This window comes from Stegodyphus dumicola, chromosome 7, assembly GCF_044657685.1.
Source record: "Stegodyphus dumicola isolate Sdum_Otavi_A_Nest chromosome 7, ASM4465768v1".
In the NCBI taxonomy this organism is placed as follows: domain Eukaryota; kingdom Metazoa; phylum Arthropoda; class Arachnida; order Araneae; family Eresidae; genus Stegodyphus; species Stegodyphus dumicola.
In genome coordinates, this window is record NC_140774.1 from 7,442,247 (window position 1) to 7,565,971 (window position 123,725).

Genomic DNA, 123,725 nt, shown 5'->3' on the forward strand with positions numbered 1-123,725 from the left:
AATGCTAAAAACTAAAATTACAGATATGTTCATTGATAAAAACAGTTCGCATTTAATGTTAGTCTTTAAAATGTTTGTTCAAGATCTCTGCGAACTGGCTTCTCCAAATGTCCACATTTTCAGTTTATCACAGGACAATGCGATAAAACCCCCCTTTTTCATACATATAGGAATTTCGTTTTTTTAAAAAAATTTTTTTCTTTAATTTTATTTTATTTATGTTCAGATAATTTTTTTTTCCTATTTATGCCACAATAACAAATGCAGAATACCCTTTCTCTTCGCTTAAATAATTCTTCTTTTGTTTGCTTTTGTATTGAGATTTTACAAACAAATACGAAGAAATAAATGGAATACAGAATACAATGCCACACGTTAAATATTTTTATCATGGATGAGAAAAATGAGTATGATTTGGGTTTGAAAACGAATGCAGTTTATGAACAAAATTCCTAATGAGTAGGTTTTTATAGAAGAATTTTGTTCTCGAATCAAATTCTAATTATTAACCCCAGTACGGAATATTACACTAGTGTGCAAAAATTAAGGACGAAGTCGAAAAATTAGCATATCAGCTGAAGGAAGAGGCAGAGCGGACAGAAAGACCAATCAGGAGATTAAGTCAGGTGATGTACGGTAGCACATGCGCAGATATGCAGGTATACGTAATGGGGGAGTTTCTGAGTAGTATAAAGCATGTTGTCGGTGTAAGATCAGTATTTCTGGCAAAGAGATTGCACGCCGTATAGCAGTTAAATTCACACCGAGTTGCTGCCTCAGCGAGAAATGGCGAATAATCAATCTCTTAGACGACATCTGGATGCTTTTACCCGAGGTCGAATCATTGGAAAGTTGGAGGAAGACCGCAGTGTGACAAGTGTGGCTGCAGAGTTCGGAATTGCTCACAGCATCGTTTCACGACTTTGGAGACAATTTCAAATTACAGGAACAGCTATCCGGGGGTTTAGTAGTGGTCGTCCACGAGGAACCACACCCGCAGATGACCGGTATATTGCCTTACAGGCCAGAAGAAACAGGCGGCAGACAGCTGGAGAAATCGCTAGACACACGACACAGGCGACTGGACGACCGATATCGCGTTTTACCGTGGCCAGAAGACTGCACGGTGGTGGTGTGTTTGCACGACGCCCTGTACGGTGTGTACCTCTAACGCCTGCCCATCGGAGAAGGCGTTCTCTGTGGTGCCGGGAACACCGGAATTGGAGAGATAATGAATGGGGACGAGTACTCTTTACAGATGAGAGCAGATTCAGTCTGAGTAGCGATTCTCATCGCATACTCATCTGGAGAGAGCGGGGAAGCCGCAATCATCCCTCGAACATCATTGAAAGGGACAGGTATGGAGGTGGCGGTGTTCTCGTTTAGGGAGGCATCATGCTTGGTAGTCGTACAGAGCTTCACATCTTCGACGCAGGTTCAGTCAACGGGACCCGTTATTGTAACGAGATTCTTCTTCCATATGTGCGTCTTTTTAGAGGCGCTATGGGTCCGCAGTTCCTTTTCATGGACGACAATGCACCATGTCATCGCACAGTAGCTGCCGAACAGCTCTTAGAGAATGAGGATATTGAACGTATGGACTGGCCGGCACGATCTCCGGATCTCAATCCCATCGAGCATGAATGGGATTTTCTAGGCAGACGCTTGGCAGCTCGCTCGTACCTTGCCACCAGTAACGATTCCGGAGCTTCGATTGGCGCTGCAAGACGAATGGGCAGCAATGCCTCAACAACTCATTGACACCCTTATTCTCAGCATGGGCAGACGCTGTGAAACCTGTCTAGCAGTCTGGGAAGATTATATCCCCTATTAAAGACCGGATGATTCTTGCTGGACACCCATCACAGGGATGTTTCGGCCTTCAGTCGCATTGCGCTCCATGCTACTTTTTCAATAAAGCTTCTTTTTATCCTTCTGATTTCTCTTTTAGTAAGTGTTGCTTACATTACTCATGTCCTTACGTATTGGGGATCTTACGGTATTCAATGTGTTGATTTGTAAAGCTTTTGTACAAAGTTATATAGAAAAAAACGTCTCGTCCTTAATTTTTGCACACCAGTGTATTTTAAAATTCTTCTTTCCTACGCCCATATAGTCTGCCCTTTCTCCTGGGATCCCGCCTGGTTAGAGTTGAACACCATGCGAAAGGGGGGGGCTCCTTAGATTCTTTGCTAATTTCACATTCTTAGATTCTTTCCTTCTTTCCTTTTACTGTACATACATTAGCCTTCTTTGACTTCTTTGTTATCTATCTTGATTGATAGGTATTTTATTTTTAATTTTAGCTCGAATACAAAATATCATTTTAAATTACTTTTTTCTTACTCATAGGGTAAACCATGAAAAACATCCATATAGCCTGCCCGTTCGCCTGGGATCGAGTCTGGTTAGAGTATTTGAAAGAGAGAGAGCCTGGAATTCAGCAATCGTAACTACACTGCGAGTAGTAGGACTGCTCAGATTCTTTGCTAACTTCGCATTCCTGGTTCATTACAGATTTGATTTATCTTTCCAACTAAAACGTTGCGTAATTTAACTTCAGCGACATAAAAGAAATATACGTACCCAATTATTTATATATGTTATTATGTCTCTTAAAAATATTTATAAGAGGTGTAACTCATAATATGTTTAAATGATTGTTACTTACTTATGCATAGAGTAAAATCTATCGGTTTAATAACTGTTTTCGTTTTACACAAATGTAACAATCTAATTAATGTCTTGATGGTTAATTAATGTTATTGTCATCTATTATAAAAGCATAAATGTTGCTCTTAATGGTCCTACTTAAAATTTGATATTTGAGCAAATTTATTAGCTGATTCGCTAAAGATGTGATGATGTAATAACATGGAATATATTATACAATAAATGTATGTGCAGCATAATCATTAATTATTATAATATAATATTTGCTAACACGTATCTAATATTTTGAAAGTATGGAACCAGAAACCATGTTGTGATCCAGCAGTTATTAAACTAGGCCCTTACTATATATAAATAAACACAGTATCATACAGTCTCTAATATCTATATTAATGCATTTTGCTAGCCGATGCGTATTCTTCAACAACGTATCTGTTGAAATTTGCATTTTGCAAGAAGAAGAATGAAGTAGCAAAAATCCTTCCAAAATTTGAAAACAAAATTATCTTTTTCATAGTACTCATTCTTAATGAATATTTCAAAAATGAATTTTTCATGATATCTACTTTCTCCTGTACATTTGTACCATATACACACAAGCCCAATTAGTTCCCATATTCTTATATACATGTAACCAATGCAAAGGAAACAAATTTCTGATGGAATTTGATCCTCAAAAGCAATCTAATTATATAAACCAAATTTTTAATAAGAGTAACTTAATAAATTATGCATCTGGTGCTCATAAGATAATATCCCTGATGCTTCTTTTCCTATTTAATAGCTGCACAAATTAGCCTTTGAAAAATGCTTAACTTTCTGTAAATACGGGTAAAAAATAAGTTGAAATTTTATTTGATTCATCCTAGGTTTTATGTTCTCAATTGAATTTTAAGAATTTTAAGAAAACAAATTATACTTTTTATAGCAAAATTATGCAAATATTCAAGTATTAAGATATTTAATGAGCTTTAATTAGTTAATGAAATTGCGTACCTTCGTTTGCAAATTTCATAAAGATATACTAAATAAAAGAATTGCGCCAAGGATAAACGACTTAGTTACAAATATGCTGTAACCGATGTTTTACACAGATTGAACTTTGTTAACCTCCAACAAGAGTATTTTTCTCCATAGCTGTTGAATAATTTTTTTTCTCGCATGTCTTGAATTAAAATTAATAATAACCACGAACATTCCTCCAACTAATCCGCAAATTAAGGTTACTGGCATTTTACGATAAATTAAATTAAAACAGCTGAATAGTGGTTAGAAAATTTACTTTACAAATATATGCACCAATTCCACACTTACCTGACATTTAATGATAACAGATATATACTTTCAGTTACAAAAATATTCATATTTTGTCATTTTTTAATTTAAAATATCAGTTTTATAGAAGTTCTAAAATCTACCTTTCTATATATTCTTTCAGTCTTAATACAAATACGACAGCAATCCCAAAAATAAAGACTTTTATACTTTTAGATAGATAAACATCCATTTAGTTTGTCGGTCGATGCATTTTTGTAGACTCTGTAGCAGTTTTGCAATGCCTGTGTCGTACCAACCCGTGGCCATATCCTTCAGGAAACGACGAACCTCGCTTCTCACTTCGTTGTCGGTGCATAACCGCCTTCCAGACAAATGCTTCTCCAACCTAGGAAAAGTTGGTAGTCGCTGGATGACAAGCCTGAACTATACGGTGGGTCGGTAATAACGTTCCAACGAAAATTTTGCAGAAGAGCGTTGTTCGACGGGCGAAGTGAGGGCGGGTGTTGTCGAGGAGAATGCTTACACCTTGCTCAAAATTCCTGATCTCTGGTTCTGAATTGTTTTTCTGAATTTCTTCAGGAGGAATGTTTCTCAGTACCTGTCACCTTTCAGCGTTTATTGTGGTCCCAGTAGGCTGAAAGTTGATTAACGATACCCCCTTACGGTACAAAACACAGTTGCCATGACTTCATTTGCAGAATGTATTTGTTTGAATTTTTGCGGCCTGGGCAAAGAGGGATGCCGTCACTGTTGTTTGGTCGCAGGTGTAAAGTGAAATATCCATGACACCTGTGACAGTCGAGTCCAAGAAAATGTACTTTTCATCTGCGTACCGGGCGAAGAAATTCACAGGAACAGTCAACTCGTTGCCGTTTGTGGTCTTCTGTCAGCATACGCGGTACCCATCTTGAGCATGTTTTGTAACAAAATTTTTATGAATCGTTAACACACAAAAATACTAGTTGCAGAGCTGAAGACAATGAAAAACACCAAACATGATTAAGTTTATTATTCTTTATTTTGAAGCTGTAGATGATAACGACCTGTAAACACTTTTTTAAATAAAATCCGAAGTTAAAAACTTTTATTTTAGAAAGCAAGTAAGATTTTATTTTTATATATATTTGAACTGTGAATTTTAAGATTCCAGTATTACGATCCACAGGATGTTATAAACTTGTGCACTTGAGTTTTTATTTATTGTTACTTTAGTTCTTTATTCCTAGCATTAGCAGTGACGTCTGTATCTTGGTTATTATAGTTCAGAAAGACGAAGAGAAAAAGTATTGGCTGTGGAGTGGACGTGTTGCTGTCGCTGGTGTTATTCCAAAAATAATAATGACATACATTCTTTTTAGTAAAACGAAAGACACGAAAAAAGGACTTCAATAATATATTTTATTTTAAATGCTTTGGTTCATCTGTTTTTTTTTTTTTTTTTTTTTTTCGGGGGGGGGGTTACCATTTTGATCAACTAAAACATGTTTGTAAACCTCGACACCAGTTGAGATTACAAATATAAAAAAGATTATATTAAAAAATATGAATATGAAAATGAAATTAAATCGACATTTTTATGTTAATCTATCGTCTGATTAATGTTTACGCTTACATGTAATGTTTCAGAAAATTACAGTAATCAAAAACAATTTGAAAAATATCTTGGAAAAGTAAAATAAAATTTCGTTTTCTTTGTGCGCTCGATGTGTTAATATCTGCATTGAGCAGTCAGAACAGTTCTGTTCGTGCGCTAGAGGAGTTAATATTAATATTATCATACCAAAAATATATTTGAGACAGATATTTGAAAACTGAAGTCAACGGTTGAACGTTGGACAGGATACAGGTAAATTTGTTGGTCATTTTAATTTAAAATATTATTCCATTCGCTAGAGAAATGGAGGCTTACTGGCACATTTATAATATTTAGAGATTTTTTCTTTCCATTAAACGCTGAAATTAGAAGCAGCTCGAACAATAGATTTAAACGGCTCAATAGATATGACACGAATATTTTTTGAAAGGAATGATAAAAGTTTGAACTCTGAAAGGTACGAAATAGTTGTTGATTTTTCTGTCCTTGATTGTCAGAATACGTTTTACATAGAAACATTTTGTAGACTGAAATTAATAATTTTCATTATTTTGAAATCATAATTTGTCTTTTCAGTACGAGCTCATACTTAATTTAGACACTGCTGGATTTTATTGTAGAAAAAGCAATAGCTTTCATTATTTATCTTTTTACAAGCACATACTTTTGAGTTTTGAAAAATGAGGTACTCATTTATCCAAGAAAAGTAGTGAAGATATTAAATCCAGCCAATTCGTCAACTGTCAAATGTTTACATAAAAATTACAGTGTTGTAATTATAGAGGTAAGTTACTCAGACTACTACTAATACGCAATTTTTGAAATATACATTTTTCAAATAACTTATCAGATGAAACTACGATTGTTTAAAGACCGCTGAGCACTGGTAGTTCAACTCGGATTGGTCGAACCTAGTTGAATGGACTGAACAGATAGTTAAATTTTGTGGTTTCCTGTGTAATGTGAATCTGAGCAATTTTTTCCTCAGTAGGTCTTCCGAGAAGACACTTCTCTGTGTAATCGATGAAAATAACGTCCCCTAAATCCGGTTTTCTAAACATTTGCGGTGTGTTGTTGCTTGAAATATTTTTTATTAAAATTCATAGTATCTTTCACATAAAAACTGTACTTAATAGTTGTGAATTATGTTTATTTTATTTTTGTTTCCTGATTATAACCGAATAACATTTAATTTGAGCACAAACATTTAAAAAATTTCAATTAAGAAAAAGCTTAATTATGCTTGAAAGAATAACTGGTACTGTAATTCAATCAATGGAAGTGTTAAAATGTAATCCGCATAAGATTAGAAGAGCTAAAATTAAAATGGTATGAATGACGATAATATTTGCGATATTTAAAAAACGTTCGTATTTATCTACATAGATGACCATCATTGTCGAATGGAGAAGTTTTAAATAATTATCACACTTTTAAATGGAAAAGTAATACATGATGCTGAATTAAAAACAAATCTCCGAAACTGTAGCTTTATTGTGTACTCTAACGAACTATGCGTAGGGAAAAAAGCTTTAGTTTTTTCCAGAATCGGTTTAATTATTTAAATTTGTAAATTCCCTTCGTAAAATATAGTTGGCTTTAAATAAATTGTTCAATTATTCGATTAGATTTTCTGAAAATGCAATTTAGACTTAAAAAAATGCAATCGTTGCCTTTATTTAATATGCAAAGTGAACTACTAAAGCTTTATAGAAAGAATTGTGCTGCAACAAATAAAAGATTTTCAGTAAATTTATTAGCAAATATTGTTTATATAGCAGTTTGTAAGAATGATACATATACAATACTAGCGGGATGTATTAAAACCCGCTAGAATTAATGATGCTGCGAAATACCACAATGATATTGTGATATATAAAAAAGCACAACGCTTTCATTGATATCATTCTAGACCATCAGATGTCAATCCCAGTTGCGTAGCTCCGGTCTGCCACAAAAGTACTTCAGGCATTCAGGATTTCTCATATTATTCACTTGAGGAATCTGATTGGTTGCTATAATCTTTCGAACAACACCTTCTAGTCGCTTGTTATTTACATTGTACTGAAAAGATAGAAAAATAAATTTAAAAATCAATGAAGGAATGTTGAAATTTTGTTCATGAAGTGTGCGCACAATCATGAAAAATGTCAAACTGAAATTCATGTTCAAATTAATATTCATTTCATAAGTCAATACATACCACAGAGTTATAGCATTAACTAACTAGCCTTCTATAATTTCTTGTCAATAATGAGAACAGAGTTTGTTATTTGATAGCTCCCAATTGTTGCAACAGTTTGTACATATTTCAAAGGAATTTTCGAATTCGTAATATGCTTTTTTGCAGAAAGAAAGAAGTACCTTTAAAAAATAATTAAATCATCTCGAAATTTTTATGCAAAAACCTTCATACCAAGCATGCAAACGAATGAATATTTAAGGCCAAAGAGTGTTAACTTCGGTCATAACCGGCGTTTGACTGCGTAACCAGCATCCTACAAAAGCGTTAACGATTGCGGACTGTTTACCTGCATATTCACAAAGCCTACAGACCGTTTCTTCTACTGTTTGCTCCGATTGGTTAAAACTGGAAACCTAGGGTTACAAAATCATATACTTGGCGACTTTTGCTTCATCGCCTATACTATTTGTATATCAGCCTTGTATACCGAAGAGTGGGCGAAAACCAACGGCGAAACCGCAGCTCAACAGTAACGAGGATGGAAAAATCTTTCGGACTTCTAGATTGCCGGTTCTATCCCTGCTCGCGAACTTTTACGAACTCTGCCCTGGACGAATTTGTTTTTATCCTCACTTTATTGAATGACTTTGTCATTATTGGTCTTTTCGCCTTCGGGTGCGGTGTTAAAAATTTAGCACCTTCATTTTCTCTATTTTTGTTAATGCTAATTTTTTTTTATTTTTATCTACTAGTTTGTACTCTTCGTAGCAGGTACCAATAGCAAGATTATGATCCAAGATCCCGAAAAGCGTTTCAATAGAAATAGCTCATAATAGAATAAAATATAATTTTAGTTATACTTTCTCATAATTTAGGTTAAAAGAATAGGTATCCGACGCCCTTAAATATTTATTGAATTAATTGCTTGTATTGATTTTAAATACTTTTTCTTGCAAAACAATTATCGCACTTTTAACAGTTTAAATTCAAATACAAATAAACTATTAATAAGATCAGTAGGTTATTTAAAATATATTCCACACAATTCCCCTTAGCTTTCATTCATAAAATAAAAAATTATCGAATGAAATAAAAGTTGTTTCTCCTTGCTGTATTGAAAGCGTACAATGTTTGTTTGACGTTAATTACCACGCCTACAGGGCGATAACTCGCCATTGCAAATATGACCGACAAGCAGATGTTTCCATCCAATGAGAGCAGACCGTAGAAGAAATGGTCTGTAGGCTTTGTGAATATACAGTTTACCTTTCTCCATCTCGGCGTTGCCATTCTCTGGTAGTAAAAACAATAATGCCGTTATGATATTATTGAAGGCTTTATAGGCAACTGGACGACTTCGAAAGTTATCGCATAGATGAAGCAAGAAGAATATACAGAAAATGAAAGAAAGTTTAAAATATTTTTTGAATATATATTTTGAATATATAGTTTGTTTAAGTCAGGAAAAAAAAGCAAATTTTGCATCTGTCAGAAGTATGTAAAATAATGACTAATGTATACTTTCAAATTAAGCCAAATGTTTCCATAATCATGCACTAGTTTCAAAAAATTACAAATAGTAAAATTCTGAAAGTAAATTTTTCAGTTAAAATTTCACAGGAAAGAATTCAATTGAAAAGATGAAGATCATTTGTTTTCTGGACACCTGTTTTGGAACAGTTTTCGAACTCTTTGTAACGAAGTAAGTTTCAATTACAGAGCTTTATCTGGACATGAGCTTTTCCTTTCAATTGTCACTTACAGGAATATCTGGAACTTCTAATATGACCTGTAGTACGCAGTCTTCCCACAATTCCTTTTCGATGATTTGGGCTATGTTTTTCCTGAGCTCAGGAGTGAAGCTGTAACCGGGCTTTAACTTGACAAAGAGGACAGCTCTACATTCACCATCTTCCCTACTCTGGTTTACACATATATAGTCCATGATCTCTTCCATTCCGTGGACTGTAAATAAATAATCACAATGTAACCAACTGTTCGTTAAGGTAAAAGGAATAGGCATGCAAATATTGATTCACTTGCTATCTTGACATATAAGAGTTACAGTTAATATTAAATACTACATATCAAAGTTAAAATGGTACTATTCGGTTTTGAGGGCCGTAAAAAATCGCCAAACTATTGTTGATGCCAGTGCTGCCAAAAATAATTGCGGCAACCCTAACGCAAGCAAGGAAGTATAATAGTAAATAGCTATCTAAGATTGATGTTTTAATTTAGATGAAAGGTTAATTTCATATAATACCCTTTTATTACTATAATTTATATATAAAAAAAGGCTAAAGATGACTGAATGGAAGCATAAGAGTAAATAACTATTTCAAATCATTATTATAATTTATATAAAAATTGCTAAACGTAACTGAATGGATGCCTGCGTTGCTATTTCGCTACCGAGTTATCGCTAAAGCATAATTTCATCTCGTTGGTTGTTCAAACATAACTTTCTATAATGAATGACACATTTTCTTTGAAAAAAATTATCGGTTAAAGTGCAGAATCGCCCACTTATTTGTTTGCCGCTTTTTACAGGGTAAAAACAATTGCATTTTTGTCAATTTTCTTTTAGTTTTTAAGTGAAAATAGATCGATGTGTACATAGATAAAGTCAAGGGTGTGCGCAGTGCCATTTTTGTGCAATTCTGGGATTTTTTAAGTGAAAATAGATCGATGTGTACATGGGATACCGAGTATGTGCAATTCTTAAAAACGCGTGAAGCAGTGGGTGATTCTGAACTTTACCCAAAATTCTATTGCAAACCTTTCGTCATTGGCAATTCCCAAATTGTGAAATCCGTAGGATATCAAAAATGATTTAAAAATTAACCTAGCATTTCAATAGCGTCTTAAGAAATGTAGAACTATATAAACTTACGCAATCTGAAATCAGTATACATAAGTATAATCTGAAATCAGTAGTACTAGTGAGTACACTAGTACCGTTAAAATTTAATGGTTGAATAATTTCAGTAAAATTATTTGGCGTAATGTAATCTTAAAAAATCTGAAATGAAAACATGTTGCACAGAATTATGTATTAACTACTGTATATTTCAGTATACAAGCATTAACAAACAAACAAGTATTTAATGATTGAATCTTGTGGGCTGGTTTATACACAAGTTCAAAATTATTTAGAATATTGAAATTTCTTTAAAAAAAATTATTTGACATTACTGTACATTAATCAAATTTCTTCGTATATACAAGATATACAACTCAGAATTTTCTAGCAATTCTCAGCAATCTCACTCTGCTAAACGGAAGTTTGGGTGTAAGTCATCTTCTCCATTTTCCCTTTAACATTATTGTGTTCTTATATGTAATATCAACTTCAGTTCCATCCATTCATTGCGCAAAAAAAGTGACTATTTTTATTTTAAAACTCATAGAATACGCAATCTTATTTTTCTTTCTTTCTTTTTTTCGAACTCACATCTTTCACTGTACAGCAAAAATGAAAAATTCTATTTTAATCGTAAAAATTAAAGTTTATCTGACTGTGTAAAATAAACATTTTTATTCCTTCGGAGTTCAACCATAACATAGAACTGAAGCAAAACTCGCCAGATTGTTACTAAAGCACAAATAATACAAATATCGTTAAGGCAGAAGAATTAAGAAAGAGAAATTTTTGACACCACGAGTGCCCAGCCATTGTATAAATTCTTTCATCCTTATTTTCCAGATGGAAGCTGAAGATGTAATGGAAGTTACCTTTAGCTAGTCTGATAAGTATAAATAAATACGGTAATTAATTATTTGAATTTTTTGCGATACACAGATGGATTTATATAGCCATTTTCCCTGAATATTTGCACTAAAATCTTACTTCTAAGCGTTAACCTTGTTAACCTTGCATGGATCCACTTGTAATCTCAAATATGCTACATATTTTCTTAGTTCTATATATGATATTTAAATTCTGTCACCCAGACGGTATAGTGGTTAGAGAAGCCTGACTGCGATACCGAAGGCCCGGTTTCGAATTCCGGAGAAGGCATGGATGTAAAATTTGTCCGTCCCTTCATAGGAGGCAATAGTGGCCCACCTATTAGATGCCTCTATTATAATGAGACCACCGATCTGGCCTTTAGGAGTGGTACTTATGGAAATCTGGCCTTTAGAATGTGGCCTATGGCGGCATAGGCAAGTGCCCGCCATTAAAGAAATATTTGAATTCTTAATTAAGTATTTAAATTGATTCAGAAGAAACGATAGCCATGTGGAATACATGCTGATATGTTTCAGGTAAATACAATGTATCATGATTTGTATAATAATTTTCTTCTGTCTGTGATCTATGGTGCCATAAAATATGAATAACCAATAGGTCTCAGAAATTATAATTTTATATTTAATTACTATGTTATTAAATCAATTGCTTTACTGCTCAGTATTACTTGATTTCACAGTGAGTTTCAGATTTGAAACAACCAGAATACGAAATTTTATCCTAATAGGGAATGACATCAATAAAATATGTAAAGTGTAGGGAAAAATAAACGCATAGCCTCTCAAATCTATAATCTATTTCATATCAAAATATAGCTGCCTAGTACTGGTTACTCAAAATTCAAAGTTTTTAATTCTGTCTAATAATATGATCTAAAGGGGGCACAGAACCTTTAAATCTTCAAAAAATCGATTTTCAGATTTTTACATTTTATAAATATATGAACATTTCTGAACAAAATTCAATAAACCGCGTTCTAAAATTCGCATTATTTCTTAAGTTATGAAAGCTTATATCGAATAGTAAACCAGTGACGCTCGTTTAAAGGGACAGATATAGTGGTTGTTTACATTTTGCTTACGCTGTATACGAGCTCATATTTTTATTATTATACACAGAAATATTTAATACTGTTTCTTTCTTTTTTTTTAATTTCCTTTTCGTGTAGGGTAATACGGATGGCAACTACTCAACTTCGCTGCTGGTAGTTTGTTAACATGATAATTTCTATTTCCACGTTGAATCTGACGTCGTTTGAGAGTTTCTACTTCGGTCTTTCATATCAAGCTTGTTTTACTGAGTAAACGCTTATGTAAAGATAGTTGTTTTGAAATTTAAAAATGATTAATAATATGAAAAGAGGGTTGATCTTTACAATATGGTAACTGGTAGTTTGGCGACATTTTGGAGGCGATAAAGGTTATTACCAAACATTATTACCAAACCTGGGACTTTGGTAATAATGTGAGCAGTACTCAGTTCCGATTACGCATTATTTTGCGTGAGGGAAATGAGAGATCATGGGATATGTCATGTGATATTAATGGACGAATTACGGTTCTTTAATCGGAAAAGGGGGGAAATCGGGAAAAAATGTGGAAATTTTGTATTTAGCTTTATTCTGTGTTGTGTGAAACAGTGTTGTGTAATTTTTGGATCTCATGACCCTAAGTAAAGTGAATTCGAAATGGGTATTTAGGCATTGTGATAAAGAGAAGTTTGCTTTTTATTTAGCGGAGGAAGTATGGAGGAAAAATTCGCAGAAAAAATATTTCAATAATTTTATTGAATGAATTAGAAAAGTGTATCCGCCACGTAATCAAGATTCTGAAGAAGATTAGGTAAGTTAGTATTTTTAATTATTTGAGGATATTATTTTTATGCATTGTTCTAAAAGTAAGGTGGAAAGGAATTTGGTATTATTGGGAAAATTGTTATTAGCAATGATTTAGTTTAAAGTAATTAGGATTGTAAGGTAATTTTTATTAATTTAATGTATGTGCTCATTTATATTTTAAGTAGTGTTTTTGAATTTAATTATATTTTAATGAAATGATAGTTATTTTGTGAATTTTATGTTTGTAGGAATTTGGTATTCGTTTAAGTTGAAATAAACGTGCATGGAAATAATTTAAATATTTGATACTAAGTATTTGTAATGCTTGCGGTATGAATTCGTTGGTGACGTGTATAATGTAATAGATGATTTAGAGGTAAAAGTTTTTGGATATTTTATTTATTTTATATGTGGAAATGTTCATATTTGTAAAGGGTAAATACTTTTTCGCGATCAGGTAATTTCATATGTGTTCTTTTTACCGGGTTTAAAGATTGAGAAAATTGTCATGTATTTTCGTGAAATTTTTCTAATTTATGAGAAAAAAGCAGTGTACATGGATATAGTGAAGAGTGTGCGCAATGCCATTTTTGTGCAATTCTGGGATGTTTTTTTAAGTAAAAATAAGTCGGCGTGTACATGGTTTATGTGTATGTGTTATTTTGAGAAACGCGTAAGGAGTATGGTATTGTGCACTTTTTCCCAATTTTGCAGTGAATATTTGTCATGATTAAGCAGTTTTGTTAGATAAAATTTCTAGCATAAGTGTAATTCGGCTAGTAGATTGTTGGAAGAAGTGTTCAGTAGATAAAAAGAAAAGAAACATGTCTTTACTTCGTGAAGACAAAATGGCGGCGGGAAAAAAAAATAGAGGGAGTTGGTCGCCAAATTTTCGCCAAAAAACGCCAAGTTACCGTAATGTAAAGATCAACCGAAAAGGGCTTCAGGTCAAAGACCGAAGAAAAGGAAAAGGAATAATTTTTTTTTGGAAATCAGTACACAAGAAGTAATGATGAAGGTGCGAATGTCTCTGCATCAGCAAAAAAACTTCTAGATCATTTAGTCGTATCTGGTGACAGTGAATTTGAAGGGTATGCAAAAATTGATGATAAAAGTTTATTATTTTCTGCATTAGAAGAATACTTATGCTGTCATATTTGCCATAATAAAATAGTATTACTTCTGAAGTATTATACGGTTTAACCATAAAAATAAATATTTCATGCTGCTCTTGTGGAGTAATAACATCTATAAGAAATTCTAAACTTGTAGGTGAAAAACAAAATGTTTCTGATTTAAACAGAAGATTTACTTTAGCAATGAAGTGTATTGGAAAAGGGTTGACAGAATCCAGAACATTTTGTGGAATTATGGATCTACCACCAGCTGTAACACAGAAATCATACCACAAAATTGTAAGTCATATGCATGCTGCTACACATAATATTGCAGAAAATAGTATGAAGATAGCAGTTGGCGAAGAAATAAAAATGACTGGTTCTTCAGGTTTGATCGTTAGAGGAGATGGCGCATGAAAAACTAGAGGACATTCTTCACGTTTTGGTGTAACGTCCGTTACTGGTGGTGAAACGGGTAAAGTTATTGATCTTTACGTTTCAAGTTCCTATTGCAAAGGTTGTGAGACTGGAAAAAATATATCTTCAAAGGAATGCTATTTGAAATGGAAACTAGAACATAACAAAGTAGGTAATAAGAATCATTCAGACTCATCTGCACAAATGGAAGTGAATAGTATGTTGAGTATGTTTTGCGATCCGAAGAAAAGTATGGTGTTCGTTACGTTAATTATATTGGTGATGGAGATTGTAAAACTTTCTTATCCCTTACAAAGGATAACCTGTATAATGTTTCAATTTCGCAGAATGTGTGAGCCACATTCAAAAATGAATAGGTGCGCATTTGAGGAAACTAAAACAGGAATTCCGTGGCAAGGAACTTTGTGACAAGTAATCTCTTACCTGTAAAGGTCGACTTGCAGATGTGTTGATATATCAACTTACAACATATTATGGTACTGACAGGAAGCATTTTGACAATTACCACGATACGCAAAAAGCTTTGCCCCGATGTTTGTGTTTCATACTTAGTCCTGGGCACACCAGCGGCCGAGCGGAATGATGTCGCTGAACACTAGTAGTTCGGTCCGAGGTTCGAATCCCGTGAACGGGCTGGCTGCATGGGCCTTTTCGTGGTTTTCCCCCATGTGTAACGTGTATAGGAGCCAGTTTCCCTTAGAAAGTCCTCCACGAAGGCATCCCTCCCCTTAGGCAGATAGCCGTAGTGTGCTTTGCCGTAATTAAATAAATAAACCTATTGCTAGTACATTTTGAAAACTTTTTATGGGGGAACTTTACCTAAACCTTTTCTCTCTTGCAACATGTAAATCATTTATTTGTCTTAATACGCATTTTCAGAGAATTTTTTAGATTGGTAAAAATGCATAACTGTTCATTTCTAGCTTTGCAATTTCTGTGGCTTGGTAAGTCAGTTCGTTGCCTATTGCGGCCTCTATCCCAAGAAATTTGGAATTTGAATTCGGACATCATTTAATATTTCTTTTAAAGAAAAATGTTTTACTGAAAAATGCTCTTTCGTCGTAGTTTACGGAACTAATGCCAGATCTTTTATCTTCATACGAAGAGACTCGCAAAAGCATTTAAATGGTACAGCTTTAAAAGACTTGATTTTAGCAATAATAAAGACGCTTTCAGCTCTAAGATTTGTACAGGAAAGGATGATTTAGAAGCATATTATCATTACAGTACCTAAAATAAACATTTTCTATTTGAAATTTATCTTTTCAATCTTGCAACTTATGTTAATAGTAACAAAAAATATCATCTTTGATTAGAAAAATGAACACTCACTGGCAAAATAAACGTCTGTAGGGGCGAAACGGTCTCCATTTTGTATCAGAATGTCATCACTGAAAGAAAGTCAATACCTAATATAAAGTAAATGTACGAATAATGACAAGTACTATCAGATTAATAGATTTTTTTAAATTTTTTCTCCTTTTTTTTAATAAGAAATCTATTAGTAAAATATAATTTAAAGTGAATATTTATGGGTGTTTTACAATAAAAACTCTTGAATTTATCTAAAATATTGCTTTTAAATCAATTTTTAACAAACATGCAAATGTAGAGCGAACTATTTACATAACTGAAAAGTCTTCAGATGACATATATTTAAAACGAAACATATATCACTAAAATTTATTACCTTGAGAGAAATATAACTTTCCTTGAAAACAATAACTTACATACTTTATGTTAAATACTTCAGTTTATTTAGCTCTAAAAATTATCTTTAGGTTTATGAGGCGAACTCAAACCGTATAGAATTGATCTCTAAATCGAAACAATAAATTCAAAATTTTGTGTTTCATCAAACGATTTTAGAAGCATATGATTCACCTTCTTCCAATCACGAGCAGTCCCTTCGTTTCGGGATTTATCCAACCTTCATCATGCTGACACCAGGCACCTGAAAGAAAACGCAATACACTCATTCTTTGACAAGAAGTACTTAATTTAAAATTCCTAGACATAATAAAGAATTTATAGGAGCCTGTTTCTAAAAATATATTATTTTGCATTATTATCCAATTTTATTTTGCTTATCTGTCTGGAAAATGTGAATAATCAATTAGCATATAAAATGACTCTGAAAGTTTTCAGATTTTAACTGCAGCCCAAGGTTTTTTGCTGTTGTTGAACTTGCAGTCTACCAGTCTGCTCTTGCACTGATTTGTGTTAACCCTATTTTTGTCTTCTTAACTTTTGCCGTACGATACATAAAGCTTAACAATAAAATCACAAAAATTTTAAAAGCTGTGTAGCAACATGCATATATTTAGAACTTCGGATGCAGTGTTGACATACATTTTTGTATTTTTTCCTCAGTTTAACATATCAATATTCAGTTTTCTTAGTAAGATGGCTAACAAAAAATATTTTTGTCTACTTTTTATTAAATTTTCATGCGTTAATTTTATATATTGAATGTCGCGTTTTTCGCACTTAAACAACATAAAATTCCTTCAACAGCAAAACCACAAAATATTAAAAAACAACATATCTTTAGAGTTTCCGATGGACAGTCTCGCTCGCTGGAGAAAAAAATGTTTTAATTCGGATAGTGTTGCCACTGCTCGATTTGAAGCCGTTGAATTTGTTAATCAAAAATTCATTCAAATTTTACAAAATATGAAACAAGTTAGAAAGCAAATTCGAAATTCAGAATTCGAGCTTCTAGGTGCACATGTCCTGGTGAAGGACTACGTTATTCAAAATTTGATGGATCATCACCATGATGTACCGTTATTTTTCCACAATGTGAGGAACATACATACATACTTAAGCATATTCATCATTATTTAATTTCTCAAGTCATTTAGTGGCATTTAGAATAACTAGTCACAGACTTACTATATCAATTTAAGAAATGAATTAAAGCGATAAATCTTATTAATTAAGACAATTTCAGTCGATTGATAACAGTTGGCAAATATACAAGAAATTTACATTTTAACCAGAGCATTTGTCCTACTAAAGAACATTAAACAAAATTTTACAATATACAAATTTTTCTTGGTAAAATTATTAGAAATAAATGAGTTAAGCAGCTTTCACAGGAGAGAAATGCATTTGTTTTAGAAGTATACTTGAGAGGTAGATCGTGCACGTGCAAGATAGATAAATCATTTAGAATTTTAGCAGTTCTATGAAAAAGAGAAGTTTGAAATCCGTGTTCATAAATTTATATCTTTGCGGCATTATCAAAACTTATCACTGTTTTATAGAGTTTTCCACGCTTTTTCTGCACGAGCGCTGTAAGTTATAGATCTCAGTCATTGTTTTAAATCTTGTGCTGACCAGTAGTTACAATCATTTTTCGCCATTACTAAAAAATAAAGACCCATGTTCAGTTTTTTTGTTCACAACATAATTTTCTGTTTGAGAGGAAGGCATGTAAATGATTATCTGGCTGTGCAGCAATGGGAAAACCATAATGCAATAACATTAAAACAATATTGAAAGAAAAAAGCAGGCATATTGCTAAACGTGAAATTAGTTTAACATTTTATGTGAACAAAACTAAAATACTGCGTCGTCTAAGAATACGACAGCAGTGCCAACAACTTGGGTAGCCGAAGAATCATGGCACATCAAGACTATGGATTTTTAGTTCAAGAGATTGGTACTCTTGTTGAATAAAATGATATTGCAACGACGCAAATATGTAATCCATGGAAAGCAGAAAATTCCAGTAGTCCGTCAGACCGCTGAATGAAATTTCATGCGAGTACAACTAAAGTACCACAACTCAAGAATAAAAGCATGTTGAGCAATAAATAATACCTATTTACATGGTATTGTTCAATATCCTGAGCAGTATCAGGTAAAATTTCCAAGGTTCACAATACTGAAGCACATCAGAGGCGTCTGCGTCATTTTGAAAGATATGAATGCAGAGACGAATGGCATCATCTTTACAGAGTCATCTCTGTTTTATTTGCAGTATCATGATGGTCGTAACACATGCCCCTAAATGATAATGGCAACAATGATAACAATAGTTCTGCATTATTCATCGCATAAGAAGCTGGCAGTACAGTTACGGAATGTGTTTAGGTTATAATTTTTGTCAGATAATAGTTACAGTTGTCCAGGATGTCTTTAGATTTTTGCTTCAATTTTTCTTTCTATGCTGGATAGACAGACACTGTTGTTTCAGTATAGCCCAAAACTGCTAGCCATTTATAGGACATAAATCTGGACCTCAGTAAATGATTTTCTTTTAACCAAACGTTATCTTCGTTAAGACTTCAGTGGACTTGCTGCCATGATCATTCATTCAGTACAGAGTTTTCGCGATATAGCAAGATGCTGAATATGATTTGACTTCAGGTTTGTCTATCTTCTCGATGCTAAATACAGGAATGCTCAGTATTAATAAAAATTTTATTTTAGTAAAAAAGCATTATAGCAAAAAAAAAAAAAAAAAAAAAAACTAGCGAAAATAAACAACACAAGCGCTTTAAATGATTCAAGAAAATCGCTGATGCTCTGTTGAATCTTTTAAATCTCTTCTGCTAAAATAAAATCTACATCGATCAGTGTCGATTACAGTATATTCAGTTTTACTTGTTGTGCTTTTCTTGAATATTTCCTATCAAAATTTTTGGAAGAAAAGCAAATCTGAATTCGCTTTAAGAAGGAAAACTGATATTATACGTGACGTGTATCAAATTATTTGAAATTCAAACTCTGCTTGTTAGGCATAAATTGTCATTTTCTATGTTGGGTAAACTATTAATCTTCAACAACTGAATTATACTCGGAGATGTGACTTTACCTGGATATTTAGAGAGATATGTTTCCTTTATAAGGGTATTATTGACGTCCTTCCACAAATAAATAGGAAAGCTTGGACATGGTACTGTAAATATTATTTCGCCCTTCTCACCAATTATAGACTGACCTAAAAAGAAAAGTTTAAAAATCCTCTATACAATTGAACTGAAAGTCATTCAAATCATATACATAGCTTTAAAGGGACAAAGGAAACGTGCAGTAATCTGTTAGCTAAGACCAGCTTTGGATTAAGAAAAAAATTATAATCTTTATAAATATAAAAAATACATAAAATCCTTCTATGTTTATGTGAACAATGCGTTAGAGTTTCATTTTTACGTTTCTTTCAAAATAAATCTAGAATTTTTTACGCTGCTGGACAATGGAGTTCCTCTGTATTAAAACACATTACACTCCAATCTGTATCTGCTTATTAAGTATTGATTGCATGTGAAATCCATTAATGCTATTTTAGGAAATAAGCAAATGTCCTTATTAAGTTCTTAAAAGGAAATAGAAATATAATCAGCAGAAACTTTTAAGATATTTGCGGAAAAGTTAGTTTATTCTTATTATTCCGTTTTAAACTGATAAGAAAATTCAAATTTTTCCACAAATATGTTTTGAAGAAAAGCACTTTTAGTTTCGATTCTTGAAAGCTACAGTAATATTTTGGAATTTTTTTTCCTTTAATGAATTGTAAAATTTAATTTTTCATTTTATTATTACGTCATATAGTGAGAGCACTAGTTATATTATAACTGAGATTTTACCGAAAAAATTTTTTTGTGTTTTTGAAAAGTTTCCATCATGGTTTTAATCGTCATCGATATAATTAGTCAAGATTTTAATCGTTTTTCCAGCAAGATGTCTTCCTCACAGTCGTTTAACCATGCAATTGAAGTCGACAACGATTAGTTACGAACGAAATGGCTTCGATGAAAAAATGTTAGATTAGGTTACTTGCATACGACTTTGCTCATTAAGATTGTTTCATTTAAACTGAAACATTTTATGTTTTTGTTTTGATTGTTCATTTAAACTGAAACATTTTAAACATTTCATATAACAAGTGTAAACATTTTTCTAACTATAAGTATAGCGACCGGAGGAAAGCATAAAAATATTCGATTTCCTAATTTTTACAAAATTGGTTTGTTTAAATTAAAAGGGATACCAAAATAATAAATCTCTGCATCAATTAAAACACATATGTTAATGGAAGTACCTATATGGCTACAATCGAAGGTTATGAAAATAAAGGCGGTGTAAAGACTTTTGTGAACCACTGTGTATATGTTTATATATAGAGAGAGACAGACAGATTTACCAGCTGAATAAATGCTTACCATTATCATCAACAACACGAATATCCATCCCAAGCGCAGGAACTTGGATTTCTCCAGCGTAAACAGGTAAATTCATGTCGGCCCCGCTGAAACATCCGAATGTCTCGGTGGCTCCTAAAATATATCAGTTGTTTTCCATTAGCTGTAACTGTCATACAAATAATTTCATTAAGATGAAAGAGATCATTTGGTATTATACACTATTTTAATCATATTTAACAGGTAACTAAAATTGTCCATTTGAATGCGTTTGCATTTCTCAAGGCGAGACTTTTACCATGCCAATGAAGGAAAGAATTATTAATAAATTCTTGTTAAACAAGCCACCTCCGTCATTGGCCAAAACCGGAAGATTAGTCGCCAGAATTGGCAAACTTGTCTAACAGTATACCTACGTTAGCAGTAATGCGTAATGTAATATAATATATATAATGTTCAATGTGCGAAGTGCCGAAGCCTTGTGCAATGTCCAATTTGTGGAAATCGCTGATGGTTTGATTTTTTTAAACGAAACCTTATCGTTGTAATAATATTAATTTTGTTCTCTTTATCCACATAGTGATCTGTTTTCGCCTAAAGAAACATCGGAGAAGTGTACAAAATCAACATCGTGCATCATCTTGGCATGTCGTACATTTAAAAATTATATGAATTATGTTTTATATTCTAGTTTCTCCTCAAATTAATTTTAAATGCTGCTAAATGTTACTAAGTGCTTGCAGTGGTAGTTTTAACAAAGAAGTATCGAATTATTTAATTACAAATCTGTAAGGTGCAATAGAAACTGATGCAATCTGTGAATTCTGTGGACAGCAGATATAGTTGTTATCCATTAGCTGTAACTAGAGTTATCAAATGAGATAAAAGATCTGGTAATAAATAACATTAGAATATCATACTTATGCATTAGAAAGACAATACGTAAGTTGACTAAGCTGAGTAATTTTGAATATGATCATTGAACGCTGTCATTAGAATAGATGGGTTCTTGCTATATGTGCCTACATCAGCTGTAAGTGATATTATTATAAAATGCAAAAGTCTGGGATATGAAATGACGGACAAATAAAGCTTCGGGTTACATAATCTTAATGATTCCTGTCATCAAATCCTGAAGAGAGTTACGGAGAAGCATCGTGCCTCCAGTAAGAATAATCATTCGTGACAATGCTTTTGGCATTGTCACGAATTTGCTAGCACAAGAATTGCCCGTCGGATGGAGAAGGCAGCGTTGTATGGTACAAATTATAATAACCCATTTTTACCATATACAATGCCGACGAATGTATCCTCTCCAGCTACTCTCTGGACGAACTTGAGATTCTGAAGTTTGACCGGACTTCCTCCCACAAGCACTACCTTCAGGCATTCTAAATTAGAACCTGGGCCTAGAAAGATATGAAAATTGAAAACTATTTCCTGCTTAATTATAAAATACATTCAAAATAAAATTGCACATTATTTTAACTATTGTTAATACATGAACAGTCTTCGAAAAGGTAAATCATTATGCAAAGGCGTAATGGTGCTCCTCCTCTTATGAAGATCATTTCCTAATTTGAACATACGAACTCACGTGAAAATGCAAACACCCTAGTGCCAAGTAGAAGTTTCGTTTACTTGTTAGTCAGAGAAGCAAAGTAAAACTTCACTTCCAAAGAGGTGCCGCGGCAAAAAGGTGTTCCTACATAATATTTTTAGTATGCTTTTAACAAATTAGAAACTGACGTACATGAGGATGCTAGACATTTTTAATGCGAGGGCGCTCTTATGGAAGTTTCTGTTTTTTTCAAAAAGTGTTCTTGTAGAATGCTGCCGACCTTTTCTTAGTTTCTTCAAATGTAATACAGATGAAGGTCGTTCTTCCTAGATCATAATTCCCGTAGACAAATAGCCATACTAAGCATTATTATTATCAAATTATCCCAGCTTTTTAATTATCATAATCAAGTACAGCTTATTCGGAGTTACCCAGGTGAGGATTATGCGGTTAGAGGATTATCCGTGCGTGGCGATGCCTACCCATACACACTCAATGCTGTGCGCGAGAATGTGTAATATGTATTATTAAAAAATAAAAGTTAAGACTGAAATAAAAAGCAATTGTACAGATAAATTAAGCTAAACTAATAATAAATATATTATAAATAATAAATTAAATTAAAGGTAATGCAGCATAAACTTAAATGAAGTAATAAAGCAAATAAAAGATTTGGTACTAAAAATAACAGAAAAATAAATATTTTGATTAGTTTTTTTTTTCCCCCAAATCAAATTTGTATATGCTGCAATTTAGTTCTTAAAGGTCCAGTACTAAATTCTGTTCCACAGGTAAACGGGTAAAGTGCATGGGGCATCAGGGACTTCACTACAAAATCGAAGAGGTATTGCCCCAGTACCCTAACAACTAGAGTATGAAAAACTGGAATTGACTGTATACGTTTTCTCCTAAAGCGGTCCTATCACATCTAGCAACGGTGCCTGTTAGACGGGACTTTTCTGAGAAACGAGGCTCTAGTAGCACTGCTTTAGACGGGAGGATTCTTAGAAAAAAGAGCACTATTGGAAGCGAAGTCCCGCGTAGCTACAGAAACGATGTACCAGCTACGCGGGATTTTCATCTTCGCCGAAAATGTTTCGGCTGGAGCTCTGTCCCGCGTAGAGATCAACCAATCAGACAAAAGTTCTGCTTGTGAAGGATCACGTGATCCCAGTCTGAGCGATATTCGATTACTGTTTAGCGTTCAAATCTTTGTAGTAAGTGAAAATGGTATTAGATACGCGGAGTTCCTGGAAATATGCGGGTCTCCTGAGAACTGCCTTTTTTGACGTCCAGTCCCTCGTAGCGAAAACATAATGTGATTGAGACTTAAGGGACGCTGGAGTTATACATCGGAGTTGTTACATTTAAACATAACAGAATAACTTAAAAATTTTCAAAGTAACATAATATAACACAAATTATTGAGTATACTCAGTACAATATTGGATTACTTAAATACAATGCAGTTTGTATTTATGATATCATTTCACTGGAATTTTTTCCTTTTTATGTTGGTAGATAAACATATGGGATTTGACTTTGTTAATATATTGGAATGTCTTATAATTTGAAGATATTTGGTTACAGGTAAGACTCCACTGAGCTCGAATCTTTTAGTCCAGAGTTCACTATGGATATTGTTGATGTTTTCCGGAATCAGTTATTGGGATGTAGCTAGTCATTGCTCTTTCCGTTTTCTTTTTTCGGTTCTAAGATGTGATTTGGTATAGGTCCAGGCCTTGAACACTGAGCTTTTGGTGAATTTTCATGATTCTGGGATATAGGTGATGTTGAAATATTACCAGGCTTTAGATGGGTTTCCGAATGTGCAGGTCACTTATAAGAGGCAGAGGAATAGGTAATGGTCTACATCCTCCTTTGACTGCACAGACGCAACTTTCGCTATTTTAGAGGTTCCTTTTAAGAAAATAATCTGGATATGGGCCATGACCAGTGAGATAATAAGTTAGGAAGGACTTAGCTTCTGATATTTATGCGATTTTTTAGGAAGAACTAGTGACTGCGTCGGCCTGTTGTGACGTTATTCCATTCTTCTTGCCAATCGTGGCTTAGATGTTTCCTTAGGATTTGTTGTAGATGAGATTTCAGAAATTTGATGTTTCAGATCGTCTTCTTGGGAAAGAGTGGCTTCTTTTACTAGATTTTCGGCGATGTCGTTGTCAAAGTTGCCACTGCGCTCTTTGATCCAAGTTATGGTTATTCCAGGATTGAGATTTTTAGAGATTTTATTAATTTCATGGGCCAGGTTGTCTGGATTTCAGTTGTCAGGACGCCTGTAAATAGAAGAAAGCTCTGAAAAATGCCGTTATCAAGCCCATCCGGACCTGGAGCTTTACTTAGATTGAGCTTTTTGATTACGTCATTCAGTTCCTTTCTTGTCGGAAGAGGCTCAGAATCAACCGCGGACGAAGTACAATATTGTTCAATACTAGCTCGTATTTCCTTCTGCACTGTTGTGTCTTTATGGGGATCATCCTGCTGGAAAATCTTTTCCAGTATATGTGTTACAATCTGTGAACTAATGTTGGCATTCTGCCAGATTGGCATAGTTAGACTGGCCCTGTCACGAGCAACTTTGAATAGTCTACCAAATTTTTCATTTACGTTCGTACAATATTTCTGCCAACATTTCAGTTTGGCCTGCCTTTGAAATTTGCCGCTATAGGCTGTGCGGATTTTTTTGAACATCATTCGCAGTGCCTCTCTTTCGTTTGGATCGCGGCAGCCTTGAAAATGGTGCCTAAGGGCTCGAACTCGACTCCGTGCGGTAGCTAACATGGAATTCCCCCATGGAATTTTATTTGAAGGAGAATGACTTCTATGTTTAAGTACTCAATTTACCACAGTATTATGGTTATTATCACAGACCATATGCAATGCGTCTATTATCATATTGTATGCCGTATCGAGCTCTTCTTTACAACTTGCATTATTAAAGGCTGCAACTAAATGAGAAACATGGAGCATTAAGGTGACAAATTTCTGGGAATTTATATATTTTGTTTTCCATCTAATTTTAACTGAGTATTGGTGTTCTACGTCAATATAGAATCTAATAAAGCGGTGGTCACTTAATGATGGGTAATCAGTCAAGACATTCCAAATGTTTGTTCTTGGGTAAATGGTAGTAATTGCTAGTGTAACATCTAGCCAACCCTCTGCCCGTGTGGTCCAGAAAGTTGGAGGACTGTCAGCTGAATTAACTATCGCCAGGACATGGAATGTTATAAAGTCCAGAAGTGGCACTGCTCTTCTGTTTTCTTCCGGTACACCCCCAAAAAGGACTTGCGGCACTGAAGTCTCCTGCAATAATTTTTCTACTAACCGGAAGTGCAACTACATATTCTAGTTCAATCAGCGCTTATGTGATATCATGTGAAAGCGGAATATAGACACGTGTGAAAGCAATGTTCCCATTGAGCTGCGATGTAAGTTATCATCATACAATTGACATCTCCGTAATCTTGATAAAATTCCACAACTGCTGATACACGATTCGATGTTCAAATGTCGATCTTTCCGCCTTTATTTAGAAATGTGAGAGCTCAAAAATATGCAACTATCTTTATCGATGTAACGCCGAGACTTCCGATTTTATACTGCACATTTTTCTACATAAGCATTAATGTCTGTGCATAAGATATAAGAGAGAAATGGGCATCTACATACAAAAGAGGTCGTCGACTGCTGATCGTACGCAAATTTATCGCATGCAAAGTTTGGAAGTCATAATGCCTCCAAGCCTATTATAAAATGACTATTTCATAATTTAATTTGACTTCGTTACAAATTAAAGCTCAATCAAAAATGTTTTCGTAAACAGATTTCCTCACAAGCATAAACGAATGCACATTTTCTCAATGTCTGTAACAGCCGTGCACAGAATAGGTATAAATTTTCTCTTAAAGCTAAGGTACATTAACTTATGGAAATAAAGGAATGAAAACTTACAAAGTAACGATATTGACTTACTTGGTAAAATTTGAAGTTTTTCTAATCTATCCAGCATACTTGGTATAAGTGCACTGTAATTCACTTTGTATTTGGCAATCAAATCCCATACGTTGATCCCATCTCTTACCCAAAATGGGCTGCCACAGTATAAAACTAACTTTATACCTAATGCCAGGCATGGAATGAAGGAATCCCAAAGTGTCCAACCAACCTGATGGACATAAAAGAGTGAACTTTGATTACATTCTTGTTAATGTAATATAAATGCGACACATTAACATTTATGAGCATAAAATGAAAAAAAAATTAAACGCAATGCAATATTTGAGATTAAACATGGATTTTATTGGAAAATGGAATATTTAAAGGACTTCTTTGAGGAATTCAGAAAAATTTTAAATTATTTATGCAAATTTTTAAAATTAATTATGTTATTATTTTATCAAAATAAAATATTGTTTTAATTTATATTTTCATCATCTAAACACATAAAAAAATCCCTGAACGAATTTTCATCTCATCTCATCAGCAACTTATGAAGCTAATTTTTGCGCTTCAAGTGTACTGGCACTTAATCTTAGCTCTAAGAAAATAACTCGTTTTAAATCATTCTAAACATATTTGACGTCCCATTAAATTGAATGCTGTGGGAATACGTTATACAGCCTTACTATTATCTTCCCTACCTCTAACGTAACGCGAAAGATTGTGAAGTTCATTCCATGTTATATTACAGAAATTGAAATTATTAACTGTTGTTACATAGGATATTAACTCATAAATTAAATAGGCACTCATTTCGATTATATTTAAAAGTATCAAAATAAGTCTATGTTCGTTTTGCTATCCTCCGTTATTTTACCAGTGTTATTTATATGTCAGTTTTCTTATTAGTTTATGGCAAAGCCTGTTGGAAATAATTATTTATTTAATACATGCTCTGCTGTTCTACACGGCAACAGAGAGATGCCGTGTCGAGGTCTTTTTAAGCGAAACTGGTTCGCATTCACATTACACATAGTAAAAACCAGGAAGTCGCCCATGCAGCCAGTTTGTTAGCCAAGTCTCCAGCCCGTACCTACCTACTAGTATTCAGCGCCTTTTATCGCTTCGGCCGCTGCTGAGACTGTTAAAACTATTTCTCTGTGAGGAAGGTGCTTTTATGGAGGCATTTTTGGGAAAAAATTGTATTCCCGTTACACATGGCGATGGAGAAGTCATGTGCTCAAGCCACGGGAACTCCCATAGAGCCACTTCGCTTACCAAACCTGAATGTAGCTAATGGTGTTGAGAATGGACATGTTGTTAATTTACTTTCTCCTTAGAATTTTTATTACGAATTTATTCTTTAAAAATAAAATTATTTCTAAACATATACAGTGATGCCAGTTGCATAGATAAAGTTATTTCATAACACTTGATGTCAGATTTACTTTGTGGCTACCTAAAGGTTGAGTAATTAATTACGCGACAACTGGTTCGTTTCAGATTCATGTAAGAGAATTAGTAAAATAACGTTCTCAGCTACAGTCTTTTGAATTTGCATCGTATTGTTTCGAAATATTTCTGATTATGAACTGTAGTCATCCTTTATAGGATAGGAATAGCATTCATCAAACTGATATGTTTAATATCCGCATATTTTCTCCATTCTTTTTTGCGTCATTCCAATGAAACTCAGCTTGTTTTTACTATACATGTTATTTTTAGCGTTGTTTCTTAATAATTCCTGCAACTGTGCAATTTTCGTCAGCTTTGTACTTTTCATGCATACTTCTCATAACATTATGAGATGTATCGTGTGTCAATGATACATATCTTGAGAGTAAAAAATTTTTATGTTTTGTATGACAAATTCGCATTACAATCCGTAAAATTTACAAAATTCCTTAATTCCAATATTCCACTTAGTAAATGCTACAGCTCTGACATTACGTTTAATTCATAGTTTTTAATATCTTGTCTGGCAAGAACTCATCCATATTTAAGATTGTGGTTCCGATTGAAAGAATAAATGATAAAGATTTTTATATTTAATAATTGAGTATTGCCAGTATTATAACGTAATTTATTTATTGATTGTTGCATGAACCTTTTTTACTTTTTAAATGTTATTATTTAAATGTTAAGTAACTAAAATAAATATTGCGAAATACATTACCGGACACCAATGAAAAAGGGCGTCACCACTCTTCAAGTTGTAATCGAAACCGATGTTTTCAAAATGCGGTAGTAATGTCTGAAAAATAAATAAAAATGGTTTAGAAACAAGTAATATTTTTGAAATTGTAATCTTTTTACGTAAAATATCACTTTGTATAGCAGGGATGAACAGATAACAATTAGCAACAAATTTGTTGCGAGATTCCATATGAATTTATTTCATTCAGTCGCTCTTCCAGTAAACACTGGAAAAAAAAATTAATCAAAAAAAAAAAAAAAAAAAAGCAAGCAATCTACCTGAGCAGTAAAGATAAAAGAGACAGTCCACGACAGTAAAAAACTGTAGAGGGTTTGCGCCTTTCTTTTAAGTATTCTAAACATAAACTAAAAATATTGTGTTGCCAAAACATGAAGAGTAACTTCAGGAGAAAAATACATTTACACAACCGTTGAGCTGTTCGCGACATCTTCTTCCACCTTTTGATTTATTCCGGTAGAACATGAATTAAAACCCAATGTATTTAACAAAGGCACTAAACAACAATCTACCTAACACAATTATGTAAAATAATACTCATAACTTGTAACAATTGTCCAACGATATTTAGTTTCAGTATTCTGTTAGGAATCTTAAAATTAATGTCTTTACTAGCATGACTATTGAATTATTTCTTGTTCAGATAAAATAAACTCTCTCTCGTCTGTCTCTTCTAAAGGATACAATTGTTTCACCCGCTAGGTCCGTTCACCCGCAGTTGGTTAAGAAAAATTATCTTGCCTTTGAAACAGTTCAATAACTCGCTCCGAATGGCCAGTCCAACCTACGCAATCAAGTAAAGTATGCAATCCATCTACGTAATCAAAATAAAGCAGACAGCAGGCATTTTCCCTAGATCTGAGAAACACTTCAGCAGAACTATCTCTAGAAGGAACGTCAGCCGAATTGTAGCTTGCAAGGATATGCTGTTGCATCTTTGACGTTAAACTTCTTATTTCCTTCATTCGGGAATTAAAAATGTTCTCAAATGATCTTCATTTATGATCTAAAATAAAACGACTCCAACAGCTGATTGGAATTCTTTTTAAGCCTTTTTCATCTTAAATAGTTTGATCAAACAATAAATTAATAATTACCAAAATTTTCAATTTAGTACTCGCGATGTCTTGCGTGCATACATTTCTGAAAAAAATTCTTAAATTCCAAGATGTTACGATAACATCTATAAAATTTTAAATAACTGGTGTCTGTGTTTTGCAAAATTTAACACAATTCAATAGAAACAATTGATAAATTTAGATCGCAGCCTTTTAGAATGCTTTAAATGGCTAGAAAGTTTTCATGGCGGCGGAAGTTTCAACATCAGTTCGACGAGAAGAAATTCTAAACACGAAATTCGTGTAACAATCATACTCTCAATAACAAAATTATTCTTGATAACTTTGCCAAACATTTTAATCACAGTTGTCACTATAATTAAAATCAACTATCCCACTTTAAACAAATGTACTATGCAACGAAACACAAGTTGGCGAGTTGGGAAAATGATAGTTTATGGCTCGGGAGCTTGGGAAATGAGAGGAAGCCCTCGAGGAAGCATGATCAGCCGTAGGAGGCTTATCTGGCAATGAGGATAAGAAACTTTATCTATCAGTGGACATAGGGAAGTGTGTAGATACATCAGTAAAGAGAGAACTTGTTCCTAATTTTTTGCTTTATAATACGTTTGGTACTTCTGATAAAATGTACCAAACATAAATAAGCAGGAGATAAATAAGAATTCATGAAATTATTTTCTTAAAGCAAAATTTTTAACTTTGTGTTGCATCTGAAGATGCTTCTGGAAAAATGCTTTCTTTCGTATACATGTAAAAATTAAAACTTTGCTTAATATGATAATATTTATTATAACAACCATTTCTGGGTATAACAATTTTTAAGAATCTAAAATAATTATTTTTGGACATTACATGTAATTAATGAATTAAAGTAGAAACTTTATTCTTATGAATCATTTCTTACTTTCAAAATTTAAGTATTTCTTTCCTCTAAAATCTTTGCCTTTTGTTTGAATGTTTATTTTGGGAACAGTAATTTTTCTGATCTATCACTATTCAAAAGCCTTATATTTTTCCTTATTTATTTCTCATCCTTCTTTTAATGTGTTAATCCTTTTTTAAACCTTACATTATTTCATATTATTAATATTATTCTCTTGGCTTCTAATTCATATTAGGTTTAGGTCTTTATATTCCATACTGTTTCTTTCAGTTCCTATTTCCTTTCCCTTGGAATCTAATTTTATTTATGTTCGTTATTTCGCACCAAAATTTATATTAATTTTTTTGAATAAAAGACTAGTATTTAATTATTTTTCCGAACTGGAGGCAAAAGTTTGATTTTCCTTTTCTTCACGAAGTGTTCCACAACATTTATGCCTCTTAACATTCTATTCAGACTTTAATTCAGAAGTCACCTTGTAGAGACATTATATATTTTTTGGAAGCAAGCAAGATAAAAAATGAGCAATCGCCTTCGCCGGGAATCGAACAACGGACCTCTGGAATTCCGGCCCAGCGTGCAGATTACCACATCACGATTGTTTTCACGTGTTTGTCGTAATTGTTCGAATAAATTTTGATTTGATTCTTCATCAAGTGTTATCATCATTTAATCCAATTCACGAATCAATAGAACGCAAATTATTTTTAGCCCTTTACTCATCCAGATTTATGCTGTTCTTTGATGAGTGATTTTTCTTTGCAGGTTAAATCTACTAATCTGTAATCGAACAATTCTTCTCCTTCGCCTGACTCGGAAATTAGCCACTAAAAAGGCGCAGTTTGGATCGATATATATTTCCTTTTGTGATCAGATAAAAAGAATAGTTCTAATATTGGTTAAAATTATACACAAATATTCCACTTTTGCATTTGCAACAGATTACCGCAGTGGTCTCAAACTCAAATTGCTCAAGGGCCAAATGTATGATCTGAAATTATTTGACGAGCCGCAACTTAAAAAAGGAGTTAATAAAACAGAATTTTTAGCTAAATTAAAAAAAAAAATAATAGATATTTGTCGAAACATATATATATATATAAATGATGCAAAGAAAAAATTAATATTTATACTTATTTTCTGCCTAACTCATCCAGATTCACAGGTTGGTAATGCGAGAAAAATTTGACATTTATTCAAATAATTGTAATAAATTGAATTAATCACTAAGTAACTTAATTTTAATTTAAACTGGAAAGAAATACACGAAAATTTCCCAAGAGCGACAAAACTTGAAAATAAATACAAACAAATTATTCTCTTTCTGTTATTACATTTTTCTATGATGTATACCGAAGGTGTCCGCCGATAACATCGTGGCAAAAACATCGCGGACGAAAACGTCGCAGAGAAAACAACGCAAGGCGAAAACGTCGTGCTACAAAACATCGTGGGAGAAAACATCGCAAAGAGAAAACATCGCAGTTCTAAAACATCGTGGTACAAAACATCGTCGTCGAAAATAAAGCGGTTCCAAAACTTCGCAGTTTAAAAACATCGTCGTCGAAAATATCGTGGTAAAAAATAAAGTATCTACAAATCATCGCGTGACGATAACATCGCAGACATGCTTTTTTTCAGACTTTAATAACTGTAAATAGATATTCCCATAATAATTTGTGAGCGCAAGATAGAAAGAAGGATAATTTGTTTTTCATATTTTATATTAGCTACTAAATTTTTGCTGAGAAAATAAGAAGGAAACTTAAGCATAGAAAATTAATGCAACTTATAGCACTTAATAGAATTTTAAACCGGCATAGTTAACTAACAAAGACCATTAATAAATAATTTTTTATAAAGTTTTTACTTGTAATTTTTCATAAAAAGTATAATCTATAAGTCGCATTTAATTTTCTATGCTTAAGTTTCCTTCTTACTTTTTCCGCAAAAATTTAGTTAATAAAAAAATGTGAAAGTAAAAATTATCCTTCTTTACATCTTGCGCTCACAAATTATTATGGGAATATCTACTTACAGTTATTAAAGCCTGAAAAAAAGCATGTCTGCGATGTTATCGTCACGCGATGATTTGTAGATACTTTATTTTTTACCACGAAATTTTCGACAACGATGTTTTCAAACTGCGAAGTTTTTGAAACGCTTTATTTTCGACGACGATGTTTTGTACCACGATGTTTTAGAACTGCGATGTTTTCTCTTTGCGATGTTTTCTCCTACGATGTTTTGTAGCACGACGTTTTCTCCTTGCGTTGTTTTCTCTGCGACGTTTTCGTCCGCGATGTTTTCGGCTGTAACCATACCGAAAACGGTAAGCATTTTATGAGCTAATAATTATAGCCTTCTTTGTTTTTATTACACCTTTCAGTTACTATTACCTAAAGTTTATAACCTTAGACGAAAATTACTAGAAAGTATGTTCAACACCAATTTCTAGATACCCAACGGCAGCCTGTTTCTTTTCACAGACTTATTATTAATTTATAATTTTATTATTAATTTCAGGTACGGAAAAGAAATGTTTATGTGTATGAGTACTCCCAAACAAAGCGATTATTCTTACTGCAAAAATTCGTAACTGGGGATATTTATCTTTTGATAAGTACTAATAAAATAAAGCAAATTTGTATCTTCAGATCGTGGAATAAGATGTATATCACAGTGAAAATTAATTAACTCCATTTATAGATTTTCAGAGCGTTGCAAACGGACCGTCTTTAACAAAGAGGATGCTAATTGGATTCGATAAAATCTTTAACTTTTTCTTCAAATTCTTTTCAAAATAATACTAATTAATGCACGAAAAATGTATGCATGGGCTATCTAAGATTTTTTCAGGGGCCACCAGTTTGAGAGCACAGTATCACCGTATGAAAATTACATAGTAGAATACCAAATATACTTAGTCATACTCCCGCTGAATGCACTACTCCTTTCGGAACGCCAGTGGTACCAGAAGTAAATGTTAAAAAGGCGGGATGGCCAAAGGGCAGTTGTTCGAATAGAATGTCTGGAACGCTACCATCTGGATTTCGACCACTTTCCAAAAATTCATCCAGAAAAATACTGTGGAAAAAATAAAAAGATGAATATTCATTACTCTTTTAAATAAAAAAATGTCAAAAAGTGATATAGGTTATATTGGGCTATTATTTCAATTTTGTTGCATTCAATAGATAATTTAATATAAATTTGTCAAAGAATCTTATTATTGTTTCATCTTTTTCTTTGAATGCAAAAGATTTAGAAGATTTAATTGCCAAAAGAGAAGATTAAATAGTACGGTAAATTTGTTGTTGAAAATCATAAAGCGGTTAGTAGGTAATTTTTAGCTTTTATGCGCACAAAATATAAATTTTAACATAGTCTGAAATAAACTGACGAATAAAAGGTTACCTATTTCTGATATGTGAAATACCATTGGCTACTGTTTCTTCTTTGGAAGGAATAATGATTATCTTCTCTAAACTTGGACAATCTAAAAAAATTAAAAATGGTTTTTGCACAACTGATAATTAAGAAGTGTTTATTACCCTTTAAATCCAACAAATATATCCAAAATAAGTTTTTGGAAATTAAATAAACTTTAATTAAAACTAATTAACTTTTACCACATAATAAAAGTTATTAAACGGAAGTTTTTAATTGTTTGAAGTGTAAGAGAAATAATTATGCCTTCCAAAATCAAGCCGAAAATTTGCTTTTGTAAACTAATGCACTTTTAACAACGATAAGAAAAGAAAATCATACATGTGTTCGCATAATATATCCACTATGCGCAATACTTTCACATACCGCCCTTCGGTGACCGAGCGGTAAAGTTGTTGAACACAGGTAGTTCGGTTACGGGTTCGTATCCCGGACAATGGGCTGGCTACATGGACGCTTTCGTGGTTCTGCCCATTTTGTAACGTGTATGCTAGCCAATTTCTCTTAGACAGTCCTTCACAAAAGCATCCTTCCCCATAGGCAGATAGCTCTAGTTTGCTATGCCATCAAATAAACAAAACGTTCACATATCTGTTTCGGATTACACGGAAATAAATTTCAAAAGTTTCTCAATCATAAATTATTATAATTACTCCTTTTGTCACTTGTCCTGCAATAATTATTTAAATATAATACTTGCAAATGCATACAAAGGATATTTGTGAAGGTAGGCCTAAATTTTATTGCCTTAAATAGTGCTCTCAGACGTGACTTCTGATAATAAAGTTCTTAAAAATAAGGTTTTAAATTGACACAGCGAAAAGAATATTTAGTCAACTTATACAACAACATTTTCTCAATATCAATAAAAAAATTAACGTTGCAATAACATACCGAGACAGTTATCTTAATCTGAAACAAAAAAGTTGTCAGCAGTAGCTATTTATTTAAAACACTGCCATTAGCGAAACATTTTCGACATACAATGACGTCACATGAAATAGCGTACTGTATAAATGTATGTATGTATGTATGTAATGTATAAGTTTTACTATAAAAGTAATTGTTCCTTTTCTTCCGTAAAATTTGCCAAACTGCTTCCAGAGTGTTTGCGATAATGCATAAGTACCGTCACATATACATATTCCTTCCACGTTCAGTCTTGAAACCATTTTCATAACTTCTTTACATTATTCGGCGACATATCTAACTTAAATTAACTATCTATAGGAAATAAAGCATGTAACTCCCACTGTCAAATATCCTGTAAATACATAAACATTCGTTTTTAATGCAGAATACTTTAGGGGAAACTGACCTGCTTTCTTTAGCATCTGAAAACAGGTCGGACTACCGGTATTCAGCAGTTTAAAACTACTCGGTGATTTATAGGTTCTAATGTGTGCTTTCCGTGTTAAATATACTCATCTTGAATCTTCATAGCATTGAAACTTGAATGTGCTAAAATCTCCTAAATGTGGAAAATTAAATTTACGACAACCGAATGGAAGGAAATCGAATGTTTTTCTAGTAACCACCTTATTAGCTCTTCCACATTGCAAATTTTATCAGATACATAATTCATTTTGGAAGCAATATTTACGTTCATGAGTTACTTACTGTCCACTATAACTGGTAAGTTTTCTATGATATTGTAAATGTTTCCATTATCTTGATGATGATCCACTGTGATTAGATACTTTGCTTCCATTTTTGCAATGATATTTGATGCAACCTAAAATGCAGACAAAGGCACACAAAAAATTTAAAATCAAGTCAATAATGTCTAAAACTTATATTTACTCATTTACTTTTCATTCAAATTTTACGTTACAAACTGCATTCTTTTTCCGTTTCTCTCTATATTTCTTTTACTTTCGTATGAAACTTTAATTAAAAACTTCTTGCACCATTTAATCGGGATGTAATTGATAATTATCTGACTCTAAATATTTTTAAATAAATGTGAGATTACAAATTAAACTAGCAGTAGTTAAATTAGCATGTAATTACTGATAGATATAATCAAATAAGTTAAAATAGAGTGTTTTAAAATTAAGTTATAAATAAATCTCTAAAACAACTGAAAAATGAAAGCTCTATTTCACTGATGCAAATTACGCAAATTCATTCTTGTTTCTTTTATTTACAGTTTTATGTCATATCAGGGACTGGTAATGTGTTTGTATGAATGTATTAGACGTAGATTCCTTATAAAAAGATCAGTACTGTTTGCACACTTCCCCTTAAAAAAAAGCGTTATATTAAAAAAAAGCGTAATATTCAGTGATTTTTATTTCCTAGTGCAGCTATTCAGTTTACAATAATGCTGCTATGTATAAATACAGGACGAAAATTATTTTACAGTTTTACTTGATGAATCATTTTAAAGTTGCCGTACGGGATTCAAATGTTTGTAAGGTTACTTTATGTTAATGAACCAGTTGTTTTATGTCTTGGATCTTTACTGTCACTTCTGTCTTCCGTTTTCTCGCCGGAAAGCAAAGTTGTTCCCGTGTGTTTAAGGTGAGGTTTAAGACTGCAAGACAAAGTGTGTCCTGCGTCTCGAGGCCAAGTTCCTAATTTGCTGGATAAGATAAGATTTGGAGTCCTCGCCCTTGCATTACAGTCACCATATTGAATCTCCAAGCCTGTTAAGTTGAGGCAACTTCGTGTTAGACTGAAATATGTACACTTCGGCTATTTAATTTAAATTTTACATTTGTTTGACTGTTACTCTAAGGTGCATTGTCAGATGTGATTGGCTAATTTGTAAGCATCAGGTGTGTCTTCTGTTCTTCTTAGCTTTAAGCAAAAGTGTCTTTCACCCGCTTTGCAAGATTCAGTTGTTATCTTAGACTTCGCAATAATTCGCTGTCAGTCTACCACTCTATGTAAAGTTTACTTTATGATTGCCAAGAAGATTTCTAAACTTTACATATTTTGTGCGTGACTTTCTGCAAAGAGTATAAAATTTTCCTAAACAGGAACCAGAGGAAAGTGAGAAACATTAGATTTCGTATTTTATATTCATGTTTTTTATTTAAAAATACAAAAACATGAATTTTTGCACCAATTAAAACTTTCTGTGTACTGGAAATATATGTCTACGAGCAATGAAAATAAAGGAAGTGTAAGAAGTTTTGGGGATATTCTGTACATTCACTAAACATTGTATATTATAGTTATTCCCTGCCGAGCATATAATTTCATTAATACTATACATATATTTTCTACTATTACAAACTACATTTGATTGAATAATTAGATTATTTTAAATATTGCCAACTTATAATCTTCTTTTGAAATTTCTAATAATAATTCAAAACTGAAAGGCTTTATGCCCATTTGCATTGCACTTTATGCGCTAATTAGTAATGAATTTCCCTAATCTGATTTCAGTCGCGATTCTGTTCCGTATCTTAAAGATCACTTCCATAAAAGCATACATAAAATAAAGAAATAATCTTTCGCACTTGCATAAATGAATAACACTTGCATTATCGGATCTGCTTGAGAATTCCTCCGCTGGGAATATATTCACTTTCTTGTTTGCACCGTGATTGCATTAAACAATCAAAATTCTTGGATTCTTATCATTTTAAAGGAACTCGGAATTTAATTGGCCTTATACTGCGTCTACTTTCTCTATTATTAATAGCAGCCACATTGATTAGAGAGAAACTGAAATTAAACAACGAAGCTAGATGGTATGACATTTTTAAATTTAAAAAAAAAATCAGTTTTCTAAATATTACTAAACATACATATGGCTATCTGATTCTAGTTATATTTAGAGTAATTACATTTACTCAAAGATTAAAAGATAAAATGTTTGACTTCATATTTAAAATGCCAGAATATGATTTCTTGCAACATTTAAAGCATTTTTGCAGTTGGAATTCCACTACCGACAGTTAGGAAAAATAGAGGTTGCATAGGGACTATTATACACGTTGTGTATACATAATAAAAAATTCAAGGTTATGTCATAAGATGTACACGAAAAGTGTTCCTACTCTGAAATTCGCGTACCAGATCTCATATTCTGGCACCTGAAGTTATTAAAGTTGATTTTACATCTTTCATCTAACAGAGTTAATTCGCATGCAATGAATAATTATAATACTCCCATTTTGGAAACACACACAAAAAATACACCAAAAGTAAATGTACAAATTTATGTGCAATTAACGCGAAACAGTACTACTTTTTAAACTAAAAATTCTGAGTGATTAATCTTAGAAATAAAACAAAGAAAGAGGAAGATGAAGAAAAAATATAATATATATAGCTAAAAATCAGGAGATATTTAATTTATGTTGAATATAGAGAACGCGTTCTTGTATTTTGTCTCTGTCTGCTTGAAAAAATTCATCAAAATAAAATGATTTTTTAAAGTTTTCTAATTACGAAATGTTTGCGAGCTTGAATTCCTGAGAGGTTAACAAACAGAAAAGTATTTAAAGGAAAACAAGCTCCTAAAACATGTCCTTGTATTTCACTATTAGATTTGTGGTAATTCACTATTAGATTAGCACATTACTCACTCGTCCTCCAAAGTAAGGCTGGGGTCCACCCCAGATAGCTCCAATGCTCGTTGCTGCCAGCATGGCAAAAATCGCTTCTTTTCTGTTAGACATGTAACCTGTAAAAATTTTGGATATTTTTTTAGTTTCGTTTCTTTAATAGATTAACATTTAAAAAAGTGAAATTTTTATTTTCTCGATATTATTTCGTTAAACTATTTTAATTCACGGCCCTTTATGAAGTTTTTATGTATTAAAATCCTTTATTAAGTTTTCATAATTTTATTATAAAAGTTTAATTTAAAATTGTAATTTATTTTTAAAAGTTTTGTAATTAAATTATGGAATTTTAATTAAATTTAAAAGTATTTAAGTCTTTCTGAATAAAATATTTATTGGGCTTAGTGTCTTTATTAATGTCCCATATATTTTCAACGTACTTCGGTTCAAGCTTGAATATCAAATATTTGAGTATAGTTTCTTCAGTAGTGATTTTATCCATTTGAAACTGTGCTTCTATTTGGTAAAAGATTAGATTCTAAGAAGAAATCCAATATAAAAACTGTTGTCAGAAGGAATAATACATTATGCGAAATAAACATTTATAATTATTAAAATGTTTGTAAGATACTCTTAAATTACTTATATACATTCTATGCCGTTACATGTTCTAGATTCAAAGATATAAGTATTCTTCAGTATTGATAAGTATTATAAGTATTTGATGTGTTTCACAGGTTCGTTAATTATATTTTTTTTCTTCAGATCATGGTGGTTTTCTGCTCAAGGAATATTTACCTATTCACTTGTTATTGATATAGTTGATTTATCAGAAAATTCTGACAGTTTAGAAACTTTCCAAATTTTATGTACTGTTAAAATAATTCACAAATAAATAAACTAATAGTAATTTATATTATCGACGTAATTTTCCTTTTGTTCATTTCACATAGTTTAGGAATGCTTTGTTAGAATTAATAATTTTATGATACGAAAATAATGCTTCATTTTCCATCGACTGTTTAGTTGAAGGAAATAGTGTTTCATAGGAAATCGTAAGGATAATATATTGACTGAATATTCTCAATCGAGAATTCATTTGAATTAAAAGTTATACAGAACCAATCAAGAATTAATAAGAAGTTGAAAACTTGGCTTATTTGAAAATAACAGAACAAAGATGACTTTACAACATTACTGTTACAAACTTTTGGATGTTAACGTTATCTTTGAAAAAAATCAAAAAATTAAAAGTAATTAATTTTTGTGATAGTAAATACTATTGCATGCGAAATGTAGCAACATGAAGATATTAGGTATTAGTGCTTGCAAGACTGAAATAAATATTTAGGCCAACGTAAATACAAGTTTTTCAGATATTCCACTAACGAAGATTCACTATAATGCTTAGTGAAACTAGACCTGTAACCCTTTGTCAGAGACGTAATTTTATTTACCACACATGGTGTAAGCTCTTGTTTATGAGACTGTTGAATGATATATGGGTTCTAGCATTACCGATGAATGTTTAATAAGCAAGTGTTAGGCTTATGGAAACATAAATCGAAAATTAATAAAGTAACTCAGTAATGCAAAAATAAAAGCAAATGCTTTAAAAATAAATAGTGATATTCAGTTAAAAAATTTGAATTATCAACATAAAATTTAATAAATTTAATATCATGAAAGATTAAACAAATAGTGACAATCAACAATCAGTTTAATAATGTATTTTTATTTATCCACAACGCATCGGAGAAATTTGAACCAATTCAAATAAGTTATGCATAATTGTTTTTCTTTGGATTTTAAAAATGAAGCATCTTGCTCTTTATATTATTAGTAATTTTGAAACACTCTTTCATAATGTCCGATGCTGTTGTTAAAAATCTCATTATACGCTCATAATGCTTAATGTGTCAGTTTTAGGCACCCGTTACTTTTTTATCATCTTCATTCCTCAGTATGAAGGTCCTTGTCAGCAATTATTGCTTACTGATCCATTTCCAAAACAGTATTATTAGAACTACGTGTCTGGCAAGTTGAAATATCATTTCTATGCAACATATTCCAATTCTTCCGGAAATATGTCTGCCTCTAATTTCGAAAATATTAAATCAGTTCTGAAGAAAAACTTCAATCATCTTCCTCCTCCTCTAAAGAGACGATGAATTTAAATTGCAGCTCTATTGGAATTATTAATCCGAAATTCATGTTTGTTGAGTACACAGTCACATTATTCAATTCCAATCAATCGCAAAAACAATATTCTACACCACTGGCCAACCAAAATATAACTCTATTAAGAATAACAAATATTAGAACATATATACTGAACAATGATGTAACGCGAAAGGTAAACTGATTAAAATTACAGATTCGTAGGACTTGAAGAGCAGAAAGCAATCAGTATATTTTATGACCGCCATGGCTGTCTGTAACTGCTGCGAAACAACTAACCATTAAAGGGAAAAGTATTTGAATGTGCGTATAGGGATATGCTAGTCCGTGCTATTTCTACACATTACCAGAGTTTAGTTTGTATATCCGCGAATGGTGTAAGTTGGGTACCTGGTGAAACCGTTGTATGCCACATGCAGTCGCACAGTGTTCTGATGAAACTTGACCTCAAGTAAACCTTAAAATGAAGGGAAGGCAAGAGGCTCTAAAATTTCAGAGAATCTTATATCTCTAAGTTTGTTGGTGTTGTTTGTTGGGATGGTGTCGGGAGAAAATCTAGTGGTTCCGATTACCTTAACTCCATATGAAAATCTGGTATAGTTAAATGAGATGAAAGGGTCATGATGGCTGTATTCATGACACTAAACATGGACATGCAGTTATGATATTGCAACTATCGATAGATGCAAGGTTTGTCTGAAAAGAAACTGCCTTGCCGTTCGTTCGTCCATTTTTCACATTTTAAACCAGCACTGCAACTGCATATGTTGCATATATATATATATATATGCAATGTATATATATATATATAGCATGAACACCTAATATATATATTAGGTAATATAGCAATGAACACCTTGCAAAACCTTTCTCTGATCTGCAGACAATATTGATTGGCATATGCTGTATTATTAGAACTATGTGTCTAATCTTTAATATAGGTTCTTCATGTTACTGTGCCATTTATCATTGCCATACCCATAATGTGCTTGCACTCTCAGGTGATGATGTGAGGAAGATGATGCAATTGTTTCTGTCTATCAGGCCTTCCCTCTTGCACCCAACTGTTCATATTCAGGCCTTCCCTCTTGCACCCAACCGTTCATATTTACATCACTATACTCTGATCCAGCACAAGAATTGAATTCTCTCTTAGCCTCTATAAGCTAATACGTTATTACTTTGTTAAACCCAGAAACCTACTCGCAAAACTGCCCTTTATTTCCGAAAAGTCATTCTGAAACTCATCATGTAAAGGAACTGCGGTGAAACATTAATTCCAGTGCCTAAAATAGCCTATTTTTCTCCTTTTTTCAAAGTTTCAAATGATATTACTGCGGCAAACTATTTGCATATGCCCGACGATTCTAAACATTTGCATGTCTTATCGAAGTTTATATATAGAGAGCAAATTTCATGATTGTTGGTTGTTTCCTTTATAGTGTTCTATTTTAGATGTCTGGAGTGTAAGAGTTCTTTGAAAACTGCGCTTTCTCGATGTATCACTCATAACTACAACCGCTTTTGCAGAGAAACTGACCAGGCTGGCAACACAAACAAAGGACAATACTAAATTCAAAAACAGTAAAACTTAATTGTAAAATAACGATGGTTTCTGGAGGAAGAATATTTCCTGTAACTTATATGCCTGATCATATTCCTTAAATTTACAGAGAACGCACTAATTGCGATATCAAAACTAGCATAATCACATTTGTAATCCGTACTTACATTATGATTTTAGTTATAACTGTCCCTTTTAAATATCATTAAGTAATTATTTGTCTAAATCCAAAACGATTGCAGTTCTTTTATAAATTTATTTTCAAAATCGCAGTTCAAAATGATCGACAATATGACTGATAATCCACTCTAAATATTTCGTTAAATATAGCTCTAAATTTATCATCTTACTTACAAGCAAGTGTGTCTCCTTTCTGCAAGCCAAGTTTTCTGAAAGCTGCAGTGTATAGCTTAGCCTCTTCGAACATTTGAGCATAAGTTATAGTTTCTTCAGAACCAATCTCATCTAAGAAAATTAAGGATAGAAAATTAAGATAAAAGTGGTAATAGAAAAATTTTAAAAGGCGGAACTTATTATTTGATAATTTATGTTATCTGAATGAGAGTAACAATAGTGAATAACTCTTTTTCTATTTTTAAGCGAAAATTTTGAGAATTTAAGAAATTCGTAAAATAAAAGAAAAAGCTTGAAAATGAAACCACTATATATTTTTTTCTAAGAATATGACCTTTTATTCTGCTGCTTTCTATACTGAATACATACATTTTATTGCTAGTATTGCTAAATGAACTAGAGTTTTTGACTCCTAGTGTACAATTAAGACTTGCTTTGCTTTCTTTTAAACTATAACGTCTCCCTTTACATTCTGCAAACCGAACTACAGTCAAGCCCCGATCATATAAATAATAATAGGTACAACATTTACTATTAACCGAAGCCACGGCTTATTTCCATTAATTATTAACACAAAGCCATGGAGAGCAGTTACTCTCACGCGAGAAATAGTTTTGTAACCCATGAATGAAAAGGTGCCAGAGTTGCCAAGAGAGGTTACCCAGATTAGCTGTTTAAACATTTAATTGCAGTCATTTTTTGGCGATGAATGGTTCTTTTGCACACCCATCTATGCAGGCTGTAATTTTCCCGTATATTAGGGAAATTTTTAACTATTAAGGGGACTCGGTACCCCAAAAGTCAATGAAATTACCGATTTTTAAATTTTTTGCTGGAAAAGTACCTTAATACACTTACTACACTGAAAAGGGATTTTGAAATGATCTGACGATAATAAATGCTATAAAAAAAGTTTTTAAAATTTTGACACCCCTTTAAATGCCACACCCCCTCAGTGTTTATTCTTTTTTTACTTCTTAATTTTTTCAGTAGCTTACTAAAAATCAGTGTAAATGAAGAGGAGTGTAATTAAATATGACTCCAACTATCAAAAAACTCTATTTATGCGTAGATACTGATTTATTTAAATACAAATTAAAGTTGAAAAAAATGTTTTTTACCTTTAAACTGGCAAGTTTATATATTTATACTGAGCTCAGCAAATAGTTTTATATGTATTATCAGTCAACAAAAATGCTATGTTCATTCAAAAGTTGAAATTATCTGTGATTAGATACGAACAGAAAGAGGTGGTGTAATGAAAGTGATCAAATTTCTGACCGTAGCATTATTGAAATAGTTCTGGAACAAACATTAAACTTTTTAATTAATTAAAATGCACATAAATTAATTTAAAATGGAATTTATATACGAGAACAAATGGCTAAAATAAGAGAAGTAATCACATAAGCTGCTGAGTGGTTTTAAATAAAATGTTTTATGTCCGTTAAAATTTCAAATTTTGCTTTTTAAAAAATGAATAAAACGAAAAATTAATATTATTAATAATGATTATAAGCGTTTTAGAAAATGTATTATAATTAATTCATGCATTAAAATTTTTTGAGCGCATGTTTTAAAAAACAAAAACAGGTAAAGGAAAATTCTACTTGCATTTTATGATATTTTTGCAATATTTCTAGCCAGATAAGGTTTTAAACAAAAACTTGTAATTTATATTCATATTAATCAATTGAGCAGTACTAAGTTTTATTATAAATATATATATGTATTGAAATTCAGTAATAAAATTTTTAAGAAATTGGAAATGATTTAATGACCGTCTAGACAGTTTACATTCTTTAAACTGCGATTTCTCAGTTTGCAATTTTTTAATATATCCTTTTACCTAAAGTCCTAAAACTTGTTCAGATATGGGCCAAATTATTTAATAAATTTATAAATTTACGGCCCACCAGCGGCCGAGCGGTAAAGTCGCTGAACCCTGGTAGTTCGGTCCGAGGTTCGAATCCCGCGAACGGGCTGGCTGCATGGGCGTTTTCGTGGTTTTCCCCATGTGTAACGTGTATACGAGCCAGTTTCCCTTAGAAAGTCCTCCACGAAGGCATCCCTCCTCTTAGGCAGATAGCCCTCGAGGCTGTGCCATATTCACACACACACACACACACACATACACACATAATAAATTTACTGCTTATTTAAAATTATATATTAAATAGAATCATGGATGGGATTTGAAAAATAGTGAAAAGAAAAATTATTGGAAGTAAAAATGTTACTGAAATCATATTTTTTTTTTAAATTTTTATATAAAAATGTGCTTTTTATTTTTTTCTCAGAAACTAATTTATTAATTGAAAAATCGATCCGTAAAGTTATTAAGAACACTATTATGAATACAATAAAACAATTTGAAGCAAAAATATTGAAAATTGGGGAAAAAGAAAGAATTTTTAATTGTTGAATTTTTTTTTTAAAAAATTCAAATTAAACAAAAATTAATAGCAAAATTTTTTTTTCAGCTTAAAACCATTTTGTCTCATAAAACAACTTAATGTTATTCATAAAAAGTAGATGAAAGTGCTTAAATAAAAAAAATCATTCAAAAGGTACCGAGTCCCCTTAAGTCGTCGAATGACTTGATGGTTCTTATTGGTTAGAGGAAGGACTATAGGTTAGCGATTGCGAGTCCGAGTTTCTGCGAACACGAACATTGGCTATTATTATCCGATATCATGAGCTCACTAAAATCAAAATAATCAAATTTTGAACTATAACGGTGTTTAATATACTTTACTTAAAGGGAAAAATGCTGGATAACATTGAAATTTGCCCCAGTTTCGGAATCTGCGAAGTTATCCGATGATCTATACCACCTATCTCAAAATATATTTAGCCATCCTAGATGTGTTCAACAACTTCTTTAAAAAGTGTAATAACTTTCTAATCAGGCACTGCCAGAAATAATTCTTTGGGTTTTAGGCAAATGCCACAAAACATCCACAGCTCGAGAAGTAATAGGCCGCAATAACATTTTCGTTTTGAAAACAATTTCATCGATTTCAGCCTCCATTGTTCCCCTCCCCCCTGCTATTTGTAGATCATTTCTGTTGGAAAGAAATTTCTCGTATGTTATTGCTTCGATTTACAGCTGCTTCTGGATTAAAATTCATCTGACGTTGACACCCCCGCAAAGAAGTAATTTCTTCGCCCCAACAGTAAATGAAGCATAGTGACACACTAAATAGAGTCCTAAACGCCTAGAACCAGTTCATCATACGGGTGAATGATAGTACGACGATAAGCAACGACATCTGTAGTGGTATTTCATACCTATTTGTGCCCACCAGCGGCCGAGCGGTAAAGTCGCTGAACACTGGTAGTTCGGTCCGAGGTTCGAATCCCGCGAACGGGCTGGCTGTATGGGCGTTTTCGTGGTTTTCCCCATGTGTAACGTGTATACGAGCCAGTTTCCCTTAGAAAGTTCTCCACGAAAGGCATCCCTCCCCTTAGGCAGATAGCCCTCGTGTGCTTTGCCATAATTAAATACACACCAACACCATACCTATTTGTAGTCGCATGGAGTGACCGTTTAGATAGAAACGCTGCAGCGGTAAAATTCCTTTTGTTAAAAAAAAAAACTTATAACGTCTTCTTCGTTTATTGGCAAATTCAGATATTTATCATTGCAGCAAAATGGTAGAAAAATTTATCTAACAGTATAACATGAACAAAATGGCGCTAAATTTTGTATCTGGGTTTTTAGTGGAGTGAAGAATATAGACATGGCTAGTGATGTCAAATGTTCGTGAAAACGTCGGTGAGAACTGGAACTTGTGCTCCCTTCTTCCTCCCACAGAAGACATTTTTTTTATACGCATTGCAGTTGTAATATTCGGTACTTCGACGAAGAATAAGAATTTGCCAAATGGATCTTCCTCGCACTATTGGAAAAACATTTTTAATGTTGTATTGGGAGATAGGTTGGCTGTTTGAACATTGTTTGAACATTGTTTTTAGTAAATATTTTCTGTTCGTTCATTGTGTACTTTAGGGGACAACTGGGTAGCTATATTTCGCAGAATTTGATTTTACACTTTGATGTATGTCTTTATCGGCTTCTAAAGTTCATAAAAATTCAAATACACTAAATGTTGTCCAAATAAACTGAATGTTATTGTTCAATAATTCATTTTGATTTATTGTAATCTGCATCTGTTGCCAGCATTAATTTAAACAATACTACTCTTATATTTCATAATACAAATACTGTTTTATGTTGCGTAATATAAATTTCTTTAAAGTAATTTGCGTATATGTTAAACTGTTCTTCGATAATTCTGAATTTCATTCTCTAATATAAAGAAAACAGAAGCAGATTTTCATTATTCTAATAACACATTTCCTTTAAGTTACTAATTTTTGTATTTTAATTCAGAGATATTATTAAGCTGATAATATTCTATTATCAGCTTAATAACTATCGGAAATCATGCTGATGAACTTATTGTGCAATAACGTAGAGGAATATGAATTACACCTTAAACCGGCCACGAGAATTCTTATCATAGATATATTGTTAGATCACTAACAAACGATAAGATAACATATATTGTTTGCAAGCGATCCTCCTAAAGATTTTAAATGACACTAAATTGTTTGGAATATTTTGAGTTCATTCAAGTAGTATCATCCAACTTCAAAAAAGGCTAAAATTTCAAACACATGTCTCTCTCACGCGCCTTTGGACAACAATCTTTTTCTTTTATTGTTAAACGAAACTGTTTGTTATGATAAGGCAGGCATGGGAATTTCAGAAAGTGGATTTTGTGGATCGCATAAATTTTCTACAGATTCATATTATTATTCAAAAACTGTTGACAGTCATTAATATAATCTACAGATGTAACAAAAGAAACAAATTGATAAAAACAGTTATGCAAAATTTAAAAAGCATTGAGGGACTGTTTTATTATCCTTGAATTATTTTGAATAAATCAAAAGGTTCCGAAAATAATCTATTTCAGTTTCTAAGAAATGTTTCAGAACAACTTATCATAGAAGAAAGTGAAAAAATGAAAGTTTAAAAATAATTAGTAATGGAAGATTTGTAGGCTGATTTTCATTGTGAAAGAGTCAATTCATCCTTTATAATACAACTTTCATTGAAACTATATCTTATTACATTAATCATATAATACAGATTATTAGTCAAATTACCGACACATATCAATGCAATTCTGTTATCTCTTATCCGCATGAGATTTTCAGCAAAATTGAACTCTGCGCCACTGAACCAATCGTAATCCAGAAATCCATCACCAGTTTTAACTACAACCTAAAAAGAAGATAACAATATTTATACCTAAAAAGAGAGAAAGAATGCATCCATCTGATAAGTAGATTTATTAGATTTTTTGATTTATAAAGTATTTGCATATTAAATGTCTAATATTAATTAGGGGATTTGAAATAAAAGTAAGTTAGAACACTTCAACTGGTAAACATTCTTCAAGAGCAATTTACAATACAGGGTTACATCATTTGACATAATTTTCAGAGATTTATTTAAACCTTTCTTTATACCATGCGCTATATTTTAGTCAAATTGATCGTAAATTTCGTAAATTGCCGTGAATAAAAATAAAATTCAAAATGATTTTCTTGTACTACTGATGAAACTTATAAAGAGATTCTTTAAAATTTACTCAAATAGTGGTTAAGATTATTTTTCTCAAGAAATAGTTTCTAAATGTCATATAATATGCAGAATCTTGATGGAATACACATATTAAAAAATAAGGAATTAATAATAATAAAATAAATATAAAAATTAAAAATATTGTATCTAAAAATTCAGGGAAATGAAACAAAATAATCACTGATGATTTAAGCGATAGAAAAATATACCTATTTTTAAATAACATTTTATGAATTTTTATAATAATCTTAATTTATAATAGCTCAAAAAGGCGTTAGCCCAGAAGAAGTATTAGTCTCAAAACGGCATTTCGTGGTTTCACTTTAAATGTCAAATCATTTTTTTAATTGTCCCCACCAAATATTATCACCCTGTATGATATTTAAAGGAATCAAATCTGAAGAACGAAGAATAAATGAAGAATCTGCATGAATGTATGTAAGTTTCTCGCATTATGAAAAAACAACGATATCTAGAGCCATAAAATTTTGAAAAGCAAAAGTCCTTCACAAAAATACGGGCAGCTGGAAACCATAATCTTGTATTTTTTATAGTTTAATACATATTTTTAAACTTAAAGCGATTTTTGATTAAGAAACACAACGATTTCAAAACGAGCAGTGGCAACACACTGCACGAAACTAAATATTGTTGCGTTATTTTTCTTCCTTCACGTTCATACGGCGTTCGTAGATTTGGAGTGAATAACGACGACACTTGATAAAGTATCAAAACACATTTTATTTAGCCAATATTAATCAGCTACAAAACACGTTTTTACAGTCGTCGAAGAACTACTATATACACGCTGCAACAATCAGCAACACAGTCTTCAGGCAATCAGGCTATAACGGTGCAGAAAGCTTCACGGCAAAGCACCCGAGTACAACTCCCGACTCTGCTCGGTCGTTTTCGGAACTCCACGTATTCTCGAGACTCTCCACGTTACAATTCGCTATGCACTCGACGATACACTAGACTCCACCTCCCGACTCCTCGATTCAGTCGTTCCCGGAGCTCAACACACTCTCTCGAAGATGCACTAACCACGATACACTAAGAGACTCTTTCGGTGCACTCGACGACCAACTCGGCACTCACTGACTTTCTATCAACTCGACGGACGCTCACTAACTGACTCTCCGCGTACCAGTAGGGTTTATATAGCTTTTGGCTTGTGTTCGAGAATGTTCTGGTAACAAACCAGTAAGAATTTGTCCCAGAAGTTTCTCCAACCATCCATGGCATATCGCCAATTTTGTCGCCAAATGTGGCAATCCTGCTTCCCTTGCCTTTTTATGGCAACCTTAAGCCTGCTTTGCGAGGAAGCTATCTTACCGTGACTGGACATTTCGTATATGTTTATCTGCAGAATTATTGTGTATATGCTGTTTTTAAATAGTTTTCTCGAAACGGGTACATATGTGTAAATGAAAAAAAAAAACTAATATAAAAATGTGGAAGCATTCAGAGTTTTTTTTTTTTTTTTTTCATATATTACTTCCCCCTCCCCCTGATTACCGTCTTGTCCTTGCTATTTAGTGCTAGGTTCTCAAAATTTTAAAAATAGTCGTACTGTTTCTCCCTCCTTCTATTGCACGTAATTTTACTCTTTCAGGGATAGTTTATTAGTATACTGTATCCCTTTAATTATTTTCGTTTTTTATTCAGATTTATTAGGCCACAGGGCTTTGTCCATGAAAAACTATTGCTTTCGTTTTGCGATTTACCGTTGAATCACTATAAATGTTCGTTTCACTTTTCAAACTGTTGCCACCAAATTTTAGAGTCCTGCATTATATTTGAAGAAATTAAATAATGAAAAATCTGCATAAATGTATGTATATATCTCGCATTGTGATAAAACAACCTTACATAGAGCCATCGAATTTTGAATAACGTAATCCTCCTACGAATATGGGCATATGGAAGACCAAATTTGAAATTTGGAATTTGTTTTATTATCGATTTCATATTTTGTAAAATTTAACAAATTTTTGATTAACAAACTCAAAGATTTCAAAGCGAGCAATGGCAACACTCTACGGGGAGGGGAACCTTTTTATGTCCAGCGCGCGGAACTGTGTATCGGAAATTCTAAAAATATGCTCATTTTAAAATTATTTTGCGACATTGCTATTAAACTGAATTTTATGGTTTAAGTCAAAGAACATGATACTTAATAAATAAATATAACACACAAAACTTTAAAAAAATGCCCCTTTAAACGTAATTTAAAATCTGAAACGCTTCAATTGTTTTTTTTTTTTTTTTTTTTTTTTTTTTTTTTTTTCGTTTTTATCTGTATTTGCATTTTTGTATTAGCATTACCTCTATTTTAATTTCCCTTGCATTTATTATTTAAAACGTATTTTCTGCAGATTCTTCGTTAAGCTAACCAGATGCGGCAGATGTTCGGTGCATGGGCTTTCTTTGATAAAGCAATAATAATGAAGAGCTTCAAGAGAGCAGGCATATCTATTGCTCTCGCTGGTTCTGAAATCATCGCAAGTGAGAAAACAGGCGAAAACGATGATGACGACTTTCAAGCTGTAGCAGACAACGTAGACAGTAGTTCCAACAACACTGAAGGAGTTAAGAGATAGGGTATAGCAGTGGGCAAAAATAAGAATGTGCGAGGTTCAAGCTACAGAGAGACAGAAATGAAACTACTTTATTTGAGATGTTTTACTGTTAACATTACTATGTGTTCTTACTGGAATGTAGGCCTTTTTTAAGACATAATATAAGGTATTTCTCCAACTTCCCTAGCGTGCCTTCGTGGTGTAACGGTAGCACGCTGGGCCGGTATTCCAGAGGTCCGTGGTTCGATTCCCGGCGAAGGCAGTTGCATATTTTTCATCTTTTCTGCTTCCAATAAACCTAATGACTCTACAAGTGGCACCCGAACTAAAAGGTTTGTGGATGATGATTCTCCGCACCCAGGATTTGGCGACTAGGTCCCCTAAAACCCTAGTCGTCCTTTAGAAAGGAGAGTATATAAAGTATTTCTCCCACTTCCCTAGCGTGCCTTCGGGATGTAATGGTAGCACGCTGGGCCGGTATTCCAGAGGTCCGTGGTTCGATTCCCGGCGAAGGCGGTTGCATATTTTTCATCTTTTCTGCTTCCAATTAACCTAATGACTCTACAATAATACTGTGATAGTTAACAGTAGTTTATCTATGACTACTTTTAATTTTTTTGTGTTCTTACAGTAGCCGCGTTTGTCCGAAAATTAATTATTCACATAAATTTTCCCTTTCTATTTTCAGATTGCAAAATCAGTAAACAAAGGAAGAAATATGAAAGAAAATACGATACTTTTAAGGGCTTGTAAAAGAAGGGTTTACTTCTGCACTTAAGACCTATTACGTTTTGTGTCCGTTTTATATAGCATAAAATGTAGTAACAAATTAGAGAATGTGCGAGCGATTTGAATTTAACATTTTGTCAAAGAAACATTTTAGGAAAATTTTAAACGTTACGTTTTCGTTACGGTTTCGTAATGGACTGAATGAACATAAAACCGATAATGGCTTGATAAAATTTATTATCCCAAAAGAAACACTTTACAGTTCTGCAGCTTCCCACGAAAGCATTCGCACACCTCTCCTACGAATCACAGAGCGCAATCTGTAATTACACTTCAGTCTACCAAGAATGTTAAACACAACGCAATGCAAAACTCATCTAAAAGGCGAAGCTACATGGAGATCTCAGCACACTGAAGTCAGCTCTGAAATAAAAACTGATTCTGTCTTCGGTCTTATTTGCTTTTCCCCGGGCGGAGTTCCAATTTCTACAAATACTTCTGAAACATTAGTAGAAGGCGGTCCGAGTTACAAAGTGGCGATTTTTCGCCTAATTTGCAACAAAAATTAGTCGCGGGAACCGTAACCAACTTGGGGATATCTCGGCAGTTTAGCGAGATAGCCATTTATCTCAGTTTTAAATAGGCTTTTTCAGCAAAGCTTCTCTTCCTTCATGCCTTTCATGTTACATCATACAAAATTTGTAACAATATCTTAAGTCTAAATTCTTCTCTACTAATAGAACGTAAATAGTTTTATCCAGTTCCTTTTTCTTAATCGGATATTTCGCATTTTAGGAACATTTACAAATAAACTGTTCTTTATACTAAAATGATCCTCAGTGCTATAGCCTAACATTTACATAACGTGAGATCAATAAATACGGAAAATGAGTTACTGGCAGGCGATGTAGTTGTTGCTACTAATTAACTGTCCGGTCAATCAAATCCGAGGTCTGTCAATCAATGTAAGATGTAGTGCAGTGCTGTTACAGGTAAATGGAGCAATGTACGAACGTGAATTTCTGTATTAAACGAACGTGAATTACTGTATTCTGTATAAAGGAATGTCACCACATGCTGCGCCAAATGTTTGGGCATTACCATATCCAAAGCAATGTAACCGCTTTTCGGACATGAAGATATTCAGAGCAATGGGAATCCCATAACTCTGGGCGAATGTGAACCTTCGCCCAAAGTATGCGATACCTCTGCATGCCTTCTCAGACACCATGAAAGGAAATTATTTTGAAGAACAATTACAATAATTTAACAACTATATTCCTGCATACATGCACTGTCATTCCTTCCAATAAATCATGCAAATAACCATTCCCAAAACTTAAGGAACATATTTTGTAATATGCAGTTACGAACTATTTGATGAATTCTGTCGGACTGAGGTAGTAGGAAATACCGCAAAACACGCGAGGGCCATCTGTCTAAGAGGGAGAATATCTTCCAGAGAATTTGTAATGGAACTTGCCACTATTCCCGTCATGTCTGAGGAGATCCCCTAAAATTCTCATGTGGCCAGCCTCTTTGCAGAGATAAACAAAATATTCAGTGATTCTGCCACTAATGGGGCTGATATATACATTAATATAAAACGAAATCAAATACGAAATCAAAGGAAAAATACATCAAATATAAAACGAACAGGTATCGAAAGTAACCACAGCAATTAAGCGCTATTGTTACTAAAATTTCAATCAAAAATATGTAATAATCCAATCACTGGAAAAGCTGACTTTGATGGGTAAATGTGACACCGTGACGCAACTGCTTCGAGTCGGAAAGAGGAAAATTTGACTTTGAAAGAATTTGTCTGCATAATTTTGTCTGCCTATTGAAATTGATCGAAAGACCACTTGAACAATTTCTGAAAACACAGTTTCAGGCCAATAATTCTTGGGAAAAAAAAACCTGCTACATACGTCTTTCACTGACGTTACTCACCAAGTCTTTCTTTTGCTCAAAATGGCATTTTTCTGTTTTGACGGACACCGAAACCCTCTAAAATTAATTTCATAGATAAAACGGAATTTAAAGAGGATGAAATTTTAAAAATGGGTTGCATGCCCTTAAAAATGTTCCGTGTCAGTAATTCTAGAAAATTTCTCATTTTTCCATCAGTTGGCAAAACCACGGGGAAAATGTATTGATTTTATGAATAACCCTTTGGAAAGAAATAAAATATGTAAAGCTCAACAAAATTATTTGAAAACAATCCTAACGGTTTGCAGGTAAACGTTCGTTAGCATAAAAGCATTCGATCGCTTATTTGTAAAAAATAAATCATTGAATATGCACTTAACATAGGAAAAATAGCAATACCTTGTCATAAGGTTTGGATACCACAACGCCGAAGAAATTCCATATTTCTTCCCACAAACTGGCGTAATTTTCTACAGACCATTTATGGAGATCCCAATAAGAATCTGTAACATAACCCATAATTCATTACTTTACTTAATAACACAAAGCAACATCCACACTCTGCTATTGAAAGAAAGAAGTAAATAATCATTAGAGTGAGGAATAACACAGAGAATTCAATAATAAATACAAGAATTATAGTTAATACAGTAGAATAAGAGAAGATCTAAAGTGTCTTAACAGAATTAAAAGCTCAAATTGTGAAATATTGAGAAGAATATAGTTTTATTTATGTGTAGCAAAACAAATTTATGCAGCAAATTCTTCTTCCGACAGACAATAACCCTAGACTCATTGTGTGTCTGTTGGTTGCTCTATCATAATCGTACATCCCACATTCTTAGCCATCCAGCTCAGTTCTCTGACTTAAATCCCATCAAGCCTTTATGGAAAGAACTTGACAACATAGTAAAGGATCACAATATACTGACTGTGAAATATTTAAAAAGGTTTCTCCTAGATGAATGGATTAATTTTTTTTTTTTTTTTTTTTTTTCTGGACAACGAAATAGTTGGTGAACTCCGTGCCAAATATTATCAAAAACAGAGGACTCATCACAAAGTATTGACTGCATTTTATTCTGATATTCTCATCACTAGGTTTCCACTTTTGTTCTTCATTTTGATAGGTGGAAGTATTCTCTTTATTCTTGCCAGTTTATTAATTTTAGTTTTAATTTAGCATTTTAATTTAATTTAACATTTTAATTAAATTTAACATTTTAGAGGAAGATTCTAAGTTACTTCTAAGTTCCATATAATAGCTAAGTAATAGTCACCTTTATAATATTCTAAGATATCTTGTAAGGATCTTAAGTTTTACTAACGTTTATTTTATTTTAAATCTTTACTATCACTTCTTATTTTCTACTTCCGGCCAGAATTATAAGCGTGAAGGAGTTTATGCAAAGTTGTCTGCCGAACGCCAAGTATTTAAGTGTGGCCTTTTTGCCAAGCAGAAGAGAGGAAGCCGTGAGTTCGAAGCAGGCCGCTTACCTTAGAAGTTACGCAGTTGCTATTTTGCCTTCCAGGCCAGAGGTTTTAATCCTCTTGATAAATTAAACGTATTGTAGTGTTCACAGTCTCTGTGCTACATACGCTTCCTGTTATTATAAGGCCAATCTTATTCTAAAGTTAAATTAGAGTTTAGTTTTATTTTGATATCTTTTAAGTTAGACCCCGAGTGGAGGGTCATTGTATTCCGAAGTACGGAAGTCATTGTATATAAAGAAAAAAAATAAAGGGTTTTGTATACCCTTCGCCTGTATCCTGTCTACTTACTACAATTAGTGAACATAGCTTTAGTAAGCTCTCTGTTCTAGTCAGGTCATTGTATGTTTCCGAAGAAGGTTAGAAGAAACATTGAACCTGATAGTGGCGCCCGACGAAGAATAACCATGGCTGAGTTTCAAGAAGAACCTGTGCTGCCTGCAGAAACAGCTCAGAATCCAGAAATGCCAGCTGCCGCCTTGGAAGGATTTGGGTACATTGTCCAGACCATGCGCGCTTCGATGAAACCAGAAGCAACGTTTAATGGAAACTCACAGGTAACCAGTTTTTTGGAAAAATTGGATGACCACTTCATGCTCTACCCCGTGCACGAGTTTCAAAAAGTTACCTTAGCTACCAGCGCTTTGAGGGGCCAAGCGCTTAACTGGTTCAAATGTATCGGCAGAAGTCTCTTGGGTCAAGCAGGAAGTCCCACCTATACCTACGAAAATTTCAAGACTGCCCTACTAAAAGCCTTCCCTGTTGTAAGGGATCGTGCGAAATTAGAAACAGAACTTTTCAGTATATATCAACAAAGAATGGAAAACCTCTCGAGTTTTATTTTAAGAAAAATTCACGTTTTCAAGCTCTTGTATGGAAACCGTCCGGATCCTGAAATAATTCAAGTGATTTTGCCGAGGTTACTACCCCAAGTGCAAGACTTTATTGAATTGAGAAATCCGACTACACTGGAAAAATTATTTGAGCTAGCAATCCAGTTTGAAAGTAGAAGAACGGCGGACGTCGAAAGAAGACGCCAATATCAACAGCGAAACCAATTTGGTACGCCAAGACTACAGCAAACTCAAGCACATGGCTACGGAGAAAAAGCGAATCAGTGGGCAAGGAAACCCGAGCATTCAAAAACAGCCGGCGAACGTCGACAGTTCAATAGCAACCCAGGAAAAAAGTCTCAAGGCCAGTGGAGAAAGAAGGAAAGCACCGAAAGGAAAAATAATTTAAACTAAAACGGATTTCTGCTGACGAGAGGGTGCGGAAATCCGAAGGCCACGAAAACCCCTCTTCCTACAAGTTAAATACAGTAATGGTGAAAAATTTAACTCTTCCGAAGATTGAAGTCTTGGTAAATAATATCCCGGCCACCGCACTCCTGGATACCGGCGCGCAGTGTTCCTGTGTGGCAGAAGTCTTTTTTAGAAAGTATTTTCGCAAATACCGCATATATAATGCGGATAATACAACAGTATTAGCGGCGCAAGGAGAACAATGTAAGTGCGTAGGTAAAGTACCTTTGTACATCCGTATCAAGGACGAACAAGTAAAGGTGATGTTTTTTATAGTAAAGAATTTGCAAGCACACTTAATACTAGGAATAGACTTTCTTTCAGACGCACAAGCTACACTGGATTTTAATGAAGCGTCTCTTAAGCTGACGATGAAACCAGTGCGTGTAGAAAAGGTTGAACCGCCAAGGTTAAATCTTGACCACCTGCCTAATGACGAGCAAGATAGAATCCGACAAGTGGTAAGTGAATTTGCTTCCTTATTTAGTGATATTCCAGGATTTACCCAGGTTACTAACCATAGTATTGACACCGGAGATGCATTGCCGGTTCGTCAAAAACCATACCGGTATGATAAGAATAAGGAAAAAATTATAGAATGGCATATTACCGATATGCTACGTAAAAAGATCATAACGCCTATCTCAAGTAGTTATGCTAGTCCGGTGGTTTTATGTAAGAAAAATAATGATTATCCTTTGGAGCATCCAAAAAGGTGGAGATTCGCTATTGATTACCGTAAATTAAATTCCATAACGAAATATCCGGTATATCCGTTACCGATTATAGAAGAAATTTTAAGGAACATAAAATCAACCAAATTTATGACAACTTTAGACTTAACGAATGGTTATTTTCAAATAGGGATCAGGCCTGAGGACGTGCCTAAGACTGCTTTTATAACCAAGTCTGGCACTTATGCATTTTTGCGAATGCCGTTTGGCCTTTCAGGCGCCCCAGCAACATTTCAGCGATGCATGGACATTGTGTTAAGACCTGTTCTCGGAAAGTCCACATTTATCTATTTAGACGATATCATTATTACTAGTGATAATCTAGACCAACATGTACAGGATTTAAGACAGGTGTTTTCTTTATTAAATGAGGCCGGTCTAAAAGTTAATGTCGAAAAATGCAAATTTGCAGCCCCTGAATTAAAATATTTAGGTTACAAAATATCGCAAAAAGGGATCGAGACAGATGAATCAAAAATAATCGCTGTACAAAAGTATCCGACTCCAAACACGGCAAAGAAGCTCTCTTCTTTTCTAGGACTTTGTTCATATTATAGGTCCTTTATAAAAGATTTTGCGGCTATCGCTGAGCCATTGTTAAAATTAAAAAGGAAAAAGGCAAGATTCTCGTGGACGGCCGAAGCCAATAGTGCTTTCAAAAAATTAAAACAAGCATTAACGCAAGCCCCTGTGTTGAAATTTCCTGAAAAGGATGAAAATTTAGAAATTTCAGCGGATGCTTCGGATTATGCGGTAGGAGCGGTACTTTCGCAAAATCAGCAGCCAGTAGCATTTTTTAGCCGAACTTTAAATCAAACACAAAGAAACTATTGCGCGACCGAGAGAGAGGCACTTGCAGTTCTGTTAGCAGTGCAAAAGTTCCGAGTCTATTTTGGAAAGGCGCCGATAACAGTATATTCTGATCATGCGGCGGTAACTAGATTGTACTCTGGGAAAAATTTATCCCCAAGGTTAATAAGATGGGCACTCAAGCTGCAAGAATATAATCTGGTAATCAAGCATACCCCCGGAAAGGAAAATATCGTAGCAGATGCCCTGTCACGAATTAAATTAGACGAACAGGGTAATACCGTAAAAGTTGCAATGCTGACAGCGTGTACAATAAATTCCCGAGAAACTGTAATAACCGAACTGGGTAAGGATCCTGAGTTTGGAAGTATTTATGAGTATTTGAAGGATCCTGAAAATTTTAGCCACCAAGATATTGTGGCGATAAGAAATAGGGCGGCCCATTACGAACTAATAGATGGTCTATAATTTTATACAAAAACTACGAATTCCAACAACGAATTTCGACCTGTTATCCCAGCTAGTCTTAGATTAAATATCCTGCAAGAGCTCCATGACAGCCCTTTAGCTTCTCATGCTGGTATTCGAAAAACTACTCAACGCGTACGCGAGGCAGTCTACTTTCCTGAACTGCAAAAGTTAACAAGGGCGTATGTCCAGTCCTGCCCAACATGTCAAGCCGTTAATTATATTAATTTCCGCCCGGCCGGGTTTCTAAATAGTATTAAATCCGAATTTCCAAAAGAAATAATCGGCATCGATTTATTGGGCCCTTTCCCAAAAAGTCAGTTAAACAAAAGTCGCTATCTCCTTGTTATAGTTGATCATTTTAGTAAATGGACCGAAATTGTTCCCTTAAAACGAGCCTCCGCGAAATTAGTTACCGATTCTATTTTAAATAAATATATTTTAAAATACGGGGCGCCCCTAAAAGTTATATCGGATAATGGTCCTCAATTTGTAAGTAATATATTTGAAGACATGTGCCAAAAACTGGGCATACGTCATTTAAAAATGGTCCCGTATCGGCCGCAATCAAATATAGCGGAACGGGTCAACAGAAATATAGTGAAAATTATCCGTAGTTATGTTAAAAATTTTCATAAAAGCTGGGATAACTATGTCAATGAATTTGCTTTCGCCCTTAGGACCGCAAAACATGATACAACGGGCAAAACTCCTGCTGAGTTATTTCTAGGCAGAAAGGTTATAACACCGTTAGATAAACTATTTTATGTGCAACAAAGAGCCCCAGAATTTAAAATGGGTGATATAGAAAAACTAATAAAAGAAGCAAAAAAAGAATACGGAAGTAGCACAAAGAAAACAAAAATTGTATTATGACTTGAAACGACGGGGAGTAACTTATAAAGTAGGGGATGAAGTACTAAAAATTAAGCATTCACTTTCTTCAGCACCAGAAGATAAAACTGCCAAATTTTTTCCACGCTTTGAAGGACCATATGTTATAGAAAAAATAACTCACGCTGTTGTATTGTTAAAGGCAAGAAATGGTGAAACCTGTTCCGCAAACATTGATCAAATCAAGCCCTACTTCGATCGTAATAAAATGCAAATCTTTTCAGATCTTTTGCAGGATCCGGTACGGCAGACACCGCAGGTACAAGTTCCAGAGGTGGGAAAACGACAGGTACAAGGGCAAGCCAATGAGAGACAGAAGCAAGTGAAAAGAAAATTGCCCCGCGGAAAAACTGAAGGTAAAAAGAAAAAGAAGCCGTTCCACCGTCCAAAAAACAGAGTTCACGAACACCCCCAGAATGAAGAAGGGAGAAGGACGACGTATGTGGAAAAGACCGGGAGAAAGGACGGCAACTATAACCCGGCTGTGAAACGGAAGATTGACTCATCCGACAGAACTCTCCGCAGCAAAAGTCGCCGAACTGCGGAAGGGCCATCAGCGGCGGAGGAAAAAGTACAAGAAAAATTTGAACGGCCAACAACGAGGTCCAAGCAGGATCACGACAGAAGTTTCCCGGTTCCACCAAGACCAGCTGCCTTCAAACGGCCAAGACCACAAGCAGAGCACAAAAGGAAGATGTTCAAGGGTGGCCGTAGTGGTGAAAAACGGAAGCTTCCAGAGGAAAGCACTGAAGGGCGAGCCCGTACAAGAAGGAGGATCAACCAAGCTACGGTCTGCAGCACCTTTAAAGACTGGGCCCAGAAAAGGATGTCTGAATATTACAAAGATAAGTAAAATTTTATGTTACTTTACAAACTTAAGTTAATCTTTCATTCTTACTGCAAGTGGCAGATTTCAAGAAGTTTTACCTCATGCGAGGTCTAGCTTTATCGCCAAAAGGGCGAGAAATGAGTTGTGACCGATTTTCTTATTATGTTTTTCAATTACTCGCGCGTAAAACTAAAGTTGATGTATAATAGCGTTGTATAAAGACTTAAATATTGTAAAATGTTATTGTATAAATTTTATTTAAAACATTCTAACAAGAAAGAAGTTTTAGTCTGAAAGACTTTTTGAAATGTAGTATTATTTCAATGTAGAAAGAATTGGCACTTGCTTTGAAAAGAATAGAAGTTAACAATGTACTACTAATGTATGTTTTCAAATGTGTAAAATTAACGGCATCTTGATATGTTCTTGTATACATGTGAACTGTTATTTTGAATGTTTAGAAATACCGTGATATGGTAAAAGTGAAAGTAATGTTAAAAAAATTTGTTATTCGTGTGACTGTAAAGATTAAATCATGGTGAATATGTGTTAAAGGTTGAATGATGTAGTTAGGCTCTCTGACGCTACACTTTAGAGTTAGCCACTTTCAGAATAGTACCTCAGGGTCTAGAGTTGAAATTAGGGTGTGTTAAGAGGTCTCGTATGTTGAATTTTAACACATTAGTGTTTTGATTGTAGGAGGAAGTGTTGAACACATAGACAGAAACACATTCGTGTTTGGTGTTTTTACAACACATGTCAGAGAGCACGGGGAGAGATAATTAAAATAGTCATGAATGAAATAAGAATGTTAAGAAAAGTATATTCTATATGTTATTTGCAATGTCATTCTGTAACATTTCATTAAACTAGTTTTCCTTCCAGATCTCTGGAAGGGACCAGAATTGAATAAAGCTCCTGTTTAGATGCAGTACAGATGAAAAAGAAAAAAGATTGTTGTATATTCCGGGAGCTGCTATTGTAACAAATTTCTTTCTTTTAAAATTTTCTAGTTTCTAGCTAAGTTATGATTGTAAAAGGTTGGCCTCGCGTTAGTTTCTAGAGCTAAAAGTTTTCAACAAGGTCGTTTTAGACCTCAGTTTCAAACTAATTAACTCTGGCGGGAAGTATGTAAGGATCTTAAGTTTTACTAACGTTTATTTTATTTTAAATCTTTACTATCACTTCTTATTTTCTACTTCCGGCCAGAATTATAAGCGTGAAGGAGTTTATGCAAAGTTGTCTGGCGAACGCCAAGTATTTAAGTGTGGCCTTTTTGCCAAGCAGAAGAGAGGAAGCCGTGAGTTCGAAGCAGGCCGCTTACCTTAGAAGTTATGCAGTTGCTACTTTGCCTTCCAGGCCAGAGGTTTTAATCCTCTTGATAAATTAAACGTATTGTAGTGTTCACAGTCTCTGTGCTACATACGCTTCCTGTTATTATAAGGCCAATCTTATTCTAAAGTTAAATTAGAGTTTAGTTTTATTTTGATATCTTTTAAGTTAGACCCCGAGTGGAGGGTCATTGTATTCCGAAGTACGGAAGTCATTGTATATAAAGAAAAAAAATAAAGGGTTTTTGTATACCCTTCGCTTGTATCTTGTCTACTTACTACAATTAGTGAACATAGCTTTAGTAAGCTCTCTGTTCTAGTCAGGTCATTGTATGTTTCCGAAGAAGGTTAGAAGAAACATTGAACCTGATAATCTATCTATCTATATATTTGAATTTAACAAATATTTTCTATTCGTATAAGGCAAATATAGAATTCTCTATTCGCATAAAACAAATATAAAATTCTCTATTCGTATAAAGCAAATATAAAATTAAAATTTAAAATTTAATTACGAAATTAATTAATTGCAAAGAAATAAAAATAATTATTATTGCTGGGAACTTAATTAATTGAATTACTATATCATTGAAATTCTAAGAGCATATGTAAATTAATTGCACTTATCTAAAACCATGAAAAAAAAACATTATTCCAAAAAATTAAATTTATTATTCCTAAAAATTGCATAAGTGAATAATTGTTGAGCAGGCAGAGAGGACAGACTTATCAAGGGTAAGTTGCCCCCAAACCTAACTCTTCAATTACTCAATTCGTGTTTCGTCATCCGTATAGGCAAATGTAAAAGTAAAATTCAAAACCAAAAGTAAAATCAAATGTTGTGAATTACAAAAAAAAAATCTGAAATGTTTCAGATTTTAAATTACGTCCAAAGGGGCGTTTTTTAACATTTTGTGTGTTACCTTTCTTTATTAAATATCATATTCCTCGCACTTAAACCATAAGATCCAGTGCAACAGCAATATCGCAAAATAGTTTTAAAACGAGCATATCTTTAGAATTTCCGATACAGAGACTCACGCGCTGGAGATAAAATGTTTTTCTGCACAACGTTGCCATTGCTCGCTTTGAAATCCTTGAGTTTGTTAATCAAAAATTCGTCAAAGTTTTAAAAAATAGGAAATCGATCATAAAACAAATTTCAAATTTCAAATTTGGTCTTCCACATGCTCATATTCGTTGGAGGATTACGTTATTCAAAATTCGATGACTCTATGTACCGTTATTTTATGACAATGTGAGAAATATACATACATTTACGCAGATTTTCATTATTTAATTTCTTCAAATATAATGCAGGACTCTAACATTTTATGGCAACAGTTTGAAAAGTGAACCGACATTTATGAATCCGACGCAAAATGCCAAAACGAAACTAATAGTCCTTCGGGATTCAAATCCCTTTGGACTAAAAAAAGAAATTTAAACAGTAGAATTTTGAGAAAAAAGTGACTACAGAAATTAATTAAATTAATTAAAAGTCAATTAAGAGTAGAAAACCAAAGTAATTTAGAAACTCTTGCCTACAGGAAACTTCCCAACAGAAATTATGCATGTAAACAGAAAAAAAACTGTATACAACAATTAAAATAGGAAAATAAAAATAATTGAAATAATAATAAAAAGGTTAGTAAATAGCAAGTTTTAATTTAATTTACCTAGATACATATTTGAATTTCTGAGCTGTACCAGCATTTGCTAAACTAGTTGAGTTGAGTAGTTTGTACTACTAACTGTAAAAATAGTGGTCTCTAATGCAATGTAAAGTTGAGTGCAAAGCTGCTACCTGTGAGAGCTATTGTAAAAACCCATGTTGAAAATTCCGAAAATGTAAAATGTAAAATACTTGTTAGTGTGCAAAAATGTTGCAAACTTTGAGTCATTGTTAAAAATTGTAAAAAGTAAAAAATATGCACTGCTAATGTTTGTGAAAATAGATGTTGCAAATAACTAAAGAGTAAAAAATAAAAATTCGAGTAATTTAACTGAATTCGAATAAATAATTTAATTGAATTGAATAAATTTCAATTGAATTAGAATTGGAAAAGAAAATTACGAACTGAAATGGAGAATTATTGTAAGAAATATTTTGTAGTAGACAGCATTATTTAAAACTGAAATTACAAGTTCAATCAAAAGTCAAAAGTCTATTTATATGTTTATACATATATATGTGTGTGTGTTTGAATGTAACAAATACAACATCATGATTTCATTCATATTAAGCTAATTAAAAATTTAGATTATGAAAATTCAATTAAAAAGAAATAAAGACTAATTATTGCTGCGAACTAATTTGCAATATCATTCAGATTTCTAAAACATATGTAAATTAAGTGCTAGCATCTAAATGCATGAAAAAGTAAATCTTAAAAACTTTAAAGAATTTTTGACTAAATTAATTTGCATTAAGTGAATAATTGTTGAGCAGGCAGGAGACAGATCTTTTCAAAAGAAAGTTGCTCCCAAGCCTAACTCTTCAATTACTGAATTTGTGTTTCGTCATTCATATAGGTATAGGTAAAGAATTATACAAAACCAAAAGTAGTGAATTGTTTAAATGAAGAGTTTAACTGTAAAAGAATTTCGAAAAATTTAGTAAGCAAATCCACTTAGGAAACAAAATTATTAATTAAAAGTACATTGCCAATGTAGTTAAGAGTACAAATCTCCAAAGCAATTTAGAAGCCCTTACCTATACAAACACTTCCCCGACACGAATTATGCATGTAAACCAAAACAAACTACATAAACAATCTAAACATGGTAAAAAATAAAAAATAATAACATAAAATAATTACAATCTATTAAAAAATACAAAAAAGCAAGCAAATAGTAAGTTCCAATTTACCTTGTAACTACATATTTTTATGATGTAGCAGTTTTGTGGTGTAGCAAGGTTGTAACAGTTTCTAAACAATGTAAGGTTGAGTGATATGGTGCTGGTAATTGTGTAAACAGATGGCGCTGATACTATGTAAAGTTGAGTATTGTTATGCTGCTTCCTGTGTTAGCTGTTGTAAAAATATAGCTGCAAACTAAAGTAATGTAGAATGGATGCTCTGTGTGAAAAGTGAAATGAAAAAGCGTTGCTGCTAACTGCAATAGGATAGTAGAAATGTAAGTAATGTGTGAAAATTGATGTAAATGTTCCTGTTTCCAAATTTTGAATAAAAGTTCGAAAAGATTAAAAAATTGAAAAATTGATAATTTTTTTAATTAACAAAATTTATTAAAACTGAAGTTAAACTAAAGGGAAACTAAAAATTTAATTAAATACTAGTTAAAGGTAAGGAAAATTAAAAAAAGATAAAATGATAAAATCTTCACTCATTTCGGGCTATAATCGAGACTTTTGAAACGAGCTGGCCCTTCATTAATAAAAGGAAAGAATCCAGTATTGATTAAGAGAAATAGACATATTTACAAGAATTAATCCATTAACTCTTCAAAATTCCCCATTACCCTCCAGATAAGGTTGAAGGTAATGTTATCATAACAGAATGAGTCAAAAAATTAAATAGAAAAGTTATTCCTGCCTTTTTAATATAGAAATTAATAAATTGCATTAAGACCTGGTTATTTACTTGTACATTAATTAACTTTATTATTTCTTCTCTTAAATATTCTATTTTAGTACATATATTTTTCATTGTAATGATTTGTTGCAGGCATAAAAGGTGTTACCTATTACTTTTTTAGAAACACTACAGTTCCAATTAATTAGTTTGATGGTCTCAAATTAAGAATCCATTGTTTTATCATATAATTTAATTTTGCTATGTTTAATAATTAGCAGGTCAAGGTACTCAATAATATCTTGATTCGTATTATTTCTGTTAAGTTTTAAACTATCTGAGTAAATTTAAGTTTTAATCTATATAATATTTGTTTTGATAAAAGTGATTTGAAAAAAAATGTTTTCCACATCTTTTGAGAAACTACAAAGTTTACCTTCACTTATATCTATGACTGTAAATCCGGAGAACAACAAAACTTGCTGTAATGCTTAAGATGACGGTTAAACGAAAAATGTGAATATTATGCAATGCAGAAATCTTAGCTTGTTTTGTATTATGGCATTGCATGTGACAGAACTCTTTCTCAAGGGAAGGGTGCCTTCTTAGAAGCTTATAATATAAATTAGGTGATATATTCTACACATCACATATGGGAACAAGCATGAAACTTTTCATCCAGTTAGCCCGTTTGCGGTATTTGAACCTGGGCCGAACAACCAGTACTCAGCTATTTTATTGCTTTGGAATGTTTTATTGTAAAAATGAAATAATGGTTGCAAAACCGCATCCTAGGACTGTTAGAGACCCTAAAGCATTGATCCAAGATAATTCTTATATGCAATCTGGTTGCAAGACAATTCTTATATGCCATATGGTTGCAAAATCGCAATACTAAGACTGTTAGAGGCCCTAAAGCATTGATTCAAGATAATTCTTATATGGAACTTTTGTTTATCAGAACACAGTATGATCGTGCAGTAACTGATAGAGTTATAAGAATATCACAAAAATGTTACCATCCATCAAAATAAAATTACCTAAAAAAAATTCATGTAAGAAGTTTGATAAAATTTCACAGTTTGCGTACATTTTGGCAGAATTTGTATATTCCATTTTTTCATGAATATTTTTTGTAACGAAATTAAATTTAGTACAGTTTATTTGTTAGCAAAATCTTCCTGTTTTATGATACAAGGGTTTTTTAAATCAATAGCTGTATTACTTGTGCATTTATTTTTAGAATTTTAAATAAATAATTTCAAAACACCTTATCAAAGGAAAGCATCGCATGACTTAAAATTAATTCTGCATGAAAAGAGTTTCCGATTATCTGAGATGATAATGGTCCCAGTTGTTATGCATAGTCAAGGTTTCAGAAGAATTGCTTATTCGAGACAGTCTGCGACACAGGTGATAATTATATGTTATCAAAGAAAAACAAAGCATTCAGAGATTTGAAAGCTGAGTTTCGAAACAAATGAGCACTGTAAACTTAAACACTCCAAAAATTATGTATTTTGAGAAATATTTTTATTCCACATTATCTGAATGACCGTATTTTGTCTTTGCATTTTATATTTTAGTTTCATTAGATCGAACATTTTTGCATTTTATTTTATAGTTAAGTTGAAAAAAAAGGCATTTTCGTTCTTATTTTCCTTTTATGTATTGCAGAGAACACAAAAAATATGATTTTTGATTATTTTGTGAAAATGATACTTCAAGCGTTTCGAACTTGTATAAATAATAGTAAAATTAAGAACAGTAAAGTCTCATAACTTTGGAAATAGTAAAGAATAGAAATAGCAAAAGTCCCTTAACTATAGAATTCTTTCTAATTCATATTGGTATTAACAAACATTCTAACTTCTAGGCATACATAAAAAAGTGAAAATTGTTTTAAGACTACACCCTTTAACTAGTGTGTAGATATTATGCGATTACCAATGAAAGTTATATTTGCACATTCTTGATTCGCATGTATCTTACCAAAATGCAGATTGTACTTCTTTTCAACGATTTTCTTAAACTTTTCAAGTTCAGTATCTGGCACTTTCTTGTTCCACAAAATAGGTGGTCGAGATCTCATTTGTTTTGAGTGGTTTTCTGTAAGAAATAAGCATAAAAAAGTAATATTAACATTTAATTATTACTAAAATTTTACGGTGAGAAATTAATCAAAATACTTGGCTTATTGATAAACATGACAGCATTACATTATGGTATACATTTACATTTTTTTGCTAGAAAAGCACATAGTTGAATTTTTTAAGTTAAATGATGGTTCCGAGTTACGTTGCATTATGTTATACTTCAAGAGCATTTATCATCCAACAGCTTAAAACAGCTTTCAAAGAACTGACATTCGCAGTGAAATAATTTATTTTTCCGATTACGACTATAGTTCCTTAATAAACTGAGTGGTTTCAAAGTAATAAACGTACACTATTTAATAATGTATATATTTTATTGTGAAAAATTATACTTTTTATTTAATTATATTATACTTACGTGAAATTTGTTATGAATATTTAAGACATTATTGTAAGTCGCAAAATATATTTATGACGGCATATATTACGTACGATGAGGGAGAATAAAAGTTTGCACTCCTCTAAAAAGGGTTTCTGCAATTTATATCACCTAGTACATAAGGTAGTTAGCACTTCGTGGAAGCGATATTCTATTTAAATTTCTCCATTAACATTTTGAAATAACGATTTAGCATTTTCAATACAATCATCTGCTACAGTTTTGTTTTGATCGAAACGTAGGATGAGATTTTTATTTCGGAAATGGCTTCTAAAATTGACTTAACTAAATGCCTTTTCCGAGGGAAAATATTCACATCAACAAACTGAAAAGCAGTGTAAAACGTTATTCCATTTCAAGTAAAAGTATTTTTAATGTATTCAATTTAAAAAGGCAAAATTGTCTAATTGTATGTAAAAACGAAATAATGGTTGTAAAACCCCATCCTAAGACTGTTAAAGAGCGGATAAATATCAAAAGGTGGAGTTTTTGCTCCTGAAAGAAGTTCTACCGACTCAAAAATCCATTATATAGTATCGTACAGAAATCTCTTCTGGCGCTGTTAATAAAATCATTCGTAAAAATCTGAAGTTAAAAAGAAAATGTTTAAACCTAAAGTCCATCTGACTTTGCCAAAGAACGTTTCGGAAAGAAAAACGAATTGTAGAAAATGAAATGAAAACATCTAGCTGATAACTGAAAATTTGTAATAACACTGGATAAGGCATAGGTATACTTAAGTGACTGTAACAAAAAAGATTGATATTCCGTTGCTGAACTGACGAAAACAGCCGTATGAAAAAGTGCTTCGTCAGTATACAAAAAGGTTCCCAAAGGGATTCATGATAGTTGCAGGTCTTAGCTATAATGATAGTTTAAAACAAGTCTCAAGTAAGGTTAAAATTAATTTATTGTGCCATCAGCAGAATATTTTAGAACCAATTTTAAAATAATTAATGGCAGAGTTTCATGGAAAGGTTCAGCAATAACTTGTTGACCACTCTAACTTGTTGATAACTTGTTGAGTTATAAGGCATTTTCCATCTCCTTTCCGCATACCTTCGTGATGTAACTTGAAGCATAATCGACGCATATTCGAGTGGTCTGGTATTCGATCGAGTCCCGTCTAGGGCACTGCATATCTTTTATATATTCAATGTCAAAAGTCCTGATTACTTTACAAGTGGCGTCAGAACTAAAAAAATGTGGTGAATTATAATTAGTCATCCCACAAATCTATCGATTGAGACCCCTAATCACAAGTCGCCCTTTAAAAGGGGAGTTAGGTAAGGTATTTTCACATTTTTCCTTACTTTTCCCAATTTAATTTTCTCTTAATCTCACAATAAATATCTGTCCTTTGTGAAAGACAATATTTTGACAGTCAAGATTCAAAGAGCATGCGTTTAATTTCTTTGGATACTATTCGATAACATCTGTGGATGCATAAATATGCATGCGCATTAAGAATGCAGGTGAAGTGAGAATGATTATCAGTTTGAAATGACTCAAAAATATCTAAAAGCCCAAAGGGGACGTTAGTCTCGAATGGGATATTAGTCTCGATACAGCATTTTTTGTTTAATCACCATAAACGGCGTATCACTTTTCAAATTGTTGCCGCCAAATATTACTCCCCCTTACTACATTTAAAAAATTAAATAATGAAGAATCTGCATGAATGTATGCATGTTTCTCGCATCGTGAAACGACAACGGTACGTAGAACCAACAAATTTTTAATTAAGTATTCCTCCTCGCGAACATGAGCATCTGGAAGCACGAATTTTGAATTTCGAATTCGTTTTATTACCTTATCCATATTTAATAAAATTTTAACAAATTTTTGATTAACAAACTCAACGATTTTAAAGCCAGTAGTCGCAACACTGTACGGATAAAAAAAAATTATCTCCAGCGAGCAAGGCTCTCTATCGGAAATTCGAACAATATGCTGTCTTTGCTATTTATATTTATTTAAATATATTTAATTAAGTATAAATAGCAAAAATATTTATTTAATATATTAAATAAATATTTTTTTTTTATTTTTCTGCTGAATTGATCTTTATATGACATAAAAAAGAACAGGATATTTAATAAATAATGTAAAGACACTAAACGTTAATAATAAAAAGACAAACAATATTTTGTAAGGCCATCTTAGTAAAATAACTTGATAGTATGATGAACTGAAATGAAGACACTTAACACTGCTTTGGAAATTTTAAACATATACTGTTTAGACATAGATATATATGTCTTAATAATAAAACTAAAAAGAAAAAAATGGGTTAGTCAGTGTAACAGCGGACTAGTAGACATCGAGCTCAACGAGAGTGTAAAAAACCTTAACAAACCTTTTAGGAAACCGTTAAAATCTGAAGCCTTTCAGATTTTTTTCCTTAATATTCCAAAAAAAAAAAAAAAGCACTGAATAATTTAAGAAAAAGAAAGGATGTCGATAACTATGTCAAAATAATCGCCTTTATCGCGCGTCTTTTCATTGAAATCATATCACACCAGGAAAATTTGCGTGGTGCACTAGAAATTTTGAAGTTGTTCTACAGGTATAGTCCCGTCGTACTTACTACTTACTAGACAGCTACGTAAAATTTTTAATATAGAAAATCCCCCCCTCGAAGGACGGCTATAAAACTCTTCCACGTCTCTTGGCCTATCAACATACCCCTCGAGACAAATTTCGGCTCGCACATATTTTAAATGCTGCCATGCAACACAGACATTATACACTTAAAGTGTCAAAGCCTTCTCAGACACGAATCCGAACCTAATAAGACATTAGCATCACAAACCATTATGCCGATCAAAAAAGATAAAAGATATGTGTTCAAATCCTGATGAGAATGCAGCTGATTTCTCACTTTTATCAGTTATTATTCTGCCCTATGCCACCGACATGAAAGAATAGGTTGAACGATGCTGCCTCATTCACTAGATCTCATGTTTCTTCACAGTCGTCCTTAAGTTTGGGAGAATCCAAGGAATGATCATGTAGTGCATCCGATTCATGAATGGAAGACTTGTGGTGCGAAACCCGGCAAGGGAACAACTGAGTTTGCAAATTTTCTGTTTCGAAAAAAAAACATTAACACTCTCCACAATTAACCAGGAATTCATTCGTAAATATGAATTTCAAAAATTTTCACTCATTAACTGTATCCGTAAATCTTAGACGCCAGTACTAACAGTAAGATTTTGGAAAACTGTACTCTTATTGTATATCTGTATATAAAATAATAGATAGTGTGAAATCATTTCCTTATTTTTTGGCATAAAACAGCTTCATTTGGCGTTAAGTAATATACTACCATCGTTTTGAAAACAAATTATAAATCTTACGCAGCACGGAATGAAAAGCTCACAGAATAATCATTTTGACCATTCTGGTGATGATTGCAAAAGTGATGGATACTTATTGCTTTTTAACGTTTGGAAAAACTAAGTATAAATGTTTCTATGATGAAAAGGAGAACGGTGGCATCGTTAATCTGTGGAAAACCTATTTAAATGATATTAACTGAAATTGATGACAAAAAACAAAATAAAAGTTTTCATATTTTACATTACGCCCAAAGGGGCTTTTCCTAACGTTTTCTTTGTTAAATTTATTTAATAAATATCATGTCCTTCTCACTTAAAATCGTAAAATACAATTCAATAGCAATATCGCAAAATCATTTAGAAAGAGCATATCTTTAGAATTTTCGATACATAGTCTCGCGCGCTGGAGATAAAAACTTTTTTTTTTCCGTACATTGCTGCCATTTGTCGCTTTAAAATCGTTGAGTTTGTTAATCAAAAACTCATTAATGTTTTACAAAATATGAAATCTATAATAAAACAAATTCCAAATTTGGGCTTCTACATACCATATTCGGATGGAGACGTACGTTATTCAAAATTTGATAGCTCTAGGTACTGTTGTTTCATCACAATGCAAGAAACATACATACATTTATGAAGATTTCTCATTATTTAATTTCTTTAAATATAATTCAGGGCGACAATATCTGGTGGAATCAATTTAAAAAGTGAAACGCCACAAAATGCCAAAACGAAATTAATAGCCCTTCTGGGCTAACTCCCTTTGTGCTAACAAATGTTCTTAATAATAAAACAAAAAGGATAGCGTAAGTTGGGTAAAATTGTAGGACTACATATTTTCGAAGGTTTGAATAGAACCTTCTTCTTCAGATGAAGAAAATGAAAAAAAAAATTTTTTTTTAAATGAAGCATGGGCTGAAGCAATTCATATTTATATATATATTATATATTTCATGCACTGTTATGTGCACTATATATGTATATTTATATCTCTCATGCACTCTTAAGGGCACTAGAAGAAACATGAAAAATCATCTACTATATTCTCGCCAGGAATCAAATCAAATATATTTACATGCTAACTGACTAACTTTTGCATCACAGAGCACGACTGGAAGAACATTATAATTCATTACAAGCTGTCAGAAAGAAATTTTAGAGGAAAGACATATCTGGCGTAATAAGAGTTTCTAGCAATCCAAATTTAAAAAACAGTGAAATAAGGTTTAAAAAATATAACAAAATCTTATATTTCTATTTTGCTGACTATAAGTTTCTACAATAATAATAATAATAATAATAATACATGTAACTTTCTTTTTTTCCCGAATATTGCAATTACAACTACTCAGTTGCCAATGAGTGCAGAAGAGATTAAATATACTAACATGTGATGTAACGGGCGATTTTTATTTGTGTAAGAATGTTAAAAAAAAAGTAATTTGATTTATAAATTAGATGTTTCAGCCATTGATTTTGGGAAAATATTAGTTTCCATTTGAGAAGAATTATATGATACATTAGGCAACAATTTAATTTTTAAATACTACATTAGGGTTTTATAATAAGTTTGATGTTGTATATTAGGAAAAGCGAAAAGAAATAAATTTGTGTGGCGCTGACGCACTGAGGTGATCAATACTTATTAATGTTTAGCAACGTAGAAATAAAATTTTGAATGGACCAAAAAATACAGAATGAATAATAATGAAAGAAATTCCCCATAATAATTTGTACTCTTTTTTTTTTTTTTTTTGTTCCGTTTCTTTTCATCAATTACTACGACACACAAAATTATTCTCTTTATATGATTTTAAACACGGTTTACTCACCTTTCTCCATGGTCTTCTTTCCAGCAGAGAAAAAAAATATAAATCGGAGAAACAATGCGTTTAACTTATTTCAGTACTTTTGGGCCAAACAGTAGCAATATCAGATAAAACTATGAAATTGTGTATATTGTGGTAATACAAGCGAATAACAAAACGATGATACTGACAGCAACTGATATAAATGATGTAAATAAGAACAATTGCGATGGAGCATACAGACAGAAAACATTCTTTCCGCTTTCAAGGACGTTAAGTATATCAATAGACAATAAATTCCATCACAGAAAACTTTCAGTTGATAAATTAGCTCTGTTTATCGCAAATGACATTTATATCATTTAAACTCCATTTTAATGGTAAAACCTGTAATCGTATATATATCTTCATTGATAAAAATTGTTAACATTTAATGTTAGTCTTTAACAAATGCTTGTTTATGATCTCTGAGAAATCGTACCTTGGAAATACAAATTGCACATTTTTAGTTTATCACACGAAAATGTGATAAATACTTCTTCTACATATATGAACTTCACATTTTTAAAAATTTTTTTTTAATTATGTTCAGATAATATTTGCCTGTTTATACCATAATAATCCATACCTTGCTTAAATATTCCTTCCTTTGTTTGCTTTTACATTATATTTTACAAGCAAGTACGAACAGGCAAATGGAATAAAGAATACAATTCCACACATTAAATGTTGTTATTATGGATGACGAAAATAACTATGAAAAAACAACGCAATTTATGTATAACTTTCCTAATTAATATTTTTTAGAAAAATAATGTTATCGAAATAAATTCTAAATTTAGTACGAGTAGAAAATATTTTTCACGCCCAGGGAAAACTGTGAAAAAACATCCATATAACCTGCCCGTTCGCCTGTGGGACTGGACCCGGTTAGAGTTACACTTATTCACGAGTCTGAACTATACAATGAGGAGTAGGACTTCTTGGATTCTCTGCTAATTTCACATTATTAGCAAGATATCTTCTTTGGTTTTCTGTATTATCCGTCTTGATTGACAAATATATTATTTCTAATTTTAACTCATATACAAAATTTCATTTTAAATCACTTTTTTCTTACGTATGCGAAAAAAATATTAAAAAAAAAAAAAAAAAACTATAGCCTACGTGTTCGCCTAGATCGAGCTTGGTTAGAATTACTAGTATTCAGTAGCCTTACATACGACCCTCGGAGACATTTCATTTCACTCAAGGTTTTCCCTTCAATGGCTCATTAGTTGGCTATACTAAAGATCTGACTTAAAAGCAATATACGTAACCAAAAATAATTACGATAACCAAAGACAAAGCAATATACGTAACCAAAGATATTATAACACGTTATAATATCTTTCAGATCTTTTTATCTTTATCTTTTTATCTTTTATCTTTTTTAAAGATATGTTATAATATCTTTCAGAAGTACTTTTAAGAGTTGTAATTCATAATATATTTAACTAATTGTTACTCATCTCGGTATAAAGTAACATCTATCTGTTTAATGACTGTTTTCGTTTCACAGAAATGTAACAATCTAATTAATTTCTTGATGATTAGTTAACGTAATACTGTTGACCTATTATAAAAACAGTTTGCTATAAATTTCCTATTTCAATTCTGATACTACAGCAAAATTGTTAGAGAGCTGCTACGGCCTTGCTTTTAGCCCACACAACACATCTTTTCCTACCTTTATTACCTTTTTCGTGAACGCAAATTTTTGGTAAATGTGTTCCAGTTAGACGGTATCTCAGTTAGGTATCCCGGACTCTTAGCCATGGATAACGGAATGAAACTGAATATAACCCCAACAAATATCCCCAAACCTCTTCAAAAGATACTCAGAAATATTTCATCCTCAAACCCTGTGTAACATCATGTTTTTCTAGATCGAAAAACAATGTCGCCACGATGACCGGAAAGTTATCAAGAAAAGACCCCCAATGGTGGGATATCCGTTACTGATCAAGTCAATATATACATTATATGTAAAATAAATACATTATTTATCATAATATAATGCCTGTGTCATTATATATAATGACCATTCAAAATATTATATATAATGACCTATTAAATCGAGTAAGAAAAACGAAAGCGCCGGCTCTTTCCTGATAAATGCGAGCGAGCAAGACACATTACACGTCGAGAAAGCTGATAATCTTTCCCCATCTGTTATAATGCTCTAATGTTACTTTTTAATTAATCAAGAAGGCTTATGTTTAGTTTCAAAATAAATTGATAAAAGGACAACTGGTCTTGAGTTCTTCCATCACGGAAATTCGGGTACATTACACCTGCTATAGTCAGCTGAATGCACCTTCTTAACAAAAAAAGCAAATAACATAAACCAAAACAAGAAACTGGATGCACTTACCCACATTCTAATAACGCAAAAAGCAAAAACAAGAAACAAATTTCCTAACGAAATAAGCAAAAACGCCTGTGCCCCTTTAATTCACAGGCACACTTATAAAGAGCCGTTATTCCCAGTTTGTTTATACCAATAAATCTATCAAATTCAGAAACAGAGAACAGAGACTAATGCCAGTAATGATGGAAAAATGCCTTATGAATTAAACCATGCGAAAACAGTTACATTTAGCGCCATAACGGGCTTTTAAAAATTCAAATAAATCGTTCCGTTTTAAAGTTACGCATACAAAACGCTGGGCTGCAATTGATCAGAGCTCTTCGCGTATACGCGACGCTGGTCCTGAACGGGTTAAGGATCGTTATATGTTGACGATCTGCAGATAAGCTGTCATGAGGGAGACATGAGACATGTAGAAAGACAACTACAGATAGCTTTGAACCGAATTCAGGACTGGTCAGACAAACAAGGTTTTTTGTTTTCTAAGCACAAGACACAAGTCTGTGTGCATTTCTGCAGGAAGCGAGGTCTCCATCCTGACCCTCAGGGGGCTCACTTTTGTGAGTACGGGTGTGGCAATCCCGAGGTACCCTAGCCCTTCAGGGGATCATCTTCTTGGTGAGACGGGTGTCACGATCCTGGAGCCCCAGTAATCTATCCTCTTTTCCATCTCCTCTCCTCTTGGCTGGATCTTTTTCCCTTCCCTTCTCCCTTGTGGTTTCTCTCTACGGAGTTTGGGGCTCGTCACGAGAGGCTGGAACAGACCTTGTTTCTAGTTTTCGAGTGGCGAGAAAACTGCCCACGTGTTTGCCGTGCGTGGAGACCCGTGTCGCTGGAAAGGAGGGTCCTGGTAGTTGAGGGGCGAGGTACTGTCCCCAACACACTGCTTTGGCCTCTGCTTCAGCTAAACGGCAGGCACCTTAGTCGTCCTCACGGGTGTCAATCGGCTGGTCACTAGTCCTTGTGTCAGTGGCTTGGGGTCAAGCTCTCGGGAGTACCTGCTTTCGGGAAAGCCGACTGTGGGGCTTCAGTTTGCGTATAGGTCCGGCTAGCCCTAACACAGGAATCTGTGTTCCCTTGTTGGGCTCCGTGGTGGGCGGGGCCGTCGGACCTGAATCTTTCTTCTCTTCAATATGGCTTCTTCACACATATATTTAATTAAAGATTTCGAGGTCACTCCAGTTACTCAAGTCACTCCAGTCTCTCAACCTAGTTCTGAAACGTCTACTACTAAACCAATCACTCAACCTAGCTCTGAACTGTCTACTAATAAACCAATCATTCAACCTAGTTCTGAACCGTCTTCTACTAAACCAGTCACTCAGCCTAGTTCTGAAAATTCTGCAAAAAAATTACGGACAGATGCAAATAAAAAAATCATAACAATAGTCCCCGTTTCCTAGTCATCTCTAGTCCTTCTGGCGAAATGCATAAGATGTCTCCTTTCGTAATAAACAAACACATCCAGTCTTGTATTGGTGAGCCGAGAAATATAAAGCGTCTCCGATCCGGAGACTTGCTTATTCATACAACCTCAGCCACCCAGTCTGCTTCTTTACTTCAGATAACTAAACTTGGGCAAGCGAATGTCAATGTAACACCACATAAGTCACTGAACTATTGTCGTGGTGTAATCTCAGAATTCGACCTTCTGTATGTTTCTGAAGAAGAGATCGCTTCTGAGTTATCCGAACAAAATGTCTGCGGTGTAAGGCGGATCAAGATGCGTAAAGAAGGTAAGTTGATAGACACGAAACACGTGATCCTTACCTTCAACACGCCTGATCTGCCTAATAATATTAAGGCCGGATATCTAAATATTCCTGTAAGACCTTATATTCCAAACCCTATGCGCTGTTTCCAATGCCAGCGTTTCGGCCATTCTAAGACGTCTTGTCGTGGCAGCCTCACATGCGCCCGATGCTCACAGATTGGCCACGATTCTGATAATTGTACTGTTGCGCCTTTGTGTATAAATTGCAAGGGTGACCACCCAGCATTTTCTCGCTTGTGCCCAAAATGGAAATCGGAAAAAGAAATCCAGACTACAAAAGTTACGAGGAACATCTCTTACGCCGAAGCCAGAAGACTAGTCCAGAGCACACAGCTTCGACCAAATACATCATACGCCAGTGCTGTTAAATCATCTCGTACAGTTGCCACCCAAACATCAATAGGCACACAGACCCTACCAAATAAAACCCAACCGTCTACATCCAACAAGAAAAAAGAAAATGCAACCCACATAGTACAAAAAAAAGAAACAGTTATTCAAAGTAAGCCGAAAAATGCCACACAGAAAATATCAAATAAAAATAGAAGTCGCAGCAATAGCTCTCTTGATGAGATGATTTCTGAATCTGCGGATTCAGACTTTATGGAAGTGGAAAAGGGTCTGGAAGTTCCCAGGCATCTACTTCCACGAAAAACAAAAGAACAGCACAGGAAAAACAAAAACCATTCATAATGGCCACCCTCATGTCATGGAACTGTCGCGGTTTCCACCGAAATTTGCTCGACATCAAAGCCATAATTAATGCTTATCATCCTGTATGCTTCGCAATACAGGAAACAAATCTAAAACCAAAACAACAGGCAAAACTTCGGAGGTTTTCTTTCGTCAGGAAAGATAACATTGCAGGTGAGCGTGCCAGTGGAGGTGTAGGTCTCCTCATTTCACTGGATTATACCTCAAATGTGCTTTCTTTGACGACATCTCTCCAAGTTGTCGCTACTCAAACAAATTTTGATATTGTTGTTACAGTCGTTTCTCTGTATTTGCCTCCAAATGAGCATATTGATCAGCAAGATTTAAATGGTCTTTTAGAGCAGCTGCCTGAGCCTTTCATCATAATAGGAGATTTTAACGGCCATAGTCCGCTCTGGGGTAGTAAAGATACAAATTGCCGAGGAAGACAAATTGAGCACATGATCGAAGATCATAGCCTTTATCTCCTCAATAATGGGCAAGATACCTATTTCCATGAGCCTTCAAAGACATTCCATGCTCTCGACCTTGCCATCTGTTCACCATCTCTGTTGCCTTTTTGCACTTTTAATGTGGGAAAAGATCTTTACAACAGTGATCATTATCCCATTTTTGTGTCTCTTGCACGAAGAGGAGCAAATCCCATGACGAAAATCCCTCGGTTTATACTTGACAGGGCAGACTGGGAACTCTTCTCTTCCATTGCAGAGCTCAGAGATCAAATGGTAGAAGATGGGCATATCGATGACGCTGTTGAAGCTGTTACTAATACTATTATTCAGGCAGCTATGCTCTCCATTCCTAGAACATCAGGAACACTACTAAAATATTCAAAACCATGGTGGAATCGCGACTGTCATGAAGCACTGAAAAAACAGAAAAAAGCATGGGGAATTTTTCGTAGATATCCTACTCTGCGAAACCTCATAGCCTTTAAAAGAGCCAAAGCAAATGCAAGAAAAGTAAGAAGGCAGAGCCAGAGGAATTCTTGGATTTCCTATGTGTCGTCAATAACATCCTCCACGCCTAGTAAGAGGGTTTGGGAAAGAGTTCGAAAAGCATGCGGCATATATAAAGACCACTCACTTTCCTTTTTGGAAAAAGATGGCCGAGTGATTAGCTCCATAGAAGAAATTGCGAATACTATTGGTGAGACATTTGCTGCCGTTTCTTCCAGCAGAAACTATACACCTGCATTTCTCTCTATGAAGCAGCACTCTGAAATAAATCCCATCGCATTCAACTCTTCCAAATCTGAGCCTTACAATAGAGCATTTACTATGGTGGAATTAAAAAGAGCTTTATTGCAGACACATAGGTCTTCTCCGTGTCTTGATGGCGTGAATTACGAAATGCTAAAGCATCTGTCCTATAAGTCACTGAATGCCCTTCTCACTCTATAATAGAGTGTGGAAGGAGCATATTTTCCCCAGTGCATGGAGGAGAGCTATTGTCATTCCTATTGCTAAGCCAGGGAAAGATCCAAGGAATCCCTCCAACTATCGGCCAATTGCCCTTACGAGTTGCCTCTGCAAACTGTTTGAAAAGATGGTAAAGAGCCGCCTAGTCTACTTCTTGGAAAAAATAATATTATATCACCTTATCAAAGCGGTTTTTGAAAAGGGAGAACAACCGTAGATAATATGCTCCTCTTAGAGACATCCATTCGAAAAGCTTTTGTAAGAAAAAATCACCTTGTCTCAATTTTCTTCGATATAGAGAAAGCTTATGATAAGGCATGTAGATACGGTATACTTCGCGATCTTCACGAGAGTGGCTTGCGCGGCAACCTACCAATTTTCATTCAGAATTTCCTGAACGCTAGAACTTTTCAAGTAAGAATTGGCTCTGTTTTTTCGGATGTTTTTCAACAGGAAGAGGGTGTGCCTCAAGGCTGTGTGCTTAGTGTAACCATGTTTAGTTTAAAAATAAACTCAGTACTAAAAGTACTTCCTTCCACCATCTTGGGATCTCTATATGTTGATGATCTTCAGATTAGCTGTCGAGGGGCAGACATGAGATACGTAGAGAGGCAGTTGCAGATAGCTCTGAATAAGATCCAAGAATGGTCAAACAAACAGGGATTTACTTTTTCCAAACAAAAAACTGTGTGCGTGCCCTTTTGTAGGAAGCGAGGTCTCCATCCTGAACCTGAGTTATATCTCAATGGTTCAATTATTCCAGTTGCGCCCGAAGTAAAATTTTTAGGAGTGACGTTCGACCAGAAATTGACTTTCGTTCCTCATGTTTTAAACCTGAGAAAGAAGTGTCTAAAAACACTAAATATTTTAAAAGTGTTGGCGAACACCTCCTGGGGTGCAGAGCGTTGCTCCATGCTTCGCATTTACAGAGCCCTTGTTCGCTCTAGACTGGACTATGGCTCAGTTGTTTATGGATCCGCTCGGTCATCAGTTTTGTTAAAACTCGATCCTGTTCACCATCAAGCTCTGCGGATTTGTTCAGGAGCTTTCAGAACTTCTCCTGTCCAGAGCCTGTATGTTGACTCTAACGAACCATCACTTTATCTGAGGCGTCAGCAATTGTCCCTATTGCAATATTTTAATATTCTATCACAACCTGAACATCCCAATAAGCTGTACTTACTTGATGATGTGTGTAACACTTTATTTGAAACACGTCCATCCTATGTTCCTACCTTTCCTTTAAGAGTTCGCCCTATCATTGAGGAACTTTCCCTCTCTGATATGTGCCCCCAAGAAGTACAGAATTTTGAATTCCCACCTTGGGAAAATGCACGGATTCAGCTTCTTGATGTTTTCAAGCATCACGTCAAGGCAAGCACCAATGACATCATTTATAGACAACTCTTCGCTGAGCACAGGCACAAATATAGCAGTTATCTTCCAGTTTATACAGATGGATCCAAGTCAAAAGATCATGTCGTTATGGCATTTGTAATTGAAGACCACATGGAGGGCAGACGCTTGCACCATGCCTTCTCTGTCTTAACATCTGAATTAACTGCAATATATTATTGTCTTTTGTACATCTCAAGGCTCTGCCACAAAAAGTTTATAGTTTATACAGACTCCTATAGTGCACTGAAATCTTTAGGAGCTTTTTCTAACACTCAAAACCCAGTCATAGTGGATGTTCTCAAGATACATATAAACCTAACGAGTAGTGGATATGAAATCCTGTACTGCTGGGTTCCCGGTCATGTGGGAAATAAAGGGAATGAGCTGGCAGATATCACAGCCAAATCTGCTGTTGAACTGTCCAGTCGCCTCATCCCTTTCGGAGACATTTGTTGTGTTGTGAAAGAGAAGATACGAAAAAAATGGCAGCAATTTTGGGATGTTCAGCGTCAAAACAAGTTAAGACATGTAAAGCCTAGAATTGAGGATTGGGATTTTGCTGGAAATCGTAAAGAAGAAGTTCTTTTGACTCGCCTCAGAATTGCTCATACAAGAGTTACACATGGCTACCTTTTAAAAGCAGAGAATGAGCCTGTTTGTTCAAATTGTAATGTTTGTCTATCTGTCCGTCATATTTTAATTGAGTGTCCATATTTTAATAATCTTCGTCAGAAGTATTTTAATAGCTGTGACTTACCTCTCGACCGTTTAATCGGAAGGGAAGTGAATTGTAATTTATTTTATTATTTAAAAGAGACTGGCTTTTATCACCTAATGTAATTTGTTTTGAAAATTGTGTCTTGAATTTTAAATGTGTGGTTTTAACTTGTTTTTATATGACTTCATCCTCTGGATTTGATACATTTGTCTACTTGTTTTTATTTATTGTATTTTAATTTCATCAATTGTACTCACCCCATCTCGCGTTTGGCGCACTATAATCAACTTTGGTTTTGCGCCATAATCTCTCACTCACTCACTCACTCACGAGGTCTCCATCCTGAGCCTGTGTTACATCTTCATGGATCAATGATTCCAGTAGAACCTGAAGTAAAGTTTTTGGGATTAACGTTCGACCGAAAACTTAACTTCCTCCCTCATGTGTTATATCTGAGGAAGAAGTATACCAAAATATTGAATTTTCTAAAAGTCTTAGCGAACACCTCCTGGGGCGCAGATAGCTGCTCTTTACTTCGCGTTTACAGAGCACTTGTACGCTCTAGACTAGATTATGGCTCAGTTGTTTATGGATCTGCAAGGATATCAGTTTTACTGAAACTAGACCCAGTTCATCAACAAGCACTGCGGATCTGTTCTGGGGCATCTCGAGTCCAGAGTTTGTATGTTGATTGTTATGAGCCAGCCTTCTATTGAAGGCGTGACCAATTGTCTCTTCTACAGTATTTTAATAGTATATTGTCTCATCCTGACCATCCTAATAAACTATGTTTGCTTGATGACATGTGTGATCATCTGTTTCAAGCACGACCATCTTGTGTTCCTCCCTTTTCTTAACAGTTCGCTCTTTGATCGAAGAGCTTTCCATATCTAATATATTCACTCAAGCAAGATGGGTGATATATTCACCCATTATCTTGAAATCCCACCTTGGGAAGATGCGGGAATCAAGCTTCTTGATATTTTCAAGCGCCCCAATAAGCAGAACACTTGCGAGATCGTAAATAAACAACTTTTCTTTGAACACAGACATGAATATAGCGGTCATATAGTTGTATATGCAGATAGAAAAACAGCTTACCATGTTGGAGCAGGATTCGTAATGGGTAGGGGATGGAGGGCAGATGCTTGCACTACTCTTGCTCAGTCTTGACATCTGAGCAGACCGCCATATATTATGCGCTTTTTTACATATCAAGGCTACGCCAGGAAAGTTCATAATTTATACAGACTCGTACAGTCGGCCACAAAAGTATTCGAACACCGGTACCCATTCAGAAAATTTACTTTTCCGTTGAGAAACAAAATTGTCTCCAGAGTCCATCTTGGTTCGATAGACAAAAAAAAAACAAAAGGATGGCTCATGTCCAAAATTGGCTAGGTGCATGAAACAAAATACAACATGACCTATCTGGGTGAGATGGGAAACAAAATGGCTGCTCACGTGATCCATTATTGCGCTCATAGAAAACGCAAAGTGTCGCTGCGGCTCGTCTCGGTTCGCGAAGAGTGAAAACCCAAAACGGCCTGCAGTGTCTATCTTTGTTGGATGAGAAAACAAAAGGATGGCTCATGTCCAATTTATTTAGGTGTGGGAAAACATATAACGTGACCTATCTGGATGAGATGTCTCCAGCGATCCAGTATAGACTTTTTCCCCATCTGCAATAGATGACATCTATAAACAATTTCATTGAAATCTCCTCGAAATATAAGAAACAGCTAGCTCGTGAAATTGTAAGGTATTCCCAAAGAATTACACTTCTTGAAGAACGAAAAACATCCTAGATGCAGATGAGGTAAAGAGAGAGAAAAAGCATGTTGCACTATAGAGAGCCCGCACGGTTCTGAACAGAAAACGTGCAATGCTTTTATAGGAAAGAGTTGAAAGTGAAAGTAAAAGCCGATTGGAAATTTTTCAATTGGTTGCCGACTGGGAAAAAATTTTCAGAGCTCAGAAAAAAAAATCTGAAATGTAAAAAAAAAAAAAAAAAAAAAAAAAAACTTTTTGTTAATTTTTATCATGTCTTCTAGACATGATAAAAATTAACCCTACCCCCTTTTGTGTGGGAATGTTGTCTCACTGTTTCTAAAAATAGACCATGACTCATTCTAGGAATTATATGTTTTAAAAAGGATGAGTTTAAAGTTTATAAGATAAGATAAGTTTTTAAAAAGGATATGTTTTAAAAAGTATTTGGGTTTCTCCATTCCAAAGTAAACAAAGTGAAGACGTCAAATTAATAGAAAAAAAAGGAAGAGTTTTTTTTTTTTTTTTTTTTTTTTTTTTTTTAGCTCTGGAAATATTTTTCCAATTCAACAGCCAAGAAATATTTCCAGCCAATACAATTTCATTTTTACTTTCACTTTCAATTCATTTCTTATATCTATAAAATTATTTCATGTTTATGTTCAGATCAGTGTGGGTTGTTCAAGATGCAGCAACTCTACTCCATCCCACAACCACGAAGAAAAGATGTTCTTTCATGAGGAATTTTTTTGGCTTTCGAAAACAATGATGACATGATGATTGTAATACATTTCGGTTCTCATGTCCCATGCTTGAACTCAGAATTATTTCCAGAACTCTGAGAATTTTTCCTAGTCAGCTCGATGAACCAAATTTCGTATATTTATTTTTTAGGCCACTCGAGTTTCGACTTCCCATCCGTGTGCGCTGTGCATTCAACCTAGACACACATTCCCTGAGCTCTAAGAAAATGTTTCCCAGCCCACTCAATCGCTGAAATGGATTAAAAATAAATTCGTTCCTATATTTTTAAAGCTCAAGCATGTTAGCTCTCATGAAAAGGGCCTTTTTTTTTCCCCAGCCCACTCAATAGCTAAAATGAATTAAAAAGAAATTTTTTCATACATTTTTAAACCTCAAGAGTGTTAGCTGTCATGGAAAGAGCCTTTTTTCCCCCTGAGCTCTAAGAAAATGTTTCCCAGCAGACTCAATCGCTGAAATGAATTAAAAACAAATTCTTTCATACATTTTTAAAGCTCAAGCGTGTTAGCTGTCATGGAAAGGGCCTTTTTTTCCCCAGCCCACTCAATCGCTGAAATGGATTAAAAATAACTTCTTTTATACATTTTTAAAGCTCAAGCGTGTTAGCTGTCATAGAAACTGAAATTTATGTCATGGTTTGTGTCTCACACGTCGTGAACGGTATGGTTTGAGGTGTCTTTCAATATCATGACATCTCCTTTCAAATAGGATTTTTCTTAAACTATGTTGAAATATTGTTGCATCCAAACCACGGATGGGAAATTTTGATTCATGGATGGTTCATCCAATTTCGCTAGAACCTGATAAACGGTTGCTGATGAAATCCAAACGAGGGGTCCTAGCTTTTCAAAAGGGAAACATTTTACCCTAAACAGAAGAATGATTTCTATTCTGTGAGACATTAAAAAGTGGAAAGAAACTTGTGTTCACAGAAGCTCTTTCTAAAAGAATGTTCCTGGGTCCAGATGAGATAGAAAAAGAGAAAAAGCATGCTGCACCTTGGATAGCCCGCGCAGTTCTAAATAGAAAACGTGGAATACTTTTATAGAAAAGCGATGAAAGTGAAAGTAAAAGCCAAATCGTCTTCGCTGAAAAATTTTCACTTGGTTGCTGACTGGGAAAAAAATTTCAGAGCTCAGAAAAAAAAAATCTGAGATGAAAAAAAAAAAAAAAACTTTTTGTTAATTTTTATCATGTCTTCTAGACATGATAAAAATTAACCCTACCCCCCTTTTGTGTGGGAATGTTGTCTCACTGTTTCTAAAAATAGACCATGACTCATTCTAGGAATTATATGTTTTATGTTTTAGAAAGGATGAGTCATAGTGTTTGGGTTTCTCCATTCCAAAGTAAACAAAGTCAATTTAATAGAAAAAAAGAAAGAGTTTTTTTTTTCCAGCTTTGGAAATATTTTTCCCATTTAACAGCCAAGAAATATTTCCAGCCAATACAATTTCATTTTTACTTTCACTTTCAGTTCATTTCTTATATCTATAAAAACATTTCATATTTCTGTTCAGATCAGTGTGGGTTGTTCAAGATGCAGCAACTCTACTCCATCCCACAACCAGGAAAAAAAGATGTTCTTTCATGAGGAATTCTTTTGGCTTTCGAAAACAATGATGACATGATGATTGTAATACATTTCTGTTCTCATGTCCCATGCTTGAACTCAGAATTATTTCCAGAACTCTGAGAATTTTTCCTAGTCCACTCGATGACCCAAATTTCGTATATTTATTTAAGCTACTCGAGTTTCGACTACTCATCCGTGTGTGCTGTGCATTCAACCTGGACACACATTCCCTGAGCTCTAAGAAAATTTTCCGAGCCCACTCAATCGCTGAAATGGATTTAAAATAATTTGTTTCATACATTTTTAAAGCTCAAGAGTGTTAGGTGTCATGGAAAGAGCCTTTTTTTTCCCTGAGCTCTAAGAAAATGTTTCCAAGTCCCCTCAATCGCTGAAATGGATTACAAATAAATTCTTTCATACATTTTTAAAGCTCAAGAGTGTTAGGTATCATGGAAAGAGCTTTTTCTTTCCACAGCGCACTCAATCGCGGAAATGGATTAAAAACAAATTCTTTGATACATTTATAAAGCTCAAGCGTGTTAGCTGTCATAGAAAGGGCCTTTTTTTTCCCCAGCCCACTCAATCGCTGAAATGGATTAAAAACAAATTCTTTGATACATTTTTAAAGCTCAAGCGTGTTAGCTGTCATAGAAAGGGCCTTTTTTTCCTCATACATGTTTAAAGCTCAAGCGTGTTAGCTGTCATGGAAACTGAAATTTATGTCACGGTTTGTGTGTCACACGTCGTCAACGGTATGATTTGAGGTGAAAATTGAAAACCCGGTATAAAAAATCTCTTTAACTTCACTTTAGAAGAAGGTGTGGGATAGAGAGATTTCGTCATGGGAAAATGTCTTTCAATGTCTTTCAATATCATGTCATCTCCTTTCAAATAGGATTGAAGGATTTTTCTTAAACTATGTTGAAATCTTGATGCATAAAAACCACGGATGGGAAATTCTGATTTATGGATGGATCATCCAATTTCGCTAGACCCTGATAAACGGTTGCTGATGAAATCCAAACGAGGGGTCCTAGCTTTTCAAATGGGAAACATTATCCCCTAAAAGGAGAAATGATTTCTATTCTGTAAGACGTCAAAAATTGGAAAAAAGCTTGTGTTCACAGAAGCTCTTTCTAGAAGAGTGGTCCTGGGTCCAGATGCAGTAGAGAGAGAAAAAGCATGCTGCACCTTGGACAGCCCGCACAGTTCTGAACAGAAAACGTAGAATACTTTTATAGAAAAGTGTTGAAAGTGAAAGTAAAAGGCCAATCGTCTTGGCTGTAGAATTTTCACTTGGTTGCCGACTGGGAAAAATTTTTCAAAGCTCAGAAAAAAAAAATTTGAGATGTAAAAAAAAAAAAAAAAAAAAACTCTAGACATGATAAAAATTAACCCTACCCCCCTTTTGTGTGGGAATGTTGTCTCACTGTTTCTAAAAATAGACCATGTATACCAATATACTACAAACGGACTTGAACGCCTGTTCTCAGTATGTAGCTATACAAATTTGAAGGTAAAATTAAAAAAAAGACATCTTTTTGGGGAAAAGGGAGTAAATTTGTATAGGAATATACTACAAACGGAATTTAAGGCCTGTTTTCAGTATATAGCTATACAAATTGGAAGGTAAAAAAAATAAAAAAAAAGACATCTTTTTTTTTCGGGGGGGGAAGGCAGTGAATTTGTATAGGAATATACTACAAACGGACTTTAAAGCCTGTTTTCAGCATATAGCTATACAAATTGGAAGGTAAAAAAAATAAAAAAAAGACATCTTTTTTTTCGGGGGGGGAGGCAGTGAATTTGTATAGGAATATACTACAAACGGACTTTAAAGCCTGTTTTCAGCATATAGCTATACAAATTGGAAGGTAAAAAAAATAAAAAAAAGACATCTTTTTTGGGGAAAAGGAGTGAATTTGTATAGAAATATACTACAAGAACATCAAGAAAAGAACATCATGGGTCCAAGAATTGAAAGTGAAAGTCCAAAAACGAAATGTTAACGACTGGGAAGAAAATTTTCAAAGCTGAAAAAAGATTAAAAAAAAAAAAAAAAATCCTTTTTCTTTCTTAATTTGATGTCTTCATTCTTTTGACCTTGTAGAAATAAAAAAAGTGAAGACAACAAATTAAGAAAGAAAAAAGGAAGGTTTTTTTTTTTTTTTTTTTTTTTTTTTTTTTTTTTTTTTTTTTAATGTGTTAAAATTTTTCCAGAGCTCTGAGAATTTTTCCCAGTCGGTTTCTAGAAGCAACTCGTTAATGTATTTAAACCACTTGCGTTTCAGTTTCAGATCAGTCTGTGCTGTGCACTCAACGTGGATACACGCTTCTCACTCTCTTGGGAAGAGCTTCTGTGAAGGTATGTGAACATTTTTTTCTTACTCTTTTGTATTTCATAGACTACAAATATTTATTGAGTCACCCATTTTATACAAATGTATTCTTATTTCCTTTCAATACTTTGAGGTAGGGTAATATTTTCCCCCGTGCTACTGTTTTTGCTTTTCAAGGCTAGAAATGTTTTACTCAATAGCTGTTTTTATAGAAAACATGCTATTATTTCGTATACTGATATATTTTGTGAAACTTTAACAAATCCTTTTCAACAAAGCAAGATCATGTGATCCACAGCTGGCTAGACACGTCAGTGTAATCGGATCACGATTGTTCCATCCTATACTGATATATTTTGTGAAACTTTAACAAATTCCTTTCAAGAAGCCAAGATCTCGTGATCCACAGCTGGCTAGACTCGTCAGTGTAATTGGATCACGATTGTTCCATCCTATACTGATATATTTTGTGAAACTTTAACAAATTCCTTTCAAGAAGCCAAGATCTCGTGATCCACAGCTGGCTAGACTCGTCAGTGTAATTGGATCACGATTGTTGAATCCTATACTGATATATTTTGTGAAACTTTAACAAATTCCTTTCAAGAAGCCAAGATCTCGTGATCCACAGCTGGCTAGACCCGTCAGTGTAATTGGATCACGATTGTTCCATCCTATACTGATATATTTTGTGAAACTTTAACAAATTCCTTTCAAGAAGCCAAGATCTCGTGATCCACAGCTGGCTAGACTCGTCAGTGTAATTGGATCACGATTGTTCCATCCTATACTGATATATTTTGTGAAACTTTAAAAAATTCCTTTCAAGAAGCCAAGATCTCGTGATCCACAGCTGACTCCATTAGTCAGGAAAAACGGATCACGATTTTATCAATCGTATACTGATATATTTTGTGAAACTTTAACAAATCCCTTTCAACAGGGCAAGATCTCGTGATCCATAGCTGGCTAGAGCAGTCAGGATCAATGGATCACGATGGTTCCCTCGTATACTGATATATTTTGTGAAACTTTAACAAGGCAAGATCTCGTGATCCACAGCTGGCTAGACTAGTCAGGATTAACGGATTTTATCAATTGTATGCTGATATATTTTGTGAAACTTCTTTAACAAATCCTTTTCAAGAAGGCAAGATCTCGTGATCCACAGCTGGCTAGAGCAGTCAGTATAATCGGATCACGACTGTTCCCTCGTATACTGATATATTTTGTGAAATTTTAACAAATGACTTTCAAGAAGGCAAGATCTCGTGATCCAGAACTGACTAGACCCGTCAGAATTAACGGATCACGATTGTTCCATTGTATACTGATATATTTTGTGAAACTTCTTTAACAAATGACTTTCAAGAAGGCAAGATCTCGTGATCCACAGCTGACTAGACTTTTCAGAATTAACGGATCACGATTGTTCCATTGTATACTGATATATTTTGTGAAACTTCTTTAACAAATGACTTTCAAGAAGGCAAGATCTCGTGATCCACAGCTGACTAGACTTGTCAGAATTAACGGATCACGATTGTTCCATTGTATACTGATATATTTTGTGAAACTTCTTTAACAAATGACTTTCAAGAAGGCAAGATCTCGTGATCCACAGCTGACTAGACCCGTCAGAATTAACGGATCACGATAGTTCCATTGTATACTAATATATTTTGTGGAACTTTAACAAATCCTTTTCAAAAAAGGCAAGGTCTTGTGATCCACAGCTGACTCCATCAGTCAGGATAACGGATCACGATTGTTCCATCTTATACTGATATATATTTTGTGAAACGTTAACAAATGACTTTCAAGAAGGCAAGATCATGTGATTCAATAGAATTGTTCAATCGTATACCTGGCATATTCTGATAAAACAACAGAATGATCCAATTTTGAATACGATCCGAATATGTTTTTATAAAATCCATTTCATATTTTGTTAAACGTGAACGACTGACTTTCAAGCTGGCTGCATGGGTGTTTTTTTCGTGGTTTTTCCCCATGTGTAACGTGAATACGAGCCAGTTTCCCTTCCAAAGTCCTCCACGAAGGCATTTCTTAAGGCAAATAGCCCTCAAATGCTTTACCGTTCTCCGAATCGACTTGAGGTCTCCCCAACTTCCACGGTGTCATTTGAACGATCGAGTCGGCTGTTGGAAAAAAATGTCTGACAGCTGAAAACAATATCTCCACACACCTTCACGAAACCTCTTTCCAGGAGGAAGAAGCGTGTATTCAGCTCCAGTGCACAGCACAGACTGATTTAAAGCTGAAACGCGACTGGTTTAAATAGATGAGAACCCTCTATAGAAATAATTTGAATATATCTGGTTTTGTGAATTAAGCCTACTGGGAAAAGAAATTCTCAGAGCTCAGAAAAAAATTATGAGATGTAAAAAAAAAAAAAAAAAAAAAAAAAAAAACCAATCTTTTTGTTAATTTTTATCATGTCTTATAGACATGATAAAATTAACTCCCTTCTCTTTTTGTCTGGGAATGTTGTCTCACTCTTTCTAAAAATAGACAATGACTCATTCTTTCTAAAGAATAGAATTCCAAAAAAGATTGGATGAGTCATGGTCTATTTTTAGAAAGTGGGAGACAACATTCCCATACAAAAGGAGGGGTGAGTTAATTTTTATCATGTCTAGAAGACATGATAAAAATTAACAAAAAGATTTTTTTTTTTTTTTTTTTTTTTACATCTTAGAATTTTTTTCTGAGCTCTGAAAATATTTTCGCAGCCGATCTCATTTCGTTTTTCGACTTTCACTTTCAAATCTTCTCTTTTCTATAAAAGTATTTCGAGTTTCTGTTCAAAACACTGTGGGCTGTTGAAAAGGTAACACATCTCCCTCTCTACATTAATGGGGAATCCAAGATGTTGTAGAGCAGAATTCTTTGAGAATCTCTATACCTTTCTGAACTTTAGACGAGCTAGCTGGATATTTCTTCATTTCTTTTTCAAGTATGGGTTCAAAGGATTCTTTTAATAGTTGCAAGTAAGACGTTGTATTATTTTCTGTTGATCATGAATCTATTAAAAAATTTCAATCCCTAATTTTAGGGCTACCTATACCCAACATGATTCATACGTTTTACTCTACGTTTTAGATAAGACCCTCTCTTAAAAACATGATTTTCCTATTCAAAGTTGAAATGAGTTTTCAAAAGCATGATCCTTTTAAAAAAACATGTGTGTTTGTGTAGGTGTGGTGGGACGGTTAGCTTTCTTTCTTACGAGATAGTCATCTCCACGAGATGTGTTTTGGATATCTTCTCCACCCTCTCTCTTTACCCAATCTCATGATATTCTTTAAGAATTTCTTAGCCATTTGTCAATGAAGGAGATTATAATTGAAGAATTTATGAATTTGGGAACATGTCACCATGGCAAATCTAAAATCTTGGCATTGGATACTGGAAAGCCCCGCTCTGATTATAATTCTGAGTTCTAGCATGGGACATTTTTTAAATCAATAAGCTAAACTATTTTTTCTAGTCTCATATTCTCTCGTGACTAGGGTTCCAGATTTGGGTAGAGAGAGACATGTTGCCTCATCAACAGCCCGCACTGTTCTGAACAGATACGTGGAATGCTTTTATAGAAAAGTGAAGAGTTGAAAGTGAAAGTCGAAAAACGAAATGGGATCGGCTAGGAAAAATTTCTCAGAGCTCAGAAAAAAAAATTCTGAGATTTAAAAAAAAAAAAAAAAAAAAAACTTTTTGTTAATTTTTATCATGTCTTCTAGACATGATAAAAATTAACTCCCTTCTCTTTTTGTCTGGGAATTTTGTCTCCCACTTTCTAAAAATAGACCATGACTCATCCTTTCTAAAGAATAGAATTCCAAGAAAAGATTGGGTTCTGGTCTATTTTTAGAAACGGTAAGACAACATTCCCAGATAAAAGGGGGATGAGTTAATTTTTATCATGTCTAGAGGACATGATAAAAATTAACAAAAATTTTTTTTTCTTTTTTTTTTACATCTCAAAATTTTTTTCTGAGCTCTGAAAATATTTTCCCAGCCGATCTCATTTCGTTTTTCGACTTTCACTTTCAACTCTTCTCTTTTCTATAAAAGTATTCCACGTTTCTGTTCAGAACACTGTGGGCTGTTGAAAAGGCAACACGTCTCCCTCTCTACCCTAATCGGGAATCCATGATGTTCTTAAGAAGAATTCTTTGAGAATCTCTTAACCTTTCTGAACTTTAGAAGAGCTAGCTGGATATTTCTTCATTTCTTTTTCAAGTATGGGTTCAAAGGATTCATTTAAATAGTTGCAAGTAAGACGTTGTATCATTTTCTGTTGATTATGAATCTATTAAAAAATTTCAATGCCTAATTTTAGGGCTACCTATACCCGGCATGTTTCATATGTTTTACTTTACGTTTTAGATGAGACCCTCTTTTAAAAACACGATTTTCCTATTCAAAGTTGAAATGAGTTTCTAAAAGCATGATTCTTTTAAAAAAACATGTGTGTTTGTGTAGGTGTGGTGGGACGGTTAGATTTATTCTCTTACGAGATAGTCATCTCCACCCTCTCGTGGTCGCTGAAATCTCGTGATGGCTCTCAAGTGAAAAGGGTTCGTTTATTTTGACTCACAACCACGTTATATTTTTTTGGATATCTCCTCCAACGACTCGTGGAACTCTTTTCCCTGAAATCAGGTATCTTTAGCAAGCCCTCTGAAGTGAAGCTCGGAATACTTTGACAAATCCTGTCGAGTGGATTCTGAAACCATTTTTAAAGGATCTCAGAGAAACACCTATGAAGACAATAGCAACGTGTCGTTTTTTTCGGAAAGGATGAAGCAGGCTCATGGTGAGAGATGTTGCTGTAAAGTGTTTTTTTTTCTTAGAAATTTGACAGAAAATAGAGAGTAGTAAGACAAAGTCTCTTTTTTTGAAACTGAGTAGGAGGGTCATTTTGAGATGAGCTGGAAAATATTTTCTGAGAGATTTGAAAAAAATTTTTAAAAAATTAAAAAATATATATATTATATAATATATATTATAAATACTTTTTGTTCATTTTTATCATGTCTTCAGACATGAGAAAATGAACGACATATCTCTTTTCTCTTTGAAACCTCTTTCAACCTATCTCGTCATGTTTCTCAAGTAACATTTCTTTCCTGAAAAGCTAATTTCTTTAGAAACCTAAGACAACTCCTTTCCTGAAAAGCTAATTTCTTTAGACACCTAAGACAACAGGTAGAGACATACTTCGAACCAAAAAGAGAGTAGAGATCCTTTTGAATAATGTCGAATAGACAAAAGACGAGTAGCCATTTCAGTTCTATGCTTTTTCCTAGGGACGATCCACGAAAGGGTCCTCTTTTGTTCACGACCCGTGGTTCACCCATGAATTAAACACGTAGGCTCGAAACTTTCTAACATCTCTACCTCCACGGTGCAGTTTGAAAGGAAGGTGACCCACCCATCACCCCAGCTATGAAATGAAACGTCAAAACAGTGCACACGTTCTAGAATAAGAACCCTTGTAGACATTTGGGGGCTCTACAGCACAGACTCAACAGAAACAAAATGATAAAAACTTTCATAGATCCCAGAGAGTGGATGTGCTTAAAAATAAGGTGATGTCTCGTCGATCAAATCAGCTGTAAATAAATGTCTAAGAGCTGTGAAGAATGGATGGCCTACCTTCACAAAAGCTCTTTCTAGGAGGGAAAAGTGTGTATCCAAGCAGAATACAGAGCACAGACTCATGTTAAGTCGAAACTGGAGTGATTTCAATACACAAGTATGAATTCGTTCTAATAACACTTTAGATAGGTCTTGTTTGACTCATCGAGTCGAGGGGGAAACATTGACGTGTTGCCTTTCCAACAGCCCACACTGTTCTGAACAGAAACGTAGAATGCTTTTATAGATAAGAGAAGAATTGAAAGTGAAAGTAAAAAAACGAAATCAGATCGGCTGGGAAAATTTCTGAGCCGAGAAAAAATTCTGAGTCAGAAAAAAAAAAAAAAAAAAAAAAAAAACTCTTCCTTTTTCTTTATTAATTTGATGTCTTCACTTTCTGACATTCTACAAGGTCAAAAGAGTGAAGACATCAAATTAATAAAGAAAAAGTAAGTTTTTTTTTTTTTTTTTTTTTTTTTTTTTTTTTTTTTTTTCTGACTCAGAATTTTTTCTCGGCTCAGAAATTTTCCCAGCCGATCTGATTTCGTTTTTTTACTTTCATTTTCAATTCTTCTCTTTTCTATAAAAGTATTCCACGTTTTTGTTCAGAACAGTGTGGGCTGTTGAAAAGGTAACATGTCTCCCTCTCTCTTTACCCAAATCTGGAACCCATGATGATCTTAAGAAGAATTCTTTAAGAATCTCTTACGATTCCTGAATCTTAGACAAGCTGAATGTTTCTTTTTCGTATTTCGAAGCTATTGATGGATCAAAGAAGAAGATTTCAATGGAATGACTTCATCGTTCTAGGATAGAATATTTTTTCGAAAACTCTTCCTACTTTCGTCTACACAGAAATACTTTCAACGAAAGTTAGGTCCTCTTTTACATTTCCTTTTTAAATAATTGTTCAAAGGGATTTTCGTTCTGCTGATTCAGGTTTCCCGCGCTTCACGCTACCCATCCTCACCCATTCCTAAAGGATCTCAGAGAAAATTGAAAGGGAGATCGCGAAAAAGAAATACCCTCCAGTGAACACAGTTCCAACGACAGTGGATAGATTTTTTCGGTCCTTCCAGAGATATCCCCGGTGACCGATAGGTTGTTCAGCCACATGGGTGTCACGAAAAGGCACACCATGCCTGTTTCCCTCCCTAAAATGTTTCTTCGGAAAAGGGAATTTTCTTCCCAGTCGTTAACATTTCGTTTTTGAACTTTCACTTTCAATTCTTGGACCCATGATGTTATTTTCTTGATGTTCTTGTAGTATATTTCTATACAAATTCACTCCTTTTCCCCAAAAAAGATATCTTTTTTTTATTTTTTTTTATCTTCCAATTTGTATAGCTATATACTGAAAACAGGCATTAAAGTCAGTTTGTAGTATATTCCTATACAAATTCACTTAAATTCCCGAAAAAAAAAATGTCTTTTTTTAAATTTTTTTTTACCTTCCAATTTGTATAGCTATATGCTGAAAACAGGCTTTAAAGTCCGTTTGTAGTATATTCCTATACAAATTCACTGCCTTCACCCCGAAAAAAAAGATGTCTTTTTTTTAAATTTTTTTTTACCTTCCAATTTGTATAGCTATATGCTGAAAACAGGCTTTAAATTCCGTTTGTAGTATATTCCTATACAAATTCACTGCCTTCCCCCCCGAAAAAAAAAGATGTCTTTTTTTTTATTTTTTTTACCTTCCAATTTGTATAGCTATATGCTGAAAACAGGCTTTAAAGTCCGTTTGTAGTATATTCCTATACAAATTCACTGCCACCCCCCCTCCGAAAAAAAAAGATGTCTTTTTTTTTTATTTTTTTTACCTTCCAATTTGTATAGCTATATGCTGAAAACAGGTTTTAAAGTCCGTTTGTAGTATATTCCTATACAAATTCACTGCCTTCCCCCCCGAAAAAAAAAGATGTCTTTTTTTTATTTTTTTTACCTTCCAATTTGTATAGCTATATACTGAAAACAGGCCTTAAATTCCGTTTGTAGTATATTCCTATACAAATTTACTCCCTTTTCCCCAAAAAGATGTCTTTTTTTTAATTTTACCTTCAAATTTGTATAGCTACATACTGAGAACAGGCGTTCAAGTCCGTTTGTAGTATATTGGTATACATGGTCTATTTTTAGAAACAGTGAGACAACATTCCCACACAAAAGGGGGGTAGGGTTAATTTTTATCATGTCTAGAAGACATGATAAAAATTAACAAAAAGTTGTTTTTTTTTTTTTTTTTTTTACATCTCAAATTTTTTTTTCAGAGCTTTGAAAAATTTTTCCCAGTCGGCAACCAAGTGAAAATTCTACAGCCAAGACGATTGGCCTTTTACTTTCACTTTCAACACTTTTCTATAAAAGTATTCTACGTTTTCTGTTCAGAACTGTGCGGGCTGTCCAAGGTGCAGCATGCTTTTTCTCTCTCTACTGCATCTGGACCCAGGACCACTCTTCTAGAAAGAGCTTCTGTGAACACAAGCTTTTTTCCAATTTTTGACGTCTCACAGAATAGAAATCATTTCTCCTTTTAGGGGAAAATGTTTCCCATTTGAAAAGCTAGGACCCCTCGTTTGGATTTCATCAGCAACCGTTTATCAGGGTCTAGCGAAATTGGATGATCCATCCATAAATCAGAATTTCCCATCCGTGGTTTTTATGCATCAAGATTTCAACATAGTTTAAGAAAAATCCTTCAATCCTATTTGAAAGGAGATGACATGATATTGAAAGACATTTTCCCATGACGGACATTGAAAGACATTGAAAGACATTTTCCCATGACGAAATCTCTCTATCCCACACCTTCTTCTAAAGTAAAGTTAAAGAGATTTTTTATACCGGGTTTTCAATTTTCACCTCAAATCATACCGTTGACGACGTGTGACACACAAACCGTGACATAAAGTTCAGTTTCCATGACAGCTAACACGCTTGAGCTTTAAACATATATGAGGAAAAAAAGGCCCTTTCTATGACAGCTAACACGCTTGAGCTTTAAAAATGTATCAAAAAATTTGTTTTTAATCCATTTCAGCGATTGAGTGGGCTGGGGAAAAAAAAGGCCCTTTCTATGACAGCTAACACGCTTGAGCTTTAAAAATGTATCAAAGAATTTGTTTTTAATCCATTTCCGCGATTGAGTGCGCTGTGGAAAGAAAAAGCTCTTTCCATGATACCTAACACTCTTGAGCTTTAAAAATGTATGAAAGAATTTATTTGTAATCCATTTCAGCGATTGAGGGGACTGGGAAACATTTTCTTAGAGCTCAGGGAAAAAAAGGGCTCTTTCCATGACACCTAACACTCTTGAGCTTTAAAAATGTATGAAACAAATTATTTTAAATCCATTTCAGCGATTGAGTGGGCTCGGAAAATTTTCTTAGAGCTCAGGGAATGTGTGTCCAGGTTGAATGCACAGCACACACGGATGGGTAGTCGAAACTCGAGTAGCTTAAATAAATATACGAAATTTGGGTCATCGAGTGGACTAGGAAAAATTCTCAGAGTTCTGGAAATAATTCTGAGTTCAAGCATGGGACATGAGAACAGAAATGTATTACAATCATCATGTCATCATTGTTTTCGAAAGCCAAAAGAATTCCTCATGAAAGAACATCTTTTTTTCCTGGTTGTGGGATGGAGTAGAGTTGCTGCATCTTGAACAACCCACACTGATCTGAACAGAAATATGAAATGTTTTTATAGATATAAGAAATGAACTGAAAGTGAAAGTAAAAATGAAATTGTATTGGCTGGAAATATTTCTTGGCTGTTAAATGGGAAAAATATTTCCAAAGCTGGAAAAAAAAAACTCTTTCTTTTTTTCTATTAAATTGATGTCTTGACTTTGTTTACTTTGGAATGGAGAAACCCAAACACTATGACTCATCCTTTCTAAAACATAAAACATATAATTCCTAGAATGAGTCATGGTCTATTTTTAGAAACAGTGAGACAACATTCCCACACAAAAGGGGGTAGGGTTAATTTTTATCATGTCTAGAAGACATGATAAAAATTAACAAAAAGTTTTTTTTTTTTTTTTTCATCTCAGATTTTTTTTTTCTGAGCTCTGAAATTTTTTCCCAGTCAGCAACCAAGTGAAAATTTTTCAGCGAAGACGATTTGGCTTTTACTTTCACTTTCATCGCTTTTCTATAAAAGTATTCCACGTTTTCTATTTAGAACTGCGCGGGCTATCCAAGGTGCAGCATGCTTTTTCTCTTCTTCTATCTCATCTGGACCCAGGAACATTCTTTTAGAAAGAGCTTCTGTGAACACAAGTTTCTTTCCACTTTTTAATGTCTCACAGAATAGAAATCATTCTTCTGTTTAGGGTAAAATGTTTCCCTTTTGAAAAGCTAGGACCCCTCGTTTGGATTTCATCAGCAACCGTTTATCAGGTTCTAGCGAAATTGGATGAACCATCCATGAATCAAAATTTCCCATCCGTGGTTTGGATGCAACAATATTTCAACATAGTTTAAGAAAAATCCTATTTGAAAGGAGATGTCATGATATTGAAAGACACCTCAAACCATACCGTTCACGACGTGTGAGACACAAACCATGACATAAATTTCAGTTTCTATGACAGCTAACACGCTTGAGCTTTAAAAATGTATAAAAGAAGTTATTTTTAATCCATTTCAGCGATTGAGTGGGCTGGGGAAAAAAAGGCCCTTTCCATGACAGCTAACACGCTTGAGCTTTAAAAATGTATGAAAGAATTTGTTTTTAATTCATTTCAGCGATTGAGTCTGCTGGGAAACATTTTCTTAGAGCTCAGGGGGAAAAAGGCTCTTTCCATGACAGCTAACACTCTTGAGGTTTAAAAATGTATGAAAAAATTTCTTTTTAATTCATTTTAGCTATTGAGTGGGCTGGGGAAAAAAAAAGGCCCTTTTCATGAGAGCTAACATGCTTGAGCTTTAAAAATATAGGAACGAATTTATTTTTAATCCATTTCAGCGATTGAGTGGGCTGGGAAACATTTTCTTAGAGCTCAGGGAATGTGTGTCTAGGTTGAATGCACAGCACACACGGATGGGAAGTCGAAACTCGAGTGGCCTAAAAAATAAATATACGAAATTTGGTTCATCGAGCTGACTAGGAAAAATTCTCAGAGTTCTGGAAATAATTCTGAGTTCAAGCATGGGACATGAGAACCGAAATGTATTACAATCATCATGTCATCATTGTTTTCGAAAGCCAAAAAAATTCCTCATGAAAGAACATCTTTTCTTCGTGGTTGTGGGATGGAGTAGAGTTGCTGCATCTTGAACAACCCACACTGATCTGAACATAAACATGAAATAATTTTATAGATATAAGAAATGAATTGAAAGTGAAAGTAAAAATGAAATTGTATTGGCTGGAAATATTTCTTGGCTGTTGAATGGGAAAAATATTTCCAAAGCTGAAAAAAAAAAAAAACTCTTCCTTTTTTTCTATTAAATTGATGTCTTCACTTTGTTTACTTAGGAATGGAGAAACCCAAAGACCATGACTCATCCTTTCTTAAACATATAATTCCTAGAATGAGTCATGGTCTATCTTTAGAAACAGTGAGAAAACATTCCCACATAAAAGGGGGTAGGGTTAATTTTTATCATGTCTAGAAGACATGATAAAAATTAACAAAAAGTTTTTTATTTTTATTTTTATTTTTTATTTTTTTATTTTATTTTTTTTTTTTACATCTCATAATTTTTTTCTGAGCTCTGAAAATTTTTTCCCAGTCGCCAACCAAGTGAAAACTTTCCAATCGGCTTTTACTTTCACTTTCAACTCTTTTCTATAAAAGTATTCCACGTTTTCTGTTCAGAACCGTGTGGGCTCTCCATAGTGCAACATGCTTTTTCTCTCTCTACCTCATCTGCAGCTCTATGACAGCTAACACGCTTGAGCTTTAAAAATGTATGAAAGAATTTATTTTCAATCCATTTCAGCGATTGAGTCTGCTGGGAAACATTTTCTCAGAGCTCAGGGAAAAAAAGGCTCTTTCCATGACAGCTAACACGCTTAAGCTTTAAAAATGTATGAAAGAATTTATTTTTAATCCATTTCAGCGATTGAGTCTGCTGGGAAACATTTTCTTAGAGCTCAGGGGAAAAAAAGGCTCTTTCCATGACAGCTAACACTCTTGAGGTTTAAAAATGTATGAAAGAATTTATTTTTAATCCATTTCAGCGATTGAGTCTGCTGGGAAACATTTTCTTAGAGCTCAGGGAAAAAAATGGCTCTTTCGATGACAGCTAACACTCTTGAGCTTTAAAAATGTATGAAAGAATTTATTTTTAATCCATTTCAGCGATTGAGTCTGCTGGGAAACATTTTCTTAGAGCTCAGGGAAAAAAAAGGTTCTTTCCATGACACCTAAAACTCTTGAGCTTTAAAAATGTATGAAAGAATTTTTTTAATCCATTTCAGGGATTGAGTCTACTGGGAAACATTTTCTTAGAGCTCAGGGAATGTGTCTCCAGGTTGAATGCACAGCACACACGGATGGGAAGTCGAAACTCGAGTGGCTTAAAAAATAAATATACGAAAGTTGGGTTATCGAGCTGACTAGGAAAAATTCTCAGAGTTCTGGAAATAATTCTGAGTTCAAGCATGGGACATGAGAACAGAAATGTATTACAATCATCATGTCATCATTGTTTTCGAAAGCCAAAAGAACATCTCATGAAAGAACATCTTTTTTTCCTGGTTGTGGGATGGAGTAGAGTTGCTGCATCTTGAACAACCCACACTGATCTGAACAGAAAAATGAAATGTTCTTATAGATATAAGAAATGAATTGAAAGTGAAAGTAAAAATGAAATTGTATTGGCTGGAAATATTTCTTGGCTGTTGAATTGGAAAAATATTTCCAGAGCTAAAAAAAAAAAAAAAAAAAAAAAAAAAAAAAAAAAAAAAAAAAACTCTTCCTTTTTTTTCTATTAATTTGATGTCTTCACTTTGTTTACTTTGGAATGGAGAAACCCAAATACTTTTAAAACATATCCTTTTTAAAAACTTATCTTATCTTATAAACTTTAAACTCATCCTTTTTAAAACATATAATTCCTAGAATGAGTCATGGTCTATTTTTAGAAACAGTGAGACAACATTCCCACACAAAAGGGGGTAGGGTTAATTTTTATCATGTCTAGAAGACATGATAAAAATTAACAAAAAGTTTTTTTTTTTTTACATTTCAGATTTTTTTTTCTGAGCTCTGAAAATTTTTTCCCAGTCGGCAACCAATTGAAAAATTTCCAATCGGCTTTTACTTTCACTTTCAACTCTTTTCTATAAAAGCATTGCACGTTTTCTGTTCAGAACCGTGCGGGTTCTCTATAGTGCAACATGCTTTTTCTCTCTCTCTACCTCATCTGCATCTAGGATGTTTTTCCTTCTTCAAGAAGTGTAATTCTTTGGGAATACCTTACAATTTCACGAGCTAGCTGTTTCTTATATTTCGAGGAGATTTCAATGAAATTGTTTATAGATGTCATCTATTGCAGATGGGGAAAAAGTCTATACTGGATCGCTGGAGACATCTCATCCAGATAGGTCACGTTATATGTTTTCCCACACCTAAATAAATTGGACATGAGCCATCCTTTTGTTTTCTCATCCAACAAAGATAGACACTGCAGAACGTTTTGGGTTTTCACTCTTCGCGAACCGAGACGAGCCGCAGCGACACTTTGCGTTTTCTATGAGCGCAATAATGGATCACGTGAGCAGCCATTTTGTTTCCCATCTCACCCAGATAGGTCATGTTGTATTTTGTTTCATGCACCTAGCCAATTTTGGACATGAGCCATCCTTTTGTTTTTTTTTTTTTTTTTTTTGTCTATCGAACCAAGATGGACTCTGGAGACAATTTTGTTTCTCAACGGAAAAGTAAATTTTCTGAATGGGTACCGGTGTTCGAATACTTTTGTGGCCGACTGTCTGATTATACTGTTACAACCACGAAATCTCGAAATGGATGGGTTTTACAGTTGACTACGGTAAGACGCAGGGAGACCTGTCATCCCTAGCTCCTCCTAGGAATTCTGAAGATACTATTATAACCCCCAAATCTCAAAAATGATAGGATTTACAATTGACATCGAGTCCCGAAACCAATCGAGCTGACCCTAGAGAGATTGGAAAAGAAGATGGATTCGATGGGAGGGAGATTATTCTTCTTTCGGGATGGAAACAATATTCGTACTACTTTTCTTTCAAGAGGGAAAGGGGCATCCAATCCCACAACTTGTTGAGTGGACCCTAGAGAGGTTGAAAAGGCAGACAGATTCGACTGGGGTCGGTTTCGGATTAAAAAGAAGAGCCGTTCCGCTTTTCTTCCAACATGGAAAAGGGTATCTAGTCTCACAACTTACAAACGCATCTTCTTTCAAAAAGTTAGAAAGGATTTTAAAATAGGTTGGAAACTATTTTCTTCTTCAAAATTCGGAAAAAAACAACAACATATGCTTGGGTTCCAAAAAACAGTTAAAGAAGGCTAAATGAACAGCCCGTTTAAAGTGAAATTCCGAAGAGAATAAATGGGTAAGGACTCATCCATCGAGTTGGCTGGGCAATGGTTTTTTTAGAAATTGAAACGGTCCACAAATAAACAACGTGGTAAACAATATCAACAAAATGGTAAAGCAAATCTATTGAGTTGGTCTCTCAAATCTCACCCCGCAAAATATTTTAAACGTAAACAAGTCAACAACATAGTAAATACCATGAATAGAATAGGATAATAACATCGGCTAGAAGGGGAAAAACCTGTCAGAGAAGCAAAAACACAAAAGAGTGGAAGAAAAAATGTTAACATACCTTCACAGAAGCTTTTTCCAGGAGAGATAGAAGCGTGTATCCACGTTAAGTGCCCCGCACAGACTGATTGGAAGCTGAAACACGAGTGGTTTAAATAGCTAAGTGAAAGTTCTTTCTAGAAACAATTTGGAAGTCTTATTTTGATCATCGAGTGGACTGGGAAAAAATTCTCAGAGCTGAGAAAAAATAATTCTGAGATGTAAAAAAAAAAAAAAAAAAAACTTTTTGTTAATTTTTATCATGTCTTCTAGACATGATAAAAATTAACTCCCTTCTCTTTTTGTCTGGGAATGTTGTCTCCCACTTTCTAAAAATAGACCATGACTCATCCTTTCTTAAGAATACAATTCCAAGAAAAGAATGGGTTGGGATCTATTTTTAGAAACGGTGAGACAACATTCCCAGACAAAAAAAGGGGGTAGTTAATTTTTATCATGTCTAGAAGACATGATAAAAATTAACAAAAAGTTTTTTTTTTTTTTTTTTTTTTACATCTCAGAATTATTTTTTCTCAGCTCTGAGAATTTTTTCCCAGTCCACTCGATGATCAAAATAAGACTTCCAAATTGTTTCTAGAAAGAACTTTCACTTAGCTATTTAAACCACTCGTGTTTCAGCTTCCAATCAGTCTGTGCGGGGCACTCAACGTGGATACACGCTTCTATCTCTCCTGGAAAAAGCTTCTGTGAAGGTATGTTAACATTTTTTCTTCCACTCTTTTGTGTTTTTGCTTCTCTGACAGGTTTTTCCCCTTCTAGCCGATGTTATTATCCTATTCTATTGATGGTATTTACTATGTTGTTGACTTGTTTACGTTTAAAATATTTTGCGGGGTGAGATTTGAGAGACCAACTCAATAGATTTGCTTTACCATTTTGTTGATATTGTTTACCACGTTGTTTATTTGTGGACCGTTTCAATTTCTAAAAAAACCATTGCCCAGCCAACTCGATGGATGAGTCCTTACCCATTTATTCTCTTCGGAATTTCACTTTAAACGGGCTGTTCATTTAGCCTTCTTTAACTGTTTTTTGGAACCCAAGCATATGTTGTTGTTTTTTTCCGAATTTTGAAGAAGAAAATAGTTTCCAACCTATTTTAAAATCCTTTCTAACTTTTTGAAAGAAGATGCGTTTGTAAGTTGTGAGACTAGATACCCTTTTCCATGTTGGAAGAAAAGCGGAACGGCTCTTCTTTTTAATCCGAAACCGACCCCAGTCGAATCTGTCTGCCTTTTCAACCTCTCTAGGGTCCACTCAACAAGTTGTGGGATTGGATGCCCCTTTCCCTCTTGAAAGAAAAGTAGTACGAATATTGTTTCCATCCCGAAAGAAGAATAATCTCCCTCCCATCGAATCCATCTTCTTTTCCAATCTCTCTAGGGTCAGCTCGATTGGTTTCGGGACTCGATGTCAATTGTAAATCCTATCATTTTTGAGATTTGGGGGTTGTAATAGTATCTTCAGAATTCCTAGGAGGAGCTAGGGATGACAGGTCTCCCTGCGTCTTACCGTAGTCAACTGTAAAACCCATCCATTTCGAGATTTCGTGGTTGTAACAGTATAATCAGACAGTCGGCCACAAAAGTATTCGAACACCGGTACCCATTCAGAAAATTTACTTTTCCGTTGAGAAACAAAATTGTCTCCAGAGTCCATCTTGGTTCGATAGACAAAAAAAAAAAAAACAAAAGGATGGCTCATGTCCAAAATTGGCTAGGTGCATGAAACAAAATACAACATGACCTATCTGGGTGAGATGGGAAACAAAATGGCTGCTCACGTGATCCATTATTGCGCTCATAGAAAACGCAAAGTGTCGCTGCGGCTCGTCTCGGTTCGCGAAGAGTGAAAACCCAAAACGTTCTGCAGTGTCTATCTTTGTTGGATGAGAAAACAAAAGGATGGCTCATGTCCAATTTATTTAGGTGTGGGAAAACATATAACGTGACCTATCTGGATGAGATGTCTCCAGCGATCCAGTATAGACTTTTTCCCCATCTGCAATAGATGACATCTATAAACAATTTCATTGAAATCTCCTCGAAATATAAGAAACAGCTAGCTCGTGAAATTGTAAGGTATTCCCAAAGAATTACACTTCTTGAAGAAGGAAAAACATCCTAGATGCAGATGAGGTAGAGAGAGAGAAAAAGCATGTTGCACTATAGAGAGCCCGCACGGTTCTGAACAGAAAACGTGCAATGCTTTTATAGAAAAGAGTTGAAAGTGAAAGTAAAAGCCGATTGGAAATTTTTCAATTGGTTGCCGACTGGGAAAAAATTTTCAGAGCTCAGAAAAAAAAATCTGAAATGTAAAAAAAAAAAAACTTTTTGTTAATTTTTATCATGTCTTCTAGACATGATAAAAATTAACCCTACCCCCTTTTGTGTGGGAATGTTGTCTCACTGTTTCTAAAAATAGACCATGACTCATTCTAGGAATTATATGTTTTAAAAAGGATGAGTTTAAAGTTTATAAGATAAGATAAGTTTTTAAAAAGGATATGTTTTAAAAAGTATTTGGGTTTCTCCATTCCAAAGTAAACAAAGTGAAGACATCAAATTAATAGAAAAAAAAGGAAGAGTTTTTTTTTTTTTTTTTTTTTTTTTTTTTTTTTTTTTTTTTTTTTAGCTCTGGAAATATTTTTCCAATTCAACAGCCAAGAAATATTTCCAGCCAATACAATTTCATTTTTACTTTCACTTTCAATTCATTTCTTATATCTATAAGAACATTTCATTTTTCTGTTCAGATCAGTGTGGGTTGTTCAAGATGCAGCAACTCTACTCCATCCCACAACCAGGAAAAAAAGATGTTCTTTCATGAGATGTTCTTTTGGCTTTCGAAAACAATGATGACATGATGATTGTAATACATTTCTGTTCTCATGTCCCATGCTTGAACTCAGAATTATTTCCAGAACTCTGAGAATTTTTCCTAGTCAGCTCGATAACCCAACTTTCGTATATTTATTTTTTAAGCCACTCGAGTTTCGACTTCCCATCCGTGTGTGCTGTGCATTCAACCTGGAGACACATTCCCTGAGCTCTAAGAAAATGTTTCCCAGTAGACTCATTCCCTGAAATGGATTAAAAAAATTCTTTCATACATTTTTAAAGCTCAAGAGTGTTAGCTGTCATGGAAAGAGCCTTTTTTTCCCTGAGCTGTAAGAAAATGTTTCCCAGCAGACTCAATCGCTGTAATGGATTAAAAATAAATTTGTTCCTATATTTTTAAAGTTTAAGAGTGTTAGCTGTCATGGAAAGAGCCTTTTTTTTCCCTGAGCTCTAAGAAAATGTTTCCCAGCAGACTCAATCGCTGAAATGGATTAAAAATAAATTCTTTCATACATTTTTAAAGCTCAAGAGTGTTAGCTGTCATGGAAAGAGCCTTTTTTTTCCCTGAGCTGTAAGAAAATGTTTCCCAGCAGACTCAATCGCTGAAATGGATTAAAAATAAATTCTTTCATACATTTTTAAACCTCAAGAGTGTTATCTGTCATGGAAAGAGCCTTTTTTTCCCCTGAGCTCTAAGAAAATGTTTCCCAGCAGACTCAATCGCTGAAATGAATTAAAAATAAATTCTTTCATACATTTTTAAAGCTTAAGCGTGTTAGCTGTCATGGAAAGAGCCTTTTTTCCCCTGAGCTCTGAGAAAATGTTTCCCAGCAGACTCAATCGCTGAAATGGATTAAAAATAAATTCTTTCATACATTTTTAAAGCTTAAGCGTGTTAGCTGTCATGGAAAGAGCCTTTTTTTCCCCTGAGCTCTGAGAAAATGTTTCCCAGCAGACTCAATTGCTGCAATGGATTAAAAATAAATTCTTTCATACATTTTTAAAGCTTAAGCGTGTTAGTTCTCATGGAAAGAGCCTTTTTTTCCCCTGAGCTCTAAGAAAATGTTTCCCAGTCCACTCAATCGCTGAAATGGATTAAAAATAAATTCTTTCATATATTTTTAAAGCTCAAGCGTGTTAGCTGTCATAGAAAGGGCCTTTTTTTTTCCTAGCCCACTCAATCGCTGAAATGGATTAAAAATAACTTCTTTCATACATTTTTAAAGCTCAAGCGTGTTAGCTGTCATAGAGCTGCAGATGAGGTAGAGAGAGAAAAAGCATGTTGCACCATGGAGAGCTCACACGGTTCTGAACAGAAAACGTGGAATACTTTTATAGAAAAGAGTTGAAAGTGAAAGTAAAAGCCGATTGGAAAGTTTTCACTTGGTTGGCGTCTGGGAAAAAATTTTCACAGCTCAGAAAAAAATTATGAGATGTAAAAAAAAAAATAAATAAAAAATAAAAATAAAAATAAAAAACATTTTGTTAATTTTTATCATGTCTTCTAGACATGATAAAAATTAACCCTGCCCCTTTTATGTGGGAATGTTGTCTCACTGTTTCTAAAAATAGACCATGACTCATTCTAGGAATTATATGTTTAAGAAAGGATGAGTCATGGTCTTTGGGTTTCTCCATTCCAAAGTAAACAAAGTGAAGACATCAATTTAATAGAAAAAAAGGAAGAGTTTTTTTTTTTTTTTTTTTTCAGCTTTGGAAATATTTTTCCCATTCAAAAGCCAAGAAATATTTCCAGCCAATACAATTTCATTTTTACTTTCACTTTCAATTCATTTCTTATATCTATAAAAACATTTCATGTTTATGTTCAGATCAGTGTGGGTTGTTCAAGATGCAGCAACTCTACTCCATCCCACAACCACGAAGAAAAGATGTTCTTTCGTGAGGAATTTTTTTGGCTTTCGAAAACAATGATGACATGATGATTGTAATACATTTGTGTTCTCATGCCCCATGATTGAACTCAGAATTATTTCCAGAACTCTGAGAATTTTTCCTAGTCAGCTCGATGAACCAAATTTCGTATATTTATTTTTTAAGCCACTCGAGTTTCAACTTCCCATCCGTGTGTGCTGTGCATTCAACCTAGACACACATTCCCTGAGCTCTAAGAAAATATTTCCCAGCCCACTCAATCGCTGAAATGGATTAAAAAAATTCTTTCATACATTTTTGAAGCTCAAGCGTGTTAGCTGTCATGGAAAGAGCCTTTTTTTCCCCTGAGCTCTAAGAAAATGTTTCCCAGCAGACTCAATCGCTGAAATGGATTAAAAACAAATTCTTTCATACATTTTTAAAGCTCAAGCGTGTTAGCTGTCATGGAAAGGGCCTTTTTTTTCCCCAGCCCACTCAATCGCTGAAATGGATTAAAAATAACTTCTTTTATACATTTTTAAAGCTCAAGCGTGTTAGCTGTCATAGAAACTGAAATTTATGTCATGGTTTGTGTCTCACACGTCGTCAACGGTATGGTTTGAGGTGTCTCTCAATATCATGACATCTCCTTTCAAATAGGATTTTTCTTAAACTATGTTGAAATATTGTTGCATCCAAACCACGGATGGGAAATTCTGATTCATGGATGGATCATCCAATTTCGCTAGAACCTGATAAACGGTTGCTGATGAAATCCAAACGAGGGGTCCTAGCTTTTCAAAAGGGAAACATTTTACCCTAAACAGAAGAATGATTTCTATTCTGTGAGACATTAAAAAGTGGAAAGAAACTTGTGTTCACAGAAGCTCTTTCTAGAAGAATGTTCCTGGGTCCAGATGAGATAGAAAAAGAGAAAAAGCATGCTGCACCTTGGATAGCCCGCGCAGTTCTGAATAGAAAACGTGGAATACTTTTATAGAAAAGCGATGAAAGTGAAAGTAAAAGCCAAATCGTCTTCGCTGAAAAATTTTCACTTTGTTGCCGACTGGGAAAAAAATTCCAGAGCTCAGAAAAAAAAAATCTGAGATGTAAAAAAAAAAAAATTTTTTTTTGTTAATTTTTATCATGTCTTCTAGACATGATAAAAATTAACCTTACCCCCCTTTTGTGTGGGAATGTTGTCTCACTGTTTCTATAAATAGACCATGACTCATTCTAGGAATTATATGTTTTATGTTTTAGAAAGGATGAGTCATAGTCTTTGGGTTTCTCCATTCCAAAGTAAACAAAGTGAAGACGTCAAATTAATAGAAAAAAAAGGAAGAGTTTTTTTTTTTTTTTTTTTTTTTTTTTTCAGCTTTGGAAATATTTTTCCCATTCAACAGCCAAGAAATATTTCCAGCCAATACAATTTCATTTTTACTTTCACTTTCAGTTCATATCTTATATCTATAAAAACTTTTCATATTTCTGTTCAGATCAGTGTGGGTTGTTCAAGATACAGCAACTCTACTCCATCCCACAACCAGGAAAAAAAGATGTTCTTTCATGAGGAATTCTTTTGGCTTTCGAAAACAATGATGACATGATGATTGTAATACATTTCTGTTCTCATGTCCCATGCTTGAACTCAGAATTATTTCCAGAACTCTGAGAATTTTTCCTAGTCCACTCGATAACCCAAATTTCGTATATTTATTTAAGCTACTCGAGTTTCGACTACCCATCCGTGTGTGCTGTGCATTCAACCTGGACACACATTCCCTGAGCTCTAAGAAAATTTTCCGAGCCCACTCAATCGCTGAAATGGATTTAAAATAAATTGTTTCATACATTTTTAAAGCTCAAGAGTGTTAGGTGTCATGGAAAGAGCCTTTTTTGCCCCTGAGCTCTAAGAAAATGTTTCCCAGTCCCCTTAATCGCTGAAATGGATTAAAAATAAATTCTTTCATACATTTTTAAAGCTCAAGAGTGTTAGGTATCATGGAAAGAGCTTTTTCTTTCCACAGCCCACTCAATCGCTGAAATGGATTAAAACAAATTCTTTGATACATTTTTAAAGCTCAAGCGTGTTAGCTGTCATAGAAAGGACCTTTTTTTCCCCAGCCCACTCAATCGCTGAAATGGATTAAAAACAAATTCTTTGATACATTTTTAAAGCTCAAGCGTGTTAGCTGTCATAGAAAGGGCCTTTTTTTCCTCATACATGTTTAAAGCTCAAGCGTGTTAGCTGTGATGGAAACTGAAATTTATGTCACGGTTTGTGTGTCACACGTCGTCAACGGTATGATTTGAGGTGAAAATTGAAAACCCGGTATAAAAAATCTCTTTAACTTCACTTTAGAAGAAGGTGTGGGATAGAGAGATTTCGTCATGGGAAAATGTCTTTCAATGTCCGTCATGGGAAAATGTCTTTCAATATCATGTCATCTCCTTTCAAATAGGATTGAAGGATTTTTCTTAAACTATGTTGAAATCTTGATGCATAAAAACCACGGATGGGAAATTCTGATTTATGGATGGATCATCCAATTTCGCTAGACCCTGATAAACGGTTGCTGATGAAATCCAAACCAGGGGTCCTAGCTTTTCAAATGGGAAACATTTTCCCCTAAAAGGAGGAATGATTTCTATTCTGTGAGACGTCAAAAATTGGAAAAAAGCTTGTGTTCACAGAAGCTCTTTCTAGAAGAGTGGTCCTGGGTCCAGATGCAGTAGAGACAGAAAAAGCATGCTGCACCTTGGACAGCCCGCACAGTTCTGAACAGAAAACGTAGAATACTTTTATAGAAAAGTGTTGAAAGTGAAAGTAAAAGGCCAATCGCCTTGGCTGTAGAATTTCAACTTGGTTGCCGACTGGGAAAAATTTTTCAAAGCTCAGAAAAAAAAATTTGAGATGTAAAAAAAAAAAAAAAAAAAAAAAAACTTTTCGTTAATTTTTATCATGTCTTCTAGACATGATAAAAATTAACCCTACCCCCCTTTTGTGTGGGAATGTTGTCTCACTGTTTCTAAAAATAGACCATGTATACCAATATACTACAAACGGATTTGAACGCCTGTTCTCAGTATGTAACTATACAAATTTGAAGGTAAAATTTAAAAAAAGACATCTTTTTGGGGAAAAGGGAGTAAATTTGTATAGGAATATACTACAAACGGAATTTAAGGCCTGTTTTCAGTATATAGCTATACAAATTGGAAGGTAAAAAAAATTTAAAAAAAGACATCTTTTTTTTTCGGGGGGGGGAAGGCAGTGAATTTGTATAGGAATATACTACAAACGGACTTTAAAGCCTGTTTTCAGCATATAGCTATACAAATTGGAAGGTAAAAAAAATAAAAAAAAAAACATCTTTTTTTTCGGGGGGAAGGCAGTGAATTTTTATAGGAATATACTACAAACGGACTTTATAGCCTGTTTTCAGCATATAGCTATACAAATTGGAAAGTAAAAAAAAATAAAAAAAAAGATTTTTTTTTCGGGAAATTAAGTGAATTTGTATAGGAATATACTACAAACTGACTTTAATGCCTGTTTTCAGTATATAGCTATACAAATTGGAAGGTAAAAAAAAAAATAAAAACAAGATATCTTTTTTGGGGAAAAGGAGTGAATTTGTATAGAAATATACTACAAGAACATCAAGAAAAGAACATCATGGGTCCAAGAATTGAAAGTGAAAGTCCAAAAACGAAATGTTAACGACTGCGAAGAAAATTTTCAAAGCTGAAAAAAGATTTAAAAAAAAGGAAAAAAAAAAAAACTTCCTTTTTCTTTCTTAATTTGATGTCTTCATTCTTTTGACCTTGTAGAAATAAAAAAAGTGAAGAAATCAAATTAAGAAAGAAAAAAGGAAGGTTTTTTTTTTTTTTTTTTTTTTTTTTTTTTTTTTTTTTAAATGTGTTAAAATTCTTCCAGAGCTCTGAGAATTTTTCCCAGTCGGTTTCTAGAAGCAACTCGTTAATGTATTTAAACCACTTGCGTTTCAGTTTCAAGAAGCCAAGATCTCGTGATCCACAGCTGGCTAGACCCGTCAGTGTAATTGGATCACGATTGTTCCATCCTATACTGATATATTTTGTGAAACTTTAAGAAATTCCTTTCAAGAAGCCAGGATCTCGTGATCCACAGCTGGCTAGACTCGTCAGTGTAATTGGATCACGATTGTTCCATCCTATACTGATATATTTTGTGAAACGTTAACAAATTCCTTTCAAGAAGCCAAGATCTCGTGATCCACAGCTGACTCCATTAGTCAGGAAAAACGGATCACGATTTTATCAATCGTATACTGATATATTTTGTGAAACTTTAACAAATCCCTTTCAAGAAGCCAAGATCTTGTGATCCACAGCTGACTCCATTAGTCAGGAAAAACGGATCACGATTTTATCAATCGTATACTGATATATTTTGTGAAACTTCTTTAACAAATCCTTTTCAATAAGGCAAGATCTCGTGATCCACAGCTGGCTAGAGCAGTCAGTATAATCGGATCACGACTGTTCCCTCGTATACTGATATATTTTGTGAAATTTTAACAAATGACTTTCAAGAAGGCAAGATCTCGTGATCCAGAACTGACTAGACCCGTCAGAATTAACGGATCACGATTGTTCCATTGTATACTGATATATTTTGTGAAACTTCTTTAACAAATGACTTTCAAGAAGGCAAGATCTCGTGATCCACAGCTGACTAGACTTGTGAGAATTAACGGATCACGATTGTTCCATTGTATACTGATATATTTTGTGAAACTTCTTTAACAAATGACTTTCAAGAAGGCAAGATCTCGTGATCCACAGCTGACTAGACCCGTCAGAATTAACGGATCACGATAGTTCCATTGTATACTAATATATTTTGTGGAACTTTAACAAATCCTTTTCAAAAAAGGCAAGGTCCTGTGATCCACAGCTGACTCCATCAGTCAGGATAACGGATCACGATGGTTCCATCTTATACTGATATATATTTTGTGAAACGTTAACAAATGACTTTCAAGAAGGCAAGATCATGTGATTCAATAGAATTGTTCAATCGTATACCTGGTATATTCTGATAAAACAACAGAATGATCCAATTTTTAATACGATCCGAATATGTTTTTATAAAATCCATTTCATATTTTGTTAAACGAGAACGACTGACTTTCAAGCTGGCTGCATGGGTGTTTTTTTTTCGTGGTTTTTCCCCATGTGTAACGTGAATACGAGCCAGTTTCCCTTCCAAAGTCCTCCACGAAGGCATTTCTTAACGCAAATAGCCCTCAAATGCTTTACCGTTCTCCGAATCGACTTGAGCTCTCTCCAACTTCCACGGTGTCATTTGAACGATCGAGTCGGCTGTTGGAAAAAAATGTCTGACAGCTGAAAACAATATCTCCCCACACCTTCACAAAACCTCTTTCCAGGAGGAAGAAGCGTGTATTCAGCTCCAGTGCACAGCACAGACTGATTTAAAGCTGAAACGCGACTGGTTTAAATAGATGAGAACCCTCTATAGAAATAATTTGAATATATCTGGTTTTGTGAATTAAGCCGACTGGGAAAAGAAATTCTCAGAGCTCAGAAAAAAATTATGAGATGTAAAAAAAAAACAAAAACAATCTTTTTGTTAATTCTTATCATGTCTTCTAGACATGATAAAAATAACTCCCTTCTCTTTTTGTCTGGGAATGTTGTCTCACTCTTTCTAAAAATAGACAATGACTCATTCTTTCTAAAGAATAGAATTCCAAGAAAAGATTGGATGAGTCATGGTCTATTTTTAGAAAGTGGGAGACAACATTCCCATACAAAAGGAGGGGTGAGTTAATTTTTATCATGTCTAGAAGACATGATAAAAATTAACAAAAAGATTTTTTTTTTTTTTTTTTTTTACATCTTAGAATTTTTTTCTGAGCTCTGAAAATATTTTCCCAGCCGATCTCATTTCGTTTTTCGACTTTCACTTTCAAATCTTCTCTTTTCTATAAAAGTATTTCGAGTTTCTGTTCAAAACACTGTGGGCTGTTGAAAAGGTAACACATCTCCCTCTCTACATTAATGGGGAATCCAAGATGTTGTAAAGAAAAATTCTTTGAGAATCTCTTAACCTTTCTGAACTTTAGACGAGCTAGCTGGATATTTCTTCATTTCTTTTTCAAGTATGGGTTCAAAGGATTCTTTTAAATAGTTGCAAGTAAGACGTTGTATTATTTTCTGTTGATCATGAATCTATTAAAAAATTTCAATGCCTAATTTTAGGGCTACCTATACCCAACATGATTCATATGTTTTACTCTACGTTTTAGATAAGACCCTTTCTTAAAAACATGATTTTCCTATTCAAAGTTGAAATGAGTTTTCAAAAGCATGATCCTTTTAAAAAAACATGTGTGTTTGTGTAGGTGTGGTGGGACGGTTAGCTTTCTTTCTTACGAGATAGTCATCTCCACGAGATGTGTTTTGGATATCTTCTCCACCCTCTCTCTTTATCCAATCTCATGATATTCTTTAAGAATTTCTTAGCCATTTGTCAATGAAGAAGATTATAATTGAAGAATTTATGAATTTGGGAACATGTCACCATGGCAAATCTAAAATCTTGGCACTGGATACTGGAAAGCCCCGCTCTGATTATAATTCTGAGTTCTAGCATGGGACATTTTTTAAATCAATAAGCTAAACTATTTTTTCTAGTCTCATATTCTCTCGTGACTAGGGTTCCAGATTTGGGTAGAGAGAGACATGTTGCCTCATCAACAGCCCGCACTGTTCTGAACAGAAACGTGGAATGCTTTTATAGAAAAGTGAAGAGTTGAAAGTGAAAGTCGAAAAACGAAATGGGATCGGCTAGGAAAAATTTCTCAGAGCTCAGAAAAAAAATTCTGAGATGTAAAAAAAAAAAAAAAAAAAAAAAACTTCCTTTTTCTTTCTTAATTTGATGTCTTCATTCTTTTGACCTTGTAGAAATAAAAAAAGTGAAGACATCAAATTAAGAAAGAAAAAAGGAAGGTTTTTTTTTTTTTTTTTTTATGTGTTAAAATTTTTCCAGAGCTCTGAGAATTTTTCCCAGTCGGTTTCTAGAAGCAACTCGTTAATGTATTTAAACCACTTGCGTTTCAGTTTCAGATCAGTCTGTGCTGTGAACTCAACGTGGATACACGCTTCTCACTCTCCTGGGAAGAGCTTCTGTGAAGGTATGTGAACATTTTTTTCTTACTCTTTTGTATTTCATAGACTACAAATATTTATTGAGTCACCCATTTTATACAAATGTATTCTTATTTCCTTTCAATACTTTGAGGTAGGGTAATATTTTCCCCCGTGCTACTGTTTTTGCTTTTCAAGGCTAGAAATGTTTTACTCAATAGCTGTTTTTATAGAAAACATGCTATTATTTCGTATACTGATATATTTTGTGAACCTTTAACAAATCCTTTTTCAACAAAGCAAGATCATGTGATCCACAGCTGGCTAGACACGTCAGTGTAATCGGATCACGATTGTTCCATCCTATACTGATATATTTTGTGAAACTTTAACAAATTCCTTTCAAGAAGCCAAGATCTCGTGATCCACAGCTGGCTAGACTCGTCAGTGTAATTGGATCACGATTGTTCCATCCTATACTGATATATTTTGTGAAACATTAACAAATTCCTTTCAAGAAGCCAAGATCTCGTGATCCACAGCTGGCTAGACCCGTCAGTGTAATTGGATCACGATTGTTCCATCCTATACTGATATATTTTGTGAAACTTTAACAAATTCCTTTCAAGAAGCCAAGATCTCGTGATCCACAGCTGGCTAGACTCGTCAGTGTAATTGGATCACGATTGTTCCATCCTATACTGATATATTTTGTGAAACTTTAACAAATGAAACTTTAACAAGGCAAGATCTCGTGATCCGCAGCTGGCTAGACTAGTCAGGATTAACGGATCACGATTTTATCAATTGTATACTGATATATTTTGTGAAACTTCTTTAACAAATCCTTTTCAATAAGGCAAGATCTCGTGATCCACAGCTGGCTAGAGCAGTCAGTATAATCGGATCACGACTGTTCCCTCGTATACTGATATATTTTGTGAAATTTTAACAAATGACTTTCAAGAAGGCAAGATCTCGTGATCCAGAACTGACTAGACCCGTCAGAATTAACGGATCACGATTGTTCCATTGTACACTGATATATTTTGTGAAACTTCTTTAACAAATGACTTTCAAGAAGGCAAGATCTCGTGATCCACAGCTGACTAGACTTGTCAGATTTAACGGATCACGATTGTTCCATTGTATACTGATATATTTTGTGAAATTTCTTTAACAAATGACTTTCAAGAAGGCAAGATCTCGTGATCCACAGCTGACTAGACCCGTCAGAATTAACGGATCACGATAGTTCCATTGTATACTAATATATTTTGTGGAACTTCAACAAATCCTTTTCAAAAAAGGCAAGGTCCTGTGATCCACAGCTGACTCCATCAGTCAGGATAACGGATCACGATGGTTCCATCTTATACTGATATATATTTTGTGAAACTTTAACAATTGACTTTCAAGAAGGCAAGATCATGTGATTCAATAGAATTGTTCAATCGTATACCTGGCATATTCTGATAAAACAACAGAATGATCCAATTTTGAATACGATCCGAATATGTTTTTATAAAATCCATTTCATATTTTGTTAAACGTGAACGACTGACTTTCAAGCTGGCTGCATGGGTGTTTTTTTTCGTGGTTTTTCCCCATGTGTAACGTGAATACGAGCCAGTTTGCCTTCCAAAGTCCTCCACGAAGGCATTTCTTAAGGCAAATAGCCCTCAAATGCTTTACCATTCTCCGAATCGTCTTGAGCTCTCTCCAACTTCCACGGTGTCATTTGAACGATCGAGTCGGCTGTTGGAAAAAATGTCTGACAGCTGAAAACAATATCTCCCCACACCTTCACAAAACCTCTTTCCAGGAGGAAGAAGCGTGTATTCAGCTCCAGTGCACAGCACAGACTGATTTAAAGCTGAAACGCGACTGATTTAAATAGATGAGAACCCTCTATAGAAATAATTTGAATATATCTGGTTTTGTGAATTAAGCCGACTGGGAAAAGAAATTCTCAGAGCTCAGAAAAAAATTATAAGATGTAAAAAAAAAAAAAAAAAAAAAAAAAAAAAAAAACAATCTTTTTGTTAATTCTTATCATGTCTTCTAGACATGATAAAATTAACTCCCTTCTCTTTTTGTCTGGGAATGTTGTCTCACTCTTTCTAAAAATAGACCATGACTCATTCTTTCTAAAGAATAGAATTCCAAGAAAAGATTGGGTTCTGGTCTATTTTTAGAAACGGTAAGACAACATTCCCAGATAAAAGGGGGATGAGTTAATATTTACCATGTCTAGAAGACATGATAAAAATTAACAAAATTTTTTTTCTTTCTTTTTTTCTTTATCTCAAAATTTTTTTCTGAGCTCTGAAAATATTTTCCCAGCCGATCTCATTTCGTTCATTTCGTTTTTCGACTTTCACTTTCAACTCTTCTCTTTTCTATAAAAGTATTCCACGTTTCTGTTCAGAACACTGTGGGCTGTTGAAAAGGCAACACGTCTCCCTCTCTACCCTAATCGGGAATCCATGATGTTCTTAAGAAGAATTCTTTGAGAATCTCTTAACCTTTCTGAACTTTAGAAAAGCTAGCTGGATATTTCTTCATTTCTTTTTCAAGTATGGGTTCAAAGGATTCTTTTAAATAGTTGCAAGTAAGACGTTGTATCATTTTCTGTTGATTATGAATCTATTAAAAAATTTCAATGCCTAATTTTAGGGCTACCTATACCCAACATGATTCATATGTTTTACTCTACGTTTTAGATAAGACCCTTTCTTAAAAACATGATTTTCCTATTCAAAGTTGAAATGAGTTTTCAAAAGCATGATCCTTTTAAAAAAACATGTGTGTTTGTGTAGGTGTGGTGGGACGGTTAGCTTTCTTTCTTACGAGATAGTCATCTCCACGAGATGTGTTTTGGATATCTTCTCCACCCTCTCGTGGTCGCTGAAATCTCGTGATGGCTCTCAAGTGAAAAGGGTTCGTTTATTTTGACTCACAACCACGTTATATTTTTTTGGATATCTCCTCCAACGACTCGTGGAACTCTTTTCCCTCAAATCAGGTATGTTTAGCAAGCCCTCTGAAGTGAAGCTCGGAATACTTTGACAAATCCTGTCCAGTGGATTCTGAAACCATTTTTAAAGCATCTCAGAGAAATACCTATGAAGACAATAGCAACGTGTCGTTTTTTTCGGAAAGGATGAAGCAGGCTCATGGTGAGAGATGTTGCTGTAAAGTGTTTTTTTTTCTTAGAAATTTGAAAAAAAATACAGAGTAGTAAGACACAGTCTCTTTTTTCGAAACTGAGTAGGAGGGTCATTTTGAGGTGAGCTGGAAAATATTTTCTGAGAGATTTGAAAAAAATTTTTAAAAAATTAAAAAATACATATATTATATAATATATATATTATATGATATATATTATATAATATATATATTATATGATATGTATTATATAATATATATATTATATGATATATATTATATAATATATATATTATATAATATATATATAATATATATATTATATAATATATAATATAAATACTTTTTGTTCATTTTTATCATGTCTTCAGACATGATAAAAATGAACGACTTATCTCTTTTCTCTTTGAAACCTCTTTCAACCTATCTCGTCATGTTTCTCAAGTAACATTTCTTTCCTGAAAAGCTAATTTCTTTAGAAACCTAAGACAACTCCTTTCCTGAAAAGCTAATTTCTTTAGACACCTAAGACAACAGGTAGAGACATACTTCGAACCAAAAAGAGAGTAGAGATCCTTTTGAATAATGTCGAATAGACAAAAGACGAGTAGCCATTTCCGTTCTATGATTTTTCCTAGGGACGATCCACGAAAGGGTCCTCTTTTGTTCACGACCCGTGGTTCACCCATGAATTAAACACGTAGGCTCGAAACTTTCTAACATCTCTACCTCCACGGTGCAGTTTGAAAGGAAGGTGACCCACCCATCACCCCAGCTATGAAATGAAACGTCAAAACAGTGCACACGTTCTAGAATAAGGGCTCTACAGCACAGACTCAACAGAAACAAAACGATAAAAACTTTCATAGATCCCAGAGAGTGGATGCTTAAAAATAAGGTGATGTCTCGTCGATCAAATCAGCTGTAAATAAATGTCTAAGAGCTGTGAAGAATGGATGGCCTACCTTCACAAAAGCTCTTTCTAGGAGGGAAAAGTATGTATCCAAGCAGAATACACAGCACAGACTGATGTTAAGTCGAAACTGGAGTGATTTCAATACACAAGTATGAATTCGTTCTAATAATCCTTTAGATAGGTCTCATTTGACTCATCGAGTCGAGGGGGAAAACATTGACGTGTTGCCTTTCCAACAGCCCACACTGTTCTGAACTGAAACGTAGAATGCTTTTATAGATAAGAGAAGAATTGAAAGCGAAAATAAAAAAACGAAATCGGATCAGCTGGGAAAATTTCTGAGCCGGGAAAAAATTCTGAGATTGAAAAAAAAAAAAAAAAAAAAACTCTTCCTTTTTCTTTATTAATTTGATGTCTTCACTTTTTGACTTTCTACAAGGTCAAAAGAGTGAAGACATCAAATTAATAAAGAAAAAGGAAGTGTTTTTTTTTTTTTTTTTTTTTTTTTTTTTTTTTTATCTCAGAATTTTTCCTGAGCTCTCAAAAAAATTTTCCCAGCCGATCCCATTTCGTTTTTTGACTTTCACTTTCAATTCTTCTCTTTTCTATAAAAGTATTCCACGTTTTTGTTCAGAACAGTGTGGGCTGTTGAAAAGCTAACATGTCTCCCTCTCTCTTTACCCAAATCTGGAACCCATGATGATCTTAAGAAGAATTCTTTAAGAATCTCTTACAATTCCTGAATCTTAGACAAGCTGAATGTTTCTTTTTCGTATTTCGAAGCTATTGATGGATCAAAGAAGAAGATTTCAATGGAATGACTTCATCGTTCTAGGATAGAATATTTTTTCGAAATCTCTTCCTACTTTCGTCTACACAGAAATGCTTTCAACGAAAGTTAGGTCCTCTTTTACATTTCCTTTTTAAATAGTTGTTCAAAGGGATTTTCGTTCTGCTGATTCAGGTTTCCCGCGCTTCACGCTACCCATCCTCACCCATTCCTAAAGGATCTCAGAGAAAATTGAAAGGGAGATCGCGAAAAAAAGAAATACCCTCCAGTGAACACAGTTCCAACGACAGTGGATAGATTTTTTCGGTCCTTCCAGAGATATCCCCGGTGACCGATAGGTTGTTCAGCCACATGGGTGTCACGAAAAGGCACACCATGCCTGTTTCCCTCCCTAAAATGTTTCTTCGGAAAAGGGAAAGTTTTTTTCCCACCCCTTTGGAGATTCCTTTTCCGAATCGATACCCAAACCCATCGGCCAGAAAAATAAATTTTTTTAAGAACCTTTCTACTGCTGAAACCCAATATAAGATACGTATTCATTGTAATATTTTTAATAAATTATGCATACATGTATTTTACGAGGTTATTTATTGTTTCTTACAATGCTTCGTAAATCTTAGGTAAAGTAGCTTGGAAGAACCGTATTATTATTTCTTTCTTCTAACCTCTTACAACTATATTGTTTAAAGTTTCTAAGGAATTTCTAATACATTGTGTATTTAGCTAAAGCCTGTGACAAGATGAGTTTAACTCCCCAAAACAATTTATATATAGGCAGTTTGAGTTAGCTGGATCCGTGGAAATAATTAGATAATATTTATGTCACGTAAATATTTGCTAACACGTGTTTCGTTTCCTTCTTATCATGCTATTTCAACCATTTTGTTTAGCAATGATCCATCTCAAATAAAAAGGATTTGACGAGACACAAATAGTATTTAAAAGATTGATGAAATAACACTAAAGTCTCATGTTGTTGGAATCAGTTAAGAAATTTAGAGTTTACAGACTAGTTCATCCAATTTGTTAACAATATTAGAATGAATACGTATATTTGTAATATATTTCAGAAACGGCAAGTTCTTAAAAAAATTTATTTTTCTGGCCGATGGGTTTGGGTATCGATTCGGAAAAGGAATCTCCAAAGGGGTGGGAAAAAAACTTTCCCTTTTCCGAAGAAACATTTTAGGGAGGGAAACAGGCATGGTGTGCCTTTTCGTGACACCCATGTGGCTGAACAACCTATCGGTCACCGGGGATATCTCTGGAAGGACCGAAAAAATCTATCCACTGTCGTTGGAACTGTGTTCACTGGAGGGTATTTCTTTTTTTCGCGATCTCCCTTTCAATTTTCTCTGAGATCCTTTAGGAATGGGTGAGGATGGGTAGCGTGAAGCGCGGGAAACCTGAATCAGCAGAACGAAAATCCCTTTGAACAACTATTTAAAAAGGAAATGTAAAAGAGGACCTAACTTTCGTTGAAAGCATTTCTGTGTAGACGAAAGTAGGAAGAGATTTCGAAAAAATATTCTATCCTAGAACGATGAAGTCATTCCATTGAAATCTTCTTCTTTGATCCATCAATAGCTTCGAAATACGAAAAAGAAACATTCAGCTTGTCTAAGATTCAGGAATTGTAAGAGATTCTTAAAGAATTCTTCTTAAGATCATCATGGGTTCCAGATTTGGGTAAAGAGAGAGGGTGACATGTTAGCTTTTCAACAGCCCACACTGTTCTGAACAAAAACGTGGAATACTTTTATAGAAAAGAGAAGAATTGAAAGTGAAAGTCAAAAAACAAAATGGGATCGGCTGGGAAAAATTTTTTCAGAGCTCAGGAAAAATTCTGAGATAAAAAAAAAAAAAAATAAAAAAAACTTCCTTTTTCTTTATTAATTTGATGTCTTCACTCTTTTGACCTTGTAGAAAGTCAAAAAGTGAAGACATCAAATTAATAAAGAAAAAGGAAGAGTTTTTTTTTTTTTTTTTTTTTTTTTTTTTTCCAATCTCAGAATTTTTTCCCGGCTCAGAAATTTTCCCAGCTGATCCGATTTCGTTTTTTTACTTTCACTTTCAATTCTTCTCTGATCTATAAAAGCATTCTACGTTTCAGTTCAGAACAGTGTGGGCTGTTGGAAAGGCAACACGTCAATGTTTTCCCCCTCGACTCGATGAGTCAAATGAGACCTATCTAAAGGATTATTAGAACGAATTCATACTTGTGTATTGAAATCACTCCAGTTTCGACTTAACATCAGTCTGTGCTGTGTATTCTGCTTGGATACATACTTTTCCCTCCTAGAAAGAGCTTTCGTGAAGGTAGGCCATCCATTCTTCACAGCTCTTAGACATTTATTTACACCTGATTTGATCGACGAGACATCACCTTATTTTTAAGCATCCACTCTCTGGGATCTATGAAAGTTTTTATCGTTTTGTTTCTGTTGAGTCTGTGCTGTAGAGCCCTTATTCTAGAACGTGTGCACTGTTTTGACGTTTCATTTCATAGCTGGGGTGATGGGTGGGTCACCTTCCTTTCAAACTGCACCGTGGAGGTAGAGATGTTAGAAAGTTTCGAGCCTACGTGTTTAATTCATGGGTGAACCACGGGTCGTGAACAAAAGAGGACCCTTTCGTGGATCGTCCATAGGAAAAAGCATAGAACGGAAATGGCTACTCGTCTTTTGTCTATTCGACATTATTCAAAAGGATCTCTACTCTCTTTTTGGTTCGAAGTATGTCTCTACCTGTTGTCTTAGGTGTCTAAAGAAATTAGCTTTTCAGGAAAGGAGTTGTCTTAGGTTTCTAAAGAAATTAGCTTTTCAGGAAAGAAATGTTACTTGAGAAACATGACGAGATAGGTTGAAAGAGGTTTCAAAGAGAAAAGAGATATGTCGTTCATTTTTATCATGTCTGAAGACATGATAAAAATGAACAAAATGTATTTATAATATATATTATATAATATATATATTATATAATATATATATTTTTTAATTTTTTAAAAATTTTTTTCAAATCTCTCTGAAAATATTTTCCAGCTCATCTCAAAATGACCCTCCTACTCAGTTTCGAAAAAAGAGACTGTGTCTTACTACTCTCTATTTTTTTTTCAAATTTCTAAGAAAAAAAACATTTTACAGCAACATCTCTCACCATGAGCCTGCTTCATCCTTTCCGAAAAAAACGACACGTTGCTATTGTCTTCATAGGTGTTTCTCTGAGATCCTTTAAAAATGGTTTCAGAATCCACCCGACAGGATTTGTCAAAGTATTCCGAGCTTCACTTCAGAGGGCGCGCACTGCTAAACATACCTGATTTCAGGGAAAAGAGTTCCACGAGTCGTTGGAGGAGATATCCAAAAAAATATAACGTGGTTGTGAGTCAAAATAAACGAACCCTTTTCACTTGAGAGCCATCACGAGATTTCAGCGACCACGAGAGGGTGGAGAAGATATCCAAAACACATCTCGTGGAGATGACTATCTCGTAAGAAAGAAAGCTAACCGTCCCACCACACCTACACAAACACACATGTTTTTTTTAAAAGGATCATGCTTTTGGAAACACATTTCAACTTTTAATAGGAAAATCATGTTTTTAAGAGAGGGTCTCATCTAAAACGTAGAGTAAAACATATGAATCATGCCGGGTATAGGTAGCCCTAAAATTAGGCATTGAAATTTTTTAATAGATTCATGATCAACAGAAAATAATACAACGTCTTTCTTGCAACTATTTAAAAGAATCCTTTGAACCCATACTTGAAAAAGAAATGAAGAAATATCCAGCTAGCTCGTGTAAAGTTCAGAAAGGTTAAGAGATTCTCAAAGAATTCTTCTTTAGGACATCTTGGATTCCCCATTAATGTAGAGAGGGAGACGTGTTGCCTTTTCAACAGCCCACAGTGTTCTGAACAGAAACTCGAAATACTTTTATAGAAAAGAGAAGAGTTGAAAGTGAAAGTCGAAAAACGAAATGAGATCGGCTGGGAAAATATTTTCAGAGCTCAGAAAAAAATTCTGAGATGAAAAAAAAAAAAAAAAATCTTTTTGTTAATTTTTATCATGTCTTCTAGACATGATAAAAATTAACTCACCCCCCCTTTTGTATGGGAATGTTGTCTCCCACTTTCTAAAAATAGACCATGACTCATCCAATCTTTTCTTGGAATTCTATTCTTTAGAAAGAATGAGTCATTGTCTATTTTTAGAAAGAGTGAGACAACATTCCCAGACAAAAAGAGAAGGGAGTTAATTTTTATCATGTCTAGAAGACATGATAAAAATTAACAAAAAGTTTTTTTTTTTTTTTTTTTTTACATCTCAGAATTTTTTTTTTCTGAGCTCTGAGAAATTTTTCCTAGCCGATCCCATTTCGTTTTTCGACTTTCACTTTCAACTCTTCACTTTTCTATAAAAGCATTCCACGTTTCTGTTCAGAACAGTGCGGGCTGTTGATGAGGCAACATGTCTCTCTCTACCCAAATCTGGAACCCTAGTCACGAGAGAATATGAGACTAGAAAAAATAGTTTAGCTTGTTGATTTAAAAAATGTCCCATGCTAGAACTCAGAATTATAATCAGAGCGGGGCTTTCCAGTATCCACTTCCAAGATTTTAGATTTGCCATGGTGACATGTTCCCAAATTCATAAATTCTTCAATTATAATCTCCTTCATTGACAAATGGCTAAGAAATTCTTAAAGAATATCATGAGTTTGGGTAAAGAGAGAGACGTGTTGCCTCTTCCACAGCCCACACGGATCTGA

General features: G+C 34.0%; 1 protein-coding gene across 5 annotated transcripts; it reads right to left on the bottom strand.

Annotated features, from left to right (window-relative positions):
- Positions 1-7,281: 7,281 nt before the first annotated feature.
- Positions 7,282-73,069, bottom strand: LOC118180065 (acetoacetyl-CoA synthetase-like). Of its 5 annotated transcripts, XM_085819856.1 has the most exons (18): positions 72,840-73,058; positions 67,118-67,234; positions 54,125-54,228; positions 47,996-48,113; positions 42,815-42,925; positions 38,737-38,834; positions 35,807-35,921; positions 34,154-34,235; positions 33,670-33,823; positions 28,736-28,813; positions 26,593-26,785; positions 22,322-22,444; positions 21,057-21,170; positions 19,709-19,834; positions 16,765-16,834; positions 16,213-16,271; positions 9,493-9,695; positions 7,282-7,609 (listed from the first exon to the last, which is right to left on the bottom strand). In XM_085819856.1, exons 1-18 carry the CDS (start codon positions 72,847-72,849, stop codon positions 7,469-7,471), a joined length of 2,016 nt encoding a protein of 671 aa, XP_085675982.1. In that variant the 5' UTR covers positions 72,850-73,058; the 3' UTR covers positions 7,282-7,468. The 5 variants fall into 5 exon arrangements, with proteins under 5 accessions (XP_085675982.1, XP_085675985.1, XP_085675983.1 ...); XM_085819859.1 differs by lacking the exon at positions 9,493-9,695 and having other exon boundaries at positions 72,840-73,069; XM_085819857.1 differs by lacking the exons at positions 47,996-48,113; positions 54,125-54,228 and having other exon boundaries at positions 72,840-73,056.
- Between the last annotated feature and the right edge of the window lie 50,656 nt (positions 73,070-123,725).

What these genes read in the sequence shown, in the direction of transcription:
- LOC118180065 (XM_085819856.1), bottom strand. An exon ending in ATTTCACATATCAGAAATAG is followed by an intron (nt 33,824 to 34,153) that starts GTAACCTTTTAT and finishes TTTTTTCCACAG; the next exon opens with TATTTTTCTGGATGAATTTT. An exon ending in ATATCTCTCTAAATATCCAG is followed by an intron (nt 16,835 to 19,708) that starts GTAAAGTCACAT and finishes GTTTTCTTTCAG; the next exon opens with GTGCCTGGTGTCAGCATGAT.